A 131,620-nucleotide genomic window follows, 5' to 3' on the forward strand; every position below is an offset into this window, starting at 1 on the left:
CACATATATCACCTGTGCATATATAATGTCAGGACTATAAACCCGTGTGTTAGTAGTGATGTCCACAAACTACAGTAGATTACGTAAACGGTAAACAGAATATGTGTGTTAAGTTAAGGTTCATAATTAACTGTAGCTGGCTGGTTTCCGCTCTTATATTTATTTCTTTTGGAAATGATTAGATCGTAGTGTAACTCTTCGCTCGGCAACAGGCCAAACATTATTTAACTGATATCATTAATGTTTGTAAGCGAATATTTATTTATAGGGTATGAACGTAGAGAAGCTTGTAATGTCATCTATAATTGTCTTCAATTGGCACAGAAGATTTTGTTAGTGGTTTTGAGTATTGAATACTGTATTACACTCATTCAAGATGTATATTATGTAGCTTAGCGACTTTGCCAGTGGGGCCTATAGAGCCATATATGAGACCGCCATGGTTACACTAGCTGTGGTTGTGTTAGCAACAGTACCTGCCGCACACGTACACCTGAAAGGTTCCTCCTACCCTCACACGTGATTTTCCTCATTTTAAAAAAAAAAGCCATTATATTACGTAGCCACAGCGTCATTGGAACTGATCTGAGTTGAAAACAGCTTTCGTACAATCCTCCATATTTGTTCCATAACAAAACTCTAAACCTGATACAAGGTTGTTGAACATATGAATGCTTCTTATACCTGGTGACGGCATGTCTTTACACACAGTATATACTTCACCTATTCTCACGAAATGTGCACCATTTGTAATTTTACGCGTCTCCGCATTTAAAAACACCTTGTTACTAATTTCACCTGCTAATTTCATGGTTATATTAGGCGACAGGCTTGGTGGGTATCCAAGACACAGAAATTGTTAACGATCTGTTATTCATGCGTGTGACACAGGGTAAATTTTTATTCAAAATCACCAAAATGTACATGTCTCCAATCATAGAACAACATTTTGAGTGAATATTTCAAAGTAAATAGTCAATTAGTGTGAACAAAACAGATGACATTTTTCGGCATATGGTATTGTCTCTTTCGTCCATACCCAGAACATATCTTCATATTGTTTAATTTATTTAGAATTTATGTTTAATATGATGTCTCCATAAAAGTGTAACCCACGTTAGCCCATGAACATGACCATGTACCTATTTAAGACTTGTATGTATTCATTAGATAGTATGCCTTATTTGCAGTTTTATGTTGGGACAATACAATATCAATCTCATAGCCACTAACTTTTAACTGATTTCTCACCATGATGCTTCACAGGTTTTAAGTTACCGAGATTTTTAAGGATGTCATCGTCGTTACCACCATAAGATAACGACTGTACACCCAGTGTCACCAAAAGGTGTTGTAAAATGAAAGGACGTATTCAGTAGTAATAACTAAGTGAAGGAAATGCTCTTCCTTTACACTTTAAACGTTTGGTGGGTGCTAAAGGACGTTTGTGTTATCTACGTTATGTAATCTACGTGACCTCATTTCCACCATCTGTTTTTCTGTATGCACACAAGAGTAACGTACGTTTGCACTGACCATCCACTGGTTCCAGACGTAATATTGGCGCAGTCATCCAGGCGCCAAAAGCACATGACATGACGGACATTTTGTTCAGTGACCTGATTGAAATGTGCACGATTGTCCAGTGACACTTTACAGTTCATCACACACTATCAGGGTTACTCAGGTAAGACAGTTTTATGGATCTAAAGTTATGGCATGAATTCATCTAAACATTAAATGATTATTTACGTTTAGTTGGCGTTTCATTGTTTTCATTTCATTGTTGATATTCTACATCAAAGTAAACAGGTAACATGATTACAGTTTGCTTGTATTTTCACTGTACTTCTGTACTGTCTGTACTCTAAATAATGAATGAAACGAAGAAACAGTAAATCATTTTTGTATCTTTTTATGTAACTCTGTGTAATAGTATAGCAACATTTCACCAGTAAGTTTTCTAAATGACTATATAGATATAGTGTTACGGTAACGTACATTACAAGATTTGTATTCAAGTTGTATAATGGCCAAATTTGGTGGGTTATCACAATATAATACAGATATAACTTATGTCAAATATATACTTAGTTCACAAAACGTATGTATAGTAAGTTTGATGACATCCACTCACTGCCATCTTAGAAGTGAAGAAGTCAGACAAACGCCTCCATTCATTGTTTGGGAACAAGTTCGACATGCCTCTCCTTGGTTGTAATGACTGGCGGAGAGGCGTGCTTAGACTGGTGCCTTGAAGCGTGACATTGGCACTTCTGGCGACAAGGAAGTTTGGGCCCGTCCCCTCAGTGGCAGTCAAGACCGACGGAAGCGAATCAAGCACCACTCCACCAGAGGTTCCAGCCATCAACCATTACAGCCGGTACCACACCTGGCAACAGGACTGTACCTGTGAGGCAAGGCCGACGATATCTACGCGTCTACGCTATCTGTGCAAGACGCACCGACAGCCTAATTATGCTATGAATATAAATGTGAGGTGTTGCGATACTTTTGTCCATGTGTATATGCAATCAGCATCTGTCAGCATGTCCGAGTTTAAGGTGTTACATTCACCATTGAGACTTTTCTACCTGCATAATCTATTTCCTCAATCTATTTCAACAATTTCAAATCGAGATACCCATACACTGGACGTGCAGTAAACCGAGTCTAAGAGATAGTTTGTGATTCCCTAGAATAAAGCCAAAAGGGGTCGTTTGTTTCTGATTAACTCTAAACGAAGTGATACACCATCTTCTGGCTTCTGGGATTGGTCAAATCTAAATCCCCTACTCACTGGTGGTTCATTAAACGGTGTAACTGATGTCCCACATTAACTCCTGTCACATAACTTATATTTTCAAACGAGGTTGATTCATGCACACTTTGTGGAAGAGATCACTGTCTTGCCTTCATGCGGACACCGAGACCGAAGATGAAAGAAAACATCTCACACGCAGGCCAGAAAATCATAAACTGCAAAAACTGAAGACTTGTGGGAAAAAACATCTGCACGGCTTAGTGTACGATAACATCGGCCTGCTGCTTCTCTCGATCGCCTGTACGGCACACTTGCTTACATGACTCAATGATGCGCAGCATATATATACACACACATCCCCAAGGTCAGTAGTGGCTGAACAAACGCAGGGGAGCAGTGGGTGATATTAAGTCATCCAAATAAACGGAGTTCACGTCGTCTTTATGTAGTCCAATTCGCTATTCTTAAGGGTACTCATTTAATACCATTAACATTTCAGCCAAGAACAACCAGGTTGTGGCTGCGGTTGTATGTTGTGGTTGCTGCTGTATGTTGTGGTTGCTGCTGTATGTTGTGGTTGCTGCTGTATGTTGTGGTTGCTGCTGTATGTTGTGGTTGCTGCTGTATGTTGTGGTTGATGCTGTATGTTGTGGTTGATGCTGTTGCTGCTGTTTGTTGTGGTTGCTGCTGTATGTTGTGGTTGCTGCTGTATGTTGTGGTTCCTGCAGTATCTTGTCGTTGCTGTTGTATGTTGTGGTTGCTGTTCTATATTGTGGTTGCTGTTGTATGTTGTGGTTGATACTGTATGTTGTGGTTCTTGCTGTATGTTGTGGTTCTTGCTGTATGTTGTGGTTGCTGCAGTATCTTGTCGTTGCTGTTGTATTTTGTGGTTGATACTGTATGTTGTGGTTCTTGCTGTATGTTGTGGTTGTTGCTGTATGTTGTGGTAGCTGTTGTATGTTGTGGTTGATGTCGCTGCTGTATGTTGTGGTTGCTGTTGTATGTTGTGGTTGCTGCTGTATGTTGTGGTTGATGCTGTATGTTGTGGTTGCTGTTGTATGTTGTGGTTGTTGCTGTATGTTGTGGTAGCTGTTGTATGTTGTGGTTGATGTCGCTGCTGTATGTTGAGGTTGCTGTTGTATGTTGTGGTTGATCCTGTATGTTGTGGTTGATGCTGTATGTTGTGGTTGATGCTGTATGTTGTGGTTGATGCTGTATGTTGTGGTTGATGCTCTATGTTGTGGTTGATGCTGTATGTTGTGGTTGATGCTGTATGTTGTGGTTGATGCTGTATGTTGTGGTTGATCCTGTATGTTGTGGTTGATCCTGTATGTTGTGGTTGATGCTGTATGTTGTGGTTGATGCTGTATGTTGTGGTTGATGCTGTATGTTGTGGTTGATGCTGTATGTTGTGGTTGATGCTGTATGTTGTGGTTGATCCTGTATGTTGTGGTTGATGCTATATTTTGTGGTTGATGCTGTATGTTGTGGTTGATCCTGTATGTTGTGGTTGATGCTGTATGTTGTGGTTGACCCTGTATGTTGTGGTTGATCCTGTATGTTGTGGTTGATCCTGTATGTTGTGGTTGACCCTGTATGTTGTGGTTGATGCTGTATGTTGTGGTTGATGCTGTATGTTGTGGTTGATGCTGTATGTTGTGGTTGATGCTGTATGTTGTGGTTGATGCTGTATGTTGTGGTTGATGCTGTATGTTGTGGTTGATGCTATATTTTGTGGTTGATGCTGTATGTTGTGGTTGATCCTGTATGTTGTGGTTGATGCTGTATGTTGTGGTTGACCCTGTATGTTGTGGTTGATCCTGTATGTTGTGGTTGATCCTGTATGTTGTGGTTGATGCTGTATGTTGTGGTTGATGCTGTATGTTGTGGTTGATGCTGTATGTTGTGGTTGATCCTGTATGTTGTGGTTGCTGTTGTATGTTGGGGTTGATGCTGTATGTTGTGGTTGATGCTGTATGTTGTGGTTGATCCTGTATGTTGTGGTTGATGCTGTATGTTGTGGTTGATCCTGTATGTTGTGGTTGATCCTGTATGTTGTGGTTGATCCTGTATGTTGTGGTTGATCCTGTATGTTGTGGTTGATGCTGTATGTTGTGGTTGATGCTGTATGTTGTGGTTGCTGCTGTATGTTGTGGTTGATGCTGTATGTTGTGGTTGCTGTTGTATGTTGTGGTTGTTGCTGTATGTTGTGGTTGCTGTTGTATGTTGTGGTTGTTGCTGTATGTTGTGGTTGCTGCTGTATGTACTGGTTGCTCTTGTGTGTTCTGGTTGCTGTTGTATATTGTGGTGGCTGTTGTATGTTGTGGTTGATGTTGTATGTTGTGGCTGCTGCTGTATGTTGTGGTTGTTGCTGTATGTTGTGGTTGCTGCTGTATGTACTGGTTGCTCTTGTGTGTTCTGGTTGCTGTTGTATATTGTGGTGGCAGTTGTATGTTGTGGTTGCTGTTGTATGTTGTGGTTGCTGCTGTATGTTGTGGTTGCTATTGAGTATATGGCCCTGCTCACACAGTCATATTTCGGCACACAGAGGTTTAATAAATCCAAAACGTGTACAAAGACAAAATATTCATTATTGTGTGGACGGTACATCGGGTGATTCATCAGGAAAACTGTAATAAGAAATAACATACAGATGCGCGTTGACATGATGCCATGACAGGAGCCATGCGTTACAATGTCACGGCTGTGTTACAGTAGTGTCTCAGAAAAAACCCTTTAGTCTAGCAGGTGATGGGTTGTGTTACAGTATCACAGTAAACCCTTTTGTGTAGCAGGTGAGGGGCTGTGTTACAGTGTCACAGTAAACCCTTTAGTTTAGCAGGTGATGGGCTGTGTCACAGTGTCACAGTAAACCCTTAAGTGTAGCAGGTGATGGGTTGTGTTACAGTGTCACAGTAAACCCTTTAGTATAGCAGGTGAGGGGCTGTGTTACAGTGTCACAGCAAACTCATTAGTGTAGTAGGTGATGGGCTGTGTTACAGTGCCTCAGTAAACTCTTTAGTGTAGCAGGTGATGGGCTGTGTTTCAGTGTAAAAGTAAACCCTTTAGTGCAGCAGGTGATGGGTTGTGTTACAGTGTCACAGTAAACTCTTTAGTGTAGTAGGTGATGGATTATGTTACAGTGTCACAGTATACTCTTTAGTGTAGCAGTGATGGGCTGTGTTACAGTGTTACAGTAAACCCTTTAGTGTAGCAGGTGATGGGTTATGTTACAGTGTCACAGTATACTCTTTAGTGTAGCAGTGATGGGATGTGTTACAGTGTCACAGTAACCCCTTTAATGTAGCCCGTGATGGATTGTGTTACAGTGTCTCAGTAAACACTTTAGTGTAGCAGGTGATGGGTTGTGTTACAGTGTCACAGTAAACCCTTTCATGTACCAGGTGATGGGTTTTGTTACAGTGTCATAGTAAACCCTTGAGTGTAGCAGGTGATGGGCTGTGTCACAGTGTCACAGTAAACCCTTTAATGTGGCGGGTGATGGGCTGTGTTACAGTGTCAGAGTAAACCGTTTAGTGGAGCAGGTGATGGGCTGTGTTACAGTCTCACAGTAAACTCTTTAATGTAGCAGGTGATGGGTTGTGTTACAGTATCACAGTAAACTCTTTAGTGCTGTAGGTGATGGGACGTGTTACAGTGTCACGGTAAACCATTTAATGTAGCAGGTGATGGGTTTTGTTACAGTGTCACAGTAAACCCTTTAATGTAGGAGGTGATGGGTTTTCTTAAAGTCTCACAGTAAACCCTTTAGTTTAGCAGGTGATGGGCTGTGTCACAGTGTCACAGTAAACCCTTTAGTATGGCAGGTGAGGGGCTGTGTTACAGTGTCACAGTAAACCGTTTCGTGAAGCAGGTGATGGGTTGTGTTACAGTGTCAAAGTATACTCTTTAATGAAGCAGGTGATGGGTTGTGTTACAGTATCACAGTAACCCCTTTAATGTAGCCCGTGATGGATTGTGTTACAGTGTCACAGCAAACCCTTTAGTGTAGCAGGTGATGAGACGTGTTACAGTGTCACAGTAAACCCTTTCATGTAGCAGGTGATGGGTTTTGTTACAGTGTCACAGTAAACCCTTTAATGTAGGAGGTGATGGGTTTTCTTAAAGTCTCACAGTATACCCTTTAGTTTAGCAGGTGATGGGCTGTGTCACAGTGTCACAGTAAACCCTTTAGTATGGCAGGTGAGGGGCTGTGTTACAGTGTCACAGTAAACCCTTTAGTTTAGCAGGTGATGGGCTGTGTCACAGTGTCACAGTAAACCCTTAAGTGTAGCAGGTGATGGGTTGTGTTACAGTGTTACAGTAAACTCTTTAGTATAGCAGGGGATGGGTTGTGTTACAATGTCACAGTAAACTCTCTAGTGTAGTAGGTGATGGGCTGTGTTACAGTGCCTCAGTAAACTCTTTAGTGTAGCAGTGATGGGCTGTGTTACAGTGTAAAAGTAAACCCTTTAGTGTAGCAGGTGATGGCTTCTGTTACAGTATCACATTAAACTCTTTTGTGTAGCAGGTGATGGGTTGTGTTACAGTGTCACAGTATACTCTTTAGTGTAGCAGTGATGGGATGTGTTACTGTGTCACAGTAAACCCTTTAGTGTAGCCCGTGATGGGTTGTGTTAGAGTGTCACAGTAAACCCTTGAGTTTAGCAGGTGATGGGCTGTGTTACAGTGTCAGAGTAAACTCTTTAATGTAGCAGGTGATGGGCTGTGTTACAGTCTCACAGTAAACTCTTTAATGTAGCAGGTGATGGGTTGTGTTACAGTGTCACAGTAAACTCTTTACAGCTGTAGGTGATGGGACGTGTTACAGTGTCACAGTAAAGCCTTTAGTGTAGCAGGTAATGGGCTGTGTTACAGTATCACAGTAAACTCTATAGTGAAGTAGGTGATGTGTTGTGTTAGAGTGTCACAGTAAACCCTTGAGTGTAGCAGGTGATGGATTGTGTTACAGTGTCACAGTAAACTCTTTATTGAAGCTGGTGATAGGACGTGTTACAGTGTCACGGTAAACCATTTAATGTAGCAGGTGATGGGTTTTGTTACAGTGTCACAGTAAACCCTTTAATGTAGCAGGTGATGGGTTTTGTTACAGTGTCACAGTAAACCCTAGAGTTTAGCAGGTGATTGGCTTGTGTCACAGTGTCACAGTAAACCCTTTTCAGGTAGCAGGTGATGGGATGTGTTACAGTGTCACAGGAAACCCTTTAGTATGGCAGCTGAGGGGCTGTGTTACAGTGTCACAGTAAACCCTTTAATGTAGCAGGTGATGGGCTTTGTTACAGTGTCACAGTATACTCTTTAGTGTAGCAGTGATGGGCTGTGTTACAGTGTCACAGTAAACCCTTAAGTGTAGCAGGTGATGGGTTGTGTTACTGTGTCACAGTATACTCTTTAGTGTAGCAGTGATGGGCTGTGTTACAGTGTCACAGTAAACCCTTAAGTGTAGCAGGTGATGGGTTGTGTTACTGTGTCACAGTATACTCTGTAGTGTAGCAGGTGATGGGAAGTGTTACAGTGTCACAGTAAACCCTTTAGTGTAGCCCGTGATGGGTTGTGTTACAGTGTCTCAGTAAACTCTGTAGTGTAGCAGGTGATGGGAAGTGTTACAGTGTCACAGTAAACCCTTTAGTGTAGCCCGTGATGGGTTGTGTTACAGTGTCTCAGTAAACTCTGTAGTGGAGCAGGTGATGGACTGTGTTCCGGTGTCTAAGTAAACCCTTTAATGTAGCAGGTGATGGGTTGTGTTACAGTATCAGAGTAAACTCGTTAGTGCTGTAGGTGATGTGACGTGTTACAGTGTCACAGTAAACCCTTTAGTATAGCAGCTGAGGGGCTGTGTTACAGTGTCACAGTAAACCATTTAGTGTAGCAGATGATGGGCTGTGTCACATTGTCACAGTAAACCCTTTTGAGGTAGCAGGTGATGGATTGTGTTACAGTGTCACAGTAAACCCTTTAGTATAGCAGCTGATGGGCTGTGTTACAGTGTTACAGTAAACCATTTAGTGTAGCAGGTGAAGGGTTGTGTTACAGTGTCACAGTAAACTCATTAGTTTAGTAGGTGATGGGCTGTGTTACAGTGTCACAGTATACTCTTTAGTGTAGGAGTGATGGGAAGTGTTACAGTGTCACAGTAAACGTTTTAATGAAGCCCGTGATGGGTTTTCTTACAGTGTCTCAGTAAACTCTTTAGTTTAGCAGGTGATGGACTGTGTTCCGGAGTCTAAGTAAACACTTTAGTGTAGCAGGTAATAGGCTGTGTTACAGTGTCACAGTAAACCCTTTAATGTAGCAGGTGATGCGTTGTGTTACAGTATCACAGTAAACTCTTTAGTGCTGTAGGTTAATTGACGTGTTACAGTCTCACAGTAAACCGTTTAGTGTAGCAGGTGATGGGTTGAGTTACAGTGTCACAGTATACTCTTTAGTGTAGCGGGTGATGGGTTTTGTTACCGTGTCAAAGTAAACCCTTCAGTGTAGCAGGTGATGGATTGTGTTACAGTGTCACAGTAAACCCTTTAGTGTAGCAGGTGATGAGACGTGTTACAGTGTCACGGTAAACCCTTTCATGTAGCAGGTGATGGGTTTTGTTAAAGTGTCACAGTAAGCCCTTTAGTGTAGCAGGTGATGAGCAGCGTTACAGTGTCACGTTGAACCCTTTAATGTAGCAGGTGATGGGCTTTGTTACAGTGTCACAGTAAACCCTTTAGTGTAGCAGGTGATGGTTTGTGTTACAGTGTCACAGTAAACTCTTTAGTGTAGCAGGTGATGGGTTTTGTTACAGTGTCACAGTAAACCCTTTTGAGGTAGCAGGTAATGGGTTTTGTTAGTGTCAAAGTAAACCCTTGAGTGTAGCAGGTGATGGATTGTGTTACAGTGTCACAGTAAACTCTTAAGTGTAGCAGGTGATGAGACGTGTTACAGTGTCACAGTAAACCCTTTCATGTACCAGGTGATGGGTTTTGTTAAAGTTTCACAGTAAACCCTTTAGTGTAGCAGGTGATGGGCAGTGTTACAGTGTCACGGTGAACTCTTTAATGTAGCAGGTGATGGGCAGTGTTACAGTGCCTCAGTAAACTCTTTAGTGTAGCAGTGATGGGCTGTGTTACAGTGTTACAGTAAACCATTTAGTGTAGCAGGTGAAGGGTTGTGTTACAGTGTCACAGTAAACTCATTAGTGTAGTAGGTGATGGGCTGTGTTACAGTGTCACAGTATACTCTTTAGTGTAGGAGTGATGGGAAGTGTTACAGTGTCACAGTAAACCTTTTAATGAAGCCCGTGATGGGTTTTCTTACAGTGTCACAGTAAACTCATTAGTGTAGTAGGTGATGGGCTGTGTTACAGTGTCACAGTATACTCTTTAGTGTAGCAGTGATGGGTTGTGTTACAATGTCACAGTAAACTCACTAGTGTAGTAGGTGATGGGCTGTGATACAGTGCCTCTGTAAACTCTTTCGTGTAGCAGTGATGGACTGTGTTACAGTGTAAAAGTACACCCTTTAGTGTAGCGGGTGATGGGTTGTGTTACAGTATCACAGTAAACACTTCTGTGAAGTAGGTGATGGGTTGTGTTACAGTGTCACAGTAAACCCTTTAGTGTAGAAGGTGATAGGTTGTGTTACAGTGTCACAGTACACTCCTTAGTGTAGTAGGTAATGGGCTGTGTTACAGTGTCACAGTATACTCTTTAGTGTAGCAGTGATTGGCTGTGTTACAGTGTCACAGTAAACCCTTTAGTATAGCAGGTGATGGGTTGTGTTACAGCATCACAGTAAACTCTTTTGTGTAGCAGGTGATGGGTTGTGTTACAGTGTCACAGTAAACCCTTTAGTGTAGCAGGTGATGGGCTGTGTTACAGTCTCACAGAAAACTCTTTAGTGTGTCAGGTGATGGAATGTGTTACAGTCTCACAGAAAACCCTTTAGTGTATCAGGTGATGGGTTGTGTTACAGCATCACAGTAAATCCTTTTGTGTATCAGGTGATGGAATGTGTTACAGTCTCACAGAAAAGCCTTTAGTGTAGCAGGTGAAGGGCTGTGTTACAGTGTCACTGTAACCCCTTTAGTGTAGTAGGTGAAAGGCTGTGTTACAGTGTCTCAGTAAACCCTTTAGTGTAGCAGGTGATGGGCTGTGTTACAGGGTCAGAGTAAACCCTTTAGCGTAGCAGGTGATGGTCTGTGTTACAGTAACAAAGTAAATCCTTTGGTGTAGCAGGTGATGGGCTGTGTTACGGTGACACAGTAAACCCTTCAGTGTAGCAGGTGATGGGCTTTGTTACAGTGTCACAGTAAACTCTTTGTGTATCAGGTGATGGGCTGTGTTACAGTGTCACACCAAACCCTTTAGTGTATCAGGTTATGGGCTGTGTTACAGTGACACAGTAAACTCTTTGTGTAGCAGTTATTGGGTTTTGTTACAGTGTCATAGTAAACTCTTTGTGTAGCAGGTGATGGGCTGTGTTACAGTGTCACAGCAAACCCTTTAGTGTAGCAGGTTATGGGCTGTGTTGCAGTATGACAGTAAACCCTTTAGTGTAGCAGGTATTGGGCTTTGTTACAGTGTCACAGTAAACTCTTTGTGTAACAGGTGATGGGTTGTGTTACAGTGTCACAGTAAACCCTTTAGTGTAGCAGGTGATGGGTTGTGTAATAGTGACACAGTACACTCTTTAGTGTAGCAGGTGATCGGCAGTGTTACAGTGTCACAGTAAACTCTTTTGTGTACCAGGTGATGGGCTGTTACAGTATCTCGGTAAACTCTTTAGTGTAGCAGGTGATGGTCTGTGTTACAGTATCAAAGTAAACCCTTTAGTGTAGCAGGTGAAGGGCTGTGTTACAGTGTCACGGTAACCCCTTTAGTGTAGCATTGATGGGCTGTGTTACAGTGACACAGTAAACTCTTTGCTGTAGCAGGTTATGGGCTGTGTTACAGTGTCACAGTAAACTCTTTGTGTACCAGGTGATTGGCTGTTACAGTATCTCTGTAAACTCTTTAGTGTAGCAGGTGATGGTCTGTGTTACAGTGTCAAAGTAAACCCTTTAGTGTAGCAGGTGATGGGCTGTGTTACAGTGTCACGGTAACCCCTTTAGTGTAACATTGATGGGCTGTGTTACAGTGACACAGTAAACTCTTTAGCGTAGCAGGTTATGGGCTGTGTTACAGTGTCACAGTAAACCCTTTAGTGTAGCAGGTGATGGGCTGTGTTACAGTCTCACAGTAAACCCTTTTGAGGTAGCAGGTGATGGGTTGTGTTAGAGTGTCACAGTAAACCCTTCAATATAACGGCTGAGGGGCTGTGTTACAGTGTTACAGTAATCCCTTTAGTGTAGGAGGTGATGGGCTGTGTTACAGTGTCACAGTACACTCCTTAGTGTAGTAGGTGATGGGCTGTGTTACAGTGCCTCAGGAAACACTTTAGTGTATCACTGATGAGCTGTGTTACAGTGTTAAAATAAGGCCTTTCGTGCAGCAGGTGATGGGTTGTGTTACAGTGTCACAGTAAACTCTTTAGTGTAGCAGGTGATGGGTTGTGTTACAGTGTCACAGTATAGACTTTAGTGTAGCAGGTGATGGGTTGTGTTACAGTGTCACAGTAAACCCTTTAGTGTAGCAGGTGATGGGCTGTGTTACAGTCTCACAGAAAACTCTTTAGTGTGTCAGATGATGGAATGTGTTACAGTCTCAGAGAAAACCCTTTTGTGTATCAGGTGATGGGTTGTGTTACAGCATCACAGTAAATCCTTTTGTGTATCAGGTGATGGAATGTGTTACAGTCTCACAGAAAAGCCTTTAGTGTAGCAGGTGAAGGGCTGTGTTACAGTGTCACTGTAACCCCATTAGTGTAGCAGGTGAAGAGCTGTGTTACAGTGTCACAGTAGACCCTTTAGTGTAGCAGGAGATGGGCTGTGTTATAGGGTCAGAGTAAACCCTTTAGCGTAGCAGTGAAGGGCTGTGTTACAGTGACACAGTAAACCCTTTATTGTAGCAGGTGATGGGCTGTGTTACAGTATCTCGGTAAACTCTTTAGTTTAGCAGGTGATAGTCTGTGTTACAGTAACAAAATAAATCCTTTGGTGTAGCAGGTGATGGGCTGTGTTCCGGTGACACAGTAAACCCTTCAGTGTAGCAGGTGATGGGCTTAGTTACAGTGTCACAGTAAACTCTTTGTGTAGCAGGTGATGGGCTGTGTTACAGTGTCACACCAAACCCTTTAGTGTATCATTGATGGGCTGTGTTACAGTGACACAGTAAACTCTTTGTGTAGCAGTTATTGGGTTTTGTTACAGTGTCATAGTAAACTCTTTGTGTAGCAGGTGATGGGCTGTGTTACAGTGTCACAGCAAACCCTTTAGTGTAGCAGGTTATGGGCTGTGTTGCAGTATGACAGTAAACCCTTTAGTGTAGCAGGTATTGGGCTTTGTTACAGTGTCACAGTAAACTCTTTGTGTAACAGGTGATGGGTTGTGTTACAGTGTCACAGTAAACCCTTTAGTGTAGCAGGTGATGGGTTGTGTAACAGTGACACAGTACACTCTTTAGTGTAGCAGGTGATCGGCAGTGTTACAGTGTCACAGTAAACTCTTTTGTGTACCAGGTGATGGGCTGTTACAGTATCTCGGTAAACTCTTTAGTGTAGCAGGTGATGGTCTGTGTTACAGTATCAAAGTAAACCCTTTAGTGTAGCAGGTGATGGGCTGTGTTACAGTGTCACGGTAACCCCTTTAGTGTAGCATTGATGGGCTGTGTTACAGTGACACAGTAAACTCTTTGCTGTAGCAGGTTATGGGCTGTGTTACAGTGTCACAGTAAACTCTTTGTGTACCAGGTGATTGGCTGTTACAGTATCTCTGTAAACTCTTTAGTGTAGCAGGTGATGGTCTGTGTTACAGTGTCAAAGTAAACCCTTTAGTGTAGCAGGTGATGGGCTGTGTTACAGTGTCACGGTAACCCCTTTAGTGTAACATTGATGGGCTGTGTTACAGTGACACAGTAAACTCTTTAGCGTAGCAGGTTATGGGCTGTGTTACAGTGTCACAGTAAACCCTTTTGAGGTAGCAGGTGATGGGTTGTGTTAGAGTGTCACAGTAAACCCTTCAATATAACGGCTGAGGGGCTGTGTTACAGTGTTACAGTAAACCCTTTAGTGTAGGAGGTGATGGGCTGTGTTACAGTGTCACAGTACACTCCTTAGTGTAGTAGGTGATGGGCTGTGTTACAGTGCCTCAGGAAACTCTTTAGTGTATCACTGATGAGCTGTGTTACAGTGTTAAAATAAGGCCTTTCGTGCAGCAGGTGATGGGTTGTGTTACAGTGTCACAGTAAACTCTTTAGTGTAGCAGGTGATGGGTTGTGTTACAGTGTCACAGTATAGACTTTAGTGTAGCAGGTGATGGGTTGTGTTACAGTGTCACAGTAAACCCTTTAGTGTAGCAGGTGATGGAATGTGTTACAGTCTCACAGAAAACCCTTTTGTGTATAAGGTGATGGGTTGTGTTACAGCATCACAGTAAACCCTTTTGTGTATCAGGTGATGGAATGTGTTACAGTCTCACAGAAAAGCCTTTAGTGTAGCAGGTGAAGGGCTGTGTTACAGTGTCACTGTAACCCCATTAGTGTAGCAGGTGAAGGGCTGTGTTACAGTGTCACAGTAGACCCTTTAGTGTAGCAGGAGATGGGTTGTGTTACAGGGTCAGAGTAAACCCTTTAGCGTAGCAGTGAAGGGCTGTGTTACAGTGACACAGTAAACCCTTTATTGTAGCAGGTGATGGGCTGTGTTACAGTATCTCGGTAAACTCTTTAGTTTAGCAGGTGATAGTCTGTGTTACAGTAACAAAGTAAATCCTTTGGTGTAGCAGGTGATGGGCTGTGTTCCGGTGACACAGTAAACCCTTCAGTGTAGCAGGTGATGGGCTTTGTTACAGTGTCACAGTAAACTCTTTGTGTAGCAGGTGATGGGCTATGTTACAGTGTCACAGCAAACCCTTCAGTGTAGCAGGTTATGGGCTGTGTTACAGTGACACAGTAAACTCTTTGTGTAGCAGGTATTGGGCTGTGTTACAGTGTCACAGTAAACCCTTTAGTGTAGCAGGTTATGGGCTGTGTTGCAGTATGACAGTAAACCCTTTAGTGTAGCAGGTATTGGGCTTTGTTACAGTGTCACAGTAAACTCTTTGTGTAACAGGTGATGGGTTGTGTTACAGTGTCACAGTAAACCCTTTAGTGTAGCAGGTTATGGGCTGTGTTGCAGTATGACAGTAAACCCTTTAGTGTAGCAGGTATTGGGCTTTGTTACAGTGTCACAGTAAACTCTTTGTGTAGCAGGTGATGGGTTGTGTTACAGTGTCACAGTAAACTCTTTTGTGTACCAGGTGATGGGCTGTTACAGTATCTCGGTAAACTCTTTAGTGTAGCAGGTGATGGTCTGTGTTACAGTATCAAAGTAAACCCTTTAGTGTAGCAGGTGATGGGCTGTGTTACAGTGTCACGGTAACCCCTTTAGTGTAGCATTGATGGGCTGTGTTACAGTGTCACAGTAAACTCTTTAGTGTAGCAGATGATGGGCTGTGTTACAGTGTCACAGTAAACCCTTTAGTGTAGCAGGTGATGGTCTGTGTTACAGTGTCACGGTAACCCCTTTAGTGTAGCAGGTGATGGGTTGTGTTACAATTTCAAAGTAAACCCTTAAGTGTAGCAGGTTATGGGCTGTGTTACAGTGTCATAGTAAACTCTTTAGTGTAGCAGGTGATGGGCTGTGTTACATTGACACAGTAAACTCTTTGTGTAGCAGGTGATGGGCTGTGTTACAGTGTCACAGTAAACCTCTTTAGTGTAGCAGGTGATGGGCTGTGTTACAGTATCAAAGTAAACCCTTTAGTGTATCATTGATGGGCTGTGTTACAGTGACACAGTAAACTCTTTGTGTAGCATGTTTTGTGCTTTGTTACAGTGTCACAGTAAACTCTTTGTGTAGCAGGTGATGGGCTGTGTTACAGTGTCACAGTAAACCCTTTAGTGTAGCAGGTGATGGGCTGTGTTACAGTATCTCGGTAAACTCTTTAGTGTAGCAGGTGATGGGTTGTGTTACAGTTTCACAGTAAACTCTTTAGTGTAGCAGGTAATGGGTTGTGTTACAGTTTCTCATTAAACCCTTTAGTGTAGGATGTTTTGGGCTCTGTTACAGTATGACAGTAAACCCTTTAGTGTAGCAGGTGATGTGTTGTGTTACAGTATCACAGTAAACTCTTAAGTGTAGCAGTTGATGGGTTGTGTTACAGTTTTGCTGTAAACTCTTTTGTGTAGCAGGTTATGGGTTGTGTTACAGTGTCACAGTAAACTCTTTAGTGTAGCAGGTGATCGGTTGTGTTACAGTGTCACAGTAAACTCTTTAGTGTAGCAAGTGATGGGTTGTGTTACACTATCTCGGTAAACTTTTTAGTGTAGCTGGTGATGGGTTGTGTTACAGTGTCACAGTAAACGCTTTAGTGTAGCAGGTGATGGGTTGTGTTACAGTGTCACAGTAAACTCTTTTGTGTACCAGGAGATGGGCTGTTACAGTATCTCGGTAAACTCTTTAGTGTAGCAGGTGATGGTCTGTGTTACAGTATCAAAGTAAACCCTTTAGTGTAGCAGGTGATGGGCTGTGTTACAGTGTCACGGTAACCCCTTTAGTGTAGCATTGATGGGTTGTGTTACAGTGTCACAGTAAACTCTTTAGTGTAGCAGATGATGGGCTGTGTTACAGTGTCACAGTAAACCCTTTAGTGTAGCAGGTGATGGTCTGTGTTACAGTGTCACGGTAACCCCTTTAGTGTAGCAGGGGATGGGTTGTGTTACAATTTCACAGTAAACCCTTAAGTGTAGCAGGTTATGGGCTGTGTTACAGTGTCATAGTAAACTCTTTAGTGTAGCAGGTGATGGGCTGTGTTACAGTGACACAGTAAACTCTTTGTGTAGCAGGTGATGGGCTGTGTTACAGTGTCACAGTAAACCTCGTTAGTGTTGCAGGTGATGGGCTGTGTTACAGTATCAAAGTAAACCCTTTAGTGTATCATTGATGGGCTGTGTTACAGTGACACAGTAAACTCTTCATGTAGCAGGTTTTGTGCTTTGTTACAGTGTCACAGTAAACTCTTTGTGTAGCAGGTGATGGGCTGTGTTACAGTGTCACAGTAAACCCTTTAGTGTAGCAGGTGATGGGCTGTGTTACAGTATCTCGGTAAACTCTTTAGTGTAGCAGGTGATGGGTTGTGTTACAGTTTCACAGTAAACTCTTTAGTGTAGCAGGTAATGGGTTGTGTTACAGTTTCTCATTAAACCCTTTAGTGTAGGATGTTTTGGGCTCTGTTACAGTATCACAGTAAACCCTTTAGTGTAGCAGGTGATGTGTTGTGTTACAGTATCACAGTAAACTCTTAAGTGTAGCAGTTGATGGGTTGTGTTACAGTTTCGCTGTAAACTCTTTTGTGTAGCAGGTTATGGGTTGTGTTACAGTGTCACAGTAAACTCTTTAGTGTAGCAGGTGATCGGTTGTGTTACAGTGTCACAGTAAACTCTTTAGTGTAGCAAGTGATGGGTTGTGTTACACTATCTCGGTAAACTTTTTAGTGTAGCTGGTGATGGGTTGTGTTACAGTGTCACAGTAAACCCTTTAGTGTAGCAGGTTATGGGTTGTGTTACAGTGTCACAGTAAACTCTTTTGTGTACCAGGTGATGGGCTGTTACAGTATCTCGGTAAACTCTTTAGTGTAGCAGGTGATGGTCTGTGTTACAGTATCAAAGTAAACCCTTTAGTGTAGCAGGTGATGGGCTGTGTTACAGTGTCACGGTAACCCCTTTAGTGTAGCATTGATGGGTTGTGTTACAGTGTCACAGTAAACTCCTTAGTGTAGCAGATGATGGGCTGTGTTACAGTGTCACAGTAAACCCTTTAGTGTAGCAGGTGATGGTCTGTGTTACAGTGTCACGGTAACCCCTTTAGTGTAGCAGGTGATGGGTTGTGTTACAATTTCACAGTAAACCCTTAAGTGTAGCAGGTTAGGGGCTGCGTTACAGTGTCATAGTAAACTCTTTAGTGTAGCAGGTGATGGGCTGTGTTACAGTGACACAGTAAACTCTTTGTGTAGCAGGTGATGGGCTGTGTTACAGTGTCACAGTAAACCTCGTTAGTGTTGCAGGTGATGGGCTGTGTTACAGTATCAAAGTAAACCCTTTAGTGTATCATTGATGGGCTGTGTTACAGTGACACAGTAAACTCTTTGTGTAGCAAGTTTTGTGCTTTGTTACAGTGTCACAGTAAACTCTTTGTGTAGCAGGTGATGGGCTGTGTTACAGTGTCACAGTAAACCCTTTAGTGTAGCAGAGGATGGGCTGTGTTACAGTATCTCGGTAAACTCTTTAGTGTAGCAGGTGATGGGTTGTGTTACAGTTTCACAGTAAACTCTTTAGTGTAGCAGGTAATGGGTTGTGTTACAGTTTCTCATTAAACCCTTTAGTGTAGGATGTTATGGGCTCTGTTACAGTATCACAGTAAACCCTTTAGTGTAGAAGGTGATGTGTTGTGTTACAGTATCACAGTACACTCTTAAGTGTAGCAGTTGATGGGTTGTGTTACAGTATCGCTGTAAACTCTTTTGTGTAGCAGGTTATGGGTTGTGTTACAGTGTCACTATAAACTCTTTAGTGTAGCAGGTGATCGGTTGTGTTACAGTGTCACAGTAAACTCTTTAGTGTAGCAAAAGATGGGAAGTGTTACACTATCTCGGTAAACTTTTTAGTGTAGCTGGTGATGGGTTGTGTTACAGTGTCACAGTAAACGCTTTAGTGTAGCAGGTGATGGGTTCTGTTACAGTGTCACAGTAAACTCTTTTGTGTACCAGGTGATGGGCTGTTACAGTATCTCGGTAAACTCTTTAGTGTAGCAGGTGATGGGCTGTGTTACAGTGTCACGGTAAACTCTTTAGTGTAGCAGATGATTGGCTGTGTTACAGTGTCACAGTAAACCCTTTAGTGTAGCAGGTGATGGGCTGTGTTACAGTGTCACAGTAAACCCTTTAGTGTAGCAGGTGATGGTCTGTGTTACAGCGTCACGGTAACCCCTTTAGTGTAGCAGGTCATGGGTTGTGTTACAATTTCACAGTAAACCCTTAAGTGTAGCAGGTTATGGGCTGTGTTACAGTGTCATAGTAAACTCTTTAGTGTAGCAGGTGATGGGCTGTGTTACAGTGACACAGTAAACTCTTTGTGTAGCAGGTTTTGTGCTTTGTTACAGTGTCACAGTAAACTCTTTGTGTAGCAGGTTATGGGTTGTGTTACAGTGTCACAGTAAACTCTTTAGTGTAGCAGGTGATCGGTTGTGTTACAGTGTCACAGTAAACTCTTTAGTGTAGCAGGTGATGGGTTGTGTTACACTATCTCGGTAAACTTTTTAGTGTAGCAGTTGATGGGTTGTGTTACAGTATCGCTGTAAACTCTTTTGTGTAGCAGGTTATGGGTTGTGTTACAGTGTCACTGTAAACTCTTTAGTGTAGCAGGTGATCGGTTGTGTTACAGTGTCACAGTAAACCCTTTAGTGTAGCAAGTGATGGGTTGTGTTACACTATCTCGGTAAACTTTTTAGTGTAGCTGGTGATGGGTTGTGTTACAGTGTCACAGTAAACCCTTTAGTGTAGCAGGTGATGGGTTGTGTTACAGTGTCACAGTAAACTCTTTTGTGTACCAGGTGATGGGCGTTTACAGTATCTCGGTAAACTCTTTAGTGTAGCAGGTGATGGTCTGTGTTACAGTATCAAAGTAAACCCTTTAGTGTAGCAGGTGATGGGCTGTGTTACAGTGTCACGGTAACCCCTTTAGTGTAGCATTGATGGGCTGTGTTACAGTGTCACAGTAAACTCTTTAGTGTAGCAGGTGATCGGTTGTGTTACAGTGTCACAGTAAACTCTTTAGTGTAGCAAGTGATGGGTTGTGTTACACTATCTCGGTAAACTTTTTAGTGTAGCTGGTGATGGGTTGTGTTACAGTGTCACAGTAAACGCTTTAGTGTAGCAAGTGATGGGTTGTGTTACAGTGTCACAGTAAACTCTTTTGTGTACCAGGTGATGGGCTGTTACAGTATCTCGGTAAACTCTTTAGTGTAGCAGGTGATGGTCTGTGTTACAGTATCAAAGTAAACCCTTTAGTGTAGCAGGTGATGGGCTGTGTTACAGTGTCACGGTAACCCCTTTAGCGTAGCATTGATGGGCTGTGTTACAGTGTCACAGTAAACTCTTTAGTGTAGCAGATGATGGGCTGTGTTACAGTGTCACAGTAAACCCTTTAGTGTAGCAGGTGATGTTCTGTGTTACAGTGTCACGGTAACCCCTTTAGTGTAGCAGGTGATGGGTTGTGTTACAATTTCACAGTAAACCCTTAAGTGTAGCAGGTTATGGGCTGTGTTACAGTGTCATAGTAAACTCTTTAGTGTAGCAGGTGATGAGGCTGTGTTACAGTGACACAGTAAACTCTTTGTGTAGCAGGTGATGGGCTGTGTTACAGTGTCACAGTAAACGTCTTTAGTGTAGCAGGTGATGGGCTGTGTTACAGTATCAAAGTAAACCCTTTAGTGTATCATTGATGGGCTGTGTTACAGTGACACAGTAAACTCTTTGTGGAGCAGGTTTTGTGCTTTGTTACAGTGTCACAGTAAACTCTTTGTGTATCAGGTTATGGGTTGTGTTACAGTGTCACAGTAAACTCTTTAGTGTAGCAGGTGATCGGTTGTGTTACAGTGTCACAGTAAACTCTTTAGTGTAGCAGGTGATGGGTTGTGTTACACTATATCGGTAAACTTTTTAGTGTAGCTGGTGATGGGTTGTGTTACAGTGTCACAGTAAACTCTTTTGTGTACCAGGTGATTGGCTGTTACAGTATCTCGATAAACTCTTTAGTGTAGCAGGTGATGGTGTGTGTTACAGTATCAAAGTAAACCCTTTAGTGTAGCAGGTGATGGGCTGTGTTACAGTGTCATGGTAACCCCTTTAGTGTAGCATTGATGGGCTGTGTTACAGTGTCACAGTAAACTCTTTAGTGTAGCAGATGATGGGCTGTGTTACAGTGTCACAGTAAACCCTTTAGTGTAGCAGGTGATGGTCTGTGTTACAGTGTCACGGTAACCCCTTTAGTGTAGCAGGTGATGGGTTGTGTTACAATTTCAAAGTAAACCCTTAAGTGTAGCAGGTTATGGGCTGTGTTACAGTGTCATAGTAAACTCTTTAGTGTAGCAGGTGATGGGCTGTGTTACAGTGACACAGTAAACTCTTTGTGTAGCAGGTGATGGGCTGTGTTACAGTGTCACAGTAAACGTCTTTAGTGTTGCAGGTGATGGGCTGTGTTACAGTATCAAAGTAAACCCTTTAGTGTATCATTGATGGGCTGTGTTACAGTGACACAGTAAACTCTTTGTGTAGCAGGTTTTGTGCTTTGTTACAGTGTCACAGTAAACTCTTTGTGTAGCAGGTGATGGGCTGTGTTACAGTGTCACAGTAAACCCTTTAGTGTAGCAGGTGATGGGCTGTGTTACAGTATCTCGGTAAACTCTTTAGTGTAGCAGGTGATGGGTTGTGTTACAGTTTCATAGTAAACTCTTTAGTGTAGCAGGTAATGGGTTGTGTTACAGTTTCTCATTAAACCCTTTAGTGTAGGATGTTATGGGCTCTGTTACAGTATCACAGTAAACCCTTTAGTGTAGCAGGTGATGTGTTGTGTTACAGTATCACAGTAAACTCTTAAGTGTAGCAGTTGATGGGTTGTGTTACAGTATCGCTGTAAACTCTTTTGTGTAGCAGGTTATGGGTTGTGTTACAGTGTCACAGTAAACTCTTTAGTGTAGCAGGTGATCGGTTGTGTTACAGTGTCTCAGTAAACTCTTTAGTGTAGCAAGTGATGGGTTGTGTTACACTATCTCGGTAAACTCTTTTTAGTGTAGCTGGTGATGGGTTGTGTTACAGTGTCACAGTAAACGCTTTAGTGTAGCAGGTGATGGGCTGTGTTACAGTATCACAGTAAACACTTTAGTGTAGCAGGTGATGGGTTGTGTTACAGTGTCTCAGTAAACCCTTAAGTGTAGCAGGTGATGGGTTGTGTTACAGTGTCACAGTAAACTCTTTAGTGTAGCAAGTGATGGGTTGTGTTACACTATCTCGGTAAACTCTTTAGTGTAGCTGGTGATGGGTTGTGTTACAGTCTCACAGTAAACCCTTTAGTGTAGCAGGTGATGGGCTGTGTTACAGTATCACAGTAAACCCTTTAGTGTAGCAGTTGATGGGTTGTGTAACAGTATCTCGGTAAACACTTTAGTGTAGCAGTTGATGGGTTTTGTTACAGTATCTCAGTAAACCCTTTAGTGTAGCAGTGATGGGTTGTGTTACAGTGTCTCAGTAAACCCTTTAGTGTAGCTGGTGATGGGTTGTGTTACAGTGTCACAGTAAACGCTTTAGTGTAGCAGGTGATGGGCTGTGTTACAGTATCACAGTAAACTCTTTAGTGTAGCAGGTGATGGGTTGTGTTACAGTGTCTCAGTAAACCCTTTAGTGTAGCTGGTGATGGGTTGTGTTACAGTGTCACAGTAAACCCTTTAGTGTAGCAGGTGATGGGCTGTGTTACAGTGTCACAGTAAACGTCTTTAGTGTTGCAGGTGATGGGCTGTGTTACAGTATCAAAGTAAACCCTTTAGTGTATCATTGATGGGCTGTGTTACAGTGACACAGTAAACTCTTTGTGTAGCAGGTTTTGTGCTTTGTTACAGTGTCACAGTAAACTCTTTGTGTAGCAGGTGATGGGCTGTGTTACAGTGTCACAGTAAACCCTTTAGTGTAGCAGGTGATGGGCTGTGTTACAGTATCTCGGTAAACTCTTTAGTGTAGCAGGTGATGGGTTGTGTTACAGTTTCATAGTAAACTCTTTAGTGTAGCAGGTAATGGGTTGTGTTACAGTTTCTCATTAAACCCTTTAGTGTAGGATGTTATGGGCTCTGTTACAGTATCACAGTAAACCCTTTAGTGTAGCAGGTGATGTGTTGTGTTACAGTATCACAGTAAACTCTTAAGTGTAGCAGTTGATGGGTTGTGTTACAGTATCGCTGTAAACTCTTTTGTGTAGCAGGTTATGGGTTGTGTTACAGTGTCACAGTAAACTCTTTAGTGTAGCAGGTGATCGGTTGTGTTACAGTGTCTCAGTAAACTCTTTAGTGTAGCAAGTGATGGGTTGTGTTACACTATCTCGGTAAACTTTTTAGTGTAGCTGGTGATGGGTTGTGTTACAGTGTCACAGTAAACGCTTTAGTGTAGCAGGTGATGGGCTGTGTTACAGTATCACAGTAAACACTTTAGTGTAGCAGGTGATGGGTTGTGTTACAGTGTCTCAGTAAACCCTTAAGTGTAGCAGGTGATGGGTTGTGTTACAGTGTCACAGTAAACTCTTTAGTGTAGCAAGTGATGGGTTGTGTTACACTATCTCGGTAAACTCTTTAGTGTAGCTGGTGATGGGTTGTGTTACAGTCTCACAGTAAACCCTTTAGTGTAGCAGGTGATGGGCTGTGTTACAGTATCACAGTAAACCCTTTAGTGTAGCAGTTGATGGGTTGTGTAACAGTATCTCGGTAAACACTTTAGTGTAGCAGTTGATGGGTTTTGTTACAGTATCTCAGTAAACCCTTTAGTGTAGCAGTGATGGGTTGTGTTACAGTGTCTCAGTAAACCCTTTAGTGTAGCTGGTGATGGGTTGTGTTACAGTGTCACAGTAAACGCTTTAGTGTAGCAGGTGATGGGCTGTGTTACAGTATCACAGTAAACTCTTTAGTGTAGCAGGTGATGGGTTGTGTTACAGTGTCTCAGTAAACCCTTTAGTGTAGCTGGTGATGGGTTGTGTTACAGTGTCACAGTAAACCCTTTAGTGTAGCAGGTGATGGGCTGTGTTACAGTATCTCGGTAAACTCTTTAGTGTAGCAGGTGATGGGTTGTGTTACAGTTTCATAGTAAACTCTTTAGTGTAGCAGGTAATGGGTTGTGTTACAGTTTCTCATTAAACCCTTTAGTGTAGGATGTTATGGGCTCTGTTACAGTATCACAGTAAACCCTTTAGTGTAGCAGGTGATGTGTTGTGTTACAGTATCACAGTAAACTCTTAAGTGTAGCAGTTGATGGGTTGTGTTACAGTATCGCTGTAAACTCTTTTGTGTAGCAGGTTATGGGTTGTGTTACAGTGTCACAGTAAACTCTTTAGTGTAGCAGGTGATCGGTTGTGTTACAGTGTCTCAGTAAACTCTTTAGTGTAGCAAGTGATGGGTTGTGTTACACTATCTCGGTAAACTTTTTAGTGTAGCTGGTGATGGGTTGTGTTACAGTGTCACAGTAAACGCTTTAGTGTAGCAGGTGATGGGCTGTGTTACAGTATCACAGTAAACACTTTAGTGTAGCAGGTGATGGGTTGTGTTACAGTGTCTCAGTAAACCCTTAAGTGTAGCAGGTGATGGGTTGTGTTACAGTGTCACAGTAAACTCTTTAGTGTAGCAAGTGATGGGTTGTGTTACACTATCTCGGTAAACTCTTTAGTGTAGCTGGTGATGGGTTGTGTTACAGTCTCACAGTAAACCCTTTAGTGTAGCAGGTGATGGGCTGTGTTACAGTATCACAGTAAACCCTTTAGTGTAGCAGTTGATGGGTTGTGTAACAGTATCTCGGTAAACACTTTAGTGTAGCAGTTGATGGGTTTTGTTACAGTATCTCAGTAAACCCTTTAGTGTAGCAGTGATGGGTTGTGTTACAGTGTCTCAGTAAACCCTTTAGTGTAGCTGGTGATGGGTTGTGTTACAGTGTCACAGTAAACGCTTTAGTGTAGCAGGTGATGGGCTGTGTTACAGTATCACAGTAAACACTTTAGTGTAGCTGGTGATGGGTTGTGTTACAGTGTCTCAGTAAACCCTTAAGTGTAGCAGGTGATGGGTTGTGTTACAGTGTCACAGTAAACTCTTTAGTGTAGCAAGTGATGGGTTGTGTTACACTATCTCGGTAAACTCTTTAGTGTAGCTGGTGATGGGTTGTGTTACAGTCTCACAGTAAACCCTTTAGTGTAGCAGGTGATGGGCTGTGTTACAGTATCACAGTAAACCCTTTAGTGTAGCAGTTGATGGGTTGTGTAACAGTATCTCGGTAAACACTTTAGTGTAGCAGTTGATGGGTTTTGTTACAGTATCTCAGTAAACCCTTTAGTGTAGCATCGATGGGTTGTGTTACAGTGTCTCAGTAAACCCTTTAGTGTAGCTGGTGATGGGTTGTGTTACAGTGTCACAGTAAACGCTTTAGTGTAGCAGGTGATGGGCTGTGTTACAGTATCACAGTAAACACTTTAGTGTAGCAGGTGATGAGTTGTGTTACAATATCTCGGTAAACCCTTTATTATAGCATGTGATGGGTTTTGTTACAGTATCTCAGTAAACCCTTTAGTGTAGCAGGTGATGGGTTGTGTTACAGTGTCTCAGTAAACCCTTTAGTGTAGCAGGTGATGGGTTGTGTTACAGTGTCACAGTAAACTCTTTAGTGTAGCAAGTGATGGGTTGTGTTACACTATCTCGGTAAACTCTTTAGTTTAGCTGGTGATGGGTTGTGTTACAATGTCACAGTAAACCCTTTAGTGTAGCAGGTGACGGGTTGTGTTACAGTATCTCGGTAAACACTTTAGTGTAGCAGTGATGGGTTGTGTTACAGTGTCTCAGTAAACCCTTTAGTGTAGCTGGTGATGGGTTGTGTTACAGTATATCGGTAAACTCTTTAGTGTAAGAGGTGACAGTACCCTCTTTAGTGTAGTAGGTCATGTGCTGTATTACTCTGTGACTATACTCTTTAGTTATGAGCTTGTGGTAGTTGTTGTTTCATTGGTAGTCCTTTATTGTAGCAGTCGATAGAGCAATGCTTCGTTCATCAAGGACAAGATTAATACCATTGAATTCTAGGAGAGCACCTCTCTTTGTGTTCTGTGTCCAGGGAGGCGTGTTTCGGTACACCCCTCTTATCAAGCAGGAACTTCAGATAAATCTTAACAAATCTAGAAGAATATCACAAATCCTCACCCCTCAGAATATCCCATGACTTTCATCTAAACCTTGTCAAGCACATAAATCTTAGTACAAGCAGACACGATGTCATCGCCATCCTAGGAACGGAGGCAGTCATGTATCCCCAGTCTCCACATCTGACACTGTAATAGAAAGAAGTGATTTAATGAACACTACTCTTTAATATTCAATCACGTGATGCACAAAAGACAGGATTTTGCCTATTTGAACCATCAAATAAACTACACATTCAGAATAAACTATAGTTAGTGAACACTTAACGTGAGGTGACCTGTAACTTCACATTTTTCGCATTTTAATTACATAATTCGTACTTGAATGTTATCTTCAGCCGACACTCAGTGCATTACAGTGATTTAAGAAAAATTCCCTTGTTCATCCTCGGAAAACTCAGGCTCATAATTCATGACGCCGACCCTGAAGAATGTTCATGATAATCCTCCAGAATAAAGCCGAAACGTCGTCTTCTGACCCCGGGCCATTTCAGAACAGAGCATGCGCATTAGATGACTATCTGTTATAGCTGTATAAAGAAAGACAAGTGTGATGTAAGATACGTGTGTATCGGGCACATTCTTAACAAAATGTACATTTGTCCAAATTGCTAGAAAAATACAGATGCATAGCTTTGAAAATAGGAAGTCAGACTGATCGCATAATGAAGCCATGTTCGTTTCCAAAATTTCTCCAAAAGGAAGCTCCAGTCCTAAAGTTGGAAGCTATCTGTACTCTACTTGACTCTACTGCCTCAACATTCCTCCTCTAGGATGGATGCAATCTCTAGATTTTCGTCCACCTGGAGACCGCATAATCTTATTTTATGGTCTCTGGTCTAGCAAACAACGTTGTAGATTCTTCACTTTCCCATATACACCTGGGTAAATTATCATAATAACTTGTTCTTGCCGAGATAAATCACGTCCTCCTCCTGGTATTACGTCAAATTCAAATTGAACGTAATAAATACAGAAAATGTCTACAATCGATGTCTACAGCATCGATCTATGAAGTTGGGACACGATGACATCCATCACCCAAGTCAGCAAGCCTGACCACCCGATCCCGTTAGTCGTCTCCTACGACAAGCATATGGTTACTGAAGATCAATTCTCGCCTGTATCTTCACGGGTCAGGTGGTTTGTGTGAGGTAAACTCTGACATATATTACTGACAGCGTTGTTTTCACAATCAGGTGAACGAACTCTGACTACTAGTGACATACGTAGTTCGTGTACCCTGACATGGTACATTGACACCGGTTGTGGCTGTACTTAAAGCCCTGACATGGTACATTGACTCCAGTTGTGGCTGTACTTATAGCCCTGTCTTAGTACATTGACACCGGTTGTGGCTGTACTTATAGCCCTGACTTGATACATTGACACTGGTTGTGGCCGTACTCATAGCCCTGACTTGGTACATTGACACTGGTTGTGGCCGTACTTATAGCCCTGACTTGGTACATTGACACTGGTTGTGGCTGTACTTTTAGCCCTAACTTAGTACATTGACACTGGTTGTGGCTACACTTATAGCCCTGACTTAGTACATTGACACCGGTTGTGGCTGTACTTATAGCCCTGACTTGATACATTGACACTGGTTGTGGCCGTACTCATGAGTACATTGACCTGACTTGGCTGTAGCCCTGACTTGGTACATTGTGGCTGTACTTATAGCCCTGACTTAGTACATTGACACCGGTTGTGGTTGTACTTATATCCCTGACGGTGCATTGACACTGGCTGTGGCTGTACTTATAGCCCTGAATTGGTGCATTGAGGCGGTTGGTGCAGTGTGTCGATCTCGATGTATAATTGCTAGGGGCGGTTGGTCCAGTGTCTCGATGTATAACTTTACTGTGAGGGGGGCGGTTGGTCGTGTGTATAACTCGATGTATAATGTATAACTGTATGTGAGGGGCGGTTGGTCCAGTGTCTCGATGTATAACTGTATGTGAGGTGAGGGTTGGTCGATGTGACTCGACGTATAACTGTATGTGAGGGGCGGTTGATCATGTGACTCGATGTATAACTGTATGTGAGGGCGGTTGGTCCGTGTGACTCGATGTATAACTGGATTGTGAGGGGGCGGTTGGTCGTGTGACTCAATGTATAACTGTATGTGAGGGGGCGGTTGGTCGTGTGACTCGATGTATAACTGTATGTGAGGGGGCGGTTGGTCGTGTGACTCAATGATGTATAACTGTATGTGAGGGGGCGGTTGGTCCAGTGACTCGATGTATAACTGTATGTGAGGGGGGCGGTTGGTCGTGTGACTCAATGTATAACTGTATGAACTGTGACTCAATGTATGTGATGGGGCGGTTGGTCGTGTGACTCGATGTATAACTGTATGTGAGGGGGTTGGTCGTCGTGACTCAATGTATAACTGTATGTGAGGGGTGGTTGGTCGTGTCTCGATGTATAACTGGATTGAGAAGGGGCGGTTGGTCATGTGTTTCTCTGTAATGTATAACTGTATGTGAGGGGGTGGTTGGTCCAGTGACTCGATGTATAACTGTATGTGAGGGCGGTTGGTCGTGTGACTCGACGTATAACTGTATGTGAGGGCGGTTGGTCATGTGACTCGATGTATAACTGTATGTGAGGGCGGTTGGTCGTGTGACTCAATGTATAACTGTATGTGAGTGGGCGATTGGTCGTGTGACTCGATGTATAACTATAATATGTGAGGGGTGGTTGGTCCAGTGACTCGATGTATAACTGTATGTGAGGGGCGGTTGGTCGTGTGACTCGACGTATAACTGTATGTGAGGGGGGTTGGTCCTGTGACTCGACGTATAACTTTATGTGAGGGCGGTTGGTCGTGTGACTCAATGTATAACTGTATGTGAGGGGGCGGTTGGTCGTGTGACTCGATGTATAACTGTATGTGAGGGGGCGGTTGGTCCTGTGACTCAATGTATAACTGTATGTGAGGGGCGGTTGGTCGTGGTCTCGATGTATAACTGTATGTGGGGCGGTTGCGGTTGTATAACTGTATGTGAGGGTGGCTGAGTCGTCGATAATAACTGTATGTCGTGTGACTCCATGAGGGGTGGTTGGTCCAGTGTCTCGATGTATAACTGTATGTGAGGGGCGGTTGGTCGTGTGACTCGGACGTATAACTGTATGTGAGGGGCGGTTGGTCCTGTGACTCGTGACTCGTATAACTTTATGTGAGGGGGGGTTGGTCGTGTGACTCAATGTATAACTGTATGTGAGGGGGCGGTTGGTCGTGTGACTCGATGTATAACTGTATGTGAGGGGGCTGTTGGTCGTGTGACTCAATGTATAACTGTATGTGAGGGGGCGGTTGGTCGTGTGTCTCGATGTATGACTGGATTGAGAAGGGCGGTTGGTCCCGTGTCTCTAAGATGTATAACTGTATGTGAGGGGGCGGTTGGTCCAGTGTCTCGATGTATAACTGTATGTGAAGGGCGGTTGGTCGTGTGTGACTCGACGTATAACTGTATGTGAGGGGGGCGGTTGATCATGTGTGACTCGACGTATAACTGTATGAGGGGCGGTTGGTCGTGTGACTCAATGTGTAACTGTATGTGAGGGGGCGGTTGGTCGTGTGACTCGATGTATAACTTTATGTGAGGGGGTGGTTGGTCCAGTGTCTCGATGTATAACTGTATGTGAGGGGGCGGTTGGTCGTGTGACTCGACGTATAACTGTATGTGAGGGGGCGGTTGGTCCTGTGACTCGACGTATAACTTTATGTGAGGGGGCGGTTGGTCGTGTGACTCAATGTATAACTGTATGTGAGGGGGCGGTTGGTCGTGTGACTCGATGTATAACTGTATGTGAGGGGGCTGTTGGTCCTGTGACTCAATGTATAACCGTATGTGAGGGGGCGGTTGGTCGTGTGTCTCGATGTATGACTGGATTGAGAAGGGGCGGTTGGTCCCGTGTCTCTAAGCATAACTGTATGTGAGGGGGTGGTTGGTCCAGTGTCTCGATGTATAACTGTATGTGAGGGGGCGGTTGGTCGTGTGACTCGACGTATAACTGTATGTGAGGGGGCGGTTGGTCATGTGACTCGATGTATAACTGTATGTGAGGGGGCGGTTGGTCGTGGACTCGATGTATAACTGTATGTGTATAACTGTATGGGCGGTTGGTCGTGTGACTCAATGTATAACTGTATGTGAGGGGGCGGTTGGTCGTGTGACTCGATGTATAACTGTATGTGAGGGGGCGGTTGGTCGTGTGACTCGACGTATAACTGTATGTGAGGGGGCGGTTGGTCGTGTGACTCAATGTGTAACTGTATGTGAGGGGGCGATTGGTCGTGTGACTCGATGTATAACTTTATGTGAGGGGGTGGTTGGTCCAGTGTCTCGATGTATAACTGTATGTGAGGGGGCGGTTGGTCGTGTGACTCGACGTATAACTGTATGTGAGGGGGCGGTTGGTCCTGTGACTCGACGTATAACTTTATGTGAGGGGGCGGTTGGTCGTGTGACTCAATGTATAACTGTATGTGAGGGGGCGGTTGGTCGTGTGACTCGATGTATAACTGTATGTGAGGGGGCTGTTGGTCCTGTGACTCAATGTATAACTGTATGTGAGGGGGCGGTTGGTCGTGTGTCTCGATGTATGACTGGATTGAGAAGGGGCGGTTGGTCCAGTGTCTCTAAGCATAACTGTATGTGAGGGGGGGGTTGGTCCAGTGTCTCAATGTATAACTGTATGTGAGGCAGCGGTTATTCCAGTGTCTCTAAGCATAACTGTATGTGAGGCAGCGGTTGGTCCAGTGTCTCGATGTATGACTGGATTGAGATGGGGCGGTTGGTCCCGTGTCTCTAAGCATAACTGTATGTGAGGGGGCGGTTGGTCCAGTGTCTCGATGTATAACTGTATGTGAAGGGGCGGTTGGTCGTGTGACTCGATGTATAACTGTATGTGAGTGGGCGGTTGGTCCAGTGTCTCGATGTATAACTTTATGTGAAGGGGCGGTTTGTCCAGTGTCTCGATGTATAACTGTATGTGAAGCGGCGGTTGGTCCGATGTCAAGTTTCAAGTTTATTTCGTGACAATCAGATTCATATGTATAAAGAACGCAATGACAATGCTTCCTTAATGTAAGAAGAACAATGTGTTAGTGTTGAAAACTTGGTACAAGATAATGTGTTCAGAAATTATTGTTGATCTGTGTAATTTGGTAATGCTTTAAAATATTTACAGCGCAAATCATGATACACTTTACATTCAAATAGGAAATGAAATTCATTTTCTACAAAATTATCATTACAAATATTACAAAGTCTTTGGTGCCTCGGAACTCCATCAAATCTACCAGTATTTTTATATAATTGGAAGTGCACCGATTCGTAACATTGTTATTCGACGCCTCGCATCTTTAGATTTCAATAAAGTTAAATATGGTTCAATGCAAACTACACTTTTGATACTGGAATAGACATCAAGCGATGAGCATTTGTGCATTTCTGAAAATATGAATTGCTTTTGACAATCACCAACTCTTACATGAAAATCTTTCAAAAACTGTTCCTGGTTGCCAACTCCTTGAGCTTCCCACACAAAACCAAAACCATAATTGAACAAAGTATTTCGGACAAAATATACCCACGTTTTCCTACGAACTCTGTCTAAATTGTACAACATAATATAACACTGCTTTGGATTTCTATCCTTTGGTAACCGTAAAAGTTTAAACCAATACTTCAAAACACGTAATAAACTATCAACATGAATATAATTTCTACCACATTCCGCCAAAACAGCAGCGTTAGAGCATTTATAACTTACGCCCAACCATACTTACAAAATCTAATATGAAACTGTTCCATAACATGCCATTTCCGAAAACTATGGTGTCCTATAATTGCCATCGCGTGGCGCGTAAAAAAAGAACTACGTCGTAGGCGACGTCGGCCTCGACGTCGTGGTCGACGTCGCCTTCGACGTCGATTTTGTATTTTTGTCGTAGATCATTCTTGTGTATTTCTGTACGACGACGTAGTCTTTTTTATGCGACGTCGTGGGCGACGTCGCCCACGACGTAGTTCTTTTTTTACGCGCCACGCGATGGCAATTATAGGACACCATAGAAAAACCCATATTTCCGAAGCGTACAAAATTATCGGCTTTATCTGGACGTCAAAGAATTTGAACAAAATAGTTGGAGAAATATTTTTAAGTCTCCTACCAAAAACCTTAACTGAGCACAAGGCGTTATTCGCTTTATTTACCAGATTTTGAACCGATTTAGACCATGAAAGTCTATTTGAAAACAATAAACCCAAATAATTATAATATGTAGAAACGTTTAACTTATGATCGCCAAAGTACCATGATTCATACCGCCTTAATTTACCCCCATTTCTAAAAACTAGCACCTCTGTTTTCTCAAAATTTACAGACAAGACCCATTTTTTACAAATGTAGTAATACGTTGATCTTCCTCTGAAGACTAATGGCAGAATTTGTAAACAAACATTAATCATCTGCATACAGTAGCAAATACAATTCCATAAACTCTGGGTCAATAAATACACCCCTGTCACCACAAGTAATCATTTCCGTATACAACTGGTTAACAAACAACGCAAATAGAAGAGGACTTAAAATACAACCTTGCCGAACCCCACTGAAAGAATCAAAATATTCCGAAACATTTAAATTTAGCTTAACACTAGCCTTTGTTAGATGTCACGATATATGTGAAGCGGCGGTTGGTCCAGTAAGTCGATGTACAACACATATCTTTTCGATTGCTTTGCCTGAAGCATGAAGATTACATAATCGGTAAAGTGATTTGGCTTTTACGAGATTAAATGTCGTTTTCATGTTCTAACAACGCATTCATCTAATAAATTAACTTCTTGAATGCCTGTTTACAACGTCAGGAATAAGAATTCAGGTCAACAAATATACATATTCAGCTGTAATCGTGTTCTACTATGTGATGCAAGTCATTTGTTGATTAAAAAACTTCCATGTGAAGACATTTGCTGATGTAAATAATTTCATGTGAGCATATTTCCCACATACGTTAATTGTGTGTGATCGTGTATGTTGAAGCTGTGTGTTTACCTTGCTGCAACTGATCCACATCGACCTCCCAGGCACTCTGTGCCAGCTCCTCATGTCTCGCTGAAGCTAGCAACAACAATTATGGGATTAAGGCTGAATAGCTTGGGATAGATTAGATCCTTGAAGTACCCCATTGGTCTGTTGAGACCTGGTTGTTCAACCATCAACATTCAGATGGAAATCTTGCCACTCCCACCAGTCCTAACCCAGTTTCGTAGATACGTCCATGCTTCTTTCATAACATATAGTCATATTTTGACCTCCGCGGTATAGTTTGTTAATCAGAATCAGCATCGAAATTTCAATGTAAGAACATTATGAAAATAATACGTTTTCCAGTGCCTGGGGATGTTTGTTGGGGTCACCTTGTAGGAACCTACCGCGGGGCACTTGGATGTTGAGTATAATAGTGTTTGATGGCAACGTTATCAATTTGATATGAACCAACACTACTGTGATGAACATCGAGTATTTCATGGCTTAGGAGAGCTCACGAGTTGACAATCTTTTTAGGATGTTTAAACAAAATGATCAACTACTGTATCCTACCAAGATATTTTTTTATTAAATAATATGCAAATATAAACATAAACTCGCCTATTCAACTTAGATTAAGTAACATACCAAAGGGTCAAACATCTAATGATTTGTTCCCCCGAACTTGTGAAGGATCAGAGGGTTGGCAGAGGTTTAAAGCAGTTCATGTTTAGACGGAACAAATATAGAATGGGTAAAAGCGACAAAACCTGGATTGTACAATCCCGATGATATTATGAGCATGTGATTGTTGGACACCACACTCAGGAACATTACAGCTGTATGACGGCAATCTGTACATAATTGAGTCTGAACCAGACGATCCGGTGATTGACATCACAAAATGCGATGACAGAGCAGCTGTTTATGAATCACTATGAAACGGTGATAATACCAGGTGTTTGCGAGAAGGTGAGAGTAGCCTACCCTACTGGTGGCACCCGTCATGAACATATGTGGAGGCTAGTCAATTGTTCACCTGAAAAAAACCTGATAGTATGGCATAAGTCAAAATAGGGAATTGTATAGGACATCAGTTTTGTCACTGATGCATCAAATCTTGAAGTTTCCTCCACATGTCTACCATAAAACTCTTACAAAGTTTTACTGAGTCCTTGAATGATGTAACCTTGAATATTGTAGCCTTGAACGATGTAACCTTGAATGTTGTAACCTTGAATGGTGTAACCTTAAATGATGTAACCTTGAATGGTGTAACCTTGAATGGTGTAACCTTGAATGGTGTAACCTTGAATGATGCAACCTTGAATGTTGTAACCTTGAAAGATGTAACCTTGAAAGATGTAACCTTGAATGGTGTAACCTTGAATGATATAACCTTGAATGGTGTAACCTTGAATGATGTAACCTTGAATGGTGTTACCTTGAATGGTGTAACCTTGAATGGTGTAACCTTGAATGGTGTAACCTTGAATGATGTAACCTTGAATGATGTAACCTTGATCGAACAACTGAGCAATAGTCGTTTGACGCTCTTTCAAATTTTGGTAAAAAGATCGATTGTACCTTAAAGTTTTTGTCACACAGCTTTTGGGGGAGTTTTTGGTCACTGAAATATTTATCTAAATAGAAAACACTTGTTTCCAGAATAGTATTGTAGAATCAATAACAGTTCATGTTGTTTCTTTACAGCCACTCATGGTTGTGTCATCAGGATGGTCGGAACATACAGTGTATTATATAACTTACTTTGAAGGTGACTGGATCTCAACAGAATTAATAGAAATAGTGTTATGATCACTTCTAACTTCTCATCAGTGAAGAACGTTTCACATCCACATCTGCACTGGGATGAAACTAATCTCTGTAGAATGTATATGGCTGTGTATCTACCTCGTATCTACCCCGTATCGATAAATCTGCGTGGAAAGTATGTTAATATGCAAGGAGACTCTCTTGGTGTAAGCAAAGTGTATGTAGACTCACAAATAACGTATGTTTGTTGTTGAATAGAGGTCTACAGCTACCGTGGATAAAACTTTCTCGTCTGAATGTGTGTAGATTTATACATTGAAGGTGCTGGTGAGCTAGGTGAGCTAGGTTAGCTATGGGAGCTAGGGGAGCTTGGTGAGCTAGGTGAGCTAGGCTAGCTAGGTGCGCTAGGGGAGCTAGGTGAGCTAGGTTTGCTAGGGGAGCTAGGGGAGCTAGGTGAACTAGGTGAGCTAGGTGAGCTAGGTGAGCTAGGTGACCTGGGTAAGCTTGGTGAGCTAGGGGAGCTAGGTGACCTGGGGGAGCTAGGGGAGCTAGGTGAGCTTGATGATTTAGGTGAGCTAGGTGAGCTAGGTTTATTAGGGGAGCTAGGGGAGCTAGGGGAGCTTGGTGAGCTAGGGGAGCTAGGTGAACTAGGTGAGCTAGGTGAGCTAGGGGACCTGGGGGAGCTTGGGGAGCTAGGTGAGCTGGGTGAGCTAGGAGAGCTAGGTAACCCGGGGGAGCTTGGTGAGCTAGGGGAGCTAGGTGAGCTAGGTTTGCTAGGGGAGCTAGGGGAGCTAGGGGAGCTAGGTGAGCTAGGTTTGCTAGGGGAGCTAGGGGAGCTAGGGGAGCTTGGTGAGCTAGGGGAGCTAGGTGAACTAGGTGAGCTAGGTGAGCTAGGTGACCTGGGGGAGCTTGGGGAGCTAGGTGAGCTTGGTGAGCTAGGAGAGCTAGGGGAGCTGGGGGAGCTTGGTGAGCTAGGTGAGCTAGGTGAGCTAGGTTTGCTAGGGGAGCTAGGGGAGCTAGGGGAGCTTGGGGAGCTAGGGGAGCTAGGTGAACTACGGGAGCTAGGTGAGCTAGGTGACCTGGGGGAGCTTGGGGAGCTAGGAGAGCCTTGGTGAGCTAGGAGAGCTAGGGGAGCTAGGTTAGTTAGGTTAGCTAGGTGAGCTAGGAGAGCTTGGTGAGCTTGGTGAGCTAGGTAAGCTAGGTGAGCTAGGAGAGCTTGGTGAGCTTGGTGAGCTAGGTGAGCTAGGAGAGCTTGGTGAGCTAGGAGAGCTAGGGGAGCTAGGTTAGTTAGGTGAGCCAGGAGAGCTTGTGAGCTAGGTGAGCTTGGTGAGCTAGGTGAGCTAGGTGAGCTAGGTGAGCTAGGGGAGCTAGGGGAGCTAGGTGACCTAGGTGAGCTGGGTGAGCTAGGGGAGCTAGGGGAGCTAGGGGAGCTAGGTGACCTAGATGAGCTAGGTGAGCTGGGTGAGCTAGGGGAGCTAGGTGACCTAGGTGAGCTAGGTGACCTAGGTGAGCTTGGTGAGCTAGGTGAGCTAGGTGAGCTAGGAGAGCTTGGTGAGCTAGGAGAGCTAGGGGAGCTAGGTTAGTTAGGTGAGCCAGGAGAGCTTGTGAGCTAGGTGAGCTTGGTGAGCTAGGTGATCTAGGTGAGCTAGGTGAGCTAGGGGAGCTAGGGGAGCTAGGGGACCTGGGTGAGCTGGGTGAGCTAGGGGAGCTAGGGGAGCCAGGGGAGCTAGGTGACCTAGATGAGCTAGGTGAGCTGGGTGAGCTAGGGGAGCTAGGTGACCTAGGTGAGCTAGGTGACCTAGGTGAGCTTGGTGAGCTAGGTGACCTAGGTGAGCTGGGTGAGCTGGGTGAGATAGATGAGCTAGGGGAGCTAGGGAAGCTAGGTTGAGGTATTCGTTCCTGATCACTGTATATTCTTCATCTATCCAAAGTTAAATGATAAGGGTATTGACAGGCGCTAAACTATCTTAATAGTATATAAAACGCAGAGATGGATGGTAAGTCATTTAACACATAGCGAAGTGTAATGTTGTCACTCCGCCTCCACCTCCTTCTACACTAGAAGGAGGGGATGGAGTGACTCAGGGATGTGTGTGTAGAGTAACACTAGTGTAGGATGGGGTTGGGTGACAATAGTGTAGTTGGGGTGGAGTGACTCTACACTAGTGTCACTCCAGCCCCTCCTACACTAGTGTCACTCCACCCCACCTACACTAGTGTCACTCCTCCCCAACTACCGTAGTGTCAATCCAACCCTCCTACACTAGTGTCACTCCACCCCACCTACACTAGGGTCACTCCTTCCCAACTACAGTATAGTGTTACTCCACCCCACCTACACTAGTGTCACTCCTCCCCAACTACCGTAGTGTCAATCCAACCCTCCTACACTAGTGTCACTCCACCCCGACTACACTAGTGTCACTCCTCCCCAACTACACTAGTGTCACTCCACCCTAACTACACTAGTGTCACTCCTCCCCAACTACACTAGTGTCACTCCACCCCAACTACACTAGTGTCACTCCTCCCCAACTACACTAGTGTCACTCCACCCTAACTACACTAGTGTCACTCCTCCCCAACTACACTAGTGTCACTCCTCCCTAACTACACTAGTGTCACTCCTCCCCAACTACACTAGTGTCACTCCTCCCCACCTACACTAGTGTCACTCCACCCCCATCTACACTAGTGTCACTCCTCCCCGACTACACTAGTGTCACTCCAACCCTCCTGCACTAGAGTCATCCCACCCCCACTACAATAGTGTCACTCCACCCCACCTACACTTGTGTTACCCCACCCCCTCTACACTAGAGTCACTCCACCCCGACTACACTAGTGTCACTCCACCCCACCTACACTAGAGTCACTCCACCCCATCTACACTAGTGTCACTCCACCCCGACTACACTAGTGTCACTCCACCCCAACTACACTAGAGTCACTCCACCCCGACTACACTAGTGTCACTCCACCCCGACTACACTAGAGTCACTCCACCCCGACTACACTATTGTCACTCCACCCCAACTACACTAGAGTCACTCCACCCCGACTACACTAGTGTCACTCCACCCCAACCACAGGTGTCACTCCACCCCAACTACACTAGTGTCCTCCTCCCCACCCACTCCTACACTAGAGTCACTCCACCCCGACTACACTAGTGTCACTCCACCCCACCTACACTAGTGTCACTCCACCCCAACTACACTAGTGTCACTCCACCCCAACTACACTAGTGTCACCCCAACCCTCCTACACTAGTGTCACTCCAACCCACCTACACTAGTGTCACTCCACCCCCACTACACTAGTGTCACTCCACCCCACCTACACTAGTGTCACTAGTGTCCCTCCCCACCTACACTAGTGTCACTCCTTCCCACCTCCCCAACTACAGTAGTGTCACACCCACCTATAGTAGTGTACTCCACCCCACCTACACTAGTGTCACTAGTGTCTCCTCTCCCCAACTACAGTAGTGTCACCCTCCTACACTAGTGTCACCCAACCCCACCTACACTCCCTTCCCAACTACAGGTATAGTGTCACTCCACCCCACCTACACTAGTGTCACTCCTCCCCACCTACACTAGTGTCACTCCTTCCCAACTACACTCCACCCCACCTAGTGTCACTCCACCCCACCTACACTAGTGTCACTCCTCCCCAACTACAGTAGTGTCACTCCAACCCTCCTACACTAGTGTCACTCCAACCCACCTCCTACACTAGTGTCACTCCAACCCACCTACACTAGTGTCACACTCCTCCCCAACTACAGTATAGTGTTACTCCACCCTAAGTGTCTACACTAGTACAGTAGTCACTCCTCCCCAACTGTCACTACAGTAGTGTCACTCCTCCCCAACTACAGTAGTGTCACTCCACCCCTCCTACACTAGAGTCACTCCACCCCACCTACACTAGTGTCACTCCTCCCCAACTACACAGTGTCTAGTGTTAGTGTCCAACCCCTCCTACACTAGAGTCACTCCTCCACTCCATCTCCTCTACACTAGTGTCACTCCACCCTCTCCTACACTAGTGTCACCCCACCCCCTCCCACTCTAGTGTCACTCCACCCCTACCATCACCTTCCTATACAATCGTCACCCTGTAGTTGTACTCAACCCTACACACATACACACCCCATCGCTCTCATAGCCGCTGTGGGAGTCTGGCACATCCAGCCTACATTTGACCTAATTCACGTTGTGACGCATTTCCCTAGATAACAGTAATTGTATTATGTGTCCTCATTCTCAGCTGTTTAAAGTGACTGTAATGTGAAAACTGCAGTCATTCTCATAAGACCCAAGTACAGGACTTTGGCACATGAGATCCACGCAATGCCAGCTGGGCCACACAGCCTGGACGTACGTCAAACATCTAACTGAACCACGTAGTGCGTACGCGCCATTCAGCATGCTCATTATCAACATATATCCCGCAACACTGGGATTACATGCCTAGATATCACGGTAGTAGCTGGCAGATCATGCTCCAAGCTTCAAGTAATCTTCTCTCTTATCGCTTGATATCTCACAGAAAACCTGTCTTAAAAGAGGAGAGATAACTCGTATTTTTGGCTGCTAACATGAAAAGATATGACTTATCACAGCTTTGATTCTGAAACTATTGTCAGTGGTTGTCTTCCTGTATGCTTGCAGCTGGATGTGTGGAGTGAGATTCACTGACCAAATAGAAAGTTCACTTGGCCGGGGGTGGGATGACTGGGTGGGGGTGCATTTAATAGTGTAGTGGGTGGACTGAGAGCACGTGGACATGATGATGTAGTGGGCGGAATGATAGTAAGTGGATATGATGATGTAGTGGGTGGACTGATGGCATGTGGATATGATGGTTTAGTAGGCGGAATGATAGCATGTGGACATGATGGTGTAGTGGGCGAAATGATAGCAAGTGGATATGATGATGTAGTGGGTGGACTGATAGCATGTGGATATGATGGTTTAGTAGGCGGAATGATAGCATGTGGAATGATAGAAATGATCGTGTGATATGATGATGGTAGGGTGGAATGATAGCATGTGGATATGATGGTGTAGTGGGTGGAATGATAGCATGTGGATATGATGGTGTAGTGGGTGGAATGATAGCATGTGGATATGATGGTGTAGTGGGTGGAATGATAGCATGTGGATGATGATTATGTATTGGGTGGAATGATAGCATGTGGGATGATGATGTGTAGTGGGTGGAATGATAGCATGTAGGGTGGATGATAGCATGTGGATGATGATGTAGTGGGTGGAATGGCAGCATGTGGAATGATGGTGTAGTGGGTGGAATATGTGGAGATGATGGTGTAGTGGGTGGAATGATAGCATGTGGATGTATGATGATGTAGTGGGTGGAATGATAGCATGTGGATATGATGATGTGTAGTGGGTGGAATGATAGCATGTGGATATGATGGTGTAATACGTGGTGGTGGAATGATAGCATGTGGATATGATGATGTTGGAGGAATAAGATATGATGATGTAGGTGGAATGATAGCATGTGGATATGATGATGTAGTGGGTGGAATGATAGCATGTGGATATATGATGATGTAGTGGGTGGAATGATAGCATGTGGATGTGATGTATGATGAATAGTGGGTGGAATGATGATGATGGGTGGAATGATATGTGGATGGATGATGATGATGTAGATGGTGGTGGAATGATAGCATGTGGATATGATGATGTAGTGGGTGGAATGATAGCATGTGGATATGATGATGAATTCGGTGGAATGATAGCATGTGGATATGATGATGTAGTGGGTGGAATGATATGATAGCATGTGGATATGATGATGTGTAGTGGGTGGAATGATAGCATGTGGATATGATGATGTAGTTGGTGGAATGATAGCATGTGGATATGATGATGTAGTATAGGTGGAATGATAGCATGTGGATATGATGATGTAATGGTGGATGGAATGATAGCATGTTGATATGATGATGTAGTTGGTGGAATGATAGCATGTGGATATGATGATGTTGTTGGTGGAATGATAGCACGTGGATATGATGATGTAGTGGGTGGAATGATAGCATGTGGATATGATGGATGTAGTGGGTGGAATGATAGCATGTGGATATGATGGTGTAGTGGGTGGAATGATAGCATGTGGATAGTGATGGTGTAGTGGGTGGAATGATAGCATGTGGATATGATGATGTAGTGGGTGGAATGATAGCATGTGGATATGATGATGTAGTTGGTGGAATGATAGCATGTGGATATGATGATGTAGTGGGTGGAATGATAGCACGTGGATATGATGATGTAGTGGGTGGAATGATAGCATGTGGATATGATGGTGTAGTGGGTGGAATGATAGCATGTGGATATGATGATGTAGTGGGTGGAATGATAGCATGTGGATATGATGATGTAGTTGGTGGAATGATAGCATGTGGATATATGATGATGTAGTTGGTGGAATGATAGCATGTGGATATAATGATGTAGTGGGTGGAATGATAGCATGTGGATATGATGATGTAGTTGGTGGAAGCATAGCATGTGGATATGATGATGTAGTTGGTGGAATGATAGCATGTGGATATGATGATGTAGATGGTGGAATGATAGCATGTGGATATGATGGTGTAGTGGGTGGAATGATAGCATGTGGATATGATGACGTAGTGGTTGGAATGATAGCATGTTGATATGATGATATAGTGGGTGGAAGGATAGAATGTTGATATGATGATGTAATGGGTGGAATAACAGCATGTGTATGTAATGACGTAGTGGGTGGAATGATAGCATGTGGATATGATGATGTAGTTGGTGGAATGATAGCATGTGGATATGATGGTATAGTGGGTGGAATGATAGCATGTGGATAAGATGATGTTGTTGGTGGAATGATAGCACTTGGATGTGATGATGTCGTTGGTGGAATCATAGCATATGGATGTGATGATGTAGTGCGTGGAATTATAGCATGTGGATGTGATGGTGTAGTTTGGGAAATGATAGCAAGTGGATATAATTATGTAGTTGGTGGAATGATAGCATCTGGATATGATGGTATCGTGGGTGGAATGATAGCATGTGGATATGATGGTGTAGTAGGTGGAATGATAGCATGTGGATATGATGGTGTAGTGGGTGGAAGAATAGCATGTGGATATGAAGGTGTAGTTGGTGGAATGATTGCATGTGGATGTAGTTGGTGGAATGATAGCATGTGGATATAATGATGTAGTGGGTGGAATGATAGCACGTGTATGTAATGATGTAGTGGGTGGAATGATAGCATGTGGACATAATGGTGTAGTTGGTGGAATGATAGCATGTGGATGTAATGATGTAGTGGGTGGAATGATAGCATGTGGATATGATGATACAGTGGGTGGAAAGATAGCATGTGGATATGATGGTGTAGTGGGTGGAATGATAGCACGTGTCTGTAATGATGTAGTTGGTAGAATGACAGCATGTGGATGTAATGGTGTAGTTGGTGGAATGATAGCATGTGGATATGATGATGTAGTGGGTGGAATTATAGCATGTAGATATGATGATGTATTGGGTTGAATGATTGCACGTGGATATTATGAAGAAGAGGGTGGTATGCTAGCATATGGATATGATGATGTAGTTGGTGGAATCATAGCATGTGGATATGGTGATGTAGTTGGTGGAATGCAAGCATATGGATATGATGGCGTAGTAGGTGGAATGATAGCATGTGGATATAATGTTGTAATGGGTGGAATGATAGCATGTGGATATGATGATGTTGGTGGTGGAATGATAGCATGTGGATATGATGATGTAGTTGGTGGAATGATAGCACGTGGATATGATGATGTAGTTGGGGGAATGATAGCTTGTGGATGTGATGATGTTGTTGTTGGAATGATAGCATGTAGATGTGATGGTGCAGTGGGTGGAATTTGAGCATGAGGACATAATGGTGTAGTTGGTGGAATGATAGCATGTGGATATGATGATGTTGGTGGTGGAATGAGAGCACGCGGATATGATGATGCAGTGGGTGGAATTATAGCTTGTGGATATGATGGTGTATTGGGTGGAATGATAGCACGTGGATATGATGATGTAGTGGGTGGTATTATAGCATATGGATATGATGATGTAGTGGGTGGAATGATAGCATGTGGATATGATTATGTAGTTGGTGGAATGCTAACATATGGATATGATGGTGTAGTAGGTGGAATGATAGCATGTGGATATAATGATGTAATGGGTGGTATGATAGCATGTTGATATGATGATATAGTTGGTGGAATGATGGCATGTGGATATGATGATGTTGTTGGTGGAATGATAGCACGTGGATATGATGATGTAGTTGGTGAAATGATAACATGTGGATGTGATGATGTTGTTGGTGGAATGATAGCATGTGGATGTGATGGTGTAGTGGGTGGAATGAGAGCATGAGGTGGTAATGGTGTTGTTGGTGGAATGATAGCATGTGGATATGATGATGTTGATTGTGGAATGAGAGCACGCGGATATGATGATGTAGTTGGTGGAATTATTGCATGTGCATATGATGATGTACCGAGTGGAATGAGAGCACGTGGATATGATGATGTAGTGGGTCGAATTCTAGCATATGGATATGATGGTGTAGTAGGTAGAATGATAGCATGTGGATATAATGATGTAATGGGTGGAATGATAGCATGTGGATATGATGATATAGTTGGTGGAATGATAGCATGTGGATATGATGATGTTGTTGGTGGAATGATAGCATGTGGATATGATGATGTAGTTGGTGGAATGATAGCATGTGGATGTGATTATGTTGTTGCTGGAATGATAGCATGTGGATGTGATGGTGTAGTGGGTGGAATGAGAGCATGAGGTAATAATGGTGTTGTTGGAGGAATGGTAGCATGTGGATATGATTATGCAGTTGGTGGAATGCTAACATATGGATAACATGGTGGATAGGTGGAATGATAGCATGTGGATAGTGGAATGATAGCATGAGGATATAATGATGTAATGGGTGGAATGATAGCATGTGGATATGATGATATAGTTGGTGGAATGATAGCATGTGGATGTGATGGTGTAGTGGGTGGAATGATAGCACGTGGATATAATAATGTAGTTGGTGGAATGATAGCATGTGGATATGATGGTATAGTGGGTGGAATGATAGCATGTGGATATGATGATGTAGTTGGTGGAATGATAGCATGTAGATATGATGATGTATTGGGTGGAATAATTGCACGTTGATATTATGAAGAAGTGGGTGGTATGCTAGCATATGGATATGATGATGTAGTTGGTGGAATCATAGCATGTGGATATGGTGATGTAGTTGGTGGAATGCAAGCATATGGATATGATGGTGTAGTAGGTGGAATGATAGCATGTGGATATAATGTTGTAATGGGTGGAATGATAGCATGTGGATATGATGATATAGTTGTTGGAATGATAGCATGTGGATATGATGATGTAGTTGGGGGAATGATAGCATGTGGATGTGATGATGTTGTTGTTGGAATGATAGCATGTAGATGTGATGGTGTAGTGGGTGGAATGATAGCATGTGGATATGATTATGTAGTTGGTGGAATGATAGCATGTGGATATGATGGTGTAGTAGGTGGAATGATAGCATGTGGATATAATGATGTAATGGGTGGAATGATAGCATGTTGATATGATGATGTAGTTGGTGGAATGATAGCATGTGGATATGATGATGTTGTTGGTGGAATGATAGCACGTGGATATGATGATGTAGTTGGTGGAATGATAACATGTGGATGTGATGATGTTGTTGGTGGAATGATAGCATGTGGATGTGATGGTGTAGTGGGTGGAATGAGAGCATGAGGTGGTAATGGTGTTGTTGGTGGAATGATAGCATGTGGATATGATGATGTTGATTGTGGAATGAGAGCACGCGGATATGATGATGTAGTTGGTGGAATTATAGCATGTGGATGGAATGATGCATGATATGATGATGGTGGAATGATTCTAGCATGTGGATATGATGATGTAGTATTGGTGGAATGATAGCATGTGGATATGATGATGATAACAGCATGGATATAGTGGGTGGAATGATAGCATGTGGATATGATGATGTAGTTGGTGGAATGATAGCATGTGGATGATGATGATGTAGTGTAGTAGGTGGAATGATAGCATGTGGATATAATGATGTAGTTGGTGGAATGATAGCATGTGGATATGATGATGTAGTTGGTGGAATGATAGCATGTGGATGTGATGATGTAGTTGGTGGAATGATAGCATGTGGATGTGATGATGTAGTGTAGGTGGAATGATAGCATGTGGATATGATGATGTAGTTGGTGGAATGATAGCATGTGGATATGATGATGTAGTGGGTGGAATGATAGCATGTGGATATGATGATGATGTAGTTGGTGGAATGATAGCATGTGGATATGATGATGTAGTTGGTGGAATGATAGCATGTGGATATGATGATGTAGTTGGTGGAATGATAGCATGTGGATGTGATGATGTAGTGGGTGGAATGATAGCATGTGGATATGATGATGTAGTGGGTGGAATGATAGCATGTGGATATGATGATGTAGTTGGTGGAATGATAGCATGTGGATATGATGATGTAGTGGGTGGAATGATAGCATGTGGATGTGATGATGTAGTGGGTGGAATGATAGCATGTGGATATGATGATGTAGTTGGTGGAATGATAGCATGTGGATATGATGATGTAGTTGGGTGGAATGATAGCATGTGGATATGATGATGTAGTGGGTGGAATGATAGCATATGGATGTGATGATGTAATTGGTGGAATGATAGCATGTGGATATGATGATGTAGTTGGTGGAATGATAGCATGTGGATATGATGATGTAGTGGGTGGAATGATAGCATGTGGATATGATGATGTAGTGGGTGGAATGATAGCATGTGGATATGATGATGTAGTGGGTGGAATGATAGCATGTGGATGATAATGATGTAGTTGGTGGAATGATAGCATGTGGATGTGATGGTGTAGTTGGTGGAATGATAGCATGTGGATGTAATGATGTAGTTGGTGGAATGATAGCATGTGGATGTAATGATGTAGTGGGTGGAATGATAGCATGTGGATATGATGATGTAGTAGGTGAATGATAGCATGTGGATATGATGATGTAGTAGGGTGGAATGATAGCATGTGGATATGATGATATTGTTGGTGGAATGGAATGCAGCATGTGGATATGATGATGATGTAGTAGGTGGAATGATAGCATGTGGATATGATGATGTAGTGGGTGGAATGATAGCATGTGGATATAATGATGATGTTGTTGGTGGAATGATAGCATGTGGATATAATGATGTAGCAGTGGGTGGAATGATAGCATGTGGATATGATGATGTAGTGGGTGGAATGATAGCATGTGGATATGATGATGTAGTGGGTGGAATGATAGCATGTGGATATGATGATGTAGTGGGTGGAATGATAGCATGTGGATATGATGATGTAGTGGGTGGAATGATAGCATGTGGATATGATGATGTAGTTATGTGGAATGATAGCATGTGTGATATGATGAGTATAGAGTTGGAATGATAGTACATGTGGATGTAATGATGTAGTGGGTGGGAATGATAGCATGTGGATGTGATGATGTTGCAGTGGGTTGAATGAAGCATTTGGATATGATGATGTAGTGGGTGGAATGAAAGCATATGGATATGATAATGTAGAGGGTGGAATGATAGCATGTGGATATGATGATCTAGTTGGTGGAATGATAGCACGTGCGTGTAATGATGCAGTTAGTGGAATGACAGCATGTGGGTGTAATCATGTAATGGGTGGAATGATAGCATGTGGGTGTAATGATGTAATGGGTGGAATGACAGCATGTGGGTGCAATGATGTAGTGGTTGAAATGAAACCATGTGGATGTAATGATGAAGTGGGTGGAATGATAGCATGTGGGTGTAATGATTTAATGGGTGGAATGACAGCATGTGGGTGTAGTGACGTAGAGGGTGGAATGAAACTATGTGGGTGTAATGATGTAGTGGGTGGAATGATAGCATGTGGGTGTAATGATGTAGTGGGTGGAATGATAGCATGTGGGTGTAATGATGTAGTGGGTGGAATGAAACCATGTGGATGTATTATGATGAAGTGGGTGGAATGATAACATGTGGATGTATTGATGAAGTAGGTGGAATGAAAGCATGTGGGTGTAACGATGTAGTGGGTGGAATGACAGCATGTGGGTGTAATGATGAAGTGGGTGGAATGAAAGCATGTTGGTGTAATGATATATTGGGTGGAATGACCGCATGTGGGCGTAATGATGTAGTGGGTGGAAGGATACCATGTTTGGTGTAATGATGTAGTAGGTGGGAGGATAGCATATGGGTGTAATGATGTAGTGGGTGGAATGATAGCATGTGCATGTGATGGTGTAGTTGGTGGAATGACAGCACGTGGATGTAATGATGTGGTGGGTGGAATGATAGCATGTGGATATGATGATGTAGTGGGTTGAATGATAGCATGTGGATATGATGACATAGTGCGTGGAATGATAGCATATGTATATGATAATGTAGAGGGTGGAATGATAGAATGTGGATGTGATGATGTAGTGGGTGGGGTGATAGCATATGGATATGATGGTGTAGTGGGTGGAATGATAGCATGTGGATATAATGATGTAATGGGTGGAATGATAGAATGTGGATATGATGATGTAGCTGGTGGAAGGATAGCACGTGGATATGATGATTCAGTGAGTGAAATGATAGCATGTGGATATAATGATGTAATGGGTGCATTGAGAGGATGTGGATGTAATGATGTAGCTGGTGGAAGGATAGCATGTGGATATCATGATGTAGTGGGAGGAATGATACCATGTGGATTTGATGGTGTATTGGGTGGACCGATAGCAGGTGGATATAATGATTTAGTGGGTGGAATGATAGCATGTGTATATGTTGATTTTGTTGGTGGAATGATAACATGTGGATATGATCATGCTGTGGGTGGAATTATAGCACGTGGATGTGATGATGTACTGGGTGGAATGATAGCATGTGGGTGTAATGATGTAGTGGGTGTAATGAAACCATGCGGGTGTAATGATGAAGTGGGTAGAATGATAACATGTTGGTGTATTGATGAAGTAGGTGGAATGATAGCATGTGGGTGTAACGATGTAGTGGGTGGAATGACAGCATGTGGGTGTAATGATGTAGTGGGTGGAATGTCAGCATGTGGGTGTAATGATGAAGTGGGTGGAATGACAGCATGTGGGCGTAATGATGCAGTGGGTGGAATGATAGCATGTGCATGTGATGATGTAGTTAGTGGAATGACAGAACGTGGATGTAATGATGTGGTGGGTGGAATGATAGCATGTGCATATGATAATGTAGTGGGGGGAATGATAGAATGTGGATATGATGATGTAGTTGGTGGAACGATAGCAAATGGATATGATGGTGTAGTGGGTGGAATGATAGCATGTGGATATAATGATGCAGTGAGTGAAATGATAGCATGTGGATATAATGATGTAATGGGTGCATTGAGAGCATGTGGATGTAATGATGTAGCTGGTGGAAGGATAGCATGTGGATATGATGATGTAGTGGGAGGAATGACAGCATGTGGGTGTAATGATGCAGTGAATGGAACGAAAGCCAGTCGGTGTAATGATGCTGTGGGTGGTATAATAGCATGTGGGTGTAATCATGTAATTGGAGGAATGAAAGCATGTGGGTGTAATGATGCAGTGGGTGGAATGATAGCATGTGGGTGTAATGATGCAGTGTGAGGAATGACAGCATGTGGATGTAATGATGTTCTTGATGGAATGACACCAAGCGGGTGTAATGATGTAGTGGGTGGAATGCTACCACGTGGATATAATGATGTAATGGGTGGAATGATAGCATGTGTATATGATGATTTTGTTGGTGGAATGATAACATGTGGATATGATCATGTTGTTCGTGAAATGAAAGCACGTGGATGTGATGATGTAGTTGGTGGAATAATAGCATGTGGATGTGATGATGAAGGGCGTGGAATGATAACATATGGATGTGATGGTGTTGTTGGTGGAATGATACCACGTGAATATAATGATGTAGTGGGTGGAATGATAGCATGTTGATGTGATGGTATAGTGGGTGGAATGATAGCATGTGGATGTAATGGTGTAGTTGGTGGAATGATAACATGTGGATGTGATGATGTTGTGGGTGGAAGTATAGCATATTGATGTAATGATGTAGTGGGTGGATTGATAGCATCTGGATATGATGATGTAGTTGGTGGAATTATAGCATGTTGGTATGATGATGAATTGGATGCAATGATAGCATGTGGATATGATGATGTAAAGGGTGGAACGATAGTATGTGGATATGATGATGTAGTGGGTGGAATGATAGCATGTGGATATTGTGTTGTAGTGGGTGGATTGAAAGCATGTGGATATGATGATGTTGTGGGTGGAATGAGAGCATGTGGATATGATGATATAGTGGGTGGAATGATGACAAGTGGATATGATGATATAGTGGGTGGAATGATAGCACGTGGATGTGATGATGTAGTGGGTCCAATGAGAGCATGTGGATGTGATGATGTAGTTGGTGGAATGATAGCATGTGGGTGTAATCATGTAATTGGAGGAATGAAAGCATGTTGGTGTAATGATGCAGTGGGTGGAATGATAGCATGTGGGTGGAATGATGCAGTGTGAGGAATGACAGCATGTGGATGTAATGATGTTCTTTATGGAATGACACCAAGCGGGTGTAATGATGCAGTGGGTGGAATTATAGCATGTGGATATTATGATGTGGTGGGTGGAATGATAGCATGTGGATATGATGATGTAGTGGGTGGAATGATAGCATGTGGATATGATGGTGTAGTGGGTGGAATGGTAGCATGTGGATATGATGAAATAGTGGGTGGAATGATAGCATGTTGATGTAATGATGTAGTGTGTGGAATGATAGCATGTGCATGTGATGGTGTAGTTGGTGGAATGATAGTACGTGGGTGTAATGATGTAGTGGGTGGAATGATAGCATGTGGATTTGATGTTGCAGTGGGTTGAATGAAAGCGTTTGGATATGATGATGTAGTTGGTGGAATGAAAGCATATGAATATGATAATGTAGAGGGTGGAATGATAGCATGTGGATATGATGATCTAGTTGGTGGAATGATAGCACGTGCGTGTAATGATGCAGTTAGTGTAATGACAGCCTGTGGGTGTAATCATGTAATGGGTGGAATGATAGCATGTGGGTGTAATGATGTAATGGGTGGAATGACAGCATGTGGGTGCAATGATGTAGTGGTTGAAATGAAACCATGTGGATGTAATGATGAAGTGGGTGGAATGATAGCATGTGGGTGTAATGATTTAATGGGTGGAATGACAGCATGTGGGTGTAGTGACGTAGAGGGTGGAATGAAACCATGTGGGTGTAATGATGTAGTGGGTGGAATGATAGCATGTGGGTGTAATGATGTAGTGGGTGGAATGATAGCATGTGGGTGTAATGATGTAGTGGGTGGAATGAAACCATGTGGATGTAATGATGAAGTGGGTGGAATGATAACATGTGGGTGTATTGATGAAGTAGGTGGAATGAAAGCATGTGGGTGTAACGATGTAGTGGGTGGAATGACAGCATGTGGGTGTAATGATGAAGTGGGTGGAATGAAAGCATGTTCGTGTAATAATATATTGGGTGGAATGACCGCATGTGGGCGTAATGATGTAGTGGGTTGAAGGATACCATGTTTGGTGTAATGATGTAGTAGGTGGAATGATAGCATATGGGTGTAATGATGTAGTGGGTGGAATGATAGCATGTGCATGTGATGGTGTAGTTGGTGGAATGACAGCATCTGGATATGATGATGTAGTTGGTGGAATTATAGCATGTTGGTATGATGATGAATTGGATGCAATGATAGCATGTGGATATGATGATGTAAAGGGTGGAACGATAGTATGTGGATATGATGATGTAGTGGGTGGAATGATAGCATGTGGATATGATGATGTAAAGGGTGGAACGATAGTATGTGGATATGATGATGTAGTGGGTGGAATGATAGCATGTGGATATGATAATGTGGGTGTAATCATGTAATTGGAGGAATGAAAGCATGTGGGTGTAATGATGCAGTGGGTGGAATGATAGCATGTGGGTGTGATGATGTAGTTCGTGGAATGATAGCATGTGGATGTGATGATGTAGTTGATGGAATGATAGCATGTGGATGTGATAATGTATTGGGGGGAATGATGGGTGGAAGGATAGAATGTTGATATGAAGATGTAATGGGTGGAATAACAGCATGTGTATGTAATGACGTAGTGGGTGGAATGATAGAATGTGGATATGATGATGTAGTTGGTGATAGAATGTGATAGATGTATATAGATAGCATGTGATGTATGTAGTGGGTGGAATGAAAGCATGTGGATATAATGATGCAATGAGTGAAATGATAGCATGTGGATATAATGATGTAATGGGTGCATTGAGAGCATGTGGATGTAATGATGTAGCTGGTGGAAGGATAGCATGTTGATATGATGATGTAGTGGGAGGAATGACAGGATGTGGGTGTAATGATGCAGTGGATGGAACGAAATGATGATGTAAAGGGTGGAACGATAGTATGTGGATATGATGATGTAGTGGGTGGAATGATAGCATGTGGATATGATAATGTGGGTGTAATCATGTAATTGGAGGAATGAAAGCATGTGGGTGTAATGATGCAGTGGGTGGAATGATAGCATGTGGGTGTGATGATGTAGTTCGTGGAATGATAGCATGTGGATGTGATGATGTAGTTCGTGGAATGATAGCACGTGGATGTGATGATGTAGTTGATGGAATGATAGCATGTGGATGTGATAATGTATTGGGGGGAATGATAGAATGTGGATATGATGATGTAGTTGGTGGAATGATAGCATATAGATATGTTGATGTAGTGGGTGGAATGAAAGCATGTGGATATAATGATGCAATGAGTGAAATGATAGCATGTGGATATAATGATGTAATGGGTGCATTGAGAGCATGTGGATGTAATGATGTAGCTGGTGGAAGGATAGCATGTTGATATGATGATGTAGTGGGAGGAATGACAGGATGTGTGTGTAATGATGCAGTGGATGGAACGAAAGCCAGTCGGTGTAATGATGCTGTGGGTGGTATAATAGCATGTGGGTGTAATCATCTAATTGGAGGAATGAAAGCATGTGGGTGTAATGATGATGTGGGTAGGGGTGTAATCATCTGTAATGGAGGAATGAAAGCATGTGGGTGTAATGATGTAGTGGGTGGAATTATAGCATGTGGAAGTAATGATGTAATGGGTGGAATGACAGCATGTGGATATAATGATGTAATGGGTGGAATGACAGCATGTGGATATAATGATGTAATGGGTGGAATGATAGCATGTTGATGTATTGGTGTGGTTGGTGGAATGATAGCACGTGGATGTGATGATGTAGTTCGTGGAATGATAGCATGTGGATATGATGGTGTAGTGGGTGGATTGATAGCATGTGGATATGATGATGAATTGGATGCAATGATAGCATGTGGATATGATGATGTAAAGGGTGGAATGATAGTATGTGGATATGATGATGTAGTTGTTGGAATGATAGCATGTGGATATGATGATGTAATGGGTGGAATGATAACATGTTGACATGATAATGTAGTTCGTGGAATGATATCATATGGATAGGGTGTTGTAGTGGGTGGAATTGAAAGCATGTAGATATGATGGTGTAGTGGGTGCATTGATAGCATCTGGATATGATGATGAATTGGATGCAATGATAGCATGTGGATATGATGATGTAAAGGGTGGAATGATAGTATGTGGATATGATGATGTAGTGGGTGCATTGAGAGCATGTGGATGTAATGATGTAGCATGTGGATATGATGATGTAAAAGTTGGAATGATAGCATGTGGATATGATGATGTAAAAGTTGGAATGATAGTATGTGGATATGATGATGTAAAAGTTGGAATGATAGCATGTGGATATGATGATGTAGTGGGTGAAATGATACCATGTGGAAGTGATGATGTAAAGGTTGGAATTATAGCATGTGGGTATGATGATGAATTGGATGCAATGATAGCATGTGGATATGATGATGTAAAGGGTGGAATGATAGTATATGGATATGATGATGTAGGGGGTGGAATGATGGCATGTGGATATGATGATGAATTGGATGCAATGATGGCATATGGATATGATGATGTAAAGGGTGGAATGATAGTATGTGGATATGATGATGTAGTGGGTGGAATGATAACATGTGGATATGATAATGTAGTTGGTGGAATGATAGCATGTTGAAACGATAATGTAGTTCGTGAAATGATATCATATGGATATTGTGTTGTAGTGGGTGGAATGAAAGCATTTGGGTATGATGATGTAGTGGGTGGAATGAGAGCATGTGGATATGATGGTGCAGTTGATGGAATGATGGCATGTGGATGTGATGATGTAGTGGTTGGAATGATAGCATGTGGATGTGATGATGTAGTTGGTGGAATGATAGCACGTGGATATGATAATGTGATGGGTGGAATGATAGTATGTGGATGTAATGATGTAGTGGGTGAAATGATAGCATGTGGATAAGATGATGTAGTGGGAGGAATGATAGCATGTGGATATGATGATGTTGTGGGTGGAATGATAGCATGTGGATAAGATGATGTTGTGGGTGGTTTGATAGCATGTGGATGTAATGATGTAGTGGGTGGAATGATACCATATAGATAAGATGATGTAGTTCGTTGAATGATACCATGTAGATAAGATAATGTAGTGGGTGGAATGATAGCATGTGGATAAGATGATGTAGTGGGTGGAATGATAGCATGTGGATATGATGATGTTGTGGGTGGAATGATAGCATCTGGATGTAATGATGTAGTGGGTGGAATGATACCATGTGGATAAGATGATGTAGTATGTGGAATGATAGCATGTGGATATGATGATGTTGTTGGTGGAATGATACGATGTAGATATGATGATGTAGTTCGTTGAATGATACCATGTAGATAAGATGATGTAGTGGGTGGAATGATAGCATGTGGATATGATGATGTTGTTGGTGGAATAATAGCATGTGGATATGATGATGTAGTGGGTGGATTGATACCATGTAGATAAGATGATGTAGTTCGTGGAATGATACCATGTTGATAAGATGATGTAGTGGCTGGAATGATAGCATGTGGATATGATGATGTTGTTGGTGGAATGATACCATGTAGATAAGATGGTGTAGTTCGTGGAATGATACCATGAGGATAAGATGATTTGGGTGGTTTATATAGGTTGTGGTGAATAGTGGGTTTGCTGATTGAATAAGGGGATTGTGGAACATGACGAATGGGTGGGGGAGTGTGGAGTGATGGTATGTGGCGGTAGTCAGACTGGAAATGGTTAGTTATCCCTTACTCTACCTGCCTACAGGACACGTGTGGTTACCTGTAGGAACATCTACCGTGATACGATGGTTGTAACATGTTGCGTGAACTGACAAGGAAGGGATTTGTACTCATTGATTCTCAACCTCGTACCGTTGCGATACTTTACTGTACATATCCCACCATCTACCGAAACAGAACTTACTTTATTCTTCAAACGTGTCTATTGTAGAATTGCGATCGGACGGTTTATTTTACTCACAAATAGGTTTCTAATCACTTCAAGATATATTTAAATACTTTGAAAGATCAGGTATAAATTGAGTGTGATACGGGTGAGATGACGTCTACTCCTACACTTACATATTCGTGGTGTTGTTCTAAGACATGAATTTACTTGTCTGCACCAAGAAAGGACGGGCGCACATAGCGAGCCTCATTCGGGTCAAAGGTCATGTCAGAGGTTACCACTCACTAACAGCCATCTGAATTTAGGGCGTGAAGATCTGGCCCAGTGTTAGCTGATGATATACTTTGTGAATCTCAATGGACTATAAACATAATACTAGCGGCTTCTTTAGGCCACGACAAGGTAAGTCTGTCATGTTCCTATATACAAGTTTATGAAGAAATACGTGTACATACCTAGCTGTAGTGAGAGTAGTGATGTTATGTCTCCCACAGCACGGCTGGAGGAGGGGGTAGAGGTGTATATCAACATGCTTGGTAAAGAGAGCCGACTTGTGTCTACCGGCAGTACAAACACTGACCTGTCTGCAGCACCTGTGCTGCTAGGAAAACGTAGGCTGTGATCCCAAGATGTACTTGATAAAACTTCCATACACAAATTATAATTTTAATCATAATTCCCTCGATGTAACAGTAGTTTTACAGAACACCGGAAACCTAAGACAAAACGAATGTGTCTTGCAAGATGCAGGAATAATGTCTGTAAACAACACACATGCAGACATGTTTGTTTCTTGTTTAACGCCACACACATCTATTATAACAGGGGCTCCTTTCACGAAGCAAACCATTCTTTATCACTGCACTAAGGTTACCTAAGTGACTTACGATCACCTTAGTGCTTTGTGAAAGGAGGCCCTGGTCTGTAAGTTGTTTACAACCCTGTGATTGACATCATGAGCATTTGTTGACGTACAATCGGCCAAGTCATGCGACCATTCAGTTGCCTTGTACAAGCATCATAGGTTGCAAGGGGCCTATACTGACAAGGAATTTCCTCGAGAACAATACCCATAACCTTCCCGACACATTGTATTTGTTTACACATGGAGAACGAACACTTCACATTACATGATACACATATTCGCCTGTATTTCCGTAACACGGAGCGACAGTTGCGGGGGTATCATTATGTGTTCAGGAGACGTGATGAGAATGCATCAGTATTTAATTGTTGTGCTGCAGTGCGCTGTGTCACTACATGCCAGCGTGGGAGACATGGCTGGGGCAGACACACTTTAATACCTGTTGTTTGTCATTAAGTGTCCGTGACATCACTCCAAAGACAGGCCTACACAATGGAAACCTACCAACTACGTCACAAACAACGTATTTACGTTCACTCTGAAGAACGTGAGAATCAGTGTTGCCATGACATGTTGATATGACAGTCACCAACAATGATCGCATAAGAAATCTCGCATGCGACAACGAATCAATGCTTGAACGGAAATGGAACAGGAGAAATGGCGGCACGAAGAAACGGTATTTTATACTTGAGATGTGCCAAAAGAAACCATAATTAATTAGGATGGAATATACACAGAAAATCTCACTTTTGCCACGGCTCTGACAATGCCTTTCCAGATTGTTAAAAGTGGCATCAGGCTGCACTACCTATGGCCACAGTAACATCGGGTCGTACGAAACATGACAGCAGTAAAATGAGGTTCAATTATAACCTATGACCTGAGTAACATCAGCACATATGGCCTATGACAGCAGTAACGTCAGCACGGATGACCAACGACAGCAGTAACGTCTACGAGGATGACCTATGACAGCAGTAACGTCAGCGAGGATGACCTATGACAGCAGTAACGTCAGCACGGATGACCTATGACAGCAGTAACGTCAGCGAGGATGACCTATGACAGCAGTAACGTCAGCACGGATGGCCTATGACAGCAGTAACGTCAGCACGGATGACCTATGACAGTAGTAACGTCAGCGAGGATGACCTATGACAGCAGTAACGTCAGCGAGGATGGCCTATGACAGCAGTAACGTCAGCACAGATAACCTATGACAGCAGTAACGTCAGCACGGATGATCTATGACAGTAGTAACGTCAGCGAGGATGACCTATGACAGCAGTAACGTCAGCGAGGATGACCTATGACAGTAGTAACGTCAGCGAGGATGACCTATGACAGTAGTAACGTCAGCACACATGACCTATGACAGCAGTAATGTCAGCACGATGGCCTATGACAGTAGTAACGTCAGCACACATGACCTATGACAGTAGTAACGTCAGCACGGATGGCCTATGACAGTAGTAACGTCAGCACGGATGACCTATGACAGTAGTAACGTCAGCGAGGATGACCTATGACAGCAGTAACGTCAGCACGGATGGCCTATGACAGTAGTAACGTCAGCACGGATGACCTATGACAGTAGTAACGTCAGCACACATGACCAATGACAGTAGTAACGTCAGCACACATGACCTATGACAGTAGTAACGTCAGCACGGATGGCCTATGACAGTAGTAACGTCAGCACACATGACCTATGACAGTAGTAACGTCAGCACGGATGGCCTATGACAGTAGTAACGTCAGCACGGATGATCTATGACAGTAGTAACGTCAGCACGGATTACCTATGACAGCAGTAACGTCAGCAAGGATCATCTGTGACAGTAGTAACGTCAGCGAGGATGACCTATGACAGCAGTAACGTCAGCACGGATGACCTATGACAGCAGTAACGTCAGCACACATGACCTATGACAGCAGTAACGTCAACGAGGATGACCTATGACAGCAGTAACGTCAGCACGGATGGCCTATGACAGCAGTAACGTCAGCACACATGACCTATGACAGCAGTAACGTGAGCGAGGATGAGCTATGGCAGCAGTAACGTCAGCACGGATGGCCTATGACAGCAGTAACGTCAGCGAGCATTACATATGACAGCAGTAACGTCAGCGAGGATTACATATGACAGCTCTAACGTCAGCACGGATGACCTATGACAGTAGTAACGTCAGTGAGTATGACTTATGACAGCAGTTACGTCAGCGAGGATTACATATGACAGCAGTAACGTCAGCGAGGATTACATATGACAGCAGTAGCGTCAGCACGGATGACCTATGACAGTAGTAACGTTAGCGAGGATGACCTATGACAGCAGTAACGTCAGCGAGGATGATCTATGACAGCAGTAACGTCAGCGAGGATGACCTATGACAGCAGTAACGTCAGCACGGATGACCTATGACAGCAGTAACGTCAGCGAGCATGACCTATGACAGCAGTAACGTCAGCGAGGATGGCCCATGACAGCAGTAACGTCAGCACAGATGACCTATGACAGCAGTAACGTCAGCACGGATGACCTATGACAGTAGTAACGTCCGCGAGGATGACCTATGACAGCAGTAACGTCAGCGAGGATGACCTATGACAGAGTAACGTCAGCACGGATGGCCTATAACAGCAGTAACGTCAGCACGGATGACCTATGACAGTAGTAACGTCAGCGAGGATGACCTATGACAATAGTAACGTCAGCACACATGACCTATGACAGCAGTAACGTCAGCACGGATGACCTATGACAGCAGTAACGTCAGCACAGATGACCTATGACAGTAGTAACGTCAGCACGGGTGATCTATGACAGTAGTAACGTCAACGAGGATGACCTATGACAGCAGTAACGTCAGCGAGGATGGCCTATGACAGCAGTAACGTCAGCACGGATGACCTATGACAGCAGTAACGTCAGCACGGATGACCTATGACAGTAGTAACGTCAGCACGGATGACCTATGACAGTAGTAACGTCAGCACGGATGACCTATGACAGCAGTAACGTCAGCACGGATGGCCTATGACAGTAGTAACGTCAGCTCAGATGACCTATGACAGCAGTAACGTCAGCACGGATGACCTATGACAGTAGTAACGTCAGCGAGGATGACCTATGACAGTAGTAACGTCAGCACCCATGACCTATGATAGCAGTAACGTCAGCACACATGACCTATGACAGCAGTAACGTCAGCACGGATGACCTTAGACAGTAGTAACGTCGGCACGGATGACCTATGACAGTAGTAACGTCAGCACGGATGACCTATGACAGCAGTAACGTCAGCACGGATGACCTATGACAGTAGTAACGTCAGCGAGGATCACCTATGACAGCAGTAACGTCAGCGAGGATGGCCTATGACAGCAGTAACGTCAGCACGGATGACCTATGACAGCAGTAACGTCATCACACATGACCTATGACAGCAGTAACGTCAGGGAGGATGGCCTATGACAGCAGTAACGTCAGCACGGATGGCCTATGACAGCAGTAACGTCACCACACATGACCTATGACAGCAGTAACGTGAGCGAGGATGAGCTATGGCAGCAGTAACGTCAGCACACATGACCTATGACAGTAGTAACGTCAGCGAGGATGGCCTATGACAGCAGTAACGTCAGCACGGATGACCTATGACAGTAGTAACGTCAGCACGGATGGCCTATGACAGTAGTAACGTCAGCACACATGACCAATGACAGCAGTAACGTCAGCGAGGATGACGTATGACAGCAGTAACGTCAGCGAGGATGACCTATGACAGCAGTAACGTCAGCGAGGATGGCCCATGACAGCAGTAACGTCAGCACAGATGACCTATGACAGCAGTAACGTCAGCACGGATGACCTATGACAGTAGTAACGTCAGCAAGGATGACCTATGACAGCAGTAACGTCAGCGAGGATGGCCTATGACAGCAGTAACGTCAGCACAGATGACCTATGACAGCAGTAACGTCAGCACGGATGACCTATGACAGTAGTAACGTCAGCACGGATGACCTATGACAGCAGTAACGTCAGCGAGGATGGCCTATGACAGCAGTAACGTCAGCACAGATGACCTATGACAGCAGTAACGTCAGCACGGATGACCTATGACAGTAGTAACGTGAGCGAGGATGACCTATGACAGTAGTAACGTCAGCGAGGATGACCTATGACAGCAGTAACGTCAGCACGGATGGCCTATAACAGCAGTAACGTCAGCACGGATGGCCTATGACAGCAGTAACGTCAGCACGGATGACCTATGACAGCAGTAACGTCAGCGAGGATGACCTATGACAGCAGTAACGTCAGCACCCATGACCTATGACAGCAGTAACGTCAGCACGGATGACCTATGACAGTAGTAACGTCAGCGAGGATGACCTATGACAGCAGTAACGTCAGCGAGGATGGCCTATGACAGCAGTAACGTCAGCACAGATGACCTATGACAGTAGTAACGTCAGCACGGATGATCTATGACAGTAGTAACGTCAACGAGGATGACCTATGACAGCAGTAACGTCTGCTCAGATGACCTATGACAGTAGTAACGTCAGCGAGGATGACCTATGACAGTAGTAACGTCAGCACACATGACCTATAACAGCAGTAACGTCAGCACACATGACCTATGACATCAGTAACGTCAGCACGGATGACCTATGACAGTAGTAACGTCAGCACGGATGACCTATGACAGCAGTAACGTCAGCACGGATGGCCTATGACAGTAGTAACGTCAGCGAGGATGACCTATGACAGCAGTAACGTCAGCGAGGATGGCCTATGACAGCAGTAACGTCAGCACGGATGACCTATGACAGTAGTAACGTCAGCACGGATGACCTATGACAGCAGTAACGTCAGCGAGGATGGCCTATGACAGCAGTAACGTCAGCACAGATGACCTATGACAGCAGTAACGTCAGCACGGATGACCTATGACAGTAGTAACGTGAGCGAGGATGACCTATGACAGTAGTAACGTCAGCGAGGATGACCTATGACAGCAGTAACGTCAGCACGGATGGCCTATAACAGCAGTAACGTCAGCACGGATGGCCTATGACAGCAGTAACGTCAGCACGGATGACCTATGACAGCAGTAACGTCAGCGAGGATGACCTATGACAGCAGTAACGTCAGCACCCATGACCTATGACAGCAGTAACGTCAGCACGGATGACCTATGACAGTAGTAACGTCAGCGAGGATGACCTATGACAGCAGTAACGTCAGCGAGGATGGCCTATGACAGCAGTAACGTCAGCACAGATGACCTATGACAGTAGTAACGTCAGCACGGATGATCTATGACAGTAGTAACGTCAACGAGGATGACCTATGACAGCAGTAACGTCTGCTCAGATGACCTATGACAGTAGTAACGTCAGCGAGGATGACCTATGACAGTAGTAACGTCAGCACACATGACCTATAACAGCAGTAACGTCAGCACACATGACCTATGACATCAGTAACGTCAGCACGGATGACCTATGACAGTAGTAACGTCAGCACGGATGACCTATGACAGCAGTAACGTCAGCACGGATGGCCTATGACAGTAGTAACGTCAGCGAGGATGACCTATGACAGCAGTAACGTCAGCGAGGATGGCCTATGACAGCAGTAACGTCAGCACGGATGACCTATGACAGCAGTAACGTCAGCACGGATGACCTATGACAGTAGTAACGTCAGCACGGATGACCTATGACAGTAGTAACGTCAGCACGGATGACCTATGACAGCAGTAACGTCAGCACGGATGGCCTATGACAGTAGTAACGTCAGCGAGGATGACCTATGACAGCAGTAAGCGTCAGCGAGGATGGCCTATGACAGCAGTAACGTCAGCACGGATGACCTATGACAGCAGTAACGTCAGCACACATGACCTATGACAGCAGTAACGTCAGCGAGGATGACCTATGACAGCAGTAACGTCAGCACACATGACCTATGACAGCAGTAACGTCAGCACGGATGGCCTATGACAGCAGTAACGTCAGCGAGGATGACCTATGACAGCAGTAACGTCAGCGAGGACCTATGACAGCAGTAACGTCAGCACGGATGACCTATGACAGCAGATGTCACATGACCTATGACAGCAGTAACGTCGAGGATGCTATGACGGTAACGTGGCCTATGACAGCAGTAACGTCAGCACGGATGGCCTATGACAGCAGTAACGTCAGCACACATGACCTATGACAGCAGTAACGTTAGCACGGATGGCCTATGACAGCAGTAACGTCAGCGAGGATTACATATGACAGCAGTAACGTCAGCGAGGATTACATATGACAGCTGTAATGTCAGCACGGATGACCTATGACAGCAGTAACGTCAGTGAGTATGACTTATGACAGCAGTTACGTCAGCGAGGATTACATATGACAGCAGTAACGTCAGCGAGGATTACATATGACAGCAGCAACGTCTGCACAGATGGCCTGTGACAGCAGTAACGTCAGCACGGATGGCCTGTGACAGCAGTAACGTCAGCGAGGATTACATATGACAGCAGTAACGTCAGCGAGGATGACATATAACAGCAGTAACGTCAGCACGGATGACATATGGCAACAGTAACGTCAGGGAGGATGACATATGACAGCAGTAACGTCAGCGAGGATGACTTATGACAGCAGTAACGTCAGCACGGGTGGCCTGTGACAGCAGTAACTCCCGCACGGGTGGCCTGTGACAGCGTTAACGTCAGCACACATGACCTATGACAGCAGTAACATCAGCGAGGATGACCTATGATAGCAGGAACGTCAGCACGGATGACCTATGACAGCAGTAACGTCAGCGAGGATGACCTATGACAGCAGTAACGTCAGCACGGATGACATATGGCAGCAGTTACGTCAGCACGGATGGCCTGTGACAGCAGTAACGCCAGCACGGATGGCCTGTGACAGCAGTAACGTCAGCACACATGACCTATGACAGCAGTAACGTCAGATCAGATGACCTATGACAGCAGTAACGTCAGCTCAGATGACATATGACAGCATTAACGTCAGCACATCTTCAGCAGTACCCACATATTGCATACCACCATCACATGTCTCCTGTCGTACCCAGATGTTGCATACCACCATCACATGTCTTCTGTAGTACCCAAGTATTGCATACAACCCTGACATACCACCATCACATGTCTCCTGCAGTACCCAAGTATTGCATACAACCATCACATGCCTCCTGCAGTACCCAAGTATTGCATACTACCATCACATGCCTCCTGCAGTACCCAAGTATTGCATACAACCCTCACATGCCTCCTGCAGTACCCAAGTATTGCATACCACCCTCACATGTCTCCTGCAGTACCCAAGTATTGCATACTACCATCACATGTCTCCTGCAGTACCCAAGTATTGCATACCACCCTCACATGTCTCCTGCAGTACCCAAGTATTGCATACAACCCTCACATGCCTCCTGCAGTACCCAAGTATTGCATACCACCCTCACATGCCTCCTGCAGTACCCATGCCTCCTGCAGTACCCAAGTATTGCATACCACCCTTACATGTCTCCTGCAGTACCCAAGTATTGCATACTACCATCACATGTCTCCTGCAGTACCCAAGTATTGCATACCACCCTCACATGTCTCCTGCAGTACCCAAGTATTGCATACCACCCTCACATGCCTCCTGCCGTACCCAAGTATTGCATACCACCCTCACATGCCTCCTGCAGTACCCAAGTATTGCATACCACCCTTACATGCCTCCTGCAGTACCCATGCCTCCTGCAGTACCCAAGTATTGCATACCACCCTTACATGCCTCCTGCAGTACCCAAGTATTGCATACCACCCTCACATGTCTCCTGCAGTACCCAAGTATTGCATACCACCCTCACATGTCTCCTGCAGTACCCAAGTATTGCATACCACCCTCACATGTCTCCTGCAGTACCCATGTGTGCATACCATCCTCATATGTACCCTGTAGTGCTAATGTGTGAACACCACCATCACATGTACCTTATAGTGCTCATTTTTTGCACAAAAAGATCCCAAAATGTCTCTTGTACTACTCATGTATTGCATAACTCAATGGCATATCTCCTGAAGTACTCATGTATTTGTATACCCTCATGACATATCTTATGCAGTGTTCGTGTGTTGCACATCACTCAATTGTCCCTTTTCGCGTCCATGTATTTCGTACTAACCATGTGTTTCCTATAATACCCTGAAGTACATACCGCAAGTCTCCCGTAGTACACGTGTATAGGACATTGATGCCTGTGGTGCCTGCCTTTACGATACACCCTCACACTGCCCTGTCGTAACCGTGTTTCACTTACACTTTCTTTACTCTGGTACCAGTGTTGAAAATACCACACATTTCTCCTCAGAGTTTACCGTGCTCTACATTCCATCTTGGCATTTTCACCTCTGTGGTGTCTGCGTTTTGCATGTCTTCTGTCATAGCCGTTTTAAATATCACCCTGAGGTTTCGGTGCTATCCGACTTTTACATACCAGCTCATATTTCCCTTTCCAGGGTTTCCATGTGCTACATCACATGTCTCCTTCCGAGATTCCGTGTTTTGCATAATACCTCATATTTCCCCTTCAATTGTTTCCATGTTTTACATACCACATCACATTTCTCCTTCTGGCTTTCCGTGTTTTGCATAACGCCTCACATTTCCCCTTCTGGGATTGCCATGTTTTTTATACCACTTCACATTTCTCCTTCTGGAGCTTCTGAGTTTTTCATATCACCTCATATTTTCCCTTCTGGGGCTTCTGTGTTTCGCATACCATCACATATTTTTCTTTCTGGGGCTTCCGTGTTTTGCATACCACCTCACATATCACCTGGGGAGTGTTTTACTCATCTCTCCCTCTGAGGCTACCGTGCTTTACATACCACCTCACATTTCTCTTTCTGTGGTTAGCTTTTGCCAGACAATGTACCGAAACAGACCCATCGCCACTGTATTTAGTCAGGAATTTATTCAGTCGGTTCTAAAGCTGTTAATGTTATATGCACTTTATTGTTTCATATCACAAAAGGTCTGTTAACTATTGTTTAGATATTCACAAAATCGTCTGCATGGGTGTACACGTAGGCAATAAACACAGGGGACCCACATTGCAATCTCCTAAGGTGATAATAAAGCGGGGCTTACATTCTCATGGTTGGCAACAGATTCCATCAACGTGGTCGCCCGAAGCCAGGTTCAGGCAAGCCGAAAATAGCCCATCAAAGTGCATTACTATCACCATTCTACTACAGCAACAGCAAGAGCAACACATCCACCCTCTTTATGTCTTGAGTCAATCTGATGGCATGTTGGTATTATCATGGACACCAGTTACATGTTATCTTTAGGACATCTGGTGGCATGTTGGTATTATCATGGACACCAGTTACATGTTATCTTTAGGACATCTGGTGGCATGTTGGTATTATCATGGACACCAGTTACATGTTATCTTTAGGACATCTGACGGCATGTTGGTATTATCATGGACACCAGTTACATGTTATATTTAGAACATCTGATGGCATGTTAGTATTATCATGGACACCAGTTACATGTTATCTTTAGAACATCTGGTGGCATGTTGGTATTATCATGGACACCAGTTACATGTTATCTTTAGAACATCTGGCATGGCATGTTACATGTTATCTTTAGAACATCTGGTATCATGGTCATGGACACCAGTTACATGTTTTCTTTAGAACATCTGGTGGCATGTTGGTTATAGGTAGAATATAGATTAGGTTTATCTTCCGAAAGCGTGTAGATGTTAGACGATATTATGATACTGTATTGTATTTTATAGATAGTATGTAGACGTTATATCACATTATTATACTGAATGAGTTATAGTCTAGCGATTATATTCAATAAACGAGTCTAACAAGTTGCGTGTCTTTTAATTTAGTGCTGTTACACTTTCTGTTTTTAAATGACAGTGAAATGAATATATATATATATGTCTTCGAAATAAAACTCATTTGGATTTTGTATTTGAAATGTATATTAAAACAGAACTTGTTCTCGTCACTATATGGCTGCAAAAATGCCCATGTGACGTAAAGCCCAACTCAACTCAACTCAGTAAACGATTCAGAAAAATTATTATGCTTCAAGAGTTTAAAAGATAAATAAGAAAATGTGTGTTAAAAATGCATTGTTGTGAGATGGTTTTAAACTTATTCGAAATTTATCCTGAATGTTTTTTAAAATATAATATAAAAATCTCTACTAAAATCGTGCTGTATATATAGAGTGGACTGGATGGTTTTGGTACGATGACTCAGCTGACTGCTTGTCATCGAAACATCGACGGCGTGGATAGTTGTTTTCTACATCAGTGATATCATTGTTTTGTCTGTTGTGGTCAAGTCATTCTGAATAACTAACTGTGTACATTGTCTGTTGTCGTCAAGCCATACTGAATAACTAACTGTGTACATTGTCTGTTGTGGTCAAGCCATACTGAATAACTAAATGGGTACACTGTCTGTTGTCGTCAAGCCATTCTGGATAACTAACTGTGTGCATTGTCTGTTGTCGTCAAGCCATACTGAATAACTAACTGTGTACATTGTCTGTTGTCGTCAAGCCATACTCAATAACTAACTGTGTACATTGTCTGTTGTGGTCAAGCCATTCTGAATAACTAACTGTGTACATTGTCTGTTGTCGTCAAGCCATACTGAATAACTAACTGTGTACATTGTCTGTTGTCGTCAAGCCATACTGAATAACTAACTGTGTACACTGTCCGTTGTCGTCAAGCCATTCTGGATAACTAACTGTGTACATTGTCTGTTGTCGTCAAGCCATACTGAATAACTAACTGTGTACATTGTCTGTTGTCGTCAAGCCATACTGAATAACTAACTGTGTACACTGTCCGTTGTCGTCAAGCCATTCTGAATAACTAACTGTGTACATTGTCTGTTGTCGTCAAGCCATTCTGAATAACTAACTGTGTACACTGTCCGTTGTCGTCAAGCCATTCTGGATAACTAACTGTGTACATTGTCTGTTGTCGTCAAGCCATTCTGAATAACTAACTGTGTACATTGTCTGTTGTCGTCAAGCCATACTGAATAACTAACTGTGTACATTGTCTGTTGTCGTCAAGCCATACTGAATAACTAACTGTGTACATTGTCTGTTGTCGTCAAGCCATACTGAATAACTAACTGTGTACATTGTCTGTACATATGATGCCATAATGATTTCATTCTTCTACATATGACATTCCGCGATGTGTTTGATACGTGGACTTGACACGGGTCTCTTTAGCCAGCTAGTGAGAGTAATTTGTACTTCCTTAACCTTTTTCTACAACTCATTAAGCTGAGGAAAGGCCTCAAGTCTGACAATGGGGATAGTTTAAGTAAAATAAGTTCACAGACACTCTTCGGTCTACAGTGAAGGCATATTCCGGCTCCCTCTAAGCTTTTGATAGAATCTTTATTCATGTTTAAATGTGTGTGGCAGGTTACTGCCCGCGATCCCCCCTCCAGTTGATATGAATAAGGTCAAATTGATGTACTTACAATAACCCAAACTCAAAATTTGATGTATACAATTTGGGCTAATCCTTTAGTCCTTGTTTGGACGTCAGGTGGCCATAAAAGCTCTTACCAACGACCTGCAAACTCAGTGGACGCGACTGGTGTGTTCCTACTGGTCAGTGAAGCACAATGATTTAGTTGACCGATATATTAACTGGATGCTGTAGATGGGATGCCGTGATCTCGGTCTTATCTTTAACGTGCATTACAAAGCAGCGATCAGTGTGATTCAGTTAACGAGGCACAGTTCGCGCTTGACGCAAGCACACATCGCTTCACCGTTCTCGCCCAGCTCTGATGTCGATGGCCAAGGGGGTGCAAGGGACCCGTAGCAAGAGTTACATGGTGATTGATTCCGTAATCTGAGTTAGTATCAGTACATGAAATCCTACCTTCGAAACACCCATTAGAATCTTCTAGTTTATTTTGTGTTTCTTGCACGTCGTGGCACATTCTCATGCGTCAGGAATGGTCATATGTATATATCACCTTCCTCTGACCCAGTTCAGCATTGTCAAACATCATAGTTTCTGCGTGTGATATGTTCCGCTGAAAGGATAACATTAGCCACGTCCCAAGATTACGTTCGGGGACTCAAATGATACTAAGCTCAGTTTCTCTCGCAAATCTCAGGAATACCAACATAGCTAAATAAGAAATGCTTCTTAAAATTTCTCTGCCTCGATTGATTTGCTTGTATTAGTGTTTCAATCAACAGAGTAAGAATTCATGTTTGGTGGTTAATTGCAAGGTTTGGCCGGTGCAAAGTCTTCCCACCTCAACATCCAACTGTGTATTCGGTGATCCCACGCTTCAAGGGCAGCCATAAAACTGTTCTCAAGCCACACTATAATCATGAACGTTATTGGAACGTCATGCTTGTCACATAGTCTGGTATAACCGGTGTTCATCATGTGCAGGGGTTCGGAAAACATTAATCCCTGTTTATTGGCACTTATTGCGTCGGAATGAATGGCGGTAATGCAAACGCTATTTGTCCATGTTTACTTTAACACTTGACGTAACATGTTATGGAGATGTTATCTGACTGATATCTTCGCCACATATGTACTGATTGTTTAGTGTCGCTACGAAGGTGATAGCAGTGATTCCACTCATTTGTTCACGGACAAACATATGTCAACTGTGTAGTTCTTTGGCTACATTTTGTCGCTCTGTACTTCTCCCAGTCGGGGCGGTGGGGTAGCCTAGTGGTTAAAGCGTTCTCTCATCACGCCAAAGACCTGGGTTCGATTCCACTAGTGGGTACAATGTGTGAAGCCCATTTCTGGTGCCTCCAGCCGTGATATTGCGGGAATATTGCTAACAGCGGCGTAAACCCATACTCACTCACTCGCCCGTATCATCAACTGATTCTATCAGAACAGGACTGGTGTTTAGATTATTCATAGCACTGAATATAAATAATGAACAAGAACACAAGAATGTAATATACATACACGCATGACAATCTCCACAACCAAGCGAGTGAGTATTCTTGAAATTAACCTAGGCTACGTATGTCGACATGTATTAATAATAATAATAATAATAAATGGATATTTCTTATGCGCCATAGTCCATCCAGAGCATGCTCAAAGTGCTACATATAAAAAGAGTGACTAGAGTTCAAGAAGAAGATATGACAATTAGCCAAAAATAACCGTGAGAGTATTTTACAGTTATAGGTTGTAGACTTTTTGAAGAGGAAGGTTTTGAGTCCCGATTTGAATGCTTCTAGGGATGAAGCATTTTTTATGGGAGTAGGAAGACTGTTCCATAGGGTTGGTGCTGCAAATTTGAATGACCTATGGCCAAAGTGTTTGAGACGAACTTGGGGAACTGAGAGAAGATGTTGATTCTGAGAGCGGAGAGAACGGGCAGGCATATATGTTGACAACATCTCAGAGAGGTATGGAGGAGCTAGGCCGTGTTTGCAGCGGAAAACAAGAGTGCAGATCTTGAAATGAATTCTTGCTTCAACCGGCAGCCAATGCAGACTCTGGAGGATTGGGGTTATGTGAGTCCATTTGGATGTTTTAGTGACAACTCTGGCGGCAGCATTCTGAAATTTTGAAGTCTGAAGAGAAGATCATTGGAGATTCCAAACAGTAGGCTATTGCAATAGTCAATCCTGGAGAGAACAAGTGACTGAGTGAGAACTTTAGCAGCATCTGTGGTTACAAGATGGCGGATGTTACCAATAGAGTGGAGATGGAAGTAGCCTACTCTACAGAGATGGTTCACATGTTGCTCCATGGTGAGACAAGGATCAAGATGAACACCTAGGTTTTACACTGGATGAAAGTGGGATATCTGAGTTGGCTACTGTGATGTCCGTAGAGTTTATCCTTTTCAGACATTGCGATGTGCCAATCAACATAGCCTCAGTCTTATCATCATTGAGCTTCAGCTCATTTGTCATCATCCATGAACTAATTGCCTTCGTGCACTGACTCACTCTAGATCTGGCTATTTGTACATCCTCTGGTTTGAAGGAATCCATCAATTGGAGGTCGTCTGCAAATGCGTGGTGATTCAGATCAAAGTTATCAATGACCTTCTCCAAAGGGTTTGTGTATAACACAAGAGAAGCGGCCCAAGGACTGAGCCCTGGGGTACACCACACTCTAGGATCGTTGACTCAGAGATGCTTTCAGAGACAAGAACTGACTGACTCCTCATGCTCAGATAGGAACGGAACCAGGCCAATGCATCCCCTTGTATGTTATAGTCATCCTGAAGACGGCTAAGGAGCTTCTGATGGTTGACCGTGTCGAACGCCGCTGAGAGATCAAGCAAGAGGAGAAGTGACACATTACCCAAATCCGCATGGCATCTCAAGTTATTCAGAATTTGAAGTAAGGCGGTCTCGGTACTGTGCCTAGGACGATAGGCTGATTGGAATCTGTTCAGAAAATCATTTGAAGAGATAGGATCTGAGTCTGACATCAACTGCACGTTCAAGGATCTTGGAAAGGAAAGAGAGGTTGGAGACAGGTCTGTAATTCTTGAGAGTATTGATATCCAAATTGTCTTTCTTAAGTAATGGCTTTACCACAGCTTGCTTGAACACCTCTGGAAAGACACCATTACCTAAGCTCAAGTTGATCAGTTTCGTGATAACTGGCAAAGAGTCTCCAAAAAGTCATCAAGGAGACGAGTTGGCATCGGATCGAAAAGACACAATGTCTTTTTGACCGTTTGATGAGTGCAGCTATCTCACCCTCAGTGAAAGAATCAAAGGTGTCCAGGCAGATCCATCATCGGGTGGGCATGTTGAAGGATCCTGTGTGTCAAGAAATGTTTGGTCAAAGCTTTTCCTGATATTTTCAATTTTACTTGAGAAGTAGGCTGAAAAATTGTCAGCAAGATCCTTGTCATTAGTGGACGGTGGTAATGGGGTATCATTCTTCTTGCCAAGTAGAGATCCCATGAATTTGTGATAGAAGGAAGGATTTTTCACATTGTCAGAGAGTTTCTTGGTACAGTAACTGGATTTGGCTCCTCTAAGAGCCCTAGCACAAGAGTTCCGCTCAGACTTATACAACTGACGGTGAATTTCAAGGCGACTCTTCCGCCATTTTCTCTCTGCAGCTCTGCGTTTCCGCTTGGCTAAGAGAACCTGCTCATTATACCAAGGAGTCCCTGATCTGACAATGATTTCCTTCAGAGCTGATGGAGCATGTTTATCTAAGAGAGATGACAATGTGGATGAATACAACTCAGCAAGTTGGTTTACATCATCCGGGGGGGTCTTGGAGTAAGTCAGAGTTTACAAGATCTCTTCGAAACTCAACATTGTCAATAGACTTGAGATTACGACAGGATTGTTTGATAGTCTGACGCTGAGGTCTGTCAATACTCCAGGTCATAGAAACCAGAAAGTGGTCGGAAAGTTGTATATCCTGCACATTGACAGAAGACACTAAGGAACTACTTTCAGAGGATATCACCCAGTCAAGGATATGGCCTCCTTTATGTGTTGGAGCATCAACATACTGACACAAACTATGTTGTTTGAGAAGATTTTTCATCTTCTTTGTATCTGAGCACTGATTGTTATCGTAGTGAATATTAAAATCACCTAGCAAAATAGTGTTCAACTGATTGTACCTCTCAACGAGTACAGACAACTCACCATGGAATACAGAGGTTGAAAGTTGGTTTTTCTTTGACGACGGTGGACGATACAAACACACAACACGAGCACAAGTATTTCCAGAACTAATTTTAGTGTTGATTGACTCAAAGCTTTTGAATTCTTCCAAATTGTCTAAACATTCTATCTGAATGTTAGACCTATGTATCACTGCTACACCCCCACCAGCGCGCTGGGATCTTGGAGCATGTTTACAAATTGTGACCCCTTATATTCATGTAACAGCCTGGAACAGAAGGACACTCTGTTATCTGTTTGACATTTCAATATTTCGTTCCTATTTTCTTTCCAACTTTCTGTCATAGTGGATCAACATCGATAGTGCCTACAGCCACTTTTGGACCATAGTACTTCACATATCATGTACAAGCAAGACAAATAAACCATTATCATTTTATCAGTTAGTTATAGATTTGTACATTGTAAATTATCTATTAATGACCAGTCCAGCATATGTTTCCATTTTATTACAAATGTTGTTTCATTATGTTTTTGTTACAAATGTTGTTTCATTATGTTTATTGCAAGTGATGTATTGTAAATAATGGATTTGCCTTAGTATGATCTTCTTTGTATGATTCAACTCTAGAGGAAATGAAGACATTCATTCATTCATGTTTTAAAACTAATTAGCTGGTGATGGTTACATTTATGTTACAACACTAATTAACTGGTGATGGTTACATTTATGTCCCAACACTAATTAACTGGTGATAGTTACATGTATGTTACAACACTAATTAACTGGTGATGGTTACATGTATGTTACAACTCTAATTAACTGGTGATGGTTACATGTATGTTACAACTCTAATTAACTGGTGATAGTTACATGTATGTTACAACACTAATTAACTGGTGATGGTTACATGTATGTTACAACATGTGATGGTTATGTATGTTACAACTCTAATTAACTGGTGGTATGGTTACTAATTAATGTATAGTTACAACACTAATTAACTGGTGATAGTTACATGTATGTTACAACACTAATTAACTGGTGATAGTTACATGTATGTTACAACACTAATTAACTGGTGATGGTTACATGTATGTTTCAACACTAATTAACTGGTGGTAGTGACATGTAATGTTTCAACACTAATTAACTGGTGATGGTTACATGTATGTTACAACACTTATTAAGTGGTGGTAGTTACATGTATGTTACAACACTAATTAACTGGTGATGGTTACATGTATGTTAAAACATTAATTAACTGGTGATAGTTACATGTATGTTACAACACTAATTAACTGGTGATAGTTACATGTATGTTACAACACTAATTAACTGGTGATGGTTACATGTATGTTAAAACATTAATTAACTGGTGATGGTTACATGTATGTTACAACTCTAATTAACTGGTGATAGTTACATGTATGTTACAACACTAATTAACTGGTGATGGTTACATGTATGTTACAACATTAATTAACTGGTGATGGTTACATGTATGTTACAACTCTAATTAACTGGTGATAGTTACATGTATGTTACAACACTAATTAACTGGTGATAGTTACATGTATGTTACAACACTAATTAACTGGTGATGGTTACATGTATGTTTCAACACTAATTAACTGGTGGTAGTGACATGTAATGTTTCAACACTAATTAACTGGTGATGGTTACATGTATGTTACAACACTTATTAAGTGGTGGTAGTTACATGTATGTTACAACACTAATTAACTGGTGATGGTTACATGTATGTTAAAACATTAATTAACTGGTGATGGTTACATGTATGTTACAACTCTAATTAACTGGTGATAGTTACATGTATGTTACAACACTAATTAACTGGTGATGGTTACATGTATGTTACAACATTAATTAACTGGTGATGGCTTCATGTATGTTACAACTCTAATTAACTGGTGGTAGTTACATGTATGTTTCAACACTAATTAACTGGTGGTAGTTACATGTAATGTTCCAACACTAACTAACTGGTAGTAGTTACATGTAATGTTCCAACACTAATTAACTGGTGATGGTTACATGTATGTTACAACACTTATTAAGTGGTGGTAGTAACATGTATGTTACAACACTAATTAACTGGTGATGGTTACATGTATGTTACAACACTAATTAACTGGTGATAGTTACATGTATGTTACAACACTAATTAACTGGTGATGGTTACATGTATGTTACAACATTAATTAACTGGTGATGGTTACATGTATGTTACAACACTAATTAACTGGTGGTAGTTACATGTATGTTTCAACACTAATTAACTGTTGATGGTTACATGTATGTTACAACATTAATTAACTGGTGATGGTTACATGTATGTTACAACACTAATTAACTGGTGGTAGTTACATGTATGTTTCAACACTAATTAACTGGTGATAGTTATATGAAATGTTCCAACACTAATTAACTGGTGATGGTTACATTTATGTTACAACACTTATTAAATGGTGGTAGTTACATGTATGTTACACAACAATTTACTGGTGATAGTTACATGTATGTTACAACACTAATTAACTGGTGATAGTTACATGTATGTTACAACACTAATTAACTGGTGATGGTTACATGTATGTTTCAACACTAATTAACTGGTGGTAGTGACATGTAATGTTTCAACACTAATTAACTGGTGATACTTACACGTAATGTTTCAACACTAATTAACTGGTGGTAGTTACATGTAATGTTCCAACACTTACTAACTGGTAGAAGTTACATGCAATGTTACAACACTAATTAACTGGTGATGGTTACATGTATGTTACAACACTAATTAACTGGTGATAGTTACATGTATGTTACAACACTAATTAACTGGTGATAGTTACATGTATGTTACAACACTAATAAACTGGTGATGGTTACATGTATGTTTCAACACTAATTAACTGGTGGTAGTGACATGTAATTTTTCAACACTAATTAACTGGTGATAGTTACACGTAATGTTTCAACACTAATTAACTGGTGATAGTTACATGTATGTTACAACTCTAATTAACTGATGGTAGTGACATGTAATGTTACAACACTAATTAACTGGTGATGGTTACATGTATGTTACAACTCTAATTAACTGGTGATAGTTACATGTATGTTACAACACTAATTAACTGGTGGTAGTTACATGTATGTTACAACACTAATTAACTGGTGATGGTTACATGTATGTTACAACACTAATTAACTGGTGATAGTTACATGTATGTTACAACACTAATTAACTGGTGGTAGTGACATGTATGTTACAACACTAATTAACTGGTGATGGTTACATGTATGTTACAACTCTAATTAACTGGTGGTAGTGACATGTAATGTTACAACACTAATTAACTGGTGATGGTTACATGTATGTTACAACTCTAATTAACTGGTGATACTTACATGTATGTTACAACACTAATTAACTGGTGGTAGTGACATGTGTGTTACAACACTAATTAACTGGTGATAGTTAAATGTAATGTTCCAACACTAATTAACTGGTGGTAGTGATATATATGGGTGTTTTAACGTTAATAAAACTGTAACAGGAACAGATTTTTTTAAAAGCTAATAACCAAGGGATGTTATACGTGTTCTAGCTCCCCGTGATGGCAAATGGTTTACTAACAGAAGTCCATAAACTGTTCCTAATGATAGCTCATCTTGTCCCACCAATGACAGCGTTATCAGTGGAGGTCCGGCATGTAAAAAGTAGCCTTGGATCAGAAATCAAAGCCCAAACAACATATCTTGTTACAATTTATGAAGAGGATGGGCACTTTATGGCGCTGCACATGCCCGCCCAGGTGGAAACACGCCTACAAAAGTGTTTGCAACTAACGAGGTTCCGTCACTCGGCTCCCTGCATGTCCATTGAAGCAGAATGTCGGCGGCGGGAGAACTACCCTTACTACTGGTAAACTGGGGTGCAGCTGGGTGGAGGGATGGGGAGGTAAAAGTGTCCTTCGGGTTTCGGTTGTTTTTTGTTGAGTTGTAGAATGTACATCACTGGAATACCTGGTTATGCTTTATTAGATGAGAATCTTATTAAATCTGATTAAGGGAGCACACGCGTGCCAGTACAGATGAAACGTCTAAAGATTGTTCATATGTTTTTGTAAAATTGTGTCGAATTTCTACAAGTAAAAACAGGCGGCATGCATATCTAAAACTGACGCTTCAGTTGATGTATGAAAGATAGCACAAAGCCACAAAAACTGAACTTGAGTTAGTGTTTTATAGCGCCACGCGCCTCGACATCAGCTATTGCATGTCCATCTGTGATGTATAGGGTGTTGGATCATGTTAACGGGATCACAGCAGGATCTGCAACTGTTTTTCCCTTTCTCAGCAGAGGGGAGGTGTCATTGTAAACTTGGAAGGGGGAAGGATTTGTACAATACTTTTGTGCCTTAGGCCGCTTTTTGCTGAAGTAAGAACAGGAGTAGAGAAGTGGAAATATCATCAACGGGGCACATTTGTTCTATCGAATCGTAAACTATAAAGATCTGCAAAAAGCAGTCAGCGTCGATGTCAACCGGTTGTTCCTGACATGATCCGAGTTGTGGGTGCAGTGGATGTGGTGGAAGCTCCACTAGTAACTGTGGGTGCTGTACATGTCGATGAAGGTGCAGTAGAGTTGCTGGATGCAGTAAATGTTTAGGAAGATTTAATAATAGTTGTGGGTACAGTAGATATCGAGGAGGATTCACCAGTAGTAATTGTGGGTGCAATAGATGTCGAGGAAGTTTCAGGAGTGGTTGTGGGCGCAGTAGATGGTGAGGTAGGTTGAGTAATAGTTGTCGGTGCAGTAGATGTCACGGAAGGTGCAGTAGTGGTTGTGGGTGTAGTAGATGTCGTAGAAGCTTCAGTATTCGCTGTGGTAGATGGAAAAAAGAAACCTGGGGTACAATGTGAGATAACAGGTGGATCTCTTTACAGTAGTGCTTGCTTACAGAGTAGCTCCGGCATACACCCTGACGAGCATAGAGCAATTGTAACCTACTTCGTAACTGGCAGTAGGTGAAGTAGTAGTTTCGTATACTTAAGAAAGATGACATGAACATCAGTACTAAACAACAACATGGAAACAAGGCACAAAAGTCAAGGGAGAGTGAGTACAGGAGCATCAGTTGTGTAGGGAAAGTGGGTGGGGTAATATCAGTAGTGTAGGGAAAGTGGATGGGGTAATATCAGTAGTGTAGGGAAAATGGGGGGTAATACCAGTAGTGTAGGGAAAGTGGGTGGGTAATATCAGTAGTGTAGGGAAAGTGGGTGGGGTAATACCAGTAGTGTAGGGAAAGTGGGTGGGGTAATATCAGTAGTGTAGGGAAAGTGGGTGGGGTAATATCAGTAGTGTAGGGAAAGTGGGTGGGGTAATATCAGTAGTGTAGGGAAAGTGGGTGGGGTAATATCAGGAGTGTAGGGAAATGGGTGGGGTAATATCAGTAGTGTAGGGAAAGTGGGTGGGGTAATACCAGTAGTGTAGGGAAAGTGGGTGGGGTAATATCAGTAGTGTAGGGAAAGTGGGTGGGGTAATATCAGTAGTGTAGGGAAAGTGGGTCGGGTAATACCAGGAGTGTAGGGAAAGTGGGTGGGGTAATACCAGTAGTGTAGGGAAAGTGGGTGGGGTAATACCAGTAGTGTAGGGAAAGTGGGTGGGGTAATATCAGTAGTGTAGGGAAAGTGGGTGGAGTAACATACGTAGTGTAGGGAAAGTGGGTGGAGTAACATACGTAGTGTAGAGAAAGTGGGTGGAGTAACATACGTAGTGTAGGGAAAGTGGGTGGAGTAACATACATAGTGTAGGGAAAGTAGGTGGAGTAACATACGTAGTGTAGGGAAAGTAGGTGGAGTAACATACGTAGTGTAGGGAAAGTAGGTGGAGTAACATACGTAGTGTAGGGAAAGTGGGTGGAGTAACATACGTATTGTAGGGAAAGTGGGTGGAGTAACATACGTATTGTAGGGAAAGTGGGTGAAGTAACATACGTATTGTAGGGAAAGTAGGTGGAGTAACATACGTAGTGTAGGGAAAGTAGGTGGAGTAACATACGTAGTGTAGGGAAAGTGGGTGGAGTAACATACGTAGTGTAGGGAAAGTAGGTGGAGTAACATACGTAGTGTAGAGAAAGTGGGTGGAGCAACTTAAGTAGTGTAGCGAAAGTGGGTGGAGTAACATAAGTATTGTGGGGAAAGTAGCTGTAGAGTGAGTGAGTGGGTGAGTTTAGTTTTTAGCCGCTTTTTGCAATATTCCAGCAATGTAACGGCGGTGCCAGCAGAAATAGGTTTCATGCATTGTATCCATGTGGGGAATCGAACCCCGGTCTTCGGCGTGACGAACGAACGCTTTTACTACTAGACTACCCCACCGCCCTAACTGCGGAAACATAATTAGTGCAGGTAAAGTAAGTGTAGTGAAGTAAGTTCTGCAAATTAGCGCCATGAGCACAGAAACACTAATATTCTTTTCACGAGGTGATCAATGCTTTCATGTACAGGTTTTTTAAAGACTTAAGGGCTATTTATTAAATAGTGGTAGCTGAAACTGGCCTGTCATCACTTCCATGAACTTAACTTCAGAAGGTGCACACATTTAGCTTTATAACTCACCAAACTGCCTTGTGTTCACAGTGATGCTTTTCATTAATGGTATTGCCTATTATCAACGTCATATTCAAGTTCGCAACTGACTGCCCATGTTGGTCTACTTGCTGATTTATCTGTATCGCAAGTAAGAGGACCTCCATATATGCAATAACTGCTATCTCGCAGCCTCATTCTCTGCCGTGTTATCTGATAGGCTGGCATAGTAGAACATGCATATTCGGACAATGCTCGATGAGAAACGTGGTGTACTCCTTTTGTGAATACGTGGATGTCGTCAATCCTCTCTGGGTGTTGTTTATTACAGCTAGAGCATAAAAACGTATATATCTCCGTATAATATCTCTGCCATCTATTTCAATACACGTTAAGCATTCATTCTCACTGTGCAGTCTCCGCATGGTGCGCCTCTTCTCGAGTAGGCTGACACGATGTATGTATTATATGATCGCAATACAGTAAACGATGGGGAAACATTTCGGTAATAAAATCAATCCGTAAGACGTTTACAAAAGAATTCGTCCTGGGCCTATTTCGACCTTAATTCCTGGTTTAGCCTCTGGGGCAGTCTGATATACAATTAACTCTTCAATGGAAATTCAACGGAGCAAGCAAAAAAGTACCTACTTAACCAGAATCCTGTCTATCAAACCATGCTCCAAGACATGATCATATTCATATACAGCTATGTAGTGCAATAAAACGGACTTCCGCTTGTGTTATGTTTGGTCCCTGATATAAATATCAGACATTTATTATCCCAAATTTAATGATCATACAATCATTAGAGTATTTGGGAAGTATTAATGGCCTGAATGCCTATTCGTGGTCAAAGTGTTCGCTCCCAAGTCCCTGTTTTGATTCCAAAATGACTGACTCCTTTTCCGGGTGCCCCCGCAGGGTTGTAGGCGGTGTATAGCCCTAGTTACTGTACATCACTGATCATGTACACTGTGGTGTTACAGGCGTCCATGGGCTGGAATATTGCTAAGTGCGGCGTAAAACTAAACTCACTTACTCACTCACAGTCGTCCACGGAGTGAACATGGTCGACACGATCAACTCAGTGAGTGAGTGAGTTGGGTTTTACGTCGGTTTTAGCCATATTCCAGCAATATTACGGCGGGTGACACCAGAAATGGGCTTCACACATGTACCCATGTGAGGAATCGAACCCGGGTCTTCGGCGAACGCTTTAACCACTAGGCTACCCCACCGCCCCGACTCAACTAGGGGGTGATTTTGATCATTGTCGGCGGTTATGTTAAGGTGGTGGTCAACAGTGGCTTGAGTAAATTCATTAATCTCTACAGACTTGACTAAGCACTGATTCAATTGGTCATAGTGTTCATTGTTCTTTTGTATTCATTACGAATAGCCGTGTTGAAGATTTTGTCTATTTTCCTGACTATTCAAATGTATATCAAACAAGACTAAGGTGTCAAATGCATGATAATGATTCTGTAGCCAACCCATAAAAAGAACACTAAAATCCAAAGTTACCAGTCAAAGCAATCATAACGCTGTCTTCTTCTTTCAGCAAGGCCTCCCAATGTTTTATTCAGGAAACCAGATGGGGTGCCGTAGCGTCATTAACAGACGAAATGTCAAGCTAAAATCATTCTGTTATACCCTTAGCTAGGAACCTCACTTGCACTTCTCCGCCATGAAAACGGGGGTGGTGGGGTAGCCTAGTGGTTAAAGCTTTGGCTCGTCACGCCAAAGACCCGGGTTCGATTCCCCCCATTTCTGGTGTCCCCCGCCGTGATATTGCTGGGATATTGCTTGAAGCGGCGTAAGAACACACTCACCCATCACCATGGAAACGTTGCGTGATCACACGAACGTTACTACAAAATCTATCTATCTATCTATCTATCTATCTATCTATCTATCTATCTATCTATCTATCTATCTATCTATCTATCTATCTGTCTGTCTGTCTGTCTGTCTATCTATTTATCTATCTATCTATCCATCTATCTATCTATCTGGCTGACTGGCTGTCTGGTTGTCTGTCTATCTACAGCAAGCAAATGTCATTACTTTACGTATTCCTATTCTCATGCAAAGTATAACAATATTGTATTCGGTCCGTGTTATCGTGGTACTCTATTTACATGGATACCTTGTATCTGCTATAGATACACACTTCCCTTTAGGAAAGATTCAGGGGAGAAATAACTGCTCAAACCAACAAGTTTGCTTGCGGCTTTAAGAGGACTTTCAGACACTACTCTTTAATACTGACAGAATACAATCAACTGTAGTCAGCCACAATTCCAGACAAAAGGCGAACTACGGTAGCACAGACTGACTCGGAGAGTGCAATTCAAAGCGCCCCTCAATGTAACGCACAGTTAGTTAAACGTTGCGCAAAGGATTTTCTTCACTGAGATCTTGTGATTGCTGTGCTTGTGTGATCAGATACTTTCTCCTCCGCAGAATGGGACAAGGCTGCATATAGCGCTGGTCGGGGAGGCAGGGTGCTGTCGCCACTAGCCCTCTCTCACGACCTGGACTTCGTCTACCTGCCTACGCACTGTAGGGATTGATTTTTGAAGAAATTTAATTTAAACTGTCAAGGACACTTCTACATGAGTGGAAAGTAAATAAAACTGGTTAATTCAGTCTCTTAGCAACGCCTTGGGGACTCTCGACGCCGAGTGAGAGCAGCATTGTTCCGACCATGGCGAATCTTAACTTTAAGCAGAATCGGTTCTACCATGTCCCAAAGCTTTGTTGCCAGTAAATGTCAGTGGATAAACCAATTGCGTCAGCTTTCTACGGAATGGATTAGAAAACGTTCCGAGATGATGCTGAGATTGAAACCACAGAAGACAGCAAGTAAGTACTGGGATTATCATTGATAACTGAGTGACAGGTAGTGTGTTTGGATGGATACAGGAAGGTAGAAGCAGCCCTCTGTCTCATCAGCAGATTTCAACATTTTCTCATCATCAATTGTGTTCCATTTAATTTATTGTAAAAGAGATCCCTATTTTTCACCTGCCTTGTTAATCACAAAGATAATAACATGTTTAACAGCGCTATTTTTATGCGAGTTTTAACAAGAATGTTTTATGAACTTTAACATAAAAGCATCTTTTCCCTTTGTTACGATTCAATGACGCGTTTTCCGCTCAAACGTGAAAACCTTTTTCAAGCTAACTCATGGTGAAACAATGCACACATCCAAGTGGGTATTTTATAACTGGCAAACTTAGCAACTGTACTTGTAATAATTAAACTGGTAATACCCACTATATCACTTACTTGTTTTCGTTCTCTGCCCATAAGCGTGTCATATTTAGCCAAGTGTAGAATAAAGAAAATTCCATTATTCTAGGACGCGAGGCTGTCAATAGAACCCGTCCTCATCACGGGATTTGCAGTCTCGTTCATCATTCTAAAAGAGGTCAATTAACAAGCACACATTTGTATGGTTTGCGCTAAAGCTAAACTGAAACTATCGCATTATTTCTTCCTATGAACCAGTTGATGGAGGCTGTCCACATTGTTGGCGAGGGGGTTTCAAAGCATTGTACAAGTCAACACTTGAGCCTCGTTCCTTCTGTGGCGGGTGGGGAATGTCAGTGACAGGGGCGACGCCAGCTGTCAGTCCCCACAGTTTGGTATCAGTGTGTTAGTGATGTGAGCTTCATCTGCAGTCTTTCAAGTATTTATATTCATCATACTTCACGGAAACCTTACGTAGGTTGAAGAGCCGTATCACAATCTTATCCAATAAAGGGGAGACTGGCGAAAATGTATTATTGTATAGGCTTATAAAGACGCTGTACTGTCGACTGTGTACGACAGCCCTGCATATATTGGACTGTCTTTCGTTATTGGGTCCTAGTTCAATACAGTGTTGTTTTTGTCTGTGTGAGGTGTCCGCCTTTGTTATGACAGTTTCTGGCCCCTGTACGACACGGGTTGTGTTTGCTTGTGTGGCTGGTGGTATTGAGAGACAAATTCAAGCTGATGGTATTGAGAGACAAATTCTAGCTCATGGTATTGAGAGACAAATTCTAGCTGACGGTATTGAGAGACAAATTCAAGCTGATGGTATTGAGAGACAAATTCAAGCTGATGGTATTGAGAGACAAATTCGAGCTCATGGTGTTGAGAGACAAATTCAAGCTGATGGTATTGAGAGACAAATTCTAGCTGATGGTGTTGAGAGACAAATTCTAGCTGATGGTGTTGAGAGAAAAATTCAAGCTGATGGTATTGAGAGAAAAATTCTAGCTCATGGTATTGAGAGACAAATTCTAGCTCATGGTGTTGAGAGACAAATTCAAGCTGATGGTATTGAGAGACAAATTCAAGCTGATAGTATTGAGAGACAAATTCTAGCTGATGGTATTGAGAGAAAAATTCTAGCTGATGGTATTGAGAGACAAATTCTAGCTCATGGTGTTGAGAGAAAAATTCAAGCTGATGGTATCTAGAGACAAATTCAAGCTGATGGTATTGAGAGACAAATGCTAGCTCATGCTGATGGTATTGAGAGACAAATTCAAGTTGATGGTATTGAGAGACAAATTTCAGCTCATGGTGTTGAGAGACAAATTCAAGCTAATGGTATTGAGAGACAAATTCAAGCTCATGGTATTGAGAGAAAAATTCTAGTTCATGGTATTGAGAGACAAATTCAAGCTCATGGTGTTGAGAGACAAATTCTAGCTCATGGTGTTGAGAGAAAAATTCAAGCTGATGGTATTGAGAGAAAAATTCTAGCTGATGGTATTGAGAGACAAATTCTAGCTCATGGTGTTGAGAGACAAATTCAAGCTGATGGTATTGAGAGACAAATTCAAGCTGATAGTATTGAGAGACAAATTCAAGCTGATGGTATTGAGACACATTCTAGCTGATGCTATTGAGAGACGAATTCTAGCTGATGGTATTGAGAGACAAATTCTAGCTGATGGTGTTGTGTGACAAATTCTAGTTGATGATGTTGAGAGACAAATTCTAGCTGATGATGTTGAGAGACAAATTCTAGCTGATGGTGTTGAGAGACAAATTCTAGTTGATGATGTTGAGAGACAAATTCTAGCTGATGATGTTGAGAGACAAATTCCAGCTCATGGTATTGAGAGACAAATTCAAGCTGATGGTATTGAGAGACGAATTCTAGCTGATGGTATTGAGAGAAAAATTCTAGTTCATGGTATTGAGAGACAAATTCTAGCTCATGGTATTGAGAGACAAATTCTAGCTGATGGTGTTGAGAGTAATTCAAGCTGATGGTATTGAGAGAAAAATTCTAGCTCATGGTATTAGGGAAACAAATTCTAGCTCATGGTATTGAGAGACAAAGTCAAGCTGATTGTATTGAGAGACAAATTCAAGCTGATGGTATTGAGAGACGAATTCTAGCTGATGGTATTGAGAGACAAATTCAAGCTGATGGTATTGAGAGACAAATTCTAGCTGAGGGTATTGAGAGACGAATTCTAGCTGATGGTATTGAGAGACAAATTCAAGCTGATGGTATTGAGAGACAAATTCTAGCTGATGGTATTGAGAGACAAATTCTAGCTCATGGTATTGAGAGACAAATTCAAGCTCATGGTATTGAGAGACGAATTCTAGCTGATGGTATTGAGAGACGAATTCTAGCTGATGGTATTGAGAGACAAATTCAAGCTCATGGTATTGAGAGAAACATTCTAGCTGATGGTATAGAGAGACAAATTCTAGCTCATGGTATTGAGAGACAAATTCTAGTTGATGATGTTGAGAGACAAATTCTAGTTGATGATATTGAGAGACAAATTCAAGCTGATGGTATTGAGAGACAAATTCAAGCTGATAGTATTGAGAGACAAGTTCAAGCTGATGGTATTGAGAGACAAATTCTAGCTGATGGTATTGAGAGACGAATTCTAGCTGATGGTATTGAGAGACGATATCTAGCTGATGGTATTGAGAGACAAATTCTAGTTCATGGTATTGAGAGAAATATTCTAGCTGATGGTATCTAGAGACAAATTCTAGCTGATGGTGTTGAGAGACAAATTCTAGTTGATGATGTTGAGAGACAAATTCTAGCTGATGGTATTGAGAGACAAATTCTAGCTGATGGTATTGAGAGACGAATTCTAGCTGATGGTATTGAGAGAAAAATTCTAGTTCATGGTATTGAGAGAAAAATTCAAGTTGATGGTATTGAGAGACAAATTCCAGCTCATGGTGTTGAGAGACAAATTCAAACTGATGGTATTGAGAGACGAATTCTAGCTGATGGTATTGAGAGTTAAATTCTAGTTCATGGTATTGAGAGAAAAATTCTAGCTCATGGTATTGAGAGACAAATTCTAGCTGATGGTGTTGAGAGTAATTCAAGCTGATGGTATTGAGAGACAAATTCTAGCTCATGGTATTAGGGAAACAAATTCTAGCTCATGGTATTGAGAGACAAAGTCAAGCTGATGGTATTGAGAGACAAATTCTAGCTGATGGTATTGAGAGACAAATTCAAGCTCATGGTATTGAGAGACAAATTCTAGCTCATGGTGTTGAGAGACAAATTCTAGCTCATGGTATTGAGAGACAAATTCTAGCTGATGGTATTGAGAGACAAATTCTAGTTCATGGTATTGAGAGACGAATTCTAGCTGATGGTATTGAGAGGCAAATTCAAACTTATGGTGTTGAGAGACAAATTCAAGCTGATGGTATTGAGAGACAAATTCTAGCCGATGGTATTGAGAGGCACATTCCATGAATATAAGTTTATGTTAAGTCCGTTACCTTCCAAGGTTTTTCAGGGAGACACACACTTGTATGCACGACGGTGTTTGAAGGGGTAAATTAGCAGATTGCTGGTTATTTTCCAACTATTTGATAGTTGGATTAGCTGCCACATGTTAAGGTTAACTAATTGCTCAGAAATGTATGTTTCGTCATTCCGTCACAATGCTGGTAAAGTGTATGTGATGCCCATGGTAATCACGACACCTGTATAATGAGTTTCCACACGCTAACCCCTCTAGTTACTTATATGTATGTAAATAAAACCCATTTCCTAAAAGGCCGACATGACAGTATCGTTTATTTTGTCAGAGAAATTGACATCATCTAAAACACTATGGGGTATTGTTTTGTTCTTTGTTGAACTTGTTTGTAAAGCGTGCACCATCTGACACAGGGGCATTGACTTATATGCATAGTGCATGGCACAGTTAATTTTTTCAAGATATTAACGAACAAGCTTTAGTTAATTCATTGGTTGGTTCTCCCCTTGAGGCGCTACAGGGAAGGTAAACAAACACTGGGGAAGAGGAACCATCTGCTGCACGTCAATCCAGGACGTGGGCTGCAGTGGAATCAGTATAGGCAATGGGCTAATTTACGTAGGTTTATACTTTAACTGAATACTTTGTTAGTATCAATACTGGTAAACGTCTAGGCTTAGCCAGCAAACCACCAGTGATTGGCAAGATGAAAATATTTTCTTTAATAGACATTGAGACGACTGTAGTGAGCACTTATATGGTTACTATCAGGTATGCCCCTTGATATGTTTGTGTACCCTATCCTTAGTGTGGCTTGATACCCCTACTGGTTACCCTTAGTGTGGCTTGATACCCCTACTGGTTACCAATAGTGTGGCTTGATACCCTCTAGTGGATACCCTTAGTGTGGCTTGATACCCCTACTTGTTACCCTTAGTGTGGCTTGATACCCCTAGTGGATACCCCCTCAGTGTGGCTTGATAACCCTACTGGTTACCCTTAGTGTGGCTTGATACCCCTAGTGGATACCTTAGTGTGGCTTGATACCCCTAGTGGATATCCCTAGTGTGGCTTGATATCTCTAGTGCGGCTTGATATCCCTACTGTGGCTTGATACCCATAGTGTGGCTTGATACCCATAGTGCGACAAGATACCCCTAGTGTGGCTTGATACCCCCAGTGCAGCTTGATACCACTAGTGCAGCTTGATATCCGTAGTGCAGCTTGATACCTATAGTGCGGCTTGATACCCCTAGTGTGGCTTGATACCCCTAGTGCAGCTTCATACCCCTACTGGGGCTTGATACTCCCAGTGCAGCTTGATACCCCCAGTGCAGCTTGATACCCATAGTGCGGCTTGATAACCCCAGTGCAGCTTGATACCCATAGTGCGGCTTGATGCCCCTAGTGTGGCAAGATATCCCTAGTGTGTCTTGATATCTATAGTGTGGCTTGATACCTATAGATCGGCTTGATACGCAATGTGCGGCTTGATAACCATACTGCGGCTTGATACCCCTCGTGCGGCTTGATATCCCTAGTGCGTCTTAATGCCCCTAGTGTGGCTTGATACCCCTAGTGCAGCTTGATGCCGTCAATGCGGCTTGATGCCCTTAGTGTGGCTTGATGGCCCTAGTGTGGCTTGATATCCATAGTGTGGCTTGATACCCATAGTGTGGCTTGATACCCCTAGTGTGGCTTGATACCGCCTGTGCGGCTTGATATCCCCAGTGTGGCTTCATACCCCTAGTGCGGCTTGATATCCCTAATGTGGCTTGATACCCTCAGTGCAGCTTGATACCCCTAGTGTGGCTTGATACCCCCAGTGCAGATTGATACCTATAGTGTGGCTTGATACCCCCAGTGTGGCTTGATACCCCTAGTGCAGCTTGATACCCTTAGTGTGGCTTGATACCCTCAGTTTAGCTTGATACTGATAGTGCGGCTTGATACCCCTAGTGTGGCTTGATATCCAAGGTGTGGCTTGATACCCCCAGTGCGGCTTGATACCCTTAGTGAAGCTTGATATCCCTAGTGTGGCTTGATACCCTCAGTTCAGCTTGATACTGTTAGTGCGGCTTGGTACCCCTAGTGCGGCTTGATATCCAAAGTGCAGCTTGATACCCATAGTGCGGCTTGATGCCCCTAATGTGGCAAGATATCCCTAGTGCGGCTTGATATCCCTAGTGTGGCTTCATACCCATAGTGTGGCTTCATACCTATAGTGCGGCTTGATACCCCCAGTGCGGCTTGATACCCCTAGTACGGCTTGATGCCCCTAGTGTGGCAAGATATCCCTAGTGTGGCTTGATATCCATAGTGTGGCTTGATACCCATAGTTGGCTTGATACCCATAGTGTGGCTTGATAACTATAGTGCGGCTTGATACCCCCAGTGCGCCTTGTTACCCTAGTGTAGCTTGATATACATAGTGCGGCTTCATGCGCCTAGTGCGGCTTGATACCCGTAGTGCGACTTGATACCAGTCGTGCTGCTTGATGCACCTAGTGTGGCTTGATACCCCTAGTGCGGCTTGATATCCATAGTGCGACTTGATGCCCCTAGTGTGACTTGATATCAATAGTGTTGCTTGATACCCTTAGTGTGGCTTGATAGCCCCAGTGCGGCTTGATATCCCCAGTCCTTCTTGATGCCCCTAGTTCGGCTTGATACCCTTATTGTGGCTTGATAACCATAGTGTCGCTTGATACCCAAAGTGCAGCCTGATACCCATAGTGCGGCTTGATACCCCTATGCAGCTTCATACCCCTAGTGTAGCTTGATACCCCTAGTGTGGCTTGATACCCCGAGTGTGGTTTGGTACCCCTAGTGTGGCTTGATACCCATAGTGTGGCCTGATGCCCTAGTGTGGCTTGATACACCTAGTGTGGCTTGATGCCCCTAGTGTAGCTTGATACCCCTAGTGTGGCTTGGTACCACTAGTGTGGCTTGATACCCATAGTGTGGCCTGATGCCCTAGTGTGGCTTGATACACCTAGTGTGGCTTGATACACCTAGTGTAGCTTGGTACCCCTAGTGTGGCTTGATACCCCTAGTGTGGCTTGGTACCACTAGTGTGGCTTGATACCCATAGTGTGGCCTGATGCCCTAGTGCGGCTTGATACACCTAGTGTGGCTTGATACACCTAGTGTAGCTTGGTACCCCTAGTGTGGCTTGGTACCCCTAGTGTAGCTTGGTACCCCTAGTGTAGCTTGATACCCCTAGTGTGGCTTGGTACCCCTAGTGTGGCTTGATACCCATAGTGTGGCCTGATGCCCTAGTGTAGCTTGATACACCTAGTGTGGCTTGATACACCTAGTGTAGCTTGGTACCCCTAGTGTGGCTTGATACCCATAGTGTGGCTTGATACCCATAGTGTGGCCTGATGCCCTAGTGTGGCTTGATACACCTAGTGTGGCTTGATGCCCCTAGTGTAGCTTGATACCCCTAGTGTGGCTTGATACCCCTAGTGTGGCTTGATACCCCTAGTGCAGCTTGATACCCCCAGTGCAGCTTGATACCCCTAGTGCAGCTTGATACCCTTAGTGTGGCTTGATACCCTCAGTTTAGCTTGATACTGATAGTGCGGCTTGATACCCCTAGTGCGGCTTGATATCCAAGGTGTGGCTTGATACCCCCAGTGCGGCTTGATACCCTTAGTGAAGCTTGATATCCCTAGTGTGGCTTGATACCCTCAGTTCAGCTTGAAACTGTTAGTGCGGCTTGGTACCCCTAGTGCGGCTTGATATCCAAAGTGCAGCTTGATACCCATAGTGCGGCTTGATGCCCCTAATGTGGCAAGATATCCCTAGTGCGGCTTGATATCCCTAGTGTGGCTTCATACCCATAGTGTGGCTTCATACCTATAGTGCGGCTTGATACCCCCAGTGCGGCTTGATACCCCTAGTACGGCTTGATGCCCCTAGTGTGGCAAGATATCCCTAGTGTGGCTTGATATCCATAGTGTGGCTTGATACCCATAGTTGGCTTGATACCCATAGTGTGGCTTGATAACTATAGTGCGGCTTGATACCCCCAGTGCGCCTTGTTACCCTAGTGTAGCTTGATATCCATAGTGCGGCTTCATGCGCCTAGTGCGGCTTGATACCCGTAGTGCGACTTGATACCAGTCGTGCTGCTTGATGCACCTAGTGTGGCTTGATACCCCTAGTGCGGCTTGATATCCATAGTGCGACTTGATGCCCCTAGTGTGACTTGATATCAATAGTGTTGCTTGATACCCTTAGTGTGGCTTGATAGCCCCAGTGCGGCTTGATATCCCCAGTCCTTCTTGATGCCCCTAGTTCGGCGATACCCTTATTGTGGCTTGATAACCATAGTGTCGCTTGATACCCAAAGTGCAGCCTGATACCCATAGTGCGGCTTGGTACCCCTATGCAGCTTCATACCCCTAGTGTAGCTTGATACCCCTAGTGTGGCTTGATACCCCGAGTGTGGTTTGGTACCCCTAGTGTGGCTTGATACCCATAGTGTGGCCTGATGCCCTAGTGTGGCTTGATACACCTAGTGTGGCTTGATGCCCCTAGTGTAGCTTGATACCCCTAGTGTGGCTTGGTACCACTAGTGTGGCTTGATACCCATAGTGTGGCCTGATGCCCTAGTGTGTGGCTTGATACACCTAGTGTGGCTTGATACACCTAGTGTAGCTTGGTACCCCTAGTGTGGCTTGATACCCCTAGTGTGGCTTGGTACCACTAGTGTGGCTTGATACCCATAGTGTGGCCTGATGCCCTAGTGCGGCTTGATACACCTAGTGTGGCTTGATACACCTAGTGTAGCTTGGTACCCCTAGTGTGGCTTGGTACCCCTAGTGTAGCTTGGTACCCCTAGTGTAGCTTGATACCCCTAGTGTGGCTTGGTACCCCTAGTGTGGCTTGATACCCATAGTGTGGCCTGATGCCCTAGTGTAGCTTGATACACCTAGTGTGGCTTGATACACCTAGTGTAGCTTGGTACCCCTAGTGTGGCTTGATACCCATAGTGTGGCTTGATACCCATAGTGTGGCCTGATGCCCTAGTGTGGCTTGATACACCTAGTGTGGCTTGATGCCCCTAGTGTAGCTTGATACCCCTAGTGTGGCTTGATACCCCTAGTGTAGCTTGATACCCCTAGTGCAGCTTGATACCCCCAGTGCAGCTTGATACCCCTAGTGCAGCTTGATACCCCCAGTGCAGCTTGATACCCCAAGTGCTGCTTGATACCCCCAGTGCAGCTTGATACCCCTAGTGCAGCTTGATACCCCCAGTTGGCTTGATACCCCTAGTGCGGCTTGATACCCCTAGTGCGGCTTGATACCCCTAGTGTGGCTTGATACCCCTAGTGTGGCTTGATACCCCAGTGCAGCTTGATACCCCCAGTGCAGCTTGATACCCCTAGTGCAGCTTGATACCCCCAGTGCGGCTTGATACCCCTAGTGCGGCTTGATACCCCAGTGTGGCTTGATACCCCTAGTGCGGCTTGATACCCCCAGTGCAGCTTGATACCCCTAGTGCAGCTTGATACCCAGTGCGGCTTGATACCCCTAGTGCAGCTTGATACCCCAGTGCAGCTTGATGCCCCCAGTGCGGCTTGATACCCCTAGTGCAGCTTGATACCCCCAGTGCAGCTTGATACCCCCAGTGCAGCTTGATACACCTAGTGCAGCTTGATACCCCTAGTGTAGCTTGATACCCCTAGTGCATCTTGATACCCCCAGTGCGGCTTGATACCCCTAGTGCAGCTTGATACCCCCAGTGCAGCTTGATACCCCCAGTGCGGCTTGATACCCCTAGTGCAGCTTGATACCCCCAGTGCAGCTTGATACCCCCAGTGCAGCTTGATACCCCTAGTGCAGCTTGATACCCCCAGTGCGGCTTGATACCCCTAGTGTGGCTTGATACCCCTAGTGCAGCTTGATACCCCCAGTGCGGCTACTATATCTACCATACAGCCACGTTTATACTGACAATGAACAACTTAGTCTCGCCGGCAATCGTTGAACATGGTCACAAATTAGGTCAGTGGGTAAATCCTCGGACAATTTAACGGTTGTGGCCCATTTGGTTTCTAAAGGGCTATCCTGGGAATTTGACAGTATCTTTAGTGCTATAAAACTGTCATCGTTGACAGGGCCGTGGTCTATGAAGCGTCCCTTCAAAGACAGCTCCTGGCGGCAGTGACGTGAGACCGGCACTGATCCGCCGCTGGTATCATTTGCCGTATAAAGCAGGATTACTGCGGTATGTGCTTTTAGTGACATCGTTCACTGACCTACGTCCTTGCTTATAGTCTGTTCTAACTTATAAAACTACCATGAAGGTAACCTGTCACTGCGACATGTACTGATAAGTGTTATTCCCCTGCTGTTCTATCATAATCTACATAGAGGGAGTGATGGTTCGACACATTGTGCTGTGTTGTACAGCATAGAAACATCAAAGACTGGAGTAGCAGTGCACAAGGACAAATCTTATCGGAGGCTATACCTATCATCAGTATTCCCGACTAGTGTTGCACGTTAAAAGTGCACTGGAAATTTTCAAAACATCAGCTCGTTACCTTTTGACTGAATTCGATTGTATGAATAAAACGGCACCAGGGCGTTTCGTCATTTTGTGTATTATGTGCAGCAAAGCACTTTAGACAGGCGCAGTATCAATAGCTGACAGCAGGCGAAATGACACGCCGCCACAGTGCCAGACTTGATCAAATACTGTAACAGTACAGTACCTGTCTCCCTGGCAGACATGAACTGTGAAAGACAGACAAGGACAGTCACAAACACTCAGACTGGGACATACAGAGATACAGACAAGAGTCACATACACACAGACAAGGACAAGGACCGTCACATACATACAGACAGGAAGTCACACACAAACGCACACACACACACAGAGGAAAAGTCAGAGATGGACAAGGACAGTTACATACACACACACCTAGCGCGCGCACACACACACACACACAGAGGAACAGTCAGAGATGGACAAGGACAGCCACATACACACACACAGAGAGTAACAGTCAGAGATGGACAAGGACAGTCACATACAAACACACCTAGCGCACACTTACACGCACACACACAGAGAGGAACAGTCAGAGATGGACAAGGGCAGTCACATACACACACACCTGCCGCACACACACACACACAGACACAGAGGACAGTTACATACACACACACCTAGCGCGCGCACACACACACACACACAGAGGAACAGTCAGAGATGGACAAGGACAGCCACATACACACACACAGAGAGTAACAGTCAGAGATGGACAAGGACAGTCACATACAAACACACCTAGCGCACACTTACACGCACACACACAGAGAGGAACAGTCAGAGATGGACAAGGGCAGTCACATACACACACACCTGCCGCACACACACACACACAGACACAGAGGAACAGTCAGAGATGGACAAGGGCAGTCACATACACACACACCTAGCACACACACACACACGGAGGAACAGTCAGAGATGGAAAAGGACAGTCACATACACACACACACATAGGAACAGTCAGAGATGGACAAGGACAGTCACACACACAGAGGGGCAGTCGGAGATGGACAAGGACAGTCACATACAAACACGCCTAGCGCACACACACACACACACACACACATAGGAACAGTCAGAGATGGACAAGGACAGTCACATACACACACACCTAGCGCACACACAGACACAGACACAGAGGAACAGTCAGAGATGGACAAGGACAGTCACATACACACACACCTAGCACACACACACACAGACACAGAGGAACAGTCAGAGATGGACAAGGACAGTCACATACACACACACATAGCACACACACACACAGACAGACACAGAGGAACAGTCAGAGATGGACAAGGACAGTCACATACACACACCTAGCGCGCACAAACACACACAGACGCAGAGGAACAGCCAGAGATGGACAAGGACAGTCACATACAAACACACCTAGCGCGCACACACACACACACACACACACACACAGAAACAGTCAGAGATGGACAAGGACAGTCACATACACACAGAGGAACAGTCAGAGATGGACAGGGGCAGTCACATACACACACACCTAGCACATAAAACACACACATAGGAACAGTCGGAGATGGACAAGGACAGTCACACACACACACACACACACACACACACACACACAGACCTAACACACACACACACACAGAGAGAGGAACAGTCAGAGATGGACACTGACAGTCACATACAGACAGACAAGGGCAGTCACAAACATGCAGGTGAGGAAAAGGGCACTGACACACAAGGGCAGTAACACACAGGAATCGACAGTAACAGACCCACAGACAGACAAGGACAGTAGCAGATAGACGACAGCACACAGACCGATAACAGACAGCGGGGCAACAACTATAACTGGCACACAGACCGATAACAGACAGCGGGACAATGACAGTAACTGGCACACAGACCAATAGACTAACGCTTAGTCTCTGAAGATATATATAATTTTGATAGTAACAAACAAGCCCATTTAAATTGACAAGGAGCCCCAGGGAGACCAGAGATTCCTGAACCTGAGGAAATCTAGATTTGTTTTACTTAGGGCTTTAGCACTGACAGCGGGACAATGACAGTAACTGGCATGCAGACCGATAACAGACAGCGGGACATTGACAGTAACTGGCACACAGACAAGGGCTGCAACCAACACACAGATAGACAGTTATTTCAGGGACAGGCAGAAACATGCAGACATAGACATATGCCGGGAAACATGCTGAAAATAACACATACAGACTAACATATGGACAAACGACTACAAACTGTGACTTTACATGTAGCCCTATATAGTGCAGGAGTGAAATTGTGACTTTACATGTAGCCCTATGGTGCAGCTGTGAAATTGTGACTTTACATGAAGCCCTACGGTGGAGGTGTGAAATTGTGACTTTACATATAGTGCGTCCTGACTTTATGTAGCCCCTATGGCGGAGGTGTGAATTGTGAAATGGTGCAGCAGTGAAAGTGTGACTTAACATGTAGCCCTATGGCGGATCGTGACTTTACATGTAGGTGTGAAATTGTGACTTTACATGTAGCCCTATGGTGCAGCTGTGAAATTGTGACTTTACATGAAGCCCTACGGTGCAGGTGTGAAATTGTGACTTTACATGTACGCCTATATAGTGCAGGAGTGAAATTGTGACTTTACATGTAGCCCTATGGCGGAGGTGTGAAATTGTGACTTTACATGTAGCCCTATGGTGCAGCAGTGAAATTGTGACTTTACATGAAGCCCTATGGTGCAGCTGTGAAATCGTGACTTTACATGCAGCCCTATATAGTGCAGGAGTGAAATTGTGACTTTACATGCAGCCCTATATAGTGCAGGAGTGAAATTGTGACTTTACATGTAGCCCCTATGGTGCAGGAGTGAAATTGTGACTTTACATGAAGCCCTATGGTGCAGCTGTGAAATTGTGACTTTACATGAAGCCCTATGGTGCAGCTGTGAAATCGTGACTTTACATGTAGCCCTATATAGTGCAGGAGTGAAATTGTGACTTTACATGCAGCCCTATATAGTGCAGGAGTGAAATTGTGACTTTACATGTAGCCCTATATAGTGCAGGAGTGAAATTGTGACTTTACATGAAGCCCTATGGTGCAGCTGTGAAATTGTGACTTTACATGAAGCCCTATGCTGGAGGTGTGGAAGTATGACTTTACATGTAGCCCTATCGTGCAGCTGTGAAATTGTGACTTTACATGTAGCCCTATATAGTGCAGGAGTGAAATTGTGACTTTACATATAGCCCTATGGTGGAGCTGTGAAATTGTGACTTTACATGTAGCCCTATCGTGCAGCTGTGAAATTGTGACTTTAGATGAAGCCCTATGGTGGAGGTGGGAAAATGTGACTTTCCATGTAGCCCTATGGTGGAGGTTGGAAATTGTGACTTTACATGTAGCCCTATGGTGCAGCAGTGAAAGTGTAACATTACATATAGCCCTATAGTGGAGCTGTGAAATTGTGACTTTACATGTAGCCCTAAGGTGGAGCTGTGAAATTGTGACTTTCCATGTAGCCCTATGGTGCAGCTGTGAAATTGTGATTTTACATGTAGCCCTATGGTGCAGCTGTGAAATTGTGATTTTACATGTAGCCCTATGGTGCAGTAGTGAAATTGTGACTTTACATGAAGCCCTATTGTGCAGCTGTGAAATTGTGACTTTACATGAAGCCTTATGGTGGAGCTGTGAAATTGTGACTTTACATGAACCCCTATGGTGGAGCTGTGAAATTGTGACTTTACATGTAGCCCTATGGTGCAGCAGTGAAAGTGTTACTTTCCATGTAGCCCTATGGTGGAGGTTGGAAATTGTGACTTTACATGTAGCCCTATGGTGCAGCTGTGAAATTGTGACTTTACATGTAGCCCTATGGTGGAGGTATGGAATTATGACTTTACATGTAGCCCTATCGTGCAGCTGTAAAAATGTGACTTTACATGTAGCCCTATCGTGCAGCTGTGAAATTGTGACTTTAACATGAAGCCTTATGGTGGAGCTGTGAAATTGTGACTTTACATGTAGCCCTATGGTGCAGCTGTGAAAGTTTGACATGACATGAAGCCCTATGGTGGAGCTGAGAAATTGTGACTTTACATGCAGCCCTATGGTGGAGGTTGGAAATTGTGACTTTACATGTAGCCCTATGGTTGAGGTGTGAAATTGTGACTTTACATGTAGCCCTATGCTGGAGGTGTGGAAGTATGACTTTACATGTAGCCCTATGCTGGAGGTGTGGAAGTATGACTTTACATGTAGCCCTATGCTGGAGGTGTGGAAGTATGACTTTACATGTAGCCCTATGCTGGATGTGCCTGGCTTGGAACATTGTGCTGAGGTTTATTGACCTGATGTTAGCCATTTCCACGGTGGGGGAATACCAGAAATTGGCTTCACATTTGGGATGACTAGCTAATCCATGACCACTAGGTAACCCCTCTAGCAGCTGACATCTAAGCTCGATAAGTCATTTTTTCACGATCTGAGTCATCCTTTACGATAACTATATACATGAAATGTAAATAATGACATTTCTACATGAATTGATTAACGTGGTGGTGTTTGTTTAACCGATTGACTTACTTCTGAGCAGTAAGGAAATTAGAACGCGTGACAATTCATGTATGTTGTAATTGTGTTGAAGTTGGTCTGTTCGCCTCTTTCATCTCATCTAGTCATAACGTCATCACTGTTGTTTTCGCTCACAAGTGAGAGCCAACCTGTCCATACACCGCTGAGGAACATACGTTAGGATTACCTACTGACACGGTATGCTCGTCTTCCCTCGTCTGTGTTCCAGCCCATCTGTTCATGACAATCACGTACACTGTTCGGTGTCAAAATGTTGTGCGAGCAGCTTGTTGCTAGCTGTAAATCACTGTAGGTGTTGAGTGTTGCCTCGTGTGTGTATGTCGCATCCAAACATTCTCCATACACCCACTGCCCATAAATCATTACTGTGTAGACAAACTAACTCCACAAATAACATCATTTGTGGAGTCTCCCAGCCTCTGAGCTTGCATAAAAGCAACAACGAAACTCACAAATAACAACAAAACTACCGCGCCGCAGCCTCTAACACGGCCAAACAAACACAGCCTTTCTCTTCAGCCGGGGCTTGAAGGGGTTGAACCGGAGTGGGTAGGCAAGGGGGGATTGTATGCACATTTATATAGCACCGCAGATAGTCGGTCCCAGAGTGCACTAGTTATTTCCCTGAATAAAAGTTAATGAAGAATCTGAATGCGGTAGGTCTCATCCCAGGTGCCTTTCGGCCTCAGTGATTCCGGCTGCCCTTGGCCAATGGTGAACAGAATATACCTTGTTTAGCGTGGACGGCCGGATGACGGTCGATCTCGTACAGGTCAGTAGGGAAGCAGGTAAAGTGTCCCCTGCAGTTGAGGCCATCTGCTCTTTACAGTAGTTGTCCGTGTTAGCTGTAGACAATGTGCGTAATCTTACTCACTGACATTGTCACAGCGTAGACACAGCGTACGTGTTCACCTGGGTCTTGTCTGTGAAAATACATCTGAGTCATTCACTGGTCGATAGTGGGTGGTCGATGATAGTCCATGGTCATTCGATATTGTCATTTCTTAGTCAGTCAACCAATCTTTCCATCAAAGATTATGTTAACCAGGCACTTTTTATCATCAATCATCAAATCACAAATGAAAACTTAGAATCAGAGCGTCAGATTCCTCCCCATTCTGTATCTCGTTCACCAGCAGTGTCAGTCTATCCAGCATCTGTGTCTGTCTACCCGCTCATCAATTCTGTCAGTCTACCTTCCATCTGTGAATCTACCCACCATGTGTGTCTGCCTACCCACATGTGTGTCAGTCTACCCACTAGTTGTGTCTGTGTACCCGCCCTCCGCGCCGGTCAACTCATCAGTCTACCCACCATGTGTGTCAGTCTACCCACTAGTTGTGTCTGTGTACCCGCCCTCCGCGCCGGTCAACTCATCAGTCTACCCACCATGTGTGTCAGTCTACCCACTAGTTGTGTCTGTGTACCCGCCCTCCGCGCCGCCCTCCGCGCCGGTCAACCCTCATCAGTCTACCCACCGTGTGTGTGTCAGTCACCCATCAGTCTACCCACCATGTGTGTCAGTCTACCCACTAGTTGTGTCTGTGTACCCGCCCTCCGCGCCGGTCAACTCATCAGTCTACCCACCATGTGTGTCTGCCTACCCACATGTGTGTCAGTCTACCCACTAGTTGTGTCTGTGTACCCGCCCTCCGCGCCGGTCAACTCATCAGTCTACCCACCATGTGTGTCAGTCTACCCACTAGTTGTGTCTGTGTACCCGCCCTCCGCGCCGGTCAACTCATCAGTCTACCCACCATGTGTGTCAGTCTACCCACTAGTTGTGTCTGTGTACCCGCCCTCCGCGCCGGTCAGCTCATCAGTCTACCCACCATGTGTGTACCCGCCCTCCGCGCCGGTCAACTCATCAGTCTACCCACTAGTTGTGTCTGTGTACCCGCCCTCCGCGCCGGTCAACTCATCAGTCTACCCACCATGTGTGTCAGTCTACCCACTAGTTGTGTCTGTGTACCCGCCCTCCGCGCCGGTCAACTCATCAGTCTACCCACCATGTGTGTCTTTCTACCCACCAGCTGTCTGTGTGTACCCGCCCTCAGCGCCAGTCAGGGTCAGGGCACCCACCCTACGCGCTGGTCTACCCATCATCTCTGTTTGTCTACCCTCCAGCTGTGTCAATCTACCCTCCAGCTGTGTCTGTCTACCAACCAGCTGGGTCTGTCTACCTATCATATCTGTCAGTCTACTTCACCAGCTGTGTCTGCCTACCCACCAGCTGTGTGTCTACCCATCATATCTGTCAGTCTACCCACCAGATGTGTCTGTCTACCAACCAGCTGTGTCTGTCTACCCATCATATCTATCTGTCTACCCACCAGCTGTGTCTGTCTACCAACCAGCTGTGTCTGTCTGCCCATCATATCTGTCAGTCTACTCACCAGCTGTGTCAGTCTATACACCAGCTGGGTCTGTGTACCAATCATATCTGTCAGTCTACCCACCAGCTGTGTCTTCCTATCCTCCAGCTGGGTCTGTCTACCTATCATATCTGTCAGTCTACTCACTAGCTGTGTCTGTCTACCCACCAGCTGTGTGTCTACCCATCATATCTATCAGTCTCCCCACCAGTTCGTTGTGACAATAACAGGTGTTCAAGGTGGTAGTGGAGGTGATTACCTCCTGCAGTCAGTCTCCCCACCAGCTGTGTTCGTTGTGACAATAACAGGTGTTCGAGGTGGTAGTGGAAGTGATTACCTCCTACAGTCAGTCTCCCCACCAGCTGTGTTCGTTGTGACAATAACAGGTGTTCGAGGTGGTAGTGGAAGTGATTACCTCCTACAGTCAGTCTCCCCACCAGCTGTGTTCGTTGTGACAATAACAGGTGTTCGAGGTGGTAGTGGAAGTGATTACCACCTACAGTCAGTCTCCCCACCAGCTGTGTTCGTTGTGACAATAACAGGTGTTCGAGGTGATAGTGGAAGTGATTACCTCCTACAGTCAGTCTCCCCACCAGCTGTGTTCGTTGTGACAATAACAGGTGTTCGAGGTGGTAGTGGAAGTGATTACCTCCTACAGTCAGTCTCCCCACCAGCTGTGTTCGTTGTGACAATAACAGGTGTTCAAGGTGGTAGTGGAAGTGATTACCTCCTACAGTCAGGAACAGCACATGTTCAACGTCAAGTATTTAGTGTTCGCTAAGTATCTGTTTATTACACGCAGTACGGTTTAATGTGGTGTCTAATGACTTAAGTATGGCTGTAAGGGCATTAAGTGAGGAATCGGAAGCTCTTATTTTCCGTGTTCCAACATTAACATTATGCTCATATCGTGATGGCGACAGTGTAAAGATGTGGCTCGCTGTCACCATGAGACAAACAAGTTTCGCACGCGGCCTGAAATGAGGGACGGACCTGTTTCATGATCTGATTTGCCTGTGCATAAAACAGTTTGACTCTCGTGGCCACCGCCTGTAGAACGTTTGTCTATCATCGAAGTTTCATAATCACGACTAGTCAACAGCCTATGTACCTGATGGCCTGTGCTGTCATATGAACATCTCTTCTCTCTACATGATAGAATTTACATAACGATATTGACATAAATAAACCTACATTTTACCGACCTCTTGCCCCGTGATATTCATTTTATAGCATGTTTTCTTGTTCCTAATATGGAAGTAACCGTCCTGATAGTAAGAGGTTCTTTTGTTTACGTTGTCGGGATTTTAAACATATCTATTTAAGTGGAAAGTTACTTTTTTGATAGCGCATTGCCATGTCTGATTGTATTTTTGTTTAGACATCCTCATCTGTCACACCATGATGACCTTGTTACAGGGATGTCAATCAGATTCCATAGTGACTGTCACGTACCCATAAGAAGGGGCATTCATGGAACCAACACGTCAAGGCTGAAGGACCAGGTATGATAAGGACCCTTTTTGGTCCTCCAGAAATAACAAATAATAACAAAAACTGAATACAGGGGCATATTTATATTTCTACGAGCCTTTTTTTATCGTTAGATACCAATGATTGCTAGTTTCAAATCACCAAGTACAGAATGTGTGGCCGAAATTAGCCAGTTTTCGAGTGTGATCTAACTGTAAGCAAATTTGTTACAAAATGTGCGTTTTTAACCAAAAGTCTATGGCTAGATCTCCTCTAAACATAACGTTCAAAGACTTGTTCAAGTTCAAACAATAATAAAACTTCTTGAATCAACTTACTTCTGCATTTTGTGTTATCAATATTACAAAATATGTAGGCATTGAAACACGGTCTATCCTTCACATACAATCCTGACAATTTTCACAAGAATTTCTGAAAGTTTTTCCCACTTTCTGAATTGTGCAGACCTTGTGTGCCTAAAAGGGTCCTTGTTATACTTTATCAAACACCAGCATATCGTGCACAGAATATAACTTCCAGCCAATTCCATAGCTCGTCCATAAATGTTCAGCATTGCAACATTTCTATCTCCAGTTCTCCACAAATACCGCAGTACCTTGAACACTCCACTAATGACGGACCCTAGGATATGGATGCATGTCACAGGTCAACTCAATTCTGTTATAGCGGGGCGGGGGTTCCTGGTAGTTTAAAAAGTTTGATGGATATGTATTAAGAAAATAACAAACCAATTTCGACGATTGCAGATTATGTTTTTGTCGAAGGGCTATTTATTTATTCATGAGGAAGCTTATTTTGTCATTGTCAGTTTAATAAAGAACCGAATGTGATCTTAATTGAACATCTTGGCTTAGTTATGTATCATTTCTAGTTTGTGACGACGTATGCATCAGGTTATGCTGCATTGTTCTCAACAGTGATAGCAGAGATTTCTTGTGGATATGGAAAGGTTTTGTCGCTTCGATTTACACGCAATTTGTGACACGTTGGTAAAGAAATACTCGGCAGTGATTGATTGGCGTTCTTGAAGTTGTAGAGTAATGCGTTACGGACAGAAACTCTGCATATTGCGGCGCCTCCAAGTAGTGTCATTACACCCTTATCTAGCTGTCACTTCAGCTGCAATAAACCAGAAGTTGTTATAAATAAAGGTGTATGTTACCTTAGTTACTAAATGTATGTATTTCTGTCCGGAGGAAAGGTGTCAACGTGTTGTTTGTAACACGTGTATATTATTCCTGATATATATATATTCCAGATCTGAAATGAAATCTTTACTTTTCAGAGCAAGCGTATGACATTTCTGTAGTGACCGGCAATGTCTTCATGCTGGGGTGAATTGGAGTGTTGAAATCATGAACGTTTATTAGCATTACATGTATTTCTGATATCCAGCAGATATATACATGGTTATATTCCCGCGTGTGGTTTATTGTGTCAACTGCTTGGTTTTCAGGTTTAGTTTGACGTAACCAAAGTGAACCAAGAATAAAATGGACACTGTGAGTGTTGGGATCACATTTGCCACCTACCTCATGGCATCATTTCTGATTGTCTTCACACCGACAAGCAGCAGAGTGGGCGCCCTCAGCATACCCGGCTACTTCAAGAACTGCAGCGACTGCCGGGGATCTCTGGGCAAGGACATCCAGCAACTGAAGAGGTTACAGCTTATACGCATGCGCCTTGAGACAGCTTTGAGAATTGGGAGACATGGCTCCCCCATGCAGTCGGATGGAATACCAAGAAAACACATTATCCCACAACAAACTGAGAAGGAGGAAATTATCACTTTCTCTCAGACGATAGGTAGGTCTTGACTTTGTGAATGTAGATATAGCTGGATATTTGTTGTCTTAAGTGACAGAGTTATATCTGTGTTACTCAGAGATGATGACCGAGATGATGAACCATATTTTTCTGATTCTTAACCTTCTTCATCAGATACTGTCTGCTTTCTACAACGTAATAGTCAATTGTTAACTTTTAAAATTTGTGCTTCTTTTCAGGAAGAAAAGAAGATGCAAGCATACTGGAGTTCGTGCTGGATACAAGTACAAAAAGAAAAGAGTTGGAAGTGCTCAGTGCAAATCTGTGGGTACTTGTGAAAAAACGCGGGAAAAGTAAGAAGGGGAAGCGTATAGTACTTAAAGTGTTTCAGTTGAAGGACCAGGGTCTTGTTCTCCTGACGTACCTCCGGACTAAAGTGAAAAAAACAAGATGGCAGAAGCTGAGTCTGCCGATCAGCTTGATTCAGACTCTTGTGGAACCACCCCTTAGCATACTGAAGCTTCGTGTAGACTGTCGCAGATGCGGGCGAGAGGTTAAGCTTGTGCTACCCAAGAACAGAAAATGGGGCAAGCGCAGAAAAGTCAGAAGACCATCACTACGTGGTTTACGAACAGTTACGCCTGCCAAGCGAAGGCCATTTTTGCATATATTCACACGGGTTAAATTCCATTCCTAACTAAAATGGTCACATGAACGTTGATGGGTCCCAGGTTCATCTGTCTAGGACGATTCTGGATTCAGTCTCGTGGCAGCTCCGTGCATATGTGACCTAGTCAGAGATAAAACGTTTACCTCATGGCAGAACATTTGTCGCGGATGTCGGACGTCACTCGAGTGTTAGGTGTAGCAGTGGCAGCTCGTGTACAGACTGGGGATCTAACTCACTTGTTTGCTCTTCTCCAACATTTACAAGATGGAACGGCCTTGACCTGATACAGGAGACATTATTGATGCTTGGTTTAATCATCCATATAAGTTATATTTGTATCATACTTGCGCATTGTGACATTCACACTTTGTTGAGCTCATGAGTTGGGATATTTTGGAACATACTTACCAAAACTTGCTGAGTGTGTGGAAGAGCAAAATCGGAATCTTGGCATAATTACGTCTCCAGGGAAAATATGTTTGTTAACAAGTAAGGCGTTCATTAGTTGTAAAAGGAAGGGATATTTCTTTCTTATTTTATGAGGTTTAATTTTGAGTACATGTCTATTTCAGCGCAGTCCTGAATATTTGTTTGGAGAAATAGTGTTTCCTGTATTATGTGTTCACTTGTGGAATGTATCGTTCTTCAGTCGCCGTGGAAGTAATCACTATCTTAATGTCGTAACGTCCTTGTGACCACATGACGTAATACTCATCTCGTATCATCCATGCCAAGCGCGCAATTGTCTCAATGTGTTCATGCACGTGAAAGTCGTGTAACATTACACTTCTATCGCCATTAGCGACGTAAGACTGAGCAACAGAAACAATGGGATATGGTTTAGAGTTCCCGACATAGGGCAATAGTCTGATGCACTTTGTCACGTCATTCAACACATCCCAGGGTCGCCTTCAATAGTGACGAAACAGTATTATAGACACATATAAACAGTCATCATTCATTGAGATAATCCACGTGTTTTCCCTTTAATAGATGGTTTGTTGTTATTGTTCGGGTATGCAGGATTCCCTCAGCCATCATGACACATTGCTACAGGTTGACACATTGAGACAGCGTATACTAGATGCAAACCCTTCCGAAATAAGGAATTATGACCTGTATAAAAAAACATTACTCTGTGGTACTCGTTTGAGACAGACTGGTTAGATTAACTGGTAAGGTGATTAAAGTATACAGCCATACAAGGCACACTTCGTTTGGTGATCAATCGTCCATATTCTACAGACAGGGTTCTCCGTGAAGAGTTATCTAAAGGTCTCATCATTTATTGCCCCTAACTATGACAATATTTAACAGAGGTGACACAATGACTGTAGCATGTGTTGTACAGTGTAACGATGATGGCATAGGGTAGCTTCATATTAGGGTCTCATGCAATTACATGTTGTGCTTCTTTATACGGTCTTTTGCATCCACACGTGAATTGTGACGGACATGCAGGTGAGCTTCAGTGCTACTGGAATCTTATCGATTGCTGTAGGTCACAGGAGCAGTCTTTGTTTTAAACGTGTCATATTTTACGTTACATTGGAGTTCTATTTTCAGCAGCTACATATGCCGCATAACTTGCATAAGAATGCACCCATTGTGTGTAATAAATCATTCCATTGTCAGTTAGACTTATCATTTCGTATACAACAGCATCTATCTATCTATCTATCTACCTACCTACCTACCTACCTACCTATCTATCTATATCTACCTCTCTCTATCTATCTATCTACCCACCTATCGATTTATCTATCTATAGTGAACGCGTCAATGGGAGTCTACTCGGAAATGTAAAGGACAGTGAAAGTTCTACTTGAGCACATATACAGTGAACACGTCAGTGAAAGTCTACTCTGATACATGTACAGTGAACATGACAAAGTCTACTCTGTCACATGTACAGTGAACACGTCAGAGAAAGTCTAGTGAATACGTCAGTGGAAGCCTACTTGGGCACATGAACAGTGAACACGTCAGTGAAAGTCCAGTCGGACACATGTACAGTGAACAAGTCAGTGAAAGTCCAGTGAACACGTTAGTGGAAGCCTACTTGGGCACTTGTACAGTGAACAAGTCAGTTAAAGTCTAATGAACACGCCAGTGAACGTGTAGTGAACACACCAGTGAAACCTACTCGGACACGTGTATGGCGAACACATCAGCGAAAGTCTACTGAACAAGTCAGTGAAAGTCTACTCGGGCACATGTACAGTGAACACGTCAGTGAAAGTCTAGTGAACACTTCAGTGGAAGCCTAGTAAACACGTCAGTGAAAGTCTAGTGAACACGTCAGTGAAAGTCTAGTGAACACGTCAGTGAAAGGTTACTCGGGCACATGTACAGTGAACACGTCAGTGAGAGTCCAGTGAACACGTCAGTGAAAGGTTACTTGGGCACATGTACAGTGAACACGTCAGTGAAAGTCTAGTGAACACGTCAGTGAAAGGTTACTCGGGCACATGTACAGTGAACACGTCAGTGAGAGTCTAGTGAACACGTCAGTGAAAGGTTACTTGGGCACATGTACAGTGAACACGTCAGTGAAAGTCTAGTGAACACGTCAGTGAAAGGTTACTCGGGCACATGTACAGTGAACACGTCAGTGAAAGTCAACTTGGGCACTTGTACAGTAAAAGTCTACTCGGGCACATGTACAGTGAACACGTCAGTGAAAGTCTAGTGAACACGTCAGTGAAAGTCTACTCGGGCACATGTACAGTGAACACGTCAGTGAAAGTCAACTTGGGCACTTGTACAGTGAAAGTCTACTCGGGCACATGCACAGTGAACACGTCAGAGAAAGTCTAGTGAATACGTCAGTGGAAGCCTACTTGGGCACATGAACAGTGAACACGTCAGTGAAAGTCCAGTCGGACACATGTACAGTGAACAAGTCAGTGAAAGTCCAGTGAACACGTTAGTGGAAGCCTACTTGGGCACTTGTACAGTGAACAAGTCAGTTAAAGTCTAATGAACACGCCAGTGAACATGTAGTGAACACACCAGTGAAACCTACTCGGACACGTGTATGGCGAACACATCAGCGAAAGTCTACTGAACAAGTCAGTGAAAGTCTACTCGGGCACATGTACAGTGAACACGTCAGTGAAAGTCTAGTGAACACTTCAGTGGAAGCCTAGTAAACACGTCAGTGAAAGTCTAGTGAACACGTCAGTGAAAGTCTAGTGAACACGTCAGTGAAAGGTTACTTGGGCACATGTACAGTGAACACGTCAGTGAGAGTCTAGTGAACACGTCAGTGAAAGGTTACTTGGGCACATGTACAGTGAACACGTCAGTGAAAGTCTAGTGAACACGTCAGTGAAAGGTTACTCGGGCACATGTACAGTGAACACGTCAGTGAGAGTCTAGTGAACACGTCAGTGAAAGGTTACTTGGGCACATGTACAGTGAACACGTCAGTGAAAGTCAACTTGGGCACTTGTACAGTGAAAGTCTACTCGGGCACATGCACAGTGAACACGTCAGAGAAAGTCTAGTGAATACGTCAGTGAAAGTCAACTTGGGCACTTGTAAAGTGAAAGTCTACTCGGGCACTTATACAGTGAACACGTCAGTGAAAGTCTAGTGAACACACCAGTGAAACCTACTCGGGCACGTGTATGGTGAACATATACGTTAAATGTCATTGGGGCTAACTTCACAAAACACATATTATATGGCTGAAGGCGAGTTCACATGTTCACTGACCTGAGACCATCATGTTCGGATACACTAACCTTTGGTGCCTTGTCGGGGAGGATATCTTATCGATAAGGACTTGACAGGGATGATCGATTAATGTGGAAATGTTTCTTTTTCTTCTGGCATCCTTTTATGATGGAGGTACTTAACAGTGTGTGGCAGAAGGGGACTCCGCTTCTCTGAATCAGCTCGCAGAGAGTTTATTGTAGTACGAAAAGCTAACCGTTGATAAAGAACTGAATATTAATTTGTGGAATGTTGTTACTAACGAAGTGATAATGTATATCTCGCCGTGATGTGACAGATACGTCTGTCGTAGGACCAACCAGGCTGTCATATTGTCAGGGAACCTATCAAGAAACTTATCTTCTCCTTTGGTCAGGAGACCGGAGAAGATATATTGTCAGTAGAGAAGTACACCAGCAACAGATGGCTGTAGGAGGACAACAGTGGGATATTGTCACTCGTCCTACCCATTGTGTACTTGAAGCTGCGGCCTTTTTCCTTCTATGTTTGATGAATACGTGGACCTCTGTAAACGACAGTTGCCATGTGCTTTATCAAAACGTTAAAGGTAAAATACCCTCGAGGGGAAAATCGATCAACAAACACATTACCAGTAGAGGTTACATTTACAACAATTTTACATTTACGATCAGATATTTATGAATTTACATGATAAATAAACGGCGTTAATCTTTACATACTAGTTTATAGAAAAAACATCCTAATGACAGGTGGTTGTAGACAGGCGGCAGTGCATACAGTTACATTACCAGGATACACATCTGGTGTTACAGCATTAGGTTAAGACGTTGTAGGCAGACTGCAGTGTTTCAATTACAGGCTGGAAGATATGGGGTCGTGTCCTAATGCTTGGGGGTTGTAGACAGACTGCAGTGCTTCAATAACAGGCTGGAAGATATGGGGTCGTGTCCTAATGCTTGGGGGTTGTAGGCAGACTGCAGTGCTTCAATTACAGGCTGGAAGATATGGGGTCATGTCCTAATGCTTGGGGGTTGTAGACAGACTGCAGTGCTTCAATTACAGGCTGGAAGATATGGGGTCATGTCCTAATGCTTGGTGGTTGTAGACAGACTGCAGTGCTTCAATTACAGGCTGGAAGATATGGGGTCATGTCCTAATGCTTGGTGATTGTAGACAGACTGCAGTGCTTCAATTACAGGTTGGATGATAGGTGGTCACGTCCTAATGGTTGATGGTTGTAGACAGATTGAGGAGCATACAACATAATTACAGGTTGGAACAGTTGGGGTCACGTCCTAATGGTTGATGGTTGTAGACAGATGGAGGAGCATACACTATAATTACGGGTTGGAAGATAGGTGGTCACGTCCTAATGGTTGATGGTTGTAGACAGATATAATTACTGGTTAGGACATACCGGGTTACATGTCAATATTAGTGATGAACAATGCCATCACAGTCGCTCCCACACGTGAGACTATTAGTAGACTATACTGGTCTATTAGTTAGCCTCTATATCTCACATTAGTTATACAGTTCCAATGTCACCCATGTATTTGGCAGAATATTTCCAGTTCCTGGCGTAGACAGATGGAGGAGTATACAATATAATTACGGGTTGGAACAGTTGGGGTCACATCCTAATGATTGATGGTTGTAGACAGACGGAGGAGCATGCAATATAATTACGGTTGGAACAGTTGGGGTCACGTCCTAATGGTTGATGGTTGTAGACAGATGGAGAAGCATGCAATATAATTACGGGTTGGAACAGTTGGGGTCACATCCTAATGGTTGATGGTTGTAGACAGACGGAGGAGCATGCAATATAATTACGGGTTGGAACAGTTGGGGTCACGTCCAAATGGTTGATGGTTGTAGACAGACGGAGAAGCACATAATATAATTACGGGTTGGAACAGTTGGGGTCACGTCCTAATGGTTGATGGTTGTAGACAGATGGAGGAATATACAATATAATTACGGGTTGGAAGATAGGTGGTCACGTCCTAATGGTTGATGGTTGTAGACAGATGGAGGAGCATGCAATATAATTACGGGTTGGAACAGTTGGGGTCACATCCTAATGGTTGATGGTTGTAGACAGACGGAGGAGCATGCAATATAATTACGGGTTGGAACAGTTGGGGTCACATCTTAATGGTTGATGGTTGTAGACAGATGGAGGAGTATACAATATAATTACTGGTTGGAACAGTTGGGGTCACATCTTAATGGTTGATGGTTGTAGACAGACGGAGAAGCACACAATATAATTACGGGTTGGAACAGTTGGGGTCACGTCCTAATGGTTGATGGTTGTAGACAGATGGAGGAGTATACAATATAATTCCGGGTTGGAAGATAGGTGGTCACGTCCTAATGGTTGACGGTTGTAGACAGATATAATTACTGGTTAGGACATACCGGGTTACATGTCAATGTTAGTGATGAACAATGCCATCACAGTCGCTCCCACACGTGAGACTATTAGTAGACTATACTGGTCTATTAGTTAGCCTCTATATCTCACATTAGTTATACAGTTCCAATGTCACCCATGTATTTGGCAGAATATTTCCAGTTCCTGGCGTAGACAGATGGAGGAGTATACAATATAATTACGGGTTGGAACAGTTGGGGTCACATCCTAATGGTTGATGGTTGTAGACAGACGGAGGAGTATACAATATAATTACGGGTTGGAACAGTTGGGGTCACATCTTAATGGTTGATGGTTGTAGACAGACGGAGAAGCACATAATATAATTTAGGAATGTTATGTTTCATATACCATATATAATTCCCGGTAGGATGCGCCAACAAAGAGAATGACGTCATTGAGTACAGAGACTATCACTGTGACACGCGATGTGACCAACTTCCAGCTGTCAGCCGGGGTCAGTAACCGGGGAAAGGGAGGTGGTGTGGGATGGGGAATCATCAGATTATATTTGGGTCATGAGTTATGAGTATAAAAGGGCCATGACTGCCGTCAAGTGACTGTCGACATGTCGCTTTTTGTTGCATATTATTATCATTGTTGTATTTTTATGGCTCAATTTCTGGACTGTATATCTATTTAGCATATATTCATAAAATAATGGGGAACGTGTTCTGTATGTTGCGTGATGTCAACCAGCCCTAAAATCATGCACCTTTAAGGCACACAAGCCAGTATACACGATGCCAAATATAAAGTGTTTGATCATAAAGCTTAAAGATTAAAGTATCAAAGATGTAGGGTTGAGAAAATATTGATTAGTTTATAAAATGGATTGAAATGTTACTTCGCGGTTACTTTGATACCAAGAAAATGTTGATCACCAGCGAGGGATTGCCCATCACCTTATTGAATTGGAAACCAGGCGTTAGCACAGACACAATATCTGAAGAAGAGACATACTCGTTCTTTAACTCTGAGGTCAATCCATAGTAGACCAGAATATGCATAGCGAGTCATGCAAAATAACAACTGACAAATTCTTCTGAACACGAGCATCCAAGCCAAGTCACACACGTCCAAACAGAGTCACACGCATCCAAACCAAAGTCACAAGCATCCAAAACAGGAGTCACATGCATCCAAACAGAGTCAGATGCATCCAAACAGTCACACGCATCCAAACCAAGTCACACGCATCCAAACCCAAGTCACAAGCATCCGACAAGAGTCACCCATCCAAGAAACAGAGTCAAGATGCATCCAGAACAGTCAAACGCATCAAACCAAGTCACACGCATCCAAACCAAGTCACAAGCATCCAAACAGAGTCACATACCACATCCAAACAGAGTCACATGCATCCAAACAGAGTCACAAGCATCCAAACCATGTCACACGCATCCAAAACTAAGTCACACGCATCCAAACCAAGTCATAAGCATCCAAGAGCCAAGTCATGTACATCAAACCAAGTCACAAGCATCTGAGAACCAAGTCACACGCATCCACACACCAAGTCACATCCCACCCACGCAAGTCACAGCCAGAGTCCACAAAACCTCCAGAGCCAGTCTGCAAGCATCCAAACCAAGTCTGAAGCATCCAAAACCAGTCACAAGCATCCAAACCAAGTCACACGCATCCACACCAACTCCACAGCCAAGTCTGAAAACCCCATCCAAAACCAAGTCACTGGCACTATCCAAACCAAGCCATAAGCATCCAAGCCAAGTCATACGCATCCACACCAAGTCCACACGCATCCAAACCAAAGTCCACAGCAAGTCCTGAAGCTTATCCAAACCAAGTCCACAAGCATCCACACCAAGTCTGAAGCAGCTAGAGCTTCAAGTCCACCAAGCATCCAAACTAGAAGTCCGCACGCATCCAAGTCAAGTCACAAGCATCCAAACCAAGTCACAAACATCCAAACCAAGTCCACACGCATCCAAATAACAGAGTCCTGAAGCATTGAAATTAAAGTCACACTGCATCCACACCAAGTCACAAACATCAGAACTGATCCACCACGCATCAGAGAGCCAAGTCACCCGCATCCAAACCAAGTCACAAGCATCAGAAACCAAGTCTGGCTTTATCAAACCAAGTCCACTGGCATTGTATACCAAGTCACGCATCCAAATAAGTCCACAAGCATGCAAACCAAGTCCCAGGCATCAAACCAGAGTCACAAACATCAAACTAAGTCCACACGCATCCAAATCTGGAGTCACACGCATCCAAACCAAGTCATAAGCATCAAACCAAGAGTCACAAGCGACCAAACTAAGTCACAAACATCAAACCAAGTCCACACGCATCCACCAAGTCCACAAGCATCCAAACAAAGTCACGCATCCAAACCAAGTCACACATCCCCATCTGAGCCAAGTCACGCGCATCCACACCAAAGTCACACGCATCCAAACCAAGTCACAACCAAGTCCACAAGCATCCAAACAGAGTCCACATGCATCCAAACAGAGTCAGATGCATCCAAACAGTCACACGCATCAAACCAAGTCGCACGCATCCAAACCAGAGGTCACCAAAGCATCCAAACAGGTCACATGCATCCAAACAGGAGTCACATGCATCCAAGACTGGAGTCACAAACATCCAAACCATGTCACGCATCCAAAGCTAAGTCACACGCATCCAAAGCCAAGTCATAAGCATCAAACCAGATCCGTACGCGCATCAGAAGCCAGGTCCACAGCCTCAAAATAGAGTCCGCATCCCACCGAGTCACGCGTCCACACTTGAGTCACAACCATGGTCACCGAACATCCAAACCAAGTCCACAAGCATCCAGAATACAGGTCACTGGCCTCAAAGCCCGTCCACTGAAGCATCCAAACCAAGTCCACACGCATCCACACCAACTCCACAACCAAGGTCACAAACATCCAAACCAAGTCACAGAAGCATCCAAGGCTAGGCATAAGCATCCAAACTGCAGTCCTTACGCATTCCACCAAGGTGCGCATCCAGAGCTAGAAGTCCACAAGCCAAGTCCACCAAACGTCCAGAGCCGGGTCTGAGGAACGTCCACACTTGAGTCACAAGCATCCAGAACCGAGTCACCGGCGTCAGTCCACGTCCGGTCGCGAAGCATCCAGATGATTTAAAGCGTCCAAACCAAGTCCACCAAAGCATCAAAATAGTCTGAAGCAATCCAAATCACAAGCATCAAACCAAGTCCACGCATCAGAGCCAAGTCATCCAAGTCATCGGAAACCAAGTCTACCGGCATCAGGCTAGTCACGCATCCTGACATCAGACAAGTCACACACATCCAAACCAAGTCCACAAGAAGCATCCAAACCAAGTCCATCAAACCAGGTCAAATATCAAATTCGGTCCGCATCCAAATCAAGTCACAAACATCCCAAATGAGTCACAAACATCAAACCAAGTCACAAAAGCATCCGTAAGTCACAAAGTCCACACACATCAAATCAAGTCCGCACGCATCCAAAACCAAGTCGCAAGCATCCAAGCCAAATCACAAGCAATAAACTAGAAGTGCATGCACATCCAACCAAGTCCACACGCGTCCACACCAAGTCACAGCATCCAAACAAAGTCACTACGCATCCAAACCAGTCCACACGCATCCAAACCAAGTCACACGCACATCCACACCAAGTCCACACGCATCCAAACCAAGTCACAAGCCAAGTCCACAAACATCAAAGCTGGAGTCACTGGCATCCACAGGTCACAAGCATCCAACCAGAGTCACAAGCATCCAAACTAAGTCCACGCATCAAATCAAGTCCGCAGCATCAAACCAAGTCCACAAGCACATCAGAACCAAGTCCACACGCATCCAAACCAAGTCACAAAGCATCCGGCCCGTCCACTGCATCCATACCAAGTCACAAGCATCCAAACCAAAGTCCACACGCATCCAAACCAAGTCACACGCATCAAGGCCAGAGTCACAGAAGCATCAGTGCCAAGTCACAAGCATCAAACCAAGTCATGAGCATCCAAACCAAGTCCACACGCATCCAAACCAAGTCCTGAAGCATCCAAACCGAGTCACAAACATCCAAACCAAGTCACAAACACTTATCCAAACTAAGTCACACGCATCCAAATCAAGTCCACACGCATCAAACCAAGTCACCAAGCATCAAACCAAGTCTAAGCAATAGGCCTAGGTCACAAGCATCCAAACAGAGTCACACGCATCACACAAGTCCACAAGGCATCCAAACCAAGTCACGCACGCATCCAAACCAAGTCCGCGCATCCAAACCAAGTCCACACGCATCCAAACCAACTCACAAGCATCCAAACCTAAGTCACGCATCCAAACCAAGTCACACATCCAAGCCAAGTCACACGCATCCAAACCAAGTCTGAAGCATCAGAACCAAGTCTGAAAGCATCCAAAACCAAGTCACCAGGACATCCTCACCAGAGTCCACACGCATCCAAGAGCCAGGTCCGAGACGCATCCAAACTAAAGTCCCACCAGGCATCCAAACCAAGTCCACACATCAGAAACCAAGTCCACACACGCATCCAAAGACCAAGTCCACAAGCATCCAAACCAAGTCACATGCATCCACACCAAGTCAAAAGCATCCAAACAAAGTCACAAGCATCCACACCAAGTCACACGCATCCAAACCAAGTCATACGCATCCACACCAAGTCACACGCATCCAAACCAAATCCACAAACATCCAAACCAAGTCACAAGGCATCCACACCAAGTCCACCCGCATCCCACCAGTCAGAACTCCAAGAAAACTAAGTCCACACGCATCCAAACCAGAGTCCACACGCATCAAACTAAGTCACACGCACCCAAACCAGAGTCACAAGCATCCAAACCAAGTCCACAAACATCCAAACTAAGTCACACGCATCCAAATCAAGTCACACGCATCCAAAGGCCAAGGGTCATAAGCATCAAGAGCCAAGTCACAAACAACCAGACTAAGTCACAAGCATCCAAACCAAGTCCACACGCATCCACACCAAGTCCACAAGCATCCAAACAAAGTCACACGCATCCAAACCAAGTCCACACGCATCCAAACCAAGTCACACGCATCCCACACCAAGTCACACGCATCCAAACCAAGTCACAAGCCAAGTCACAAGCATCCAAACAGAGTCACATGCATCCAAACAGGAGTCAGATGCATCCAAACAGTCACACGCATCCAAACCAAGTCACACGCATCCAAACCAAGTCACAAACATCCAAACAGAGTCACATGCATCCAAACAGAGTCACATGCATCCAAACAGAGTCACAAGCATCCAAACCATGTCACACGCATCCAAGCTAAGTCACACGCATCAAACCAAGTCATAAGCATCCAAACCAAGTCCATACGCATCCAAACCAAGTCACAAGCATCCAAACCAAGTCACGCATCCACACCAAGTCACACGCATCCACACCAAGTCACAACCAAGTCCACAAACATCCAAACCAAGTCACAAGCATCCAAACCAAGTCACAAGCATCCAAACCAAGTCACAAGCATCCAAACCAAGTCACACGCATCCACCAACTCACAACCAAGTCACAAACATCCAAACCAAGTCACAAGCATCCAAACCAAGCCATAAGCATCCAAACCAAGTCATAATGCATCCACACCAAGTCACGCATCCAAACCAAGTCACAACCAGAGTCACAAACATCAAACCAAGTCACAAGCATCCACACACCAAGTCACAAGCATCCAAACCAAGTCCTGGCATCCAAACTAAGTCACACGCATCCAAATCAAGTCACAAGCATCCAAACCAAGTCACAAGCATCCAAACCAAGTCACACGCATCCAAACCAAGTCACAAGCATCCAAACCAAGTCACACACGCATCCACACCAAGTCACAAGCATCAAACCAAGTCACACGCATCCAAACCAAGTCACACGCATCCAAACCAAGTCACAAGCATCCAAACCAAGTCACAAGCATCCAAACCAAGTCACAAGCATCCAAACCAAGTCACTACACGCATCCAAACCAAGTCACAAGCATCCAAACCAAGTCACAAGCATCCAAACCAAGTCACAAACATCCAAACTAAGTCACACGCATCCAAATCAAGTCACACGCATCCAAACCAAGTCATAAGCATCCAAACCAAGTCACAAACAACCAAACTAAGTCACAAACATCCAAACCAAGTCACACGCATCCACACCAAGTCACAAGCATCCAAACAAAGTCACACGCATCCAAACCAAGTCCACACGCATCCAAACCAAGTCCACACGCATCCACACCAAGTCACACGCATCAAACCAAGTCACAACCAAGTCTACAAAACATCCAAACCAAGTCACAAGCATCCACACCAAGTCACAAGCATCCAAACCAAGTCTCACAAGCATCCAAACTAAGTCACACGCATCCAAATCAAGTCACAAGCATCCAAACCAAGTCACACAAGCATCAAACCAAGTCACACGCATCCAAACCAAGTCACAAACATCAAACCAAGTCCACACGCATCCATACCAAGTCACAAGCATCCAAACCAAGTCACACGCATCCAAACCAAGTCACGCATCCAAACCAAGTCACAAGCATCAAACCAAGTCACAAGCATCAAACCAAGTCACAAGCATCCAGAGCCAAGTCACACGCATCCAAACCAAGTCCACAAGCATCCAAACCAAGTCACAAGCATCCAAACCAAGTCACAAACATCAAACTAAGTCACACGCATCCAAATCAAGTCCACACGCATCCAAACCAAGTCATAAGCATCAAACCAAGTCTGAAGCAACCAAACTAGGTCACAAGCATCCAAACAGAGTCACACGCATCCACACCAAGTCTGAAGCATCCAAACCAAGTCACACGCATCCAAACCAAGTCACGCATCCAAACCAAGTCACACGCATCCAAACCAACTCACAAGCATCCCAAACCAAGTCACACGCATCCAAACCAAGTCACACACATCCAAACCAAGTCACACGCATCCAAACCAAGTCACAAGCATCCAAACCAAGTCACAAGCATCCAAACCAAGTCACAAGCATCCTCACCAAGTCACGCATCCAAACCAGGTCGAGACGCATCCAAACTAAGTCACAAGCATCCAAACCAAGTCACACGCATCCAAACCAAGTCACACGCATCCAAACCAAGTCACAAGCATCCAAACCAAGTCACATGCATCCACACCAAGTCACAAGCATCCAAACAAAGTCCACAAGCATCCACACCAAGTCACACGCATCCAAACCAAGTCATACGCATCCACACCAAGTCACACGCATCCAAACCAAATCACAAGCATCCAGAACCAAGTCACAAGCATCCACACCAAGTCACCCGCATCCACACCAAGTCAGACGCATCCAAACTAAGTCACACGCATCCAAACCAAGTCACACGCATCCAAACTAAAGTCACACGCACCCAAACCAAGTCACTGGCCAAGCATCCAAACAAGTCACAAGCATCCAAACCAAGTCACACGCATCCAAAACAAGTCACAAACATCCACACCAAGTCACAAGCATCCACACCAAGTCACACGCATCCAAACCAAGTCAGACACGCATCCAAACTAAGTCACAAGCATCCAAACCAAGTCACACGCATCCAAGCCAAGTCACACGCATCCAAACCAAGTCACAAGCATCCAAATAAGTCTCAAGCATCCAAACAGAGTCACAAGCATCAAACCAAGTCACACGCATCCAAACCAAGTCATATGCATCCAAACCAAGTCATACGCATCCACACCAAGTCACAAGCATCCACACCAAGTCACAAGCATCCAAACCAAGTCACAAGCATCCAAACCAAGTCACAAGCATCCAAACCAATCACACGCATCCAAACCAAGTCACAAGCATCCACACCAAGTCACAAGCATCCACACCAAGTCCACAAGCATCCAAACCAAGTCACAAGCATCCAAACCAAGTCCACACGCATCCACACCAAGCCACAAGCATCCAAACCAAGTCACAAGCATCCACACCAAGTCACAAGCATCCAACCAAGTCACAAGCATCCAAACCAAGTCACAAGCATCCAAACCAATCACACGCATCCAAACCAAGTCACAAGCATCCACACCAAGTCACAAGCATCAAACCAAGTCACAAGCATCCAAACTAAGTCACACTCTTCCAAACCAAGTCCACAAGCATCCACACCAAGTCACAAGCATCCAAACCAAGTCACAAGCATCCAAACTAAGTCACACGCATCCAAACCAAGTCACACGCATCCAAACCAAGTCCACACATCCAAACCAAGTCACACGCATCCAAACCAAGTCACAAGCATCCAAACCAAGTCACAAGCATCCAAACCAAGTCACAAGCATCCTCACCAAGTCCACGCATCCAAACCAGGTCGAACGCATCCAAACTAAGTCACAAGCATCCAAACCAAGTCACACGCATCCAAACCAAGTCCACACGCATCCAAACCAAGTCACAAAGCATCCAAACCAAGTCCACATGCATCCACACCAAGTCACAAGCATCCAAACAAAGTCACAAGCATCCACACCAAGTCACACGCATCCAAACCAAGTCATACGCATCCACACCAAGTCACACGCATCCAAACCAAATCCACAAGCATCCAAACCAAGTCACAAGCATCCACACCAAGTCACCCGCATCCACACCAAGTCAGACGCATCCAAACTAAGTCCACACGCATCCAAACCAAGTCACACGCATCCAAACTAAGTCACACGCACCCAAACCAAGTCACAAGCATCCAAACAAGTCACAAGCATCCAAACCAAGTCACAAGCATGCAAACCAAGTCACAAGCATCCAAACCAAGTCACACGCATCCAAACCAAGTCACAAGCATCCAAACCAAGTCACAAGCATCCAAACCAAGTCACAAACATCCAAACTAAGTCACACGCATCCAAATCAAGTCACACGCATCCAAACCAAGTCATAAGCATCCAAACCAAGTCACAAGCAACCAAACTAAGTCACAAGCATCCAAACCAAGTCACACGCATCCACACCAAGTCACAAGCATCCAAACAAAGTCACACGCATCCAAACCAAGTCACACGCATCCAAACCAAGTCACACGCATCCACACCAAGTCACACGCATCCAAACCAAGTCACAACCAAGTCACAAACATCCAAACCAAGTCACAAGCATCCACACCAAGTCACAAGCATCCAAACCAAGTCACAAGCATCAAACTAAGTCACACGCATCCAAATCAAGTCACAAGCATCCAAACCAAGTCACAAACATCCAAACCAAGTCACACGCATCCAAACCAAGTCACAAGCATCCAAACCAAGTCACACGCATCCAAACCAAGTCACAAGCATCCAAACCAAGTCACACGCATCCAAACCAAGTCACACGCATCCAAACCAAGTCACAAGCATCCAAACCAAGTCACAAGCATCCAAACCAAGTCACAAGCATCCAAACCAAGTCACACGCATCCAAACCAAGTCACAAGCATCCAAACCAAGTCACAAGCATCCAAACCAAGTCACAAACATCCAAACTAAGTCACACGCATCCAAATCAAGTCACACGCATCCAAACCAGAGTCATAAGCATCCAAACCAGAGTCACAAGCAACCAAACTAGGTCACAAGCATCCAAACAGAGTCCACACGCATCCACACCAAGTCACAAGCATCCAAACCAAGTCACACGCATCCAAACCAAGTCACACGCATCCAAACCAAGTCACACACATCCAAACCAACTCACAAGCATCCAAACCAAGTCACACGCATCCAAACCAAGTCACACACATCCAAACCAAGTCACACGCATCCAAACCAAGTCACAAGCATCCAAACCAAGTCACAAGCATCCAAACCAAGTCACAAGCATCCTCACCAAGTCACACGCATCCAAACCAGGTCGAACGCATCCAAACTAAGTCACAAGCATCCAAACCAAGTCCACACGCATCCAAACCAAGTCACACGCATCCAAACCAAGTCACAAGCATCCAAACCAAGTCACATGCATCCACACCAAGTCACAAGCATCCAAACAAAGTCACAAGCATCCACACCAAGTCACACGCATCCAAACCAAGTCATACGCATCCACACCAAGTCACACGCATCCAAACCAAATCACAAGCATCCAAACCAAGTCACACAAGCATCCACACCAAGTCACCCGCATCCACACCAAGTCAGACACGCATCCAAACTAAGTCCACGCATCCAAACCAAGTCACACGCATCAAAGCTAAGTCACACGCACCCAAACCAAGTCACAAGCATCCAAACAAGTCACAAGCATCCAAACCAAGTCACACGCATCCAAAACAAGTCACAAACATCCACACCAAGTCACAAGCATCCACACCAAGTCACACGCATCCAAACCAAGTCGAACATCCAAACTAAGTCACAAGCACATCAAACCAAGTCACACGCATCCAAGCCAAGTCACACGCATCCAAACCAAGTCACAAGCATCCAAATAAGTCTCAAGCATCCAAACAGAGTCACAAGCATCCAAACCAAGTCACACGCATCCAAACCAAGTCATACGCATCCAAACCAAGTCATACGCATCCACACCAAGTCACAAGCATCCACACCAAGTCACAAGCATCCAAACCAAGTCACAAGCATCAAACCAAGTCACAAGCATCAAACCAATCCACGCATCCAAACCAAGTCACAAGCATCCACACCAAGTCACAAGCATCCACACCAAGTCACAAGCATCAAACCAAGTCACAAGCATCCAAACCAAGTCACACGCATCCACACCAAGCCACAAGCATCCAAACCAAGTCACAAGCATCCACACCAGTCCACACAAGCATCCAACCCAAGTCACAAGCATCCAAACCAAGTCCACAAGCATCCAAACCAATCACACGCATCCAAACCAAGTCACAAGCATCCACACCAAGTCACAAGCATCCAAACCAAGTCACAAGCATCCAAACTAAGTCACACTCTTCCAAACCAAGTCACAAGCATCCACACCAAGTCACAAGCATCCAAACCAAGTCACAAGCATCCAAACCAAGTCACACGCATCCAAACCAATCACACACATCCAAACCAAAGTCAAAAGCATCCAAACCAAGTCACAAGCATCCAAACCAAGTCACAAACATCCAAACCAAGCCACAAACATCCTCACCAAGTCACACGCATCCAAACCAAGTCACAAGCATCCAAACCAAGTCACAAGCATCCAAACCATGTCACAAGCATCCAAACCAAGTCACACGCATCCAAACCAAGTCATACGCATCCACACCAAGTCACACGCATCCACACCAAGTCACAAGCATCCAAACCAAGTCACACACACATCCAAACCAAGTCACAAGCATCCACACCAAGCCACAGCGCATCCAGAACCAAGTCACAAGCATCCAAACCAAGTCACAAGCATCCAAACCAAGTCACAAGCATCCAAACTAAGTCACACGCATCCAAACCAAGTCACACGCATCCAAAACCAAGTCACACACATCCAAACCAAGTCGCACGCATCCAAACCAAGTCACAAGCATCCAAACCAAGAGTCACAAGCATCCAAACCAAGTCACAAGCATCCTCACCAAGTCACACGCATCCAAGCCAGGGTCGAACGCATCCAAAGCTAAGTCACAAGCATCCAAACCAAGTCACGCATCCAAACCAAGTCACACGCATCCAAACCAAGTCCTAGAAGCATCCAAACCAAGTCCACATGCATCCACACCAAGTCACAAGCATCCAAACAAAGTCACAAGCATCCACACCTGAGTCACACGCATCCAAGCCAAGTCATACGCATCCACACACCAAGTCCACGCATCCAAACCAAATCCACAAGCATCCAAAGCCAAGTCCACAAGCATCCACACAAAGTCACCCGCATCCACACTCAAGTCAGACGCATCCAAACTAAGTCACACGCATCCAAACCAGAGTCACACGCATCCAAACTAAGTCACACGCACCCAAACCAAGTCACAAGCATCCAAAGCAAGTCACAAGCATCCAAACCAAGTCACAAGCATCCAAACCAAGTCACAAGCATCAAACCAAGTCACACGCATCCAAACCAAGTCACAAGCATCCAAACCAAGTCACAAGCATCCAAACCAAGTCACAAACATCCAAACTAAGTCACACGCATCAAATCAAGTCACACGCATCCAAACCAAGTCATAAGCATCAAACCAAGTCACAAGCAACCAAACTAAGTCACAAGCATCAAACCAAGTCACACGCATCCACACCAAGTCACAAGCATCCAAACAAAGTCACGCATCCAAACCAAGTCACACGCATCCAAAACCAAGTCACACGCATCCACACCAAGTCACACGCATCCAAACCAAGTCACAACCAAGTCACAAACATCCAAACCAAGTCACAAGCATCCACACCAAGTCACAAGCATCCAAACCAAGTCACAAGCATCCAAACTAAGTCACACGCATCCAAATCAAGTCACAAGCATCCAAACCAAGTCACAAGCATCCAAACCAAGTCACACGCATCCAAACCAAGTCACACAAGCATCCAAACCAAGTCACACGCATCCATACCAAGTCACAAGCATCCAAGCCAAGTCACACGCATCCAAACCAAGTCACAACGCATCCAAACCAAGTCACAAGCATCCAAACCAAGTCACAAGCATCCAAAACCAAGTCACAAGCATCCAAACCAAGTCACACGCATCCAAACCAAGTCACAAGCATCCAAACCAAGTCACAAGCATCCAAACCAAGTCACAAACATCCAAACTAAGTCACACGCATCCAAATCAAGTCCACACGCATCCAAACCAAGTCATAAGCATCCAAACCAAGTCACAAGCAACCAAACTAGGTCACAAGCATCCAAACAGAGTCACACGCATCCACACCACAAGTCACAAGCATCCAAACCAAGTCACACGCATCAAACCAAGTCACACGCATCCAAACCAAGTCACACGCATCCAAACCAACTCCACAAGCATCCAAACCAAGTCACACGCATCCAAACCAAGTCCACACACATCCAAACCAAGTCACACGCATCCAAACCAAGTCACAAGCATCCAAACCAAGTCACTAAGCATCCAAACCAAGTCACAAGCATCCTCACCAGAGTCACACGCATCCAAACCAGGTCAGACGCATCCAAACTAAGTCACAAGCATCCAAACCAAGTCACACGCATCCAAACCAAGTCACACGCATCCAAACCAAGTCACAAACATCCCAAACCAAGTCACATGCATCACACACCAAGTCACTGAAAGCATCCAAACAAAGTCACAAGCATCCACACCAAGTCACACGCATCCAAACCAAGTTACATGCATCCACACCAAGTCACACGCATCCAAACCAAATCACAAGCATCCAAACCAGAGTCACAAGCATCCACACCAAGTCACCCGCATCCACACCAAGAACGCATCCAAACTAAGTCCACGCATCCAAACCAAGTCACACGCATCCAAACTAAGTCACACGCACCCAAACCAAGTCACAAGCATCCAAACAAGTCACAAGCATCCAAAGCCAAGTCACACGCATCCAAAACAAGTCACAAACATCCACACCAAGTCACAAGCATCCACACCAAGTCCACGCATCCAAACCAAGTCGAACGCATCCAAACTAAGTCCACAAGCATCCAAACCAAGTCACACGCACCCAAGCCAAGTCACCACGCATCCAAACCAAGTCACAAGCATCCAAATAAGTCTCAAAAGCATCCAAACAGAGTCACAAGCATCCAAACCAAGTCACACGCATCCAAACCAAGTCATACGCATCCAAACCAAGTCATACGCATCCACACCAAGTCACAAGCATCCACACCAAGTCACAAGCACATCAGAACCAAGTCACAAGCATCCAAACCAAGTCACAAGCATCCAAACCAATCACACGCATCCAAACCAAGTCACAAGCATCCACACCAAGTCACAAGCATCCACACCAAGTCACAAGCATCCAAACCAAGTCTGAAGCATCCAAACCAAGTCACACGCATCCACACCAAGCCACAAGCATCCAAACCAAGTCACAAGCATCCACACCAAGTCACAAGCATCCAACCAAGTCACAAGCATCCAAACCAAGTCACAAGCATCCAAACCAATCACGCATCCAAACCAAGTCACAAGCATCCACACCAAGTCACAAGCATCCAAACCAAGTCACAAGCATCCAAACTAAGTCACACTCTTCCAAACCAAGTCACAAGCATCCACTTGGAGTCACAAGCATCCAAACCAAGTCACAAGCATCCAAACCAAGTCACACGCATCCAAACCAATCACACACATCCAAACCAAGTCAAAGCATCCAAACCAAGTCAAGCATCCAAACCAAGTCACAAGCATCCAAACTAAGCCACAAACATCCTCACCAAGTCACACGCATCCAAACCAAGTCACAAGCATCCAAACCAAGTCACAAGCATCAAACCATGTCACAAGCATCCAAACCAAGTCACACGCATCCAAACCAAGTCATACGCATCCACACCAAGTCACACGCATCCACACCAAGTCACAAGCATCCAAACCAAGTCACACACATCCAAAACCAAGTCACAAGCATCCACACCAAGCCACACGCATCCAAAACCAAGTCACAAGCATCCAAACCAAGTCACAAGCATCAAACCAAGTCACAAGCATCCAAACCAAGTCACAAGCATCCAAACCAAGTCACACGCATCCAAACCAAGTCATACGCATCCACACTCAGTCACACGCATCCACACCAAGTCACAAGCATCAAACCAAGTCACACACATCCAAAACCAAGTCACCAAGCATCCACACCCAAGCCACACGCATCCAAACCAAGTCACAAGCATCCAAACCAAGTCACAAGCATCCAAACCAAGTCACAAGCATCCAAAACCAAGTCACACGCATCCAAACCAAGTCACAAGCATCCAAACCAAGTCACAAGCATCCAAACCAAGTCACAAGCATCCTCACCAAGTCACACGCATCCAAACCAAGTCGAAGACATCCAAACTAAGTCACAAGCATCCAAACCAAGTCACACGCATCCAAACCAAGTCACACGCATCCAAACCAAGTCACAAGCATCCCAAACCAAAGTCACATGCATCCCACCAGAGTCACAAGCATCCAAACAAAGTCACAAGCATCCACACACCAAGTCACGCATCCAAGCCAAGTCATACGCATCCACACCAAGTCACACGCATCCAAACCAAATCACAAGCATCCAAACCAAGTCACAAGCATCCACACCAAGTCACACGCATCCACACACCAAGTCAGAACGCATCCAAACTAAGTCACGCATCCAAAGCCAAGTCACACGCATCAAACTAAATCACACGCACCCAAACCAGGTCACAAGCATCCAAACAAGTCACAAGCATCCAAACCAAGTCCACACGCATCCAAAACAAGTCACAAACATCCAAACCAAGTCACAAGCATCCACACCAAGTCACACGCATCCAAACCATGTCACGCATCCAAACTAAGTCACAAGCATCCAAAACCAAGTCCACAAGCATCCAGAAACAGAGTCACACGCATCCAAACTAAAGTCACAAGCATCCAAACAAGTCTCAAGCATCCAAACAGAGTCACAAGCATCCAAACCAAGTCACACGCATCCAAACCAAGTCCATACGCATCCAAACCAAGTCATGCGCATCCACACCAAGTCACAAGCAGCCACACCAAGTCCACAAGCATCCAAACCAAGTCACAAGCATCCAAACCAAGTCACAAGCATCCAAACCAAGTCACAAGCATCCAAACCAATCACACGCATCCAAACCAAGTCACAAGCATCCACACCAAGTCACACAAGCATCCACACCAAGTCACAAGCATCCAAACCAAGTCACAAGCATCCAGAACCAAGTCACACGCATCCACACCAAGCCACAAGCATCCAAACCAAGTCCACAAGCATCCACACCAAGTCACAAGCATCCAACCAAGTCACTGAAGCATCAAACCAAGTCACAAGCATCCAAACCAATCCACGCTATGCAAACCAAGTCACAAGCATCCACACCAAGTCACAAGCATCCAAACCAAGTCACAACATCCAAACTAAGTCCACACTCTTCCAAACCAAGTCACAAAAATCCACACCAAGTCACCAAGCATCCAAACCAAGTCACAAGCATCCAAAGCCAAGTCACACGCATCCAAACCAATCCACACACATCCAAACCAAGTCAAAAAGCATCCAAACCAAGTCACACGCATCAAACCAAGTCACCAAGCATCCAAACCAAGCCACAAACATCCTCACCAAAGTCACACGCATCAAACCAAGTCACAAGCATCCAAACCAAGTCCACAAGCATCCAAACCATGTCACAAAGCATCCAAACCAAGTCACACGCATCCAAACCAAGTCATACGCATCCACACCAAGTCCACACGTATCCACACCAAGTCACAAGCATCAAACCAAGTCACACACATCCAAACCAGAGTCACAAGCATCCACACCAAGCACACGCATCCAAACCAAGTCACAAGCATCCAAACCAAGTCACAGAAGCATCCAAACCAAGTCTGAAGCATCCAAACCAAGTCTCTCGCATCCAAACCAAGGTCATACGCATCCACACCAAGTCCACAAGCATCAAACCAAGTCACACGCATCACACCAAGTCACAAGCATCCAAACCAAGTCCACAAGCATCCAAACCAGAGTTACAAGCATCCAAACCAAGTCACAAGCATCCAAACCAAGGTCAGCCACGCATCCAAAACCAAGTCATACGCATCCACACCAAGTCACACGCATCCACACCAAGTCACAAGCATCCAAACCAGAGTCACACACATCCAGAACCAAGTCACAAGCATCCACACCAAGCCACACGCATCCAAACCAAGTCTGAAGCATCCAAACCAAGTCCACAAGCATCCAAACCAGAGTCACAAGCATCAGAACCAAGTCACCCGCATCCAAACCAAGTCATACGCATCCACACCAAGTCACGCATCCACACCAAGTCACAAGCATCCAAACTAAGTCCACACTCTTCCAAGACCAAGTCCACACGCATCCAAAACCAAGTCACAAGCATCCGAGACCAAGTCCACGCATCCAAAACCAAGTCACAAGCATCCAAACCAAGTCTGAAGCATCCAAACCAAAGTACCTGATCTTGTCCTGTTTGACAAAATGCGATGACAAGTTCAGGGAGATATAACTAATATAAATACAAACCTCGCTTACGTCACGTTTGCATCCCACCGACTTCCCCTTGTACATCGTATCTTAATCTTTAAAACATATCCATGATAAACAGATGCTTGGGATTCTGAAGAGTTCGATCGTGCTATAAAATCCTTATTGCGATGCCTTTGCAAGTTAACAGGGAGACACCGTCCAAATGCATGTAAAATACAACAGAACTTTTTGCCTATATTTGCAATTGGGGTTTGAGTAACAACAATCCTATCTGTAGCTGAAGGCATAGCAGAATAGTTCGCGTTATAAAAGGTAACCATTTAACACTGAAGTTAGTTTACACGCTGACTATATCGTTATTTGCTAGAAGTGCTTGACTGGAAGCCAACAAATTCACGAGTTCAACAGCTGAAGATGATGATCTTTAAAGCTTACCCGTCGACATCCATGTGCAGTTTGCTTCCCAGTTGCGGTGCGCCAAAACATACAAAATAATTACCGTGCCAATCTGCATGTTTCCGGTGGTAAAACACGATGCTGTAAAGAGACTTTATTGCATTCAGGACTATGGGGACAAGATGGCGTACCCGACATCTATCACCATCACGTTGAGGGTACCGACATCTATCACCATCACGTTGAGGAGGTACCCGACATCTATCACCATCACGTTGAGGGGTTCCCATCTATCACCATCACGTTGAGGAGGTTCCCCATATATCTATCACCATCATGGTGAGGAGGTGCCGTTATCTATCAACATTATGGTGAGGGAGGTACCCGACATCTATCACCATCACGTTGAGGGAGGTTCCCCATATATCTATCACCATCATGGTGAGGTGCCGATATCTATCACCATCATAGTGAGGAGGTACCCAACATCTATCACCATCACGTTGAGGAGGTACCCGACATCTATCACCATCACGTTGAGGAGGTTCCCCATATATCTATCACCATCATGGTGAGGAGGTGCCGACATCTATCAACATTATAGTGAGGAAGTGCCGACATCTATCACCATCACGTTGAGGGAGGTACCCGACATCTATCACCATCACGTTGAGGAGGTGCCGACATCTATCACCATCACGTTGAGGAGGGTAACCGACATCTATCACCATCACGTTGAGGAGGTTCCCCATATATCTATCACCATCATGGTGAGGAGGTGCCGATATCTATCACCATCATAGTGAGGAAGTACCCAACATCTATCACCATCACGTTGAGGAGGGTGCCGACATCTATCACCATCACGTTGAGGAGGTTCCCCATATATCTATCACCATCATAGTGAGGAGGTGCCCGACATCTATCAACATTATAGTGAGGAAGTACCGACATCTATCACCATCACGTTGAGGAGGTGCCGACATCTATCACCATCGTTGAGGAAGTACCCGACATCTATCACCATCACGTTGAGGAAGTGCCGACATCTATCACCATCACGTTGAGGAGTACCCCATATATCACCATCATAGTGAGGAGGTGCCCGATATCTATCACCATCGCTAGTGAGGAAAGTACCCGACATCTATCACCATCACGTTGAGGAGGTGCCGACATCTATCACCATCACATTGAGGTACCCGACATCTATCACCATCCGTTGAGGAGGTACCCGACATCTATCACCATCACGTTGAGGGAGGTTCCTCATATATCTATCACCATCATGAGTGAGGGAGGTGCCGATATCTATCACCATCATAGTGAGGAGGTGCCGATATCTATCACCATCATGGTTAGGAGATACCTGATCTCTATCACCATCACGTTGAGGAAGTACCGACATCTATCACCATCACGTTGAGGAGGTACCCGACATCTATCACCATCACGTTGAGGAGGTTCCCGATATATCTATCACCATCATGATGAGGGAAGTACCCGATATCTGTCACCATCACGTTGAGGAAGTACCCGACATCTATCACCATCATAGTGAGGAGATACCCGATATCGAACACCATCATGATGAGGAGGTGCCGATATCTATCACCATCATGAGTGAGCAGGTACCCGACATCTATCACCATCACGTTGAGGAGGTACCTGATATCTATCACCACCACGTTGAGGAAGTTCCCCATATATCTATCACCATCACGTTGAGGAAGTGCCGACATCTATCACCATCATGGTGAGGAGGTGCCCGACATCTATCACCATCGTTGAGGAAGTACCCGACATCTATCACCATCACGTTGAGGAATTGCCGACATCTATCACCATCACGTTGAGGAGGTGCCGACATCTATCACAATCACGTTGAGGATGTTCCCCATATATCTATCACCATCATAGTGAGCAGGTACCCGATATCTATCACCATCATGAGTGAGGAGTACCTGATATCTATCACCATCACGTTGAGGAGGTTCCCCATATATCTATCACCATCATTGTGGGGAGGTACCCGATATCTATCACCATCACGTTGAGGAAGAACCGACATCTATCACCATCACGTTGAGGAGGTGCCGGCATCTATCACCATCACGTTGAGGAGATTCCCCATATATCTATCACCATCACGTTGAGGAGGTACCCGACATCTATCACCATCACGTTGAGCAAGAGTACCCGACATCTATCACAATCACGTTCAGGTAGTACCCGACATCTATCACCATCACGTTGAGGAGTTTCCCGATATATCTATCACCATCGTTGAGGAAGAACCCGATATCTATCCCCATCACGTTGAGGAGGTACCCGATATCAATCACGATCACGTTGAGGATGTACCCGATATATATCACCATCATCGTGAGGAGGTGCCCGATATCTGTCACCATCACGCTGAGGAGGTGCCGATATCTATCACCATCACGTTGAGGGGTACCTGACATCTATCGCCATCACGTTGAGGAAGTGCCAGACATCTGTCACCATCACGTTGAAGAGGCACCAACATCTGTCACCATCACGTTGAAGAGGTACCCAACATCTGTCACCATCACGTTGAAGCGGTACCCAACATCTGTCACTATCACTTTGAAGAGGTACCCAACATCTGTCACGATCACGTTGAAGGGGTGCCAACATCTGTCACCATGAAGTAAAGAAGGTACAATACATCTCTGAGGGGAGAAGTACCCAACATCTGTAACCATGATGGAAGAAATTGCCCGACCTCTGTAACCGTGATGGAAAGAAAGTAGACGACCTCTGTAACCGTGATGGAAAAAAGTGAACGACCTCTGTGGCCGTGATGGAAAGAAAGAGACGACCTCTGTAAACCGTGATGGTACAATGCATCTGAGGAGAATGCGCGACATCTGTAACCATGACAAGGGGAGAAGTACCTGACATCTGTAACCGCTGACAGGGGAGAAGAAAGCCAACATCTGTAACCGTGACAGGAAGTACCCAACATCTGTAAACCATGACAGCGAAAGTACCCAACATCTGTAACCATGACACCGAGAAGTACCCAACATCTGTAACCATGACAGGGGAAGTACCAACATCTGTAACCATGACAGGGAGAATTACCCAACATCTGTAACCGTGACGGGGAGAAGTACCTGACATCTGTAACCATGACAGAGAAGTACCCAACATCTGTAGTCGTGACGGGTAGAAGTACCCGACATCTGTAGTCGTGACAGGTAGAAGTACCGACATCTGCTAACCATGACTGGGAGAAGTACCTGACATATGTAACCATGACAGGAGAAGTACCTGACATCTGTAACCATGACAGGGAGAAGTACCTGACATCTGTAACCATGACAGGGAGAAGTACCTGACATCTGTAACCATGACAGGGAGAAGTACCGACATCTGTAACCATGACAGGGAGAAGTACCTGACATCTGTAACCGTGACAGGTAGAAATTACCCGACATCTGTAACCGTGACGGGGAGAAAGTACCGACATCTGTAACCGTGACAAGGAGAAGGATCAACATCTATAGTCGTGACGTGGGAGAAGTACCCGACATCTGTAACCAAGCCGGAGGGGAAGTACCGACATCTGTAACCATGACAGGAGAAGTACCTGACATCTGTAACCATGACAGGTAGAAGAACCCGACATCTGTAACCGTGACGGGGAGAAGTACCCGACATCTGTAACCGTGACAAGGAGAAGGATCAACATCTGTAGTCGTGACAGGGAGAAGTACCCGACATCTGTAACCATGACAGGAGAAGTACCCTGACATCTGTAACCATGACAGAGAAGTACCTGACATCTGTAGTCGTGACAGGGAGAAATTACCTGACATCAGCAACCATGACAGGGAGAAGTACCTGACATCTGTAGTCGTGACAAGGAGAAGTATCCGACATCTGTAACTGTGACACGGAGAAGTACCTGACATCTGTAACCTGCTGACAGAAGGAAATTACCGACATTTGTAACCGTGACAGGGAGAAATTACCCGACATCTGTAACTGTGACGCACGGAGAAGTACCTGACATCTATAGCCAAGTAGTGGGAACGACCTGACACGACTCAGTAGTAATATTCAGAAGTACCCGACATATAGCATCATGACGATGAGAAGCTTGCCAACATCTGTCATTTTGTCGGGGGCGCAGTGAGCGAAGAGCTGTCCGAGCTGTCTCTGGGTCATAGGCTAGTGACTCAGCGTGCTTAAAAGGTGCCTGGATCGAGCCCAGAGTGCAGACTCTTTCCAGTGTTGTCACAGCCCCTAATGTAATGCACACAACCCTGAGCACTTAAAAGAACCCACGAATCAGATGGTGGGCACATGAATACGATGCAAACACCTAGTTGCGGGTACAGCAACGTGCAGTGAACTTCAAGGAGTACTGTGGCTGTGTGTCCCAGTCCACCCAGCTGTGAATGGGTGCCTCGTAAGGATGGGAAAGCCACATTATCTTGGTGCGCCTAATTATTGCAAGAGTTGTATGATCCCCAGGGGAGTTGAGATTGGGGAAATTTTTCCGTTGAGATTGACATCCAATGATCGAGGGAAAAAACAAAGCGCCTTTGAGCAGTTGTACTGGATAATGGCGCTATACATATATATTAGTCTGTTATCGTGTCTGTGACAACCTCTCTGACATCACTGTCACCATGATGTGGGTGAATTATGCCTGCATATTTAGTCATCAAGTAACCAGAGTGAAGATTGTCATTTGGATTTTTGGAAGGAATTTCTGTCCACATTTTTCTGTCTATAACGCACGTTGTTATAGAAACCGGGGGCGGCACGGGTAGCCTAATGGTTAAAGCGTTTGCTCGTCACGCCGCAGACCGGGTTCAAATCCCCACATGGGCACAATGTGTGAAGCCCATTTCTGGTCAATCCCCCGCCGTGATGTTGCTGGAATAATATCGTTGAGGAAGTTCCCGATATATCTATCACCATCACGTTGAGGAAAGAACCCGATATCTATCCCCATCACGTTGAGGAAGTACCCGATATCAATCACGATCACGTTGAGGATGTGCCGATATATATCCACCATCATCGTGAGGAGGTACCCGATATCTGTCACCATCACGCTGAGGAGGTACCCGATATCTATCACCATCACGTTGAGAGGTACCCGACATCTATCACCATCACGTTGAGGAAGTGCCAGACATCTATCACCATCACGTTGAGGAGGTTCACCATATATCTATCACCATCATGATGAGGGAATTACCCGATATCTATCACCATCACGTTGAGGTAGTACCGAAATCTATCACCATTATGTTGAGGAATCTTACCCGAAGTATCTATCACCATCACGTTGAGGAGGTTCCCCATATATCTATCACCATCATAGTCAGGGAAGTACCCGATATCTATCACCATCGTTGAGGAGGTACCTGACATCTATCACTAACTTCACGTTGAAGAAGGTTCACAAATATCTATAACAATCGCGTTGAGGAGGTTCCCCATATATCTATCACCATCACGTTGAGGAGGTGCCGATATCTATCACCATCACGTTGAGGAGGTACCCGATATCTATCACCATCATGACGAGGAGGTACCCGATATCTATCACCATCACGTTGTGGAAGTACCCAACATCTATCAACATCACGCTGAGGAGGTACCGACATCTATCACCATCACGTTGAGGATTTTCCCCATCTGTCTATCACCATCACGTTGAGGAAGTACCCGATCTATATTACCATCGTAGTGAGGAAATTACCCCATATGATCTCTCGCATCATAGTGAGGAAGGTTACCCGATATCTATCTCCATCACGTTGAGGAAGTGCCGCGATATCTATCACCATCACATTGAGGAGGTACCCGATATCTATCACCACATCACGTTGAGGAGGTTACCCATATATCTGTCACCATCCACTTTGAGGAAGTATTCGACATCTATCACCATTACGTTGAGGAAGAACCAGGCATCTATCACCATCGTTGA

General features: G+C 44.1%; 2 protein-coding genes across 5 annotated transcripts; one reads left to right on the forward strand and one right to left on the reverse strand.

Annotated features, from left to right (window-relative positions):
* Window positions 1-35,101: 35,101 nt before the first annotated feature.
* LOC124266906 (sporozoite surface protein 2-like) lies at window positions 35,102-78,104 on the reverse strand. The gene is made up of 5 exons (XM_046701746.1): window positions 78,089-78,104; window positions 70,283-70,633; window positions 69,615-69,726; window positions 36,392-36,553; window positions 35,102-36,284 (listed from the first exon to the last, which is right to left on the reverse strand). The coding sequence occupies exons 1-5, from the start codon at window positions 78,102-78,104 to the stop codon at window positions 35,102-35,104; spliced, it is 1,824 nt and encodes a 607-aa protein (XP_046557702.1).
* A 1,752-nt stretch (window positions 78,105-79,856) lies between these two features.
* On the forward strand, window positions 79,857-103,559 carry LOC124266904. 4 transcript variants are annotated; one of them, XM_046701743.1, is made up of 5 exons: window positions 79,857-80,550; window positions 99,411-99,496; window positions 100,059-100,130; window positions 100,942-101,294; window positions 101,495-103,559. In XM_046701743.1, exons 4-5 carry the CDS (start codon window positions 100,979-100,981, stop codon window positions 101,950-101,952), a joined length of 774 nt encoding a protein of 257 aa, XP_046557699.1. In that variant the 5' UTR covers window positions 79,857-80,550; window positions 99,411-99,496; window positions 100,059-100,130; window positions 100,942-100,978; the 3' UTR covers window positions 101,953-103,559. The 4 variants fall into 4 exon arrangements, with proteins under 4 accessions (XP_046557699.1, XP_046557698.1, XP_046557700.1 ...); XM_046701742.1 differs by lacking the exon at window positions 100,059-100,130; XM_046701744.1 differs by having other exon boundaries at window positions 99,373-101,294.
* Window positions 103,560-131,620: the final 28,061 nt, after the last annotated feature.

The sequence above is a fragment of the Haliotis rubra genome, unplaced genomic scaffold (assembly GCF_003918875.1).
Source record: "Haliotis rubra isolate DU_JTF1 unplaced genomic scaffold, ASM391887v1 Scf1289, whole genome shotgun sequence".
In the NCBI taxonomy this organism is placed as follows: Eukaryota; Metazoa; Mollusca; class Gastropoda; order Lepetellida; family Haliotidae; genus Haliotis; species Haliotis rubra.

Coding starts and splice junctions, on each gene's coding strand:
- LOC124266906 (XM_046701746.1), bottom strand. Junction 36,554..69,614: donor TATCTGAGCATGAGGAGTCA/GTCAGTTCTTGT, acceptor TATCTCACCCAG/CTCACCCAGCTCACCTAGGT. Junction 36,285..36,391: donor AGCTCACCCAGCTCACCCAG/GTCCCCTAGCTC, acceptor TAACTAACCTAG/CTCCCCTAGCTCTCCTAGCT.
- LOC124266904 (XM_046701744.1), top strand. CDS start 100,979: ATGGACACTGTGAGTGTTGGGATCACATTTGCCACCTACCTCATGGCA. Junction 101,295..101,494: donor CACTTTCTCTCAGACGATAG/GTAGGTCTTGAC, acceptor GCTTCTTTTCAG/GAAGAAAAGAAGATGCAAGC.